General features: G+C 38.2%; 2 protein-coding genes across 12 annotated transcripts; one reads left to right on the plus strand and one right to left on the minus strand.

The window, feature by feature from the left end:
* Nucleotides 1-830: 830 nt before the first annotated feature.
* Nucleotides 831-27,740, minus strand: NAA35 (N-alpha-acetyltransferase 35, NatC auxiliary subunit). Of its 2 annotated transcripts, none has more exons than XM_032095826.1 (23): nucleotides 27,655-27,740; nucleotides 26,037-26,180; nucleotides 23,187-23,220; nucleotides 21,762-21,876; nucleotides 20,583-20,657; nucleotides 19,282-19,449; nucleotides 18,356-18,422; nucleotides 17,608-17,651; nucleotides 16,979-17,029; nucleotides 16,159-16,242; nucleotides 15,232-15,346; nucleotides 14,573-14,751; nucleotides 13,417-13,476; nucleotides 12,173-12,279; nucleotides 11,878-11,944; nucleotides 10,609-10,707; nucleotides 9,161-9,339; nucleotides 7,421-7,557; nucleotides 6,386-6,453; nucleotides 6,004-6,144; nucleotides 4,257-4,379; nucleotides 3,072-3,152; nucleotides 831-2,575 (listed from the first exon to the last, which is right to left on the minus strand). In XM_032095826.1, exons 2-23 carry the CDS (start codon nucleotides 26,158-26,160, stop codon nucleotides 2,516-2,518), a joined length of 2,178 nt encoding a protein of 725 aa, XP_031951717.1. In that variant the 5' UTR covers nucleotides 26,161-26,180; nucleotides 27,655-27,740; the 3' UTR covers nucleotides 831-2,515. The 2 variants fall into 2 exon arrangements, with proteins under 2 accessions (XP_031951717.1, XP_031951716.1); XM_032095825.1 differs by lacking the exon at nucleotides 27,655-27,740 and adding an exon at nucleotides 27,460-27,606.
* An 8,644-nt stretch (nucleotides 27,741-36,384) lies between these two features.
* AGTPBP1 (ATP/GTP binding protein 1) lies at nucleotides 36,385-102,236 on the plus strand. 10 transcript variants are annotated; one of them, XM_032095816.1, is made up of 28 exons: nucleotides 36,405-36,477; nucleotides 37,532-37,649; nucleotides 45,501-45,632; nucleotides 46,663-46,733; nucleotides 53,897-54,027; nucleotides 54,551-54,618; nucleotides 54,895-54,958; nucleotides 55,334-55,480; nucleotides 55,741-55,872; nucleotides 57,724-57,817; nucleotides 59,452-59,489; nucleotides 61,269-61,477; nucleotides 61,878-62,055; nucleotides 63,519-63,616; nucleotides 64,592-64,708; nucleotides 65,295-66,004; nucleotides 69,457-69,540; nucleotides 69,787-69,873; nucleotides 69,961-70,109; nucleotides 71,513-71,600; nucleotides 72,314-72,458; nucleotides 75,174-75,327; nucleotides 76,045-76,225; nucleotides 77,607-77,736; nucleotides 78,100-78,231; nucleotides 79,850-80,026; nucleotides 85,318-85,478; nucleotides 98,726-102,236. In XM_032095816.1, exons 4-28 carry the CDS (start codon nucleotides 46,702-46,704, stop codon nucleotides 98,901-98,903), a joined length of 3,684 nt encoding a protein of 1,227 aa, XP_031951707.1. In that variant the 5' UTR covers nucleotides 36,405-36,477; nucleotides 37,532-37,649; nucleotides 45,501-45,632; nucleotides 46,663-46,701; the 3' UTR covers nucleotides 98,904-102,236. The 10 variants fall into 10 exon arrangements, 8 of the variants coding, with proteins under 8 accessions (XP_031951709.1, XP_031951707.1, XP_031951711.1 ...); XR_004237439.1 differs by lacking the exons at nucleotides 36,405-36,477; nucleotides 98,726-102,236 and adding exons at nucleotides 36,627-36,743; nucleotides 83,461-83,759; XR_004237440.1 differs by lacking the exons at nucleotides 36,405-36,477; nucleotides 98,726-102,236 and adding exons at nucleotides 36,628-36,743; nucleotides 83,618-83,759 and having other exon boundaries at nucleotides 85,318-85,405.
* The last annotated feature ends 23,496 nt before the right edge of the window (nucleotides 102,237-125,732 follow it).

The raw sequence follows: 125,732 nt of genomic DNA on the forward strand, positions 1-125,732 counted from the left end.
TCTGGGCTACTACAGCCAACAGAGCAGGGAAAAAAAAAATGCTTTTAAGCAGGAGAAGAGGAATGAGCATCTGTTCTGACAAGTATTGGGAAACTTGGGGTATTGGGATTTTTTTTTTTTTTTTCAAATAGTGGCATGTTTTAACATCAAAGCGTTTACCCAAAATTTAGGTAAAAATATTTACTCATCTTCTGAGCATTTTCCTAGGACTGAAACTGCAAACAATTATACAGCTGAGATGTAAGTTGATCAGGAATTTAATACTGATTGTTAAAAAGCATATATTCTAACAGTATAAAACAGACAGTGAAACACTATATTCAAGTTGATATAGCTTTACCAGTATCAAGTTAAAAATTCCAAAGAATCAAACACTTTAGGGTAAATAATATATTGACAGAGAATTATTTTAAAACTAATTGGTTTAGCTGTGCTTCTGTACATTTTTGGGCTTCTCCTAGCCAACTGGATGTTGTCCTCCATAAATATGACCACCTCTGTACAAAGCACACTTTTAAACCTCTGAGGGCAAAGGGTCTGAAAACCTGCATAATAGCAATGTTCAAAAGCATGAAGGACTACAGTTTTATTCACAATGACTTCAAGTGCTTCAATCTAACTCAGGTGGCAGATTTCTAGTAGGCAAGAGGCCTGTATCTCTACTGTATAGAATTTCAGAATTAAAGGACCTTTAGTGGAACAAGAGATTAATTTGGAACAGGGGTGTACATAGTGTCGTCTCTCACTAAAGTTTTTAGTTGTGTGAGGCATTACTACTTTGCTCTAATCATCTTGGTGTTATATTAGCACTTTGTTTTTTTGGTTTTTTGAAACTAAACCTAATCCATTTTAGGTAAGTATTTAAAAGTAATCTTCTCTAGTGTATTCACATTATTCTGTACAATTCATCCAGTTCTAATTTTAATGAAAAGGGGAAATAATATTATTGCTGTTTTCTTGGTTCCACAAATCACATATAATTTGCTTTCTCTTTTACTTGCTGCTTGCTTTGGAGAAATAACAAAGGCTGTCCTTGAACTATTGTCATGTAGTTCAAGATTTTTAAGAAGGGAAAGATTTTGTGACTATTTACAAGAAGCCAGATGAATTCTCTGTGCCATTTTACATCTATGTATTCCAGGCTTTTTATTCCTTTGGCAGCTATATGGAAGCACTCAAGTATATTAATCATGATGATAAGCAAACATGTAACGTGATATGCCGTCTCTTTAGCAGAGAAATTGGAAAAAACATATCTTCAGGACCATACTTCTGATTATTTCAGGAAGCTGCAAATTGCTGGAAGACAAGTGGGAGTTCCACTTCAGAGGTTACTCATTGTTTTCAAGCTCTAGCTTGGCAGTGCCTCTGCTCAGGGGATGAAGCTGAAGTGGTATTAATCCACAGTAAAATTAGGATTAACACCAAAGTGTCTTGTATGGTCAATATGGAGTTACAAGCTCATCCCTATGGAGGAAGTCATTGTACACAAGTGAAGAATTGTCCTGTCCAACAAAGGATTTGCACGTATGGACTAGGTATGACTTGGCCTTTAGTAGAGCCAGGTTTGCTTTTTGAACATTTTTTCATTTTGCAACCTTTTGCTACAACACATCTTACCTCTGTTGTTTCACATCTGAAAGCCTGGGAGGCAGAACTATTGCAGGAAGGCAAGGATAGGTTTGGGGCTTCTCCTGTTTTGGATATCTACCTGTCAATTACTACAGAACACAGGATCCAGCAGCCCCATTGCAGTCAAAAATGGAGAATAAAGATCATGCAAATCCCTTGTCTGCATGGGCAAATACCAGGATTGTAACAAAGTTGCAGAGTAGGTAAAATAGAGTCTTCAGTGTCTGGTGCTATTGCTAGTGACTACTGCAGTGATTGCTGAAAAGATTCTTGAGCACTTTGAGAACAAAAACAAAGGAACAAATTCCAACTAGGAATCACTCACTCAATAGCTAAATGACTAATTTTCATCTGCTCTTGATCTCTATAAAGATTGTTTTAGCTTGGAGGATATGAAAAAAGCCAACATTTCTCTACTTGCAAAGTGAGCAATTTGATACAATTAAGCAAAAATATGGAAACTCACAATCTCTCCATGTAACTTTGTTCAATGCAGAATTACAGTAGCTCAGCTGTGCACATGAGGCTCTACTGCATGATTTTTATTCAGTTCCTAACCCATGACTTTGTCAGAACACACTAATAAAAATTATTTATGATCAAAATCTGTAACAAAATCAACCAAGATACAACATTCTTTAATAATACAGTTGATTAAAATCAGCTTCACGCATAAAATCCATTAAATCTTTATACAAACCACTTTAAAACAGCAGTTGTCATTCAAATCACATAAAGGCAGCAGACTACAGATATTCCACATAACAGTACTTTTATCCTGGAGGTCCCTCGTAATCCAAGTGCAGCACTAGATATTCCCTCCTAGAGCTGGTATCTGCTACACAGATATTCTTCGGGTATCCTAAAAAAAAAATCTCGTCCTTCAAACAAGCTTCACAACTGGAAAGTATTTATGAGGAGAAAAGTCAAATTCTGGAGGAACCTATATAGAAAAGATTTAAAAGGTCAGAGAGCAGTACTACGGCATTTAATACCCATAATGAGAACAACATGCAGACAGAAAAAAAAAATTAAACAGATTGAAAAGAAATAGTCCTTGTGGCAGCCAGTACTCTCATGAGTTTGTTCACACAAGCTGCTGCTACACTTGCTTCAACAGTTCTCACTATTGAAGTGAGATTATTAGTCTGTGTTGTCCCCCATGTATTTCCCAATTTTTTTCTCAAAAGATTTATAGGTTAGAGTTTTCCATATTTAGATAACTACAACAAACTATTTCCAGGGGAAAAATAAATTTACTTTCCCTGTTCTTAAGAGTAACTACAGCTTGAATGTGCTCATTTGGCTCTTAAGAGATCTGTAGTGGCTTTACATAGAATTACAGGACCATTCAGGTTGGGAAATCTCCAGATCATTGAATACAACCTTAATGTATGTATTACTACATTTTACGTTCAATTGAGCTGGCATCTCCTTACCTTAGACTCTTTCTTGTGGCCTCCTGCCAGCAGCTTCATGACCACAATATTGGGTTTTGCAACTTTTAGAATTCGATTGACCTAAACACAAAAGGGCAAGAAGTCTTCAAGTCAAAGCATTTGACCTCAAAATGATTTCAATACTCTAATGTTGACATAGTATTAGCCATACAGCAGTTCTCTTACAGGATCAGTTTAACAGAGATCAGACAGTTTTGGATTTGCTTTAAGTACAACAGCTGGATTAATTAAATTTAATGAAGGATGCATTTATTTTAAGTAACTTTTTAAATTCAACAGACCACAGAAACCACAGGTTTAACAATTCTTGAACAAAACCATGGAAACAATGGCAAGTTCTGTGGCACTCCCACAGATAAAGGTATAGATAAGACTCTAGGCATCTAATCTTCAACATTGCAACACAGTGGTAAGGGGTACTCATATATGAACTGGTGGCTTTTTGCACGGAAGTGCTCTTGACGTGCTCAAAACTACCTCTGAACTATCTTGGTTATCCTCAAATTGATAGCTCATATATGAGTACCACCAGGATCCAGAGAAGAGAAAGTGAATCCTAAATTCTCAGGAGGACCTAATCCTGTAACTATTCTTAACCTGCTTAGATATGACAGAAAAAGCATCCTCCTTGGTCCAAAAGATAGTCACAGACACTTAAGGTTTAAACTATGAACAAAGACGGAAAAATCTCTACCCATGTTTACGGCTCAGTGCTGAGAAACTGCTGCAGGGAACAAGTACCAGACTCATTCCTCTTTTCATCCTAATAATATTCAAACCTATTTTTCCCACCTCTCAGGAGGCTACCTGAATTACTAGATTCCAAATAAGCGCAACAGGCACGTTATCACTGTCTGGTTAAAACTGCTGTGCTTTTAGAAATGGGCTAGAATCAAGAAGGAAATAAGCTGCTATCCAGCATCTTGGGTCCTCAGCAGCGAGAGGTTTTTTACCAGTGAGCACAACTTTATGTTAGCTGAGGTACTGAAACAGACTGCTGTGCAAGATTGCCACCACTCTCTGCCGTCTACTCCTTAATCAAAGAACTCAGCTTTGCTCAGCATTTTGATGTAAGTATATTTCGGATGTCAGGCAGATCCAGCTGAGACCAAACACTTATTCTGTTTCTAGCAAATACTCCTTTTCCTAGTACTTCAGTCTTACCTCATTGTCTGGATTTGGAATATTCTCAAGAATCATCTTAGCTTGCTGGTAGTGCTTGCTAGCTGCCATGTAGAGATCTGATGACTGAGGAGGTGGGCTATACTTATTTAAGTCAGACATTTCCTAGTGTGTTACAGAAATACATAAATACATATTAAAATATATAAAACTAAAAATTACCAGGAAATTGGTTTTTTATCACATTACTATATTCAAGGAAAGAGTTATGTCAACTAAATACTATTTTAAGAATCAAAACTGAAGTCAAAACACTTACTTAAAATGGCAAAACCCAAGCAGCAACACAGTGCTCAACTATTATAGTGCCACAAAACCTAATGAAATTGTCATAATCTTTATAAAACAGTCTCTCTCTTGAACAAATTGCCATTCATTTGCTTTAATAATGGCATGCAACAAGGTATGAAGTTATATGAAAAAAAAATAGGAGAAAAAAAAATATATTGTTTACTCAAAGTTACAGCAGGTCAGATGCTGAAACTGTACAAGATTTCATTTTATATAATTTTGATTCTTCCAACTTTTTTGTTTTTGATTAGGTATTAAAAAAGCCTTTAATGACAAAGAGGAAACCATGATAGTTTCATAATCTCCACTACAACAGTGCACATTAACATTAAACTGGGGAGAATGACTGGCATAGAACATAGCACTGCTTCAGTTCAGATTAATTCTGCAGTTAAGTAAAGACTAATAACCAGCTGGGTGAGCAGCAGGGTTCTGCAAACACCTAGCTGAATACCAGCCAACAAGGTGCTCTTACTACAGATCAGACAAGCCTCATATGGGAGTATCCAAGCCAGCATATCAAGGAAGGTTATCATCCTGTACTCAATATTTGTGTTGTATTATCTGAAATACTGCATCCAGGGCTGGATTCACTCAGTTCAAGAAAGATGGTGAGATGTGAAGATGGTTGGGTGCCTAGAGCATATAAGCCACAAGGACAGGTCAGTGGACCTGGACTTTTTCAGTTAGACAGGAAGGATGCTAATTGGTAATTTTAATAGCAGCCTACAACTAAAGACAGTTACAAAGCTGTCAGAAGATAAAGGCTCTTGTTAATAATGGCAAACAGTGTAACATGAGAGGCCACAGCTGTGTCTTAGTGATTCAGACTGGACATTAGGAAAAAAGTGCAGCCCTCAGTCAGTTACCCTGAGACTTAAAAGGACCAGAAAAAAGTAACTGGATCAGGTTTAACCAAAGAGGTTGGAAAATCTCCAATCTTGATTTTTTTTCAGACTTGGGTAGACCAAGACACAGCTAAATGTGATTTATAATGCTACTTGAAGAAGGAGACTGGACAAGACAAGCCTCCACTGGTCCCTTCAAAACACCACTCAAAATTAACTTTTTTATTTTCCCATTTGCTTGCTGCACTAATAAAAACATGCTGCTATAATTAACCACAACCTGTTAACAGAAGAAGTTAAAGAAGTCTGTTAATAGACTTCCAAGAGATTTTCATGCAAATCAACAGAAGCATCTTGAACTGCCACATCAGACCAATTTTTAAATATCTAAGCATCTAAGTTTATAAAAAATTTAGTGCAATATCTTCCTTGCACAAAACTAAAGCTAGAAGTCCTTGCCATTTTGACTTAGTTTCAAGATGCACTTTGAGACATTAAAGGCTCTTTTTACAATGACACTGATATCTAAAGCAGGTAAGTAAATGACTTCTATAAAAGCATGGGCAGCACCACGTTTGAATATTACTCACTTTAAATTGCAGGTAGTGCACTGGGGGTGGTGTTATAACACTGTTGAATGGAGCAAATCTGTGCTCATATCGAACTTGTTCACTATCCAGTTCAAACTTAGGTTTTCTTACTTTGCCATCCATGTCAAAGGCAATCATTGTCTAAAAGAAAAGGATAAATATAGGGAAAAGTATTAGTTTTATGTCATATTTTGCTGTAAGGAAGATCAAAATTATGATTTAGCTATAACTGGAAGGATAGAAAAACTGTAGAGAATTTACCATATAAAATTATAAACCTGAACTTGATTTCCAGCCCCGCTACAAAGAAAGAAGGCATGCAATGTATGCAGGATCCCCATTACAAAAAAAAATGGAAACACATAGAACACAAATGAGTTACCTTGTACATCCCAGCACACATATTTTGGTATGCTTGACTCATGGTGATCTCTCTGCTAAGAGGGCGAACTGCAAATTTTACATAAAAAGATATATTTTTAATTCAATGTAAGTACACGTATTAATTTCAGATCAAAAGAGCTCTTCCAAATTTCGAAAAAGTGCCGTAACTCTCAATTATATTTTAAAATAACTGAAGTATACAAAGCCTAGACATTCATTTCTGCTCACCTGGCTTCTGGTTACATAAAATACCTCAAGACACACTTACCAGTCACATGAACACCATAGTGCTCTCAATGGCATAAACTGGTCAGTGGCATTCCCATGACACTATAAAACACTGAACAGCCTGAAACTTATGTATGTACACAAGAGGCCTGTTTGCTTAGTTCAGGGATCTTTCCGACTTCTAGGGCTAAAATGTTAAAGCACTTTTTATCCTAATAATCCTGACAGCATTCTTGTAAGATTCCCTTTAGTTTCCAGTGTTTAATGCTAAACTGCCCAACACATGGCACCTTAAGTACATTAGTAATTTTCTGAACTTCTAGAGACAGGGGAGTTTAGTTGATATGATCCTGAGCTAGTCATATCCGATTGTTTGTTCCCCTTGTAAAGGTGGCGAGGAAAAGAAAGGGAAGCTCACCATGGTAAAATTAAGAAACATGCTTTAAGAACTTCTAAAGCCAAATAGAAATTACAGAAATATGCTGAAAGTCTGGTGTTTGAATTTAGTTACAGTCACTAAAAGCATAATTCTTCAGGAATTATAAACTCTGAGAAGGTCCAACATATAACACAACTGATGAAACTGGCAATATAAATGAGTTTGTGTTTTTCTGAAAGATCTATTTGCAAGTAACTAACTAACTAGGAAATTCTTAAAAAGTTTTACATTCAGCCTTCATAAACTTTAGGATATTTTTCCTACCCATATTGGTGTGGGCTCTGTAAATTTTGGATTTTAATTCTACATAGCTGCATGAAAGGGGGAAAAAAAGAAATCTTGAGTTAACACTCTACACCTAGGTACCTTTCTTCTTTTTCTTTGTTTTCTTACTACTACGGCCTTTCTGTTGTTCCTCCATTATCCTCTCCTCCGCCATTTGAGAGCTGTCGGCACGGCTCAGCGTTGACATCAGCCAGGCATAGAGGAACTCTGAGAGATACCTGCATGGAAGCAGTATGGAGCTGTTACGGGCGGCAGTGCACCATGGACTCGTGCTGCACGCATTCCCACCGACCACCAAGGCACTTACTCTAAGATGCAAAGGACGTGTCCTAGCAAAGGACAATGTTTATGGGCTGTGAAAACTCTTTGTTTTGCATGGCTGGAATCAACACATCAGTCTACGTTCTTGTTCTGGTTCAGATTCAACCACAAACAGCTCAAGGTATGCGAGTCTCTTACACATTTACTAAGTGAAATCTAAGCTTATTTCAAAACTTCTGTAAGATCAAATTTTTCTAGAACTCTTTCTTCCCCCAACAAATGAAATATTTTTTTTAAAGATACTATGTTAATACCTTTTCTACATTTGTACTTAATTATTCTGACAAACAAGATCACTACTTGCTTTTTCAAGCACTAAAAAGCTGTGAATTATTACATAAAGGGGTCAAGCCCACAGACACACAACATTCATGTGCAGTTCTTTCAGAGTTAAGAGACATCTTTAAGAGAAAGTGGAAGTGAGTCCAATAAATATCTTAATTGACTTCAAATCAAAAGGAATAGGGGGAAAAGAGAATAGAAAAAAAATTACAAATTTGAAGCACAATAAAAATGTAGTAATAGTTACTGAGATATTTGAGTTTCATTTGCACGTTACCTCTCAGAAATTGTTTCTCCTTTTTTTTGTTCATGTAAGTAAGAAAGCAGTTGACATGACAATTCCAACTAAGAGTGATTTTATTAAAATACTAGAGGGCAATATGGGCAGGTAAAAAAATACTCTCATACACAAGTTGGTATTACGTATTGAGGCACTACTTAAAGAATATTGCCACCTTCTGGTAACTTCTGGAATATTAATTTTCTCACTTAATATTTAATCCACTGTTGAAACAATATAAAAACACAATGAATTGCACTGAAGTTTGTGTCATTTGAACTGTTCTAATCTCTCAGTAAGAAGGCTTATGGCTTACGTAGGAATCTCTGGGTAGCTTTGCATTTTAAAAAAAAATTATCTTTTGGCGCAAGCCATTAACTATGAAAAATAATTAATGTGAACGGAAGTGGAAAAATAAAAGTATTCTGTCTCCATATAATGCAATCCTTTTCACTAAAGGCAGAAGATTTCTCTTCAAATATACTCCAAATAAGAAGTGAATTTTAGCTAGTCAACTTTCAGATTACAGTTACAACTTTGCAGAACTTTTCCAGAATACTAGAGATCAGTAAGACTATCAATCCTGATACTAGAGAGGCAGAAAAGAATAAAGGAAATTGCTTTTCTCCTGCTTGCTCTTGTCTACCAAAATCAGCACATTTTTCATTCACTGTCAATAGAAGACCCTGCGCCAAAAAGCTAAACAGAGTGTGTATTACTATTTCAGGAAAAAAAAGTACCCTATTTAGTAACTCTAGAATAGAGACCAACAGATTTTTTTTCCCCACTTGTAATATTATGAATAGGTAAACCAAACACAGTGTTGAGCAAGCTTGAGATCATAAAATCATATTTGAAGTCCCTCCTTCAAATATTTGTAATTATAGCTCTCTGGGAGCATCCCTCCTCGAAGAGCTGTCAATAAAGCGTCCTCTTACCAATAGATGTAGTAATATTCGTGCATACTGTAAAGTTCCAACTCAAAGCCACTGAGAAGATACTGTATCATAATACGAAGGTTATGATATAGGACCCAGGTGCCCAAGCAAGCCAAATGTTGCCTTTGTGGTTCCTGCTTCAGTAACATACTATGAAGCGCTGCATCTACTTTCTCTGCCTGTTGAAATAAAAACCAAAACTTTAAAATAACAGACAGAGGACGAAAAACATTTGATTGAAACAGCATCCCAAACCAGAAATAAAATCTTAACAAAATCTTAACAAATTGGGTCAGTAAATTCACGCTCCAGATTACAAGAGAAATAAGTCTAGAACTGTCAGAAAACTGGAAAGATAGTCACATATGTAAATTCTGCTGCACAGAACAAAAATATTCTATACAGTAATATAGCAAGAACATTAGATAGATAATATTTGTAATTTTAAAATATATTTGTATATAGATCATTAGCAGTCACATGAGCACAAACTCAGAACCCATTACACTCTGTTGTTCATTGCTCTATATTGGCAATAATTACTCTTTTTTTTTAAACCTAGCTGCATTGAAAAAATAAATTTATAAGCTTAACATGCAAGAAACACACTGTGTGTTCCACCAGAGTAACTAAAATATTGCTAAGACCGATTTTGTCTTCAGAAGCAAATTGTATGGAAGACAAAGTCTCTCACAGTTGGAATATCATCAGTAATCCTGAACAGAACAATCCATATAAAATGCTACAAAATGAAAAAAACCAGTGCCTCAGCTATAATACTGCAACAAACTCAATTCAAACCATTTTGAAAAAAGCTGGAGCACACAAAATCTCCCTCCAACTCCAAGTTCCTCCATTGTTTTCCTTGCAATGTACATCCTGGGAAATACTTTATTATTATATGGCTCTCGCTACTGAAGAAACGGATTTCCAGCAAGAAAAAATATGTTTTTTCTTCTCACCTCTCCCTCCCCATTCTTGAGAGATGTCCAAAATCAGTTGGAGCACATATTTTGAAGAGTTATTTTTTACTTTCTTTTTAATCATTGTAAAATTTTGCAGTTTACATCTTACGTAGGTTTAAGGCTAAATTTTCAAAGGTGTTTTGTAAGTGTGCCTTGTCTATCTCCCCCTGGTACATCTTGCAGACTGACAATTACAAGCAGGATGGAGACTAAAAGCTGTGCAGTTACCAGTAAATTACATCGCAACAGCTTTTCCTGAAGTCTACTTATTGGACAAAGCTAATCTTAAAAAATGTAGTATGTTTTTGTTCAACACATCTAACACAAAGGTTTTGGATGCATCATAACAATTTCTTGGGCTAAATTTTAGGAATCCTTGTCTTAAGGATTTTGCATCATTCATTTAGAATTTAGTACCATGCTTTACTTTGGCAGTAATATACCTGGAAAGAAACTTTGCTGGTGTGCTGCCTAGGACATTACCTCATCCTGTAGAGTGGCAAATTCCTCAAGAATGTGACCCAGTTTATCTCTCTGACGAGCTCTGTTGTGTCCATGGATTTGAATCAGACTACAGAATGGCTGAAAGAAGCAAAGTAATTTTAAATTATCAATGCAACTTTGAAACTGCAGGAGAAGCACTGCGATGTCTACTTAGGCACCTGGTTTATGTATCCATATTAGGAGGCAGGTTCCTTAAATCCCTTCAAAGTGCGAGTTAGCTTAAGTCGATGTGAGATTGAGTGAGCATCCTTTAGGAAGGTCACCAGAACAAAATGCTTGGGGCAAAAGTATTATTTCTTAAGGCTAAATCCAGGTGCCCAGGTGACTAAGGTGGCCAGTGGCATCCTGGTTTGTGTCAGATACACTGTGTCCAGCAGGACCAGGGCAGCAATTGTCCCTCTGTAATCAGCACTGGTGAGGCCTCACCTCAAATCTTGTGTTCATTTCTGGGCCTCTCATAACAAGACAGACATTGAGGGGCTGGACCGTGTCCAGAGTGGAGTGCGTTGTCCTGTGAGGAGCAGCTGAGGGAGCTGGGGTTGTTTAGCATGGGGAAGAGGAGGCTCAGGAGAGACCTTATCACTCTCTTCAACTGCCTGACGAGAGGGTGCAGCCAGGTGGGGGTCATCTGTTCTGTCAAGTGACAGGACAAGAGGCAATGGCCTCAAGTTGTGCCAGCGAAGGTTTAGGTTGAATATTAAGAAAAAATTCTTCACAAAGAAGTTTGTCAAGCACTGGAACCAGCTTCCCAGGAAAGTGGTTGAGTGACCATCTCTGGAAGTATTTAAAAGATGTGTAGTCACGGCACTTAGGGGCATGGTTTAGTGATGGACTTGGCAGTGCTGATTTGGACTCAATGAACTTAGAGGTCTTTTCCAACCTAAATAATTCTGTGATTTTCTTAAGATTTTCATTGCACCACATTCCACAACAGAATCTTTTAAAACAACTTTTAAAAAACTGAAACTGGACAGAATGAAGAAATAATTTTGGTTTTATTAGTGCTATGCATTTGTTTTGTGACATGTAGGTGCAGATTTCTTATAAAGTGAAATTTTAAATTAAAATCTGGAAGGAGGAAAAAACCAGCAATAATTACACTGGATTTTTAAAAATTAGTACCAATTTAAGATAGCCAACTTCTTCAATTTTGCCTTTTGCCTAAAATAACTGGTCTCATTTTCAAATGTATATAAATCTGCCAAGTGTTCATACACACAAACATGCTGTAATTGAATGAACACTTACCCGAACACAGTGTGTGACAAAGGAATCAATGTAGTCTTTTGCCTGGTGGTTATTATAAAGACAACACCTAAAAGGGAAATATCCATGTACATACGTATTTTTTATAAATGCCACCAGTCTATGTAGCACAGAATAAAAAAAAGAAACACAAGTGCAGCAACAGCAACTGACTCCTTCATATATAAGTACGAAGTATAAAATGTACATTTTTTGTACATTTGACATTGCTCTTGTAAGCAGGAATATTTCTCATCAGACATGTAAACACACGCAAATTAACTCAAGATCCACTTACTTTGGAGAAAGTACTGGAGGACTGACAAAAGACCTTAAGGCATCTTTTACCATGTCTTGCATGAGGTGAGTGCCGAACACCTTCTTGTTATCTACTAGGAAAGTTGTCTGAAAGTAAAGATGTGTTTTTAGAAACATGTCTTAAGTTAAAAGTAATGCTCTAGAATTACTAATAGAAAACTCTGGCAGTACCTACTATATGTAAGAAACTTGTAAGATTACTTTAAGAATTAAATGGTTCAACTAGGTCCAAGGTTAAAGAGTCAGAAATACTGCCAGGCTACTGCTGATGTTTTTCAGTCCCTATGGATTCTACTGCTTACATCAGTCATGTCTGATACTCATTTAACTTCCCTCCATGAGTGCTGTGTCCCTTTCTTACATGGTTCTTCAGCAATTAGAGAAAAAGCTCTGCTGTCAGGCAACCACAGGGATTACACAAACACATGTGTAGGCCAAAACACACAATGAAAACATTTTACTTGCCCATAGTTGTATTCCATTGGCTCTACACATGGTTTAATAGGGATCAAATGTAAAGAACTTCTGGCATCTAGGGGCATCCTATTATAATCAAAAACTCCTAGAAAGAATTATTTACTTAGAGTCAAGGTACGTATAATGCACTTTCAAGGTAAGAGAAGCAGTGAGAAAGAACAGCCTGTTCTGCACTAACCATCAGTTTTACTGCTGTAGCAATAGAAGCAGTCTATACATTAAATTCTGTCCAAACAAGGAGATGCATACAAACACCAGCTCAAAATGGCACAGCATGTGGAGAGCAGCAAAAAAATGTGTTTACAGGCACAGCTTTATGGCAGAGAAAAAAAAAATTAACACTTTCTGTTTTAATTAGCCTGTACTAAAATGATCAAAGCAACAGTATTTAAACATTATTTTAAAAATTAGATCAGAACATAAGCCTCCACATACAGAATCACAGAATGGTTTGTATTGGAACAGACTCAAAGATCACCTAGTTCCAATCCCCCTGCCATGGGCCCAGACACGTTCCTGGCCGTGAAGACTTGGTAGAGCATCCACAGCTTCTCTGCGCAACCTGTTCCAATGCCTCATCATCTTCACAGCAAAATATTTCTTCCATAATACTTAAATATCCACAGAAAGTTCTTTAACACTTAAATATTATTAAGTTCTATGCAAATTATTGAAATATTTAAAACAATAACAGAATTTCATAATGAATGCAGAAGTACTTTATTCATAGACATAATTAGGACTTGCCTGTAACAGGGATCTTGAAAGAACACATGGTGATTGCTCACTAAACTCACAGAAAAAATCCTAATGTGTATTTAGGAAAAGAAAAAAAAAAAGATGATTCAGGTTAATATGCCAATTTATATATATATGTAAATATACACCAAATCATTTTTACACACACTTGCATCTTCCCTGAACACTTATATACAACTGTGTAAATACAGCAGTATTTTGTTTAAAGGCATAGACAAACATAGCATGGCTTATACAACTTGTAAGAAAGTGACCACAAATAGTTTGAACAGAATGTATTATGAAGATTTTCTGCAATTACTTGGTACTTAACAAAAAGGTTTCTGAGTTTTCAAATGCAGCAACTAGAAAGATGATAGTACAGAAAAAAAATACTATGAGATTGTTAAGATCATGATGTAACTACACCAGGTATTGAACAAAACTGAGAATTGATTTAAAAAAATTGATTGAAACCCAGGTAAGGTTTAACTGGTACCAGACGCTTCATGCAGACGCTTCTTTATTAATTAACAGGAAATAGAAAGACAAGAGATTTGATGTAACTGTATCTCTTTTTATCAGTCAGTGAATGCATGGATACTAAAAAATATTTCAAGCATTTAAGTGTCTTCTAATAAATGTAGGCAGTAACTAAGATTAATATCAGTTATTCAGGAAAGAATATAAGCAGGTGCTTAACTTGATGCCCATTTAGGGAACTACATGTTTAAGCACATATTTAGTGCTCTCTTGTGTTATAGGCACATGTGCAGAATACTGCTTAATAAATTTGAAAAAAATCAGGCATATAGCAAAGAATTATGTTCTGTAGATGCAGCTCTTCAACCAAAGAAACTTGCTTGGCCTTTCCCAGTAAGATGTGTAATTATTTAACAAATTACGGGAAAAGTGGGAAGTTTGAGAGGAGGAAGGTCTTCGTCAAAAGAAGAAAAATATTAAGTATTAAGGAAGGATTAAGTATAAAGTATTAAGGAAGGATAGTAAACTTTGAAATTGTACATAACAGTGAGAAACACCAAATACATACGTAGTGCTCAGTTTTCTCACCAGTGAGCAAGAGCACGCATATATGGAATTATATTTTGCAAGTCGCATTTTCAGATCTTATTTTTGGCAATAAATAAGAAATATTCATGCTTACCAGTATACAGTGCAAATTAGTTAAGTTGACTACTTCACATACAGTTTTTATTCGGTCTATTAGTTTGGAAAAATAATTGACCATTTCTTCCCTTTTAATAATTTTTGCATATCGAGGGAAAGTTGGTGGCAGCAATCTCTGATTAACAAGTGGCTCAAACCCCATCATAATAGGATGATCTAAAGAAGGAGGAGGGGAGAGAGAGAGACAAACTGCATATAATCTGTGTTTTCAGACCCACTTCAAACTTTCAAGTATAGTACAAATTATTCAATTAGCCAAAAGGAATTCTTTAAGTGACAGTTAACTTCCTGACACTCCAACAACCCAACAACAGCAATGATTACTATTTAAAAAACACCGAGTCCTCAGCATCTCAGCATACACCTGTACAAACAGTGAAGTCCTGTTCCCTATTTTAAAGTGGCATCAATCAAAAGTTCACATTATTTCTGGCTTTGAAATGACAGTACTGCTTTCAGGAGAACCACCACTTGGTAAAATAAAATTAAACAATGCAAGTCTGTAATGGGTTGCATAATAAGTATTTTAGTTCAAAGTAAATAGTGATTTCAACTTTTTTTAAATACACAAAGGTATTTACATTTATGAAGAGAGCATATCCAGGAAAGGAAAAAATGGTGTAATTTGATACATACCTCCTTTAGTGGTATCATTCTGTGCCTGCATACCATGATGCAGTGAATTGTGTATGGCAGAAAGCAAGTCAGCTGCCTGAGTCATTAGTTTCTGAGCTTCTGCAACTGCACTTGTCTGAAAGGCAGGAAACAATTATTAACATTGTGAACCAATACATTTTGACTATCTAATTAATGCTAGTATAAAAAAAGTAAGGGCATTAAGATTCTGATGGTCTTACACAAGTTCTGAAAAAAACCCAAACAACCCAACATTTTTGTGCAGTAGTGTTCTTTGTATTTCATATACCTGTACATAAATTCAATATTGTGTATTTTGCTTTGTAAGACTTTACGATAATTACAACTGAAAGTCCTGCATACGCTATGTGAGAGTCTGCTCTGGGGGCATGTAGTTCTATCCCTTTGCCTTAAAACACGAAGTTCCTTCGCCTCTCAGCAATTGGGAAATCTTATATTCAAAAAACAGGCAAATTGTATGGAATGCTACTGAACTCCTCTTCTCAGACCAAAGATGTCTAGATACATATTCAGTATCACATGGAAGGAAAAGCTAACAGTTCTTTTGATATGGACTAAACACTGCCCAATGTCAGGTAACTCCACAGGAGGGGACGGGAACTCAAAACAAGAAGTTTTGCTCATGTGTGTGAGAAGAGTAATTAGAAAGCCATAAATATTTTTAAGTGTTTTGTAATGAATATTCTGTCTTTCTGCAAGGCCATGATAATGTCAGCCACTAGCCTTCCCTTTGTTTCCCACTTTGAATAAAAACTGAATATTTGCCACTGTAAGGCTTTATTCAGAGCTTTACCTCCACCCACATTCAAATCTCCTGAATCTACACAGTAATTGCCTGATCTTAAAGAACAAAAAAAGAGAACTTCACAGGATCCCAATGCAAACAGAAAGGCCAAATGAACGTACCTCTTTTTTTGTAAATGCTATTAGGACAGTTAGTAGGACGCGGGTAAACTTGACTCTGCTGAAGACAGCTAAACATTGTTGATGCTGTAATAAAATTATACTGATTACTAAGCAATAGGTCATAGAATATTCTGTGTTGGGAGGGACCCAGAAAGATCATCCAGCCAACTCCTGGCCCTGCACAGGACCACCCCAAGAGTCACACCACGTGCCTGAGTGTTGTCTAAATGCTTCCGGGACTGAGAGTTTTGGTGCTGTGACCACTTCCCTGGGGAGCCTGTTCCAGTGCCCAGCCACCCTCCTCGTGAAAACTCTTTTTCTAATATCCAACCTAAACCTCCCCTGACACAATTTCAGGCCATTCCCTTGGGTTCTGCCCCCAGAGACAAGATCAGCGTTTGCCCCTCCTCTTTGCCTCATGAGGAAGTAGTAGCTGCAATGAGGTCTGTCCTTAATCTCCTCATCTCCAGGCTGAACAGACCAAGTGACCTCAGCTGCTCCTTGTACAGCTTCTCCTCAAGGCCCTTCACCATCTTTATGGCCCTTCTTTGGACACTCTCTAATACCTTAATGTCTTTCTTTTATGGTGGTGTCCAGAACTCCCACAGGGCTGCTGCCCTCCCTGGACAAACTGCCTCCCCACACAAAGTGCCTCAGCATGCCCTGACTGGCATGTCCCGCTGTTTGCCAGCTCTTTCACCATGCTCCTGGGTGATCACACTCCCCGGCTGCTTTTTATATGCATGGGTGGGGTTATACCATATTTAAATCTCCCATTTACATTCTTGAAATCCAGGAAAAAAAACAAACAATTCATTACTTCAAGTTCAACTTCCGGATCTCTCTCTTCTCCTTGTCGACTTCGAGTGCTCTACAACGTAAAGAAATGTCAAATAATTTACTAAAAATTGCAAAGGGAAGCTACTGATAAAATCCCTTTACCTTCTCTAAAACATCCACCTGTTGAATAATCCCAAAAATCAGTTTTCAAATTCAAAATTTCTTAATATATAATCCAGGTACTTGAATGACTCTCCGATAGTAATGAGACATACCTCAGTAAATTCTGCAAGTAAGCAAGGACAGTGCATGACCATTTTACATTGTAAGCTGTGGTAAAGGAAAATTAAGTAACTTCTTTGACATTACATAGTATCTCTGCCTAAAACCTGAAAGTTAAATACATACTTTCTTGTGTCCCAGCCCAGTGTTACCTTCTACATTATGATTCCACCTACTACTAGTGAAGCAACTACTGAAGAGTATACAGAAGTCTGAAGCTTTCACCATCTTTAGCTAGAAGGCATGTTACACAAACCATTATGCCAGTTCTTCAAAAACCCCACCATAATGACACAAACCTCCATTCCTCATAATCCAACTCCTTTCCCCAAACCTATGTTAAGTACACCTGAAATATAATTGACAAGACAAACATGAAAACAATACCTTCACTCGTCTTTGCATGTCATCTTCGACATCTTTCAGCATACCTGGAAAAAATCACAGCACGATTAAAAGCTGAGAAGCATTCCTAGGCACACCTATACCACTCAGGGGAGAAGAAGTTTCGAGGGCAAAATCAAACTTAGAAGTGCTTTACGTATCCATTAGCCAAAGACTAGACAAAAAATATTCTTGTGAGGAATGGTGGGGATGTCTTGCAACAATCAAAAATCAGAATATAGACTAACTGATGCAAAGCTGAAGCGTTCACAAATTTTTCAAAAATAAATCAATGGAAAGCTCAAATACGTATAAAAAAATCATACATCGAAAAGATTAACTTACATGCTTATGAATGTACCTAATAACATATGTATTCATACCTGTAGAACTACTAGACTGCTTTTTTTTTCCTAAAGAACAACAAATTGTGAGACAAAAAAGCAGAACTCAAGCAATGCACTTTCCAGTGGTCTGTATCTATACCATGATGAGCTCATGCCTAGCCACTTTGTTGGCCCATCTAAAAGCACTTCCTCCGTTTCTCAGGCACTTAACAAGACAACTGAACCTTTTTTCCAAGGAAAACTAATTCGATCTCTCTTTTTACCAAGTCAGCAATTGCCACAAGACTAATAAAAAAACTTAACAGCAGAGACTCCTAGCAGTTCATCAGATGTGACTGAAAGTAATTACATGCTCAAAAGAGAAAGAGGTTGCTGGACAGTTACAAAGAAAGCACAAACTGTACCTGTAACTCTAAGATCTGTCACACTGTTGGCCATTTTAAATCCGTAAGTCATTGACTGAAAATCTTCCTAAAAAAAAAACATCAAGGAAGCAGTATGTAGTGAAATATAAAAAGCTGTAGTAAAAATTTTCAGATTGTGGTTTGAAGTTTTCTTTTTGGTTTGGGTTTTCTGGGAGCTGTTTTCTTAATAGCTTTTGGATCTTTTGCTGTTTTTTCTCTTTTGGGGGAGTGGTTGGGGGTATGCATGGGGTGTACTTTTGTTTCATTCCATCAAGAATAAAAGTCCAGATTTAATCTACACAACTGAATTACACTCAGAATGAATACACTGAATGATTTTCCTGGGCAAATCCAGCTTGAGGCAATTACCTTCTGCATAAATCCTTAATACCAATATGCCCTTCATATTTTCATCAAGTGACACCCTACCAAAATGTTACAAGAACTATAGCTGCAAAGCAGTATTTGATCCATTTTAGATATAGTCAGCAAGAGTGACTTGTCCAAGCTCAGAGGAAACAGATTGCTCTGAGCACAGGAAACAGGACTCTGATCCTGTTGCCAGATGGACATCTTAGACAAAAGACGATCATGACTATCTAACACAGAAAATAAAAAACTTAAACTGGAAGAAAACCACAAGTGAAATGGATTTCAAATGGTTAATCACAAGACTTGAGTTGCTTTTTGAGTAAAATATATGTGTGGCTCTAGTACTCGAGGAAAATATAGAAGGGAGAGCATGAAACACCGTCACTGGGGAAAACTGCATTTTAAAGGTATTGAGTCTAATACTTCTAGGATTATGAATTGCTATTCCTATGCTATCCTTGAATCAAACATGAACAAATGTCACTAATACATTGTTTTACTTGCATTATGGTATAATGTTGCATATTTGACCCCACGAGATGGGAAACACATACCTCCTCAAAAACAGCTGCTTTGTTAACCTTTTCTCTGGCAATATCACAGATTTTTAGGATTCCAAGAGCAAAAGCCTTCATAGCAGGATCTTCTATGAAGTCTGGATTATGAATATAAAGGCAAGTGAATACTGTCTGTGCCAAGGAATGTCCTTCTAACCATGTTATCTAGAGAAAAGGAAATCAAGTATTTTACTCATGACAGCCAAGTCCTCATTTTTATAGCTCCATTCTTCTTCCATTTTACTGTGCTTCAAAGGTTCACTAGGAAACTCCTTATCATGGCAACCTTCCATGTACCAAAAAAGGGCAAGTGAAGGTGTTTCAATCCTAGAATTCGGTGTTGGATAAACCTCTTCTATAAAGTTCAGGTCTAATCCCTGTGATTTAGACATGACATTATGTTAAGAGACCTTCACATTTACAAGCTTTCTCTGCATAAACAGTGAATGGGAAATGCAAATGACTATGAGACAAGTCACCAGTATTCTTCATGTTCTCTCTCTTTTACAACATAGAGTTTCTTGCCACAATCCCCTCTCCCTACCACTTCTGTGTTTCTTTAAGCTACAGGGAAAGATTCAGTAACTTAAATTTCTATCTTGAAATTGCATAAAATAAAGTAGAACCATCTTTTCAAATGGAGTCAGTATTTGGGGGCCAGGAGCAGAAAACAAGTGATGTTACACTGTATCAGATATACAATGATCTTCACATGTCTTTCTGACTAAACTGATTGGAAATGTTTTAAAAAATAATGTTATTGATGTAATTTTAAAGAGTAACTGAAAATAATTAGTATCATTTACTGAGGAAATTAAAGCATATACACAGAAAAAAATCTGCGATTAAGAAGTAACTGATATTTAACTTATTTTTCTAAATGAATTTATTTACTTTCTTCAAAATGCCTCTGTAAGCTCTGTCATTTCTGGCTGTAGAGAAAGGAGCAACAGAGTGCTACCAGTTACTGCACACTCAGCTTCCAACACAGTCAAACATCAATACACAGCAGGCAATCAGATAACCTACATTTATAAAACCAGAAACTATAAAACCTTTCTAAGGTTTAAGGTGCTACCAGCTATATTCCATATTTCTTATAGTAAAAAAATTAAATATCAAAATTAAGCCTTTCATAATAGACAATGTAAATAACTAAATGGAAATTAAAATATATGTATGTATTTTCTGCTTGGTGAATCTTTTTTTGAGTTCTGCTAATCCATTTTTTAAGATGGATTAAAGGAATACATTTTAAAAGCAAAACCATATAACCTAAAGAACAGACAAATGCTTACCAAACAACAGAAACACGTGTCCATTATTCCTACCAGCTCTGGTGAAGTGAGATCCTTTATTTTAATGGTGCCATCCTTAGAAAACAAACCAAAAAAACCCAATCAAAACCCTAAATACTATGGAAGCATACAGGCAAAATACAACTTATTTGTACCAAAGCCAAAAAGGAAAATAAAATTTGTTTAAGACTTCAGAGTAATTGTATACTACTAGCTTTGCTGATCAGCTTCATAACATGTCTTGAATTCTTAAAAACTTTGCCTTCCCATCAGTTGTACACTGACCAACAGAAAACTACCTAAAGAGAATGCTAAAGCAATAATTCTGATTTATTACTAACAAGAAAAGTTTAAAACCAGTTAACTGTCAACACTAAAATCAAAAAACAGTATAATCATACTAAAGAGATTGAACAAGGAATATGCAGGACCAATTCTTTGAAGACTGCTTTTTAAACTGGAAATACTTGTAGTGTTTTACTTAAAGGTAACCAAAAAGGCTGCAACTTTACTTTGATCATTTAGTTTGCCCAGTCTATGCAATCCTGCATACATTCCACGTGACTCAGCCAATATTTTAGGGAGTTCTCTAACTCCATTCAAAATGAAGTTCACCATAAAAAAAATACTTTTCCCTAAGTGCATTATTTTTTCCAAAATAACATAAAGACTTTCAACCTCTCTCCACCAATTTATCTTGATCATAAATCAAAAGTTAATCATTACAGTTAATGTTGGTAAATTATCTGGCTTCTGTTCAAAGTTAATGAACTCAAAGAATGATAGTGTTAATTTCCAGCTTTTTTAAGGAAGTTGGTTTCTATTCAGGTTAAATAGAAGCTAACCAATAGATCTTCATATAAAAGATGCATTTTAGGGAAGCACAGAGTGACTTGCAAAACTATTCTGGAAATACATTTACTTGAGGTATCAATACCCAATAATTTCACAGTACTTTTCACTGTAAAAGTTAGCATCATTGTGATAATGCAGGTAACCAAAAAAAGTAATCATCACAAGATATTTCTTACTTAATTATCCAAAAAAAAAAAAAAAGATAACATAAGTATCAAGTGAAGATTGAAAACATTAATTACGCTGAATTGTGCTTAACTGTAATTTGACAAAACTGCGTATTTCTACAGACAGTGTAGGCAAAACCAGGAAATTCACACGAACCTTAATAGCTTGCTCAAAGTTAAGAACCTTTCTGTTAACTTGATTTCCAATCATACCAGCATCCATCTTGGGATCCATCATTTCAATGGCAGACATGGCTTCAAAAAGACCAAAACTATGAACACACACACAAAAAAAAGGTGCTGAATGTAATTATTTTATACAAAATAGTCTTCAGGAACTAATGGAAAAGAACATAGGATGACAAACCAAGTACACCATATTCTGACAACAGACAATAAGGTATGTGAAAATTAGTACTGATATTCAGAGATCATAGCTTTCAGGAAGTTAAGGATCTCTCAACAAGTTCGTAGGAAAAGAGATGGCTAAAAGTAAAAGAAAATTATTAGCCTTTCTACAAGAGTGAAGAACACTCCTCAGTGACATATCCCACTACTATATCTTTGCACACTTGTTTCTATAAACTTCATAGCATCTTCTTAAACATCACATAAAATAATAAACTGATATTAATTGAACAAGCTGTTCTTTATTACAACATACCCAAAGAAACAAGTGAGATACATCCCCCAGACACTAATGATAATATACATGACACAGACTAATATATATTGAATATACCAGCTTTGTTTAAGATGGGCATGTTAAGAAGACTAATAACAAAAAAACCCTCAGGATGTGACAACATATCACTTGTAGTCAGGGCATAAAAGCTTGCAGAAGAGCCACACCAAAAGAAGACTTGCCTATATATGAAGAGATACAGTGCCTCACTTTATCACAACATTCATCAAAACTCCTGCAACAGTCTTTATAATACACAAAAGTTTATTGCATGTGGCACATTCAGATTCTGAAAAGTGTATTTGCTTTGAATGCACTTATGTATAGAACTACATCTGAAAATGTGCTTTGATTCTGCTAAGTAGCTAGCTGGTGACATCCTTGCACACACTTTTAAGCGGGTTTTCATTTAATAGCATGCTTTACCGCATGCTTTTCTTTGATACACATTTCCAATCCGCAGAGTTCTCACTTTCTGCTTTAGCATGTTATTTAAGTTACATTATTATTAAGTTACATTACGTTACATATGGATTGTTTATCAAAAACTCGATAGTGACATTAGAGTCAACCAAGTTTAAAGTCTTTCTGGCCTTTTTTCATAAAAGCACGTCCCATAAAATAGTTCAGTAACATAATCACTACAGGTCATAAAATGTGCTATAAACTTCTGAAGTACAATTTCAATCACATTAAAAAATGCAATGTTATACTTACACTTTCAGATATGTTCAGCATTCATACAGGTGCAGCATATACATACTGCTGAGAATGTATGATATTCTATATACTTAAAATACTTTATTTAAAGTCTAAAAAAGCTTAGTTATTAGGTAACATTAACATGTTTGCAATAATCCTATCTAAAAGCCAGAACCATCCTACGTGCATACTTACAGCTTGTCATGAAGCAGTTCTCCTAACTTCAGTTCTACAAAGGAACAGGACAGAACAAACAATTACAATCATCCTACTAGCACAACTTCTCCAGGGTAGTCTTGTCACTCACCAAACTGTTTTATGCTAAGAGAGAACAAGGTGCGGAAAGCAGATCAGACATTTCTACTTGCATTGGGTTTGCATGGCCTGGTTTTGGTAGCTTGGTGGGGGGGTGGTACAGGGGTGAGAAGCTGCCAGAAGCTTCTTCCATGTCCAGCAGAGCCAATCCCTGGTGGCTTCAAAGATGGACGTGCCACTGGGCCAATTATAAATGGTCATAATACCTCTGTGATAACAGATTTAAGAAGAAAGAAAAACAAAAAGTTGTGCAGTTTTAACTGCAGATGGAGAAGAGCCTAGTGAGAACATGGGAGAAGAAGAGCCCTGCAGACATCAAGGTCAGTGCAGAAGGAGGGGGAGGAGGTGCTTCTGGTGCCAGAGCTGAGATTCCCCTGCAGCCCATGGTGCAGCCCATGGTAAGGCAGCTGTGCCCCTGCAGCCTTGGAACCCCTGTCCTGTGGAGGTCCATGGGGATGCAGAGATCCACCCACAACCCACGGAGGAGACCCACACTGGAGCAGGTGGATGCCTGAGGAAGGGTTGTGAACCTAAATGAGACCTGTGGAGAGAGGGGCCCTGCTCCCAAGCTGGAGCAGCCTGTCTATGAAGGACTGCACCCTGTGGAAGAGTGACCCACGCTGCAGCAGTTTTGGGAGGACTGCTGTCCGTGGGATGGACTCACACTGCAGCAGGTCACAGAGAGCTGTTGCTTGTGAGATGGACTCACACTGGAGAAGTTCATGGAAACTGTCTCCTGTGGGAGGGACCCCATGGTGCAGCAGGGGAAGAACTCCTCTCCCTGAGCAGTGGGAGAAGCCTCAGGTGCTGAACTGACCATAACCCCCATTCGCTGTCTCCCTGTGCCGCTGGGGTAGGAGGTAGAACTGGGAAGGAGGGAGGCAGGGGGGAAGGTGTTGTTAGGGCTTGTTTTACTTCTCATTATCCTGCTCTGATTTTGTCAGTAATAAATTCACTTCGTATCTCTAAGTTGAGCCTGTTTTGCCCATGACAGTATTTGGTGAGTGATCTCTCCCAGTCCTTATCTCAACCCTTGAAGCTTCATTAAATTTTCTCTCCTCTTTCCAGCTGCAGAGGTGGGGGAGTGAGCAGCTTTGGTGGGTGCCTGGCATCTGGCCCAGGGCAACCCATGACACTACTCCACCTTCGTTTGCTTTTACTTACAAAGCACTTTTCGAGACTGAAGGACTAAAAAAAACCCAGTGGTTCACAATGTGCCCTCATCCCTCTGTTATTCTAGTAGTTAAAGAAGTTTTAGAAATACTAAGCATATAGTGCACTCACAGCCTAAGAAACCTGATATCCTGGGCTGCATCCAAAGCAGTGTGGCCAGCAGGGAGAGGGAGGGGATTCTGCCCCTCTGCTGTGCTCTGGTGAGACCCCACCTGGAACACTGCATCCAGCTCTGGGGTCCTCAGCACTGAACTACATAGACCTGTTGGAGTGAGTTCAGATGAGGGTTACAAAAATGAATGGAAGGCTAGAGAACCTTTCCTATGAAGACAGACTGAAAGAGTTGGGGCTGTTCAGCCTGGAGAAGAAAAGGGTCCTTGGAGACCATCTAGCATCCTTCCAGTTCATAAAGGAAGGCTAGGAAAGAGCTGGAGAGGGACTTTTTACAAGGCCATGCACTGACAGGACAAGGGGAAATGCTGTTAAACTAAAAGAGAGATTTAGATTAGATATTGGGAAGAAATTCTTTACTGTGAGGGTGGTGAGTCACTGGAACAGATTGCCCAGAGAAGTTGTGAATGCCCCATCCCTGGCACTGTTCAAGGCCAGGCTACATGGGGCTTTAACAACATCGTCTGGTGAAAGGTGTCCCTATCCATAGCAGGGGAGTTGGAATGAGATTGTCTTTAAGGTCCCTTCCAACCCAAATGATTCTGTGATGATTATTCTGTGAAACAGCACCATCTAAATAGCCTGGAACACAGCTGCTTCCTCTGCTTCTTTATTCAGGTGTCTTAGTCTTTTCCAGGGAAGACTACTGAAAGGCTTGCTTTTCCTCATTACTTTTAAAGGAGTCTTTAGATATATTTGATGGGTACACAGATATAAGTAATATTGAGAAATTATAATTTATAAGCAATATAGAGTAATATAGAGAAATAATATACAGAAACTGTGCTTATCATTATGTAACATCCTGTGTGGTAAGATGCAGTTTTTATGTTTTTATTTTTCCCTAATGTCATCATAAAATCAGTTGAAAAAACTGTAAACTAGAGGTAGCATCTAATAGTAATAAAGGCAGTGTTTAAATGGAAGCAACTGCTTCCCCATTACTGAGACACATTACACCATTTCAGAAACTCATACTTGTTTCAAAGATGAAAAATGATGCACTGATGAATTAAAAGAATTATTGGGCCCTAGAGATCCAAAAATATACAAGAAATAAACAGAATGTTGACTCTGCATGCCTGAATGACATTTCCACTTGGCAGAAGAGACAGGAAGAAATTTTTGCAAAGGAAAAAAAGCAGGTATGAATATGTGTAAGATGAAAAAACTTTAATTAAAAAGGTATTTATGTAATCTGGAAGAGGAAGAAAAGTGAGGTGGCTCATGATAATTCCAACCTCACAGCTGGGACACGGAATCAATGTAGCTCATTCATCTGAAGCTTGAACCTGGGTCAAATTATTGCTCAGAAGAACTCAAAGAACTATGCTTAGGCCTCCAAAGGATTCCGAGTTTTCTCCAAATGAAAGGACTACAACTCACCTCTACAAGCTTCTTCAAAATCCCGGGTTATGTCTATCCAGCTGGTATTACTCTTTTCCATCTTGTCAGGCATACCAAGTTCCCATCCTGAATCATCATCTTCTACTGTAGCTTTCATAACCATGCTGCTACACCTTTAAATTCCTGTCAGAGACACCATGTATTTGCACAAATTAGAGAAAGTGCTTCATGGGAATATTTTTTTTTTTCTTTTCAAGAATCAGGTGAGAAAGGGAAATGAACTAGCATTTTATTTACACATCTACTGTTACACAGGTCAAACAGTAAAACCCCTATTAATAAAAACTCTTTAAGAAAAAGGTTTTCTTATTCATCATTTCTTTACAAGTAGCTTGTAGGCTGTGAAACCTCAAAAACTAAGGACACCAAAACATCAGCTGTACAGAGCCATACTAAAGTGCCTACTGTCAAATTAGAAATAAAATCGGAAGCATAGCAACAGATGCAGACATCACAATTTCTTTCTTGTTCTTTTATACTATTACAGTACACGTCCTCCTACTGCTCTGCAACAGGAATTAAAGAGGGTACTGTAAAACTGAAAAAAAAAAAGCTTATTTCCTACGATTTCTTTAGCAGAAAGCAGTATCATGATTGTGGCATTGAAGTTAAGCAAGTTCAGACTGGAATATAAGTTTTTAACTCCACCGACCAGTTACTTCGAACTGGTTTTGTGCTTTCGCAACCTCCCGACACGCGGGCAGCCCTAAGGACTTCCACGCTTTCCCGGTCAGCCTGCCTGTGAGATACCAGCAATGCTGAACTCCCCTCATGCTGGGGGAGTTCTCGCAAGAGACAGCTGCGACCTCGGCAAGCTCCGAGCAGCTTAATCACCGCCACCACGGAAGCTTCAAACAAAGGCCCCAGTAGCAGAAGACCTCCCGGGCATCGGGAATTAACAAAAACAAAGAGGAGGATCAAAAGGCTTTTGAACAGCAGCTCGGGGGTCCCCTCGTCCCAGCCAGGCTCACTCCCCGTAGGGAGCGTCAGGGTGTCAACAGTTCTCAAACGACTGCAGGGACTGCCAGGCTCAGCGGGCTGGGATGAGGAAATACGTGGGAAATCAATTAGAATAAATTAAATTCCCCCTTGCATTTCGGGACGTTCAGGCCTCTCGGGCTCCCCTCTTCCCACAGGTCACCCCAACTCCGGCGGTGCCAGAGCCGCGGCCGCCGCGCAGCTCAGCGGGCCCCGCGCAGTCCCCGGGGGCACCGGGCACCGCCGCCTGCCCGCACGGCTCCTCCGCCCCGCCGCAGGGGAGGGGCCAGCGCGCCGCCCGCCCCGCTGCGGGGCAGCGGTACCGCCGCTGCCGGCTCTCCCTTCCTCCGTCCGTCCGTCCGTCCCTCGGTGCCCCTGCGGGCTCTGCCTACGCTCCTCGCCCCGCACCCTCCCCGGGCCTCACCCGCTACGTCCCACGCCGCCGCCGCCCGCCGCTCCAGGCTGGGCCGCTGCCGCACACGCGCAGACCCGTTGCCGCCGCCGCTGCCGCCGCCGCCACCAGCCCGCGGTCCCGGCCTGAGCGCCCCGGCGCAGCCGCACACAGGAAACTCCGCCGCCCCACCCCGTCCACAGCCGCCCCTGCGCGGCCGCCGCTTACCGTGAGCGGCGAGGCGGGGCGAGAGCAGCCGGGGCGGCAGCGCTCGGCACCCGCTGCGCCCGCGAGGAACGCGGGGGCGGGGCGGGGCTACGGCGGCTCCGCCCAGCGCGGTGCCGGCTCGGGCGCCACGAGGGCTCCGTGCGTGGGCGGTGGCAGGGCAGCGGTGGGGGCAGGACTGGGAACGGGCTCGGGGACAATGCGGGAGCCGCGGACGGCCGAGCGCTGCCGCACAGCGAGAACGGAGTCTGTCTCCAGGTCTGTTGCGAACGCTGTATAAATATCTAAAAGGCGTGTGTGAAGAGGAAGGAGCCAGGCTCTTCGCAGTGGTGCCGAGCAATAGGACAAAAGGCAATGGGCAGAAACTGATGCACAGGAAGTTCCACCTGAACACGAGGAAGAAGTTCTTCACTGTGCAGGTGACTGAGTGCTGGAACAGGTTGCCCAGAGAGGTTGTGGAGTCTCCCTCACGGGAGATACTCAAGAACCGTCTGAACACAAGCCCGTGCCACATGCTCTTGCATGATTCTGCTTGAGCAGAGAGGTTGGACCAAATGACTTCGTGTCTTGCATCCTGACCCATTCTGTGGCTCTCTGAAGCGCTGCCAGCGGGGGCCCGGCGCGGCCCCTGTGGTCGCAGCCCAGCCCGGGGCGCGGTGCAGGTGCGGCGCTGGCGCCGTGGGCTGAGCAGGCGTCGAGGAGCAGCTACGCGGGTATCGCTCCCGCACTTTGCTGAACTGAAAGCAGACTCGAAGCAGGTTTTTTTTTTTTTTCCCTCTGTCAGACGTTTCCTCCCCTTCCTTTTGCACTCCGTTTTAATGAACGTCATGTGCTAGAGGTTACGTAACTCTGCGTTCTGTGCAGGGTCTACGGAGATGTGCTGATTATCTATCTCTGTTGAGGGGGAAGCCAAGTGACGTGAGATGATGTCTTAGGGAACTACGGTTTTAAAGTACACACTGAATGTTTGCAGTTTCAGGTCAAGATCACCAATGTAAAAGACAGTGGCTAATGTGCTTTACTGACCTGGTAGAGGCTATCTTAAGTAGATTTTGTCTCCGAGGTTTTGGGAAACAAGTTAGAGACTAAAATAAAAGCACTAACTTTATCCATCATCCTTTCTATTTAACATACTCCAAGTACAGAGCATTTGTGCTTGGTGGAAAGTAAGAGGAGAAATTTCAGTGAGAGCTCCTGTTAACCAATGACAGCAACCTACTTTATCTGAAAGAGTAAGTTATCTTTAGTTCAATGGCTGTTGAAATGTCTGGTGGCTCACAGCTGCACTGTACTTATACACAATTCCAGGGGTGATATACAACAATATAACAGGCATCTTGTAATGATCCCAATGTCACGGTAGAAAGATCATTATTGTTGAACCTGATGGTTGTTAAAACATCAGTATGTGAAACCTAGCTGTCTTTAGTACAGAAGACAGTAATAGCTTGACCAGCTCTCTCTTCTGTAGAAATACAGTTGTTTTTCAGGTGAATTCTATTTTTAGTGTCAGGAGAGAAGGGCTGTAGTCCATATAATAATCATTTCACTATGAAATTATTTTTTAAAAAACACTATATTTAACAAAAATTACTTTCTGAGAAGGTTTGAAGTTTGTCACAGAGTATTCCATTAGCAAATACCTGTTTGTGGTTCTGTGCAGACTTTATGGTTGCCATTATAAGCTGACTTTTGTGAAGTAGTCATGGCAGTGGATTCATCCTAAATAAATGTAAGCAATTATCACTTCCCTTAACAAAAAATACCAAGCATCAAAAATGAACAGTAGGTTGATTATGTGTGTGTGAAATGACCATAGCAGTTAAAAAAGTGAAAACATGTTCACTGCAGTAACCTCTAAGGTGAAATGCTTTGCTTTGAGAACATCAAAGCACTTCAACCTGAAATGATACAATGAAGTGCATTGACAGAATGCTGTGGAGGACTGATCTAACTTCTGGTACATGTGATATGCACATGGGAAAATCCAGACAAATAAAATCACTTTTTATTTAGTTTTAGATTATACACACAATTTTTTTTTGTGGGAATAGTTTACAAAAATCACTAGTATTTAAAATGCCTTGGAGTTTATTACAAAAGTATCCCTTGTTTCCTTAGTCTAGTACACCACAAAGTAGTTCTCAATGTCAAGCAAAACAGAAGAAGGAGGCCACCTTCAGATAATACTTGCTGGTTATGTCCAATGCATGTTTTGTGCTTCCATCTTGGTGAAGTGGGAGTAGATCAAGAATTATGAGGAACTTGCTTCAGTATTAATTACGGAGTGCCTTTGTTCATGTAATAAAGGTAGAACATGTCATCATACTTGACTTAAATAGGCTGCTTTGTTTAAAAAAAACTTCAGCTAACCCTGTACCAGTTTAGGGTGTAGTCATTTGACTTGCCTGCTATTTTTGTCTTTCCAAAAAGATGTTACATTAATTTTGAAAGTACCGATGTATTTTGTATGAGTTTGTAATACAGGGTGTCTATTTTTACCCTGCAGAAACTCATACTAAAGCATTATGAATTTTTTAAGGATAGTTAAGAGGAGAAGTGAGCAAAGTTGTCCTCTGCTGTTTGGCTTTAAAAAAAAAAATCACATAAAAGAAATTTTGACTGGCATAAGCAAAAAAGGCATCTCTACTCTTTGAAGTACTGTGTGAGCAAAGGTCGATTAAGTCAAATGTAAAAGCGTGATTACCAATAAGTTCAGTTAATAATGTAGTCTAATGCTCTAGATAAGAGCATTATTAAAGCATGCTAAATAAAAACAGATTTAAGTTTTTTTGCATCCTGACAATGATTTATTTCTTTGCTCTAAAGAATTTGAAGTGTGTAGAATTACTTATTGACCTGGTTGTACAAAATTATAATTGTTTATCATTTTCTGAATAGCAGAGAATTGCCCTCTCCCTCAAAAAGTGTCCTAAGTCCGTTGTGGAAATGGTCATCTGCTGCAAGACATCTTCATAGCCTTGCCCCAAGAAGGAGGTATCTCATATTTGTTTCTGAAGATTATTCTTTACCTCTTGCCTTGCTTAAAGTACTGCTGATTTTTCAGGAACTTACCATTGCTTTGGATGTCCTTCTTAATGGAAGTAATTGGTGCAGGGAGGAAAGGGAAAGTGAGAGATCTCAAAGTACGCAAATACCTTCATAAATAGAAAAAAGGTGACCTTCAGGTAGGATGAAAATGATACACATAGATTTTTTTTTTTTTTACTCACTGTGAATATGAAGGTTCTTGTTAGACTGAAACAGATGAGATTCACTCTTGGTTTTAGTTGGGTCATGGAGGGGGGATTATGTTAATGTTCTGCATGTATAAATTAAATGTGATTGTCAGTAGGCATATGGAAAAAAGTGGCTGACTCGGTATGAACCTGTGAAACAGTGCATCACTTTAGAAACTTGTCCTCTTCCTGCTCTGAAAAACAGTGCCCACTCCTTCCCACCCACGGTCCCCAGAAATTAAGGTGAAAATATCCATCAAATCTATACATTCTGAATTCTGTGTAAAGGATATTGATGTGTTATTTCATTTGTAATATTACAAATTACAGCTAAAGTAGCTGAATGAAGCACAGATGTGAAATTGAACTGAAATGCTTTATTATGCACTGAAATACATGCATAACAGAGCACAAAAGATCATCTCAAAGGTGAAAAAGAAGAGATGCAACATTGGTGAAGTACCAAGTGTTCTAACTGATAAGATACATTAGAGGTAAAGAGTCAAAAACAAATTCTCCAGTGTGTATGTAGGCAAGCACTGGCTTCCAAATGAAGGAGTGATTGTTTTAAGAGTGATGGAGAGCTGTTAGCTGTGTTCATTATCTGGAACTGACTGGATCTGTTCAGTAATATGAGTATAGCAACAGGCAAGGCAGATTTAACTAGTAGAGGTTAAGTTTTAGTAGGAAACAATGATTATCTAGTAGATTATTACAGGGAACAGGATAGGATCTAGAAACACTTACGTGTTGCTAGCCACTAAATTATTTTGAAGAGCTTTTTCTTAGTCTCCTTGCTCTTATCATAGAACCAGAGAATTTTTAAGGTTGGAAAAGTCCTTCAAGTCCAGCTATGAACTTAGCACCATGACCATGTTCACCATTACACCATGTCCTCAAGTGCCATATCCATACATTTTTTGGAACACTTCCAGAGACGGTGACTCCACCACTTTCCTGGGCAGTCTGTTTAAATGCTTTACAATCCTTTCCTGCTCCCAGAGAGGATAACCATTATCTTTTAAAACTTTTTGTGATTATTTTAGCTGCATGGTCTGATCCTGGAAGTCATGCTGTACAGCTTACTTAGTAGTAAATACTTTTTTAGCAGCCTATAAAAATGCATTTGGGAGTGAGGAGCCTGTCTTTGTCTGAAAACCTGTATCTCTGCATAAATGTCGGTAATCTGTGACTCAATTAATTGCTTGTATTGCCTTATCAATAATACTAAATGAACACAATATGATTTATATAAACTTATAAGCTTCTTTTTTAGCTTACGACATCTCTGATGTCCTTGCCTTTCCACACAGTGTGTAGATTGGCATATATTTGTTACCTTCCCTAAGTGCATGGATTGTCCTGTTAAAAGGTATATTCCTAAGACTGACTTTCCTACAAATCATAAAATTATCAAAGTTGGAAAAGACCTGTAAGTCCAACCTTTGAATAAACACCACAATGTCAACTAATCCATAGCCCTAAGTTGCATGTCTAGTCGTTTACTGAACACTTCCTGGGATGGTGACTCCACTACCTCCCTGGTTAACCTGTTCCAATGCTTAACCACTCTTTCAGTGACAAAATTCTTTCTCATGTCCAACCTGAACCTGCTGTAGCACATCTTGAAGCTATGGCTTCTTCTCCGATTTGAAAGAGGCTGACCCTTGCCTGCTACACTCTCCTTTCACGTAGTTGTAAGAGAGTTAATACAGTCACTCCTGAACCTCCTTTCCTCCAGGCTAAGCACCCCCAGCTCCCTCAGCTGCTCCTTATAAGACTTGTGTTCCAGACCGTTCATCACCTCCATCGGTCTGCTCTGGACACACTCCACACTCCTCAATGTCCCAGGTTGGGATCTGCTGTTGACCCCCAGGCCTTTTTTGGCTGAGCAGCTTTCTAGTCTCTCTGCCCCAAGCCTGTAGCAGTGAATGGGGTTGTTGTGACCCAAGGGCAGGACTCAGCACCTCACCTTATTGAACCTCAATCCACTGGCCTCAGCCCATTGATCCGGCCTGTCCAGATCCCTCTGCAGAGCCTTCCTGTCCTCCATCAGATCAACTCTCCCACCTGACTTGGTGTTGTCTGCATATTGAGGGGTACTTGATCCCATCGTCCAAATAATTGATGAAGACAGTAAACAAGACAGGCCCCAGCAGTGAGCCCTGGAGAACTGCAGCTGTGACCGGCTGTCAGACGGATGTAGCTCCATTCACCAACACTCACAGCCCAGCCATCCATCCAGTTTTTAACCCAGCAAACTGTACCTGTCTGAGTCATGAGCAGCCAGTTTCTCCAGGAGGAAGCTGTGGGAGAGAGAGTATCAAAGGCTTTACTGAAGTCCAGGTAAACAACATCCACAGCCATTCTCTCACCTGCTAGGTGGGCCACTTGGTCAAACCTAGAGACTTAATTTTGGTGGAACCCATTCTGCTCCACTAGAGAGTATTACTGTTGCTGTGATTTTCAGAGATGCATGCCTGGCTCCCCATCAAGCTTTTACTTGATGGCTCTTTAATTTGCCATCACCTTATTTTCAAATTTATGATTTGCTCTGGTTAAATAAAATGTAAATTGTTTGGAATAGTTTCATATGCTTGTTAAAGATTTAACTTAAAGTGTTAAAAATTTTGTGAAGTCAAAAGAATAATGAATAATTATATTAACTCTTTATAAAAAATTCCATAGATAAACAATTCAATTCTGCAAACAGTATTGTGTTTGAAAACAAATAAAGCTAGAGCATATTCCTGCTGTCTCATATAAGTAAAATACATCTGAATTGGTGAGAATTGTTATGTAAATAAGAACAGCAATGTCTGCTACTCCATTTGTAGGCCAGAGTCAGGTTTTCTAAAGGTAAAGTTGTTCTCTGTAGAAATAAATCCTCAACTTGGAACCAGTTTACATCCCAAAAAAATAAAGAATCTAGGTTCAATCTTTCAGTGACCTTTAACTTCGCATAAACAAATGTTTAGCGAGTAAAAATCAGAGTTCTGCACAGAACAATCTTTTGGGTGAAATAATGAAGATGAATGCAGCCCCCATATCCAATTACGTTATGTATTTTTTGTTTATGTTAACACTGAAAAAAGTGAATGGATTTCAGTAACTGATACAAGTATTTTAATTAGGCCCATTACTAGAATTCATTTTTTCTTAAATGAAATCACACTTTTTGCCAGTCTTAAATTAATTGGAGCTACTGCTGGGTCCCCTTTCTTCAGTAGAGAATTCTTATATTTTTAACTGATTTATTTTTGTCATGTGCCAGGGCACATACAGAGCCGTTTTAAAACATTATTTTTATAACCTACTTGAGTAAACTGACTCTGACTTCAAAAAATGTGAGAGATTTTTATCTACACCCCCTTTATTTGTCCTTTACTTGCCAGAGCCTGCCTGATACTATTTTCGTCTTTGCCTGAGTCATACTTGAGTTTATTCCATGTCTTCTGCTTTGCTTTAGACAGAGCTATGCATTTTAAATAATTCCATTAATAGAATTCACAGACAACTTGTAGCTGTACTGAATTCTGTTTTAAGTATTGTCTTTATAATTCCCCAATGTGACCAGTGTTACGGAACAAGTGAAACTGTTCCTACCTATTTCCAGTGCACTGGTAAAGTTCTGCATTCTAATAACATGCTCTTCTCATTCATGCTAGATAACTGGAGAAACTTGTAAGAGAGGGCTGAATCTCCTTCGCAATACACGTCTGTTTTGTGATCATAGCCCATGCATGGGTTTACAGGTTCTAGGAAGCATAATTAATGTTGAATTATTTTCTGGAGAAAGACCATGTGAATCACTGAATAAATGGACATCTGACTATCCATTTTTGTTAACATGGTGGGATGAGGACTTAAGAAAAAGTATATAAGCAGTTATGCATAAATAGGAGGAAGGAGGACCAGCATCTCTCATCTATTAGTTCACTGCTCCTCACTTGCATGGTTTCTGCTGACTTGCCAGTAAAGCAGCTTTGTTCTCTGTCCATAAGGTATGGATGTGTATGCTCGCTGTGCAGATCATCTGTGTACCGCTGCAGGGATGATAAGCAGAACTTACCTTTCTAACACTGTAACCTGAGTTACTAACAAACAGTAACAGTAAACCATTCTTCAGGTGAATCAGCCCTACGGAAGCATTGCAAACTGTCACACCAAATGCACAGCTACCTCCTAGAAAGTAGAAAAGTCTTGGCTATCTTTGCTCTTGCCTTTGTGAGTATATTGAAGGATGTGTGTAGGACAGGAGCAAGTGCTGTAGCAAGGTATCTGTACTTTGAAAGGGAAGATGAATAAAAGTGTAGATTTAAAGGATCTGAAATCTGCTTTTTACTGAACAAGAATTAGAATGGGTAACTCCCTGGATACACAATGTTATTGGGAAATTAACTGCATATTTCTAGTAGGGATTGTGCATTTATTATTGGTGTATGTAGGATTTGACCTTTATTTGAGTTTGCTGGCCTTCACTAAAGGGCTGTTTTTCCCATGTAAGTTTTGTAAACTCAATATAAAGATTTGGCCACAGATTCTTAGCAGTTTCTTCATTTGAGGAATTTCATGAAAAAGGAAGTACTGTTCCTGGTTGTTCCGACTTAACAAATGTCAGAGAACGAGATTAAATTATCCACTCCTAGAAGTCATCAGCGATACTGATGCAATGTTCAAAACCAGGTGCTAGGCACATGGAGGTTAATTTGCCATAACATGTTTTGTGAAGTGTATGAGGTATTACTTTTCTTTTGCAAAGATTCTGAGGGGGCAGGGGGGGAGGAGGGGGTATACAAAGTCTTTAACTGATGAATCACTGTGAGTTTTCTTACCTGCTTCTGTGGTACCTCAGTGCCCTGGGCAGTAGGGTCCTTTGGGTTCAGGTACTTACCTGCCACAACAAACTGTGTGTGAAGGTTGGGCTGGGGGGAAGTGCCCCACGAAAGTATTGCAGAAACACAGACTCCCTCAGGTTGGAAGGGACCACAGCGGGTCATCTGGTCCAACCTTCCAGCTCAAGCAGCTCATCCCAGAGCACATGGCACAACACCGTGTCCAGACAGTTCCTGAGTATCTCCAGTGAGGGGGACTCCACAACCTCTCTGGGCGACCTGTGCTAGTGCTTGCTCACCCGCACGGTGAAGAAGTTCTTCCTCGTGTTCAGGTGGAACTTCCTGTGCATCAGTTTCTGCCCATTGCCTCTTGTCCTACTGCTTCCGAACCACCGCGAAAAGCCTGGCTACATCCTCTTGCTTCCACTCTCCCCTCCCCATTAGATACTTGCATATTTCACATAGGTGTGGACTGCTAAGGGGTGAGCGGCTGGCGCGGGGGGCGGCGGGCGCGGCCGGCCAGGGGATCCGCACGCCTCGTGCAGCTGCCGCTCCCCCGTGCGGTTCGCACCGCCGGACGGGCCGGGCACCGCGCTCCCCGCGGCGATGGCGGCGCTTGCGCGCGGGCGGGGCGCGGCGGGGCCGGTGACGCGCTGCGGTGCGGGCAGGTCCTGCCGCCGCCGCATGAGCACGGCGGGGGCGCAGCGCGGAGCCGCCGCCGTCGCCCGGCGCCCCCGCCTGAGGGCCGCGGGGTGAGTGCGGACTCCTCGCCTGCCACGAAGGCGAAGCCCCGCGGGCGGGCATCGCCTTGGGCAGCGCGGAGCGGGCCGCTGCGGGGGCAGGGCCGCGGCCGGGACTGGGGCGGGGCGGGGTTCCGCGGTGCCGGGCCCTTCGGGGCTGTGGGGCGTGTCGCTGCCGGGGACCGGTGGATGCGTGCGGGGCCGCTCGGACACGGCGGATCTCTGCGGGAGCCGCACCCTGCGCGCTCCCGCCCGCGGAGATGGTCGCAGGCCCTACGGTAGGAGTGGTGCCTGGTTTGCGGGCCCGGCCGCCATCGGGTCTGCCCGCGGCGCGGGGTGGAGCCGCCGGAGGCACGGAGCCCCGCGCCGGCCGTACGGAGCCCCGCGCCGGCCGCGGGCCGAGCTTATCCCTGCGCTCCGTGCGCGCTTCTCGCTCTGCTGCGCGGCCCTGCAGCGCCAAAGGCTGCGGGTGAGCCCTGGCCCTGCCGGCCCACCAGCGCTGCGGCTTTTTCCCCCCTGCCCCGATGGAGGGGTAACCTACCGTGGGCACTGGGTGGAAAATACGGCGGTTGGGATAACATTTGCCTCATGTGCCATGCGACTTGGCCTGCCCAACGTCTGTTTGACTTAACGCTCCGTGGGTAGGAGTTTGTTAACATTTGGGGTTTGGTTTTTATTTTTCTTTTTTTTCTTTTTTTTCTTTTTCTTTTTTTTTTTTTTTTCTTTTTCCTGCCTTCTCTTGCAGTAGTGGAAATCTAGCGCAGCAAGTCTTTCTTTGTAGGTATCGGTTCAAATGCTCGACAGAGGAGGTCTGAGAAATAGGTTTCACATCGGGGTGGGGTGGTGTTTTTCTTCAGTGTAAACTGTTTTCAGGCACCGAGCTTTGTGAGATGTTTAGAAATCCTCAGCTGGCCGAACTGTTGTGGATACTTAGAGCAGTAAGCTTTCTCTAGTATGTATAGGTAGGAAGTGAATTCCTTTGTACCTGTATAATGTAAAAAACACCATGAAACTTCCGTATAGCCTTGTGGTGTGAATGTTGATTTTTGTGTATTTGTTTTTCCAGCATTAGGAAATTAGCTCTGCAAAGAGCGTGTTCCCATGAATGACGTTCCTTTGAAGAAATACGTGTGTGCACTACCTCTATAGGTTATACTTCATGAAAAGGCTTCTCTCTTTTGCAGGTAGTTTTCAGTGTGTATTTTGTGTAACGCTGGGTGACTGGATGTTGCTCATGGGATAGCCCCACCTTTTGGTTAATCCTTCATTGATATCATACTTATGACCAAAGAGTTTTTCTGGAAATTATACCTCATGTTGTGCGTTGTGGGTGCAAGTCTGTGTTGAAATACCTTTTTATTTCTTGGGCTGGGCGATGACAAGATAGTCTCCTTTCCTGAGACTTTCCTATTTAATGTCAAGATAATTTTAACACATAATTTCTGATGTTTCAGTTTACTTCTGTGATTATTTTTTGTGCCAGTATAAATTAAGCAAAATACTTTTTTTTTTTAGTTTCATTAAAATAAAGATTCTGTCTTTTTTTTTTTTGAAAAAGAGTGGAAATTATGTCAAACCGAAGAGTAGTCTTGGTGTGTGATACATGTTTGTGTGAAGTGACACCTGATCTCAAGCTTAACTTTCAGTTCAGGTGTTGGAGGTGGCAGTGCTCATATTTTAGTTTTCATGTTCAAGTAGTTCACAGATTATTTTCCATATTGAAGCTTTTGAGCTTGAAAAATATTCAGTTGTCTTGACAGAAGATTTTTATTAATTGTCTTACTGCTGCTGGGAGGAACTTCGCTGAAATTAGGTGTGAGAAGTTACATGTAAAGAGAAAAAGGAGAAGGGCTCTCTGAAGTCCTTTTGACTTACGGAAGGAGTTTTCTATTTCACCTTGTGTTTAGGTTTTAGTTTAGGAAAGACATTCAGCTTGTCACTCAACAGCTTGTCAGCAGTGTGTCTCATGATTAGAAACTTCGCAGTCTTTAATATTCATGGTGATACTCTGCTAGACATAGTTGGGGATCACCTGTTTTTTGGCTCTCGATAGGTTATTTGAAACATGTCCTTGAATTCCATTATCTGTGAGCTGCTTGCTCTTAGGAGATTGCTCCTGTGATATGAATTGCTAATGTCCAAAAGCACAGAGTGCTAATCAAGTTGCACTGGCTCTGGAGTATAACTGCAGTAATTGAAGTGGTGAAACTCCTTAAACAACTTAGAGGAGAAGTCAGGTTTCTCGGAGTGAGTGTGAGAGTGCTGAACAAGGCAGCTGTTTGTGTGGATGCTTAGGGGAGATTTGTAGCAGCAGTGTATCTCTGGGTGTGTTTTCAGGCCCTGCCCACTATCCACAGCTTAACTGTCCAATATCCTGTGCTAAGCATCAAGAAGATTATGAACTATCCAGTGTGTGTCCTGGATACATGGATGATTCAGCATGGTTTTCATTTGGAATTGCAGTTAGCCGTAGAAAGACTGGAAGCAGGGGGGAGGAGGGAACACCCAAACATCCTTCCTTTCTTTTGCAACAGCTGCAGAGGCAACAGCCCTGAAAACGTCACCCTAAAACACTTAGTATATTATGAAGTACATAAGAGCTTCCTCTACATTCTTTATAAAACTTAAAATTTCTGAGAAGCAGGGTGTCCGAGGGTTTGCATACTGGAGGTAGGTAATACTGTTTCAATTGTTCCAAGTGTAATTCATAAACTAAATGGTAAAAATCAAAATTTTGAAAGTGAGAACAATTGCTGAGAGTATTATGGGTTGTTATGATTGTGTTTCTGCACACTAATGAGGTTGAAGGGTTTGGAGTATATTTGAGAGATAAATATGCAACATGGAGCCATGTTTTTGGTTTTCTTTTCTTTCTTTTCTCTTTTCTTTTCTTTTCTTTTCTTTTCTTTTCTTTTCTTTTCTTTTCTTTTCTTTTCTTTTCTTTTCTTTTCTTTTCTTTTCTTTTCTTTTCTTTTCTTTTCTTTTCTTTTCTTTTCTTTTCTTTTCTTTTCTTTTCTTTTCTTTTCTTTTCTTTTCTTTTCTTTTCTTTTCTTTTCTTTTCTTTTCTTTTCTTTTCTTTTCTTTTCTTTTCATCTGGATTACAACCAGGATTGAGGGTTTGCCTTAACTCAGTTAGTGAATTGGGAAGTTCAGGTCTTTGAGTTGATTTTTTACAGACTGACCTTAACCATGAAGACAGCGTAACCCAAAGCAGCAATCACTGGGTTAGGTGCTAGAAAGCACCTCTGACATTTACCACTGTATTAAGTTTTTCCAAGAGCTGGCAAAAGTTACTAGTTTTCCAGTTCTTGTTCAGTTCTTGGTAGGGAAATGCTTAGTTTCTGCTGTGGTAGTCCTTTTCGTTCTGGCTATTTTTATTGCTTCCTTCTCCCTCCCTGTGCCATTCACCTTACACCTGATGTAAGAGTTACGCCGGCCGGGCAAGAAGGAGCTGACTTTTGCAGTATTTCTGTCAGCTTAAATCACTTAAGCTTTGAAAGTGATACTATGTGACCCTGATGACAGCAAGTTTGTCATATCTTGAAGTAACCCTATGCTTGCAATGCCAGTAACTTTCTAGGAGCTTCTTTTCAGGCAAGAAATAAAATAGTGCTGTTTTGTTTTGCTCCTTTCCCTGGCAAATGCTTTTCTTGCTTGCTTGCTTAGCTTTTTTTTTTTTTTTGGCTACTTTGTTTTTACAGTCAAGTGGATTGCTGGTAATGGCTGCATGACATAGTTGACAACCTGCTGTAAAGGACTTCGGTGCTTCAGTCTTCTGTGAAGCTTTATATATGTCATTTTGAATGTCTGATTATATGCTGCGATTTATCTAGTCACGTCAAAAACTTGTCCCTTTGCTATAATGCAGCAGTGGGTAAGCTATCAGCTGACTTCTTTTGTTCCCTACTGTAAATATTTATAGCAAATGGCATGAGGGAAAGGCAGTAACTGATTTTCAGAAGTATTTTTTCTTTGACTAGTGAAGGTTGTTAGCCTTTTCATTTTGTTTTAGGTTTACAAATTAGACTGTCTTCCACCAAAAACTTCAGATAATTTTTTTCTGCATGAAGGAGTTGGATAGTCATTAGATAAGGGATTATTTTCTGCCATTTCCACATAAAATCTTAAAATTATATCTGGAAGAAAAGTATCTCTAGTTTTTCTACTATCTTGAACAAACCTTTTCTCATGGAATAAATACTTCTAAGGTAGTTTTAGGTATATTACAGTATTTTGATGGCACTAAAAGCTTTTTGTGCTGCTGCCTTTTAAGATCTTAGGAATAGATAACTGTTCTGTGTGCACTCAATGTCATTCCATCCTATTTTACAATTTAATTAAAAAACCAGCTGGTCCTGGTAATTGACTCTCTGGGCTATTGACTAGGACTTAAATTCGTATTAAACGTCTACAAAGTAAGATTCAGTATGGAGTGGAAAGTCTTTGTTTTTGTTTTCCAATGCTTGTAAAGGTTCAGGAACTGGGCTAGGAATAGTCAACTTCAGGAAACAAATTCTCACTACCACATTAGTTACAATTCTTTATGTATATGGTTTTGTTTACTGGATTGTGATTGGGTACAATGTAGTGTTTGCCAACTTGAAACTTAACTGTGAAGCTTGAAGGATTTCCCCAGATTTTTAGGATGGTTTATAGGTAACCAAAACTTTTATGGAGTGTTCTGTGGATCGAGCTTTCAGGATATAAAGCAGTTTGTACAGATAACTCTGACGTCTCTAAACAGCTTGTGAGATTTTTTTACCTAACATTAGGTCTCATGTTTTTATTAAGGAAATTGTTCACATGCAATAACGTTGCTAGTTTGTGTGGCTCTAAAACAGAACTTCATTCTTGAAAAAAAAACCAAAAAGCAACCCACAAGCAACCATTTTTTCAAAAAGATAGTTGTGCAAGTTGTGACTTGAGACACTGAACTGGAAAACTATATGTTAGGTATGAAAGAGTAAAGAATTAAATAGCCAGAGGAGCTACCTGTGGTATAATTGCTGAGACTTTTGCAAGTGGACAGTCCTCCTTATGGTGCAAGAGGATGAGATGGGGGAGATTGCACCACTGTATTAATAGCAGTGGCCTGTTCTTACTGCTGTCAAAGGGAGAGGATTCTGCTGTCCTGGTGAGTAATTCTTTTGTGTAGTGTTAAGTAACATACTGCTCATTTCTGTATGGTGTGTGCTATTTGTGTGGTTTTGCCGTATTTAGAATGCTGGTTATCACAGTGTTTACCTGCTTTCTAGAAGTTCTTTGGGTAGGTTGCTTTTGGTACAGAGACCATGACTCTTGCTGCCACATGTTGCTGGTTATCCTAAATTTTTGACACAGAGCTTATTCCTACAAGTGTAAATTCACTTAGGTAAATAGTCTGTTCTAGCAAACAATTTACTTCTATGTTTAAGAACATAAACCACAAGTGGTATGTTGGAATTAAGATTGCCTAGAGGACAAAGAATGAAGAAGTATTTTTATCTGGTTTTGTTTAAATGGACTTGCAAGCACTTTGAAAAAGAATATTTTGACCTATGAACAGCTTCTGAGGCTTTGGGATGTATGAAATGAGATACTATGAAAGGTGCATTTGTGTGTAATTTAATCTGCACCAAACTGGGGGAACTCACATGTGCTTCTGTGAGAGGTAAAAGTGCTTTTGGAAGCATACCCCAGAATGCAATCACCTTCAGGGTTTCAGTGTAGGTTTTTTTATGCCTAGCGTTTGTGACCTTTTTAATAATTACATGTTTTCTCAGTTCGTATCTATGGTTTCTCTATTTAATTTTTAGGTTTTTTGCGTTTCGACACTATTCTGTCACCTGGGATTTTGTATTCCTTTCCTTTTTTGCATACTAATTTGCCTTTTTTTTGGTACTGTACCATTTAACAAAGATTTAGCTCAGCTACTTGCTTGCACTCTCTGATAAATGAGTACACATCAAAATAATGACTTATTTGCTGCAGACTTGCTCATAGTTACTTTTTTTCACCTTTCAAATCAATAGCTCCATAATAATCAAAAGTGAAGTCCAAGCTTTGGCTTTAAAAATATTTTGGGATGCACTGAGCTTTGGATACAAAGCAAAACATGGAAATATATATATATAAAAATATGTATATGTATGTATAGATGAACAATCTTACAGGTTTTGCAGAGCTATTGTGGTCAATAAACATAAAAAACTTAAATTTTGATTTTTCTCTTGATAAGTATAGCTTGATATGTGGTTTTAGCAACTCATCTATTTATGAAAATAAGATACCATGTTTTAATAAATACTGAACAGACTCAAAAACATGCCATATAACAGCTTTTATTTTCCAGAAACTTATTTTCTTAAGGGATAAGAAAATAGAATATACTGCAAGTAGAACAGATGCAGTTGTATTGATAAACTTTGTATATCCACATGTGGTTTTGATTTTTCTGATTTCACTTGGAGAGAACTGTGTTTTTTGAAATGTAGTTGAAGTACTTTGCAGGAAAATCCTAGTATTAGTTCTGGAAAATTTCAGACATCTCTGGCTCTTCAAAGTAGTCTATTTTCTGGTTGTGGGTTTTGGTTTTTTTTGTTTTTTTTTTTTTGTTGTTGTTGTAGGGTTTTTGTGGTTTTTTTTATTATTTGTTTGGTTTTCTTGTGTGTGGTAGTTTGGTCTTGCTGGTTTTTTGGGGGTTGAGAGGTTTTTAAGTAAAGAAAATGCAAAGATACTTAAAATTTTCTTAAAATTACATTTATCCTTCCAAGGCAGCCATGTTTTGTGTTAAAGTATTTTGGTCAGTTGAACATGTGAATTCTGTTTATGTAAACTGAGAATGTCCTTCAGCTTCAGTAACAGAGAGATTATCCTTGTTTTCCGTAAGAGCAAGTTTTAATAGCAGGATTTTAGCATGAAAACTCTCCATGGTTTTGAGAGTTAAGCGTTTCTGCGAGTTTCAGTGAGGAAGAAAAAACTAACATGAAAGTAGAGGTGCTGTTGCTTAAAATACATTTTTGAGCCTCAGGTGTGACATTATTGTGTGTTTAAGTTATGAGAATTTCTTTCAAGTATGATGTTATCAAAATGACAACAGAAGTGCTCAGCACTAATGTGTTGTAATGGTGACTGTGCTTTTTCTTCCTAGTGTCTAGCCTAAGCCTTCCTCCTTTCAGTTTAAAGCAATTGTGTTGCTTCTTGTCCCATCACTACACGCCCTTGTGAAAAGTCCCTCTCCAGCCTTCTTGTAGGCCCTCTCTAGTGCTGGGAGGCTGCTCTAAGGTCTCCCCAGAGCCTTTTCTTCTCAGGGGTGAACAGTCCCAACTCTTTCAGCATTCCTCTGTATAGGAGAATTGTTCCATCACTCCAGTCATTTTTATTGCCCTATTCTGGACTCGCTTCAGCGAGTCCACATCCTTCTTACATTGGGACCCCAGAACTTGTGTCAGTAAAATCTCCTCTGAAGCCTGTTACAGTGTCTGACCAGAATTATTGCTGCCTTGCAGAGGCTGAGCATCTTGGTATTCTTTTACTATGTATATATATATAACTTAGTATTCAGGAGGATGGAGTTCATACAAGTCCTCTGTAGGCACTCCCAGCCATGCCTAATAGACTCATCTGAATAGGAGGTCTGAATGAAACAGCGTAAGTTCATTTCTTTAGCCATTGTTTTGAGCAAAAGAAAATTGCTTTGTGATGATCCTTGCCATTTTTTAGAGTAGTTTTGTGGTTAGAGTGTTTATCCAAGAACCAGGAGTTCCATGGATTCCATGTGATTCTTACATTTTGGCAAATGCCAAAATTTCATATGAAAGGGAAATACTGGAAGGGGTATCCTCTTCCCTTTGCACGAACTTTGTCAGTAAGTGTGAAATTTATATGGTACTGAAAAGCTGGATCCACAGAGAAGGTGGCTCAGTGGCTCAGTGACAAAGAATTCACCTAGGAGTGAGGTAAATGTGCTTTTCTGAAGAGAAAGGAAAATGTGAAAATTACATGTAACTTCATGCAGGCCATTTAATTTATTGTACTGTTGATAGCATTATGACAGCATTTATTACAGTGCAGCTTTCTGATCCTGTGAAGACTGCCTTTTTCCCCTGTTTAGATGGGAGGATGGATAACATTTCTCAGGCAAGGTGAAAAGGCAGAGGGAGATTGCAGAGAATCCAGCTTTTATTGACTTGGAGTTTTACTTAGTCAACACTTCTTGCTCTCCTCTGCTTCCCTCCAACTTGAGGTGCTTTCATTTAGTTGTTGTTGGTCCTTTACAAGCAGAACTTATGTTAATTTTAAGTCTGCTCTGCTACCACTGGAAGGCAAGTGGCATTGTTTAAAATGTGTGAATTCATTCACCTTTGCCTTTAGCTTTCTATCAAGTGTTTATTCTACTATTTTCTATATAATAATAATCTATATTATTATACTATTAAAAGTTTTAAATTATTTTGGAAGTTGTATTTTTGCATTGCCTACTAAAATGTTAAAGAGAATTTTTTTTTACTTTAGTATGCATAGATGTTCCACCACAGCCCTCTGGATAGGCGCTGTGTGCATTTCTCTTTTCCTTTTTTCCCTGCTTCTTCTCATTGGTTGTTGGTTTTATTGGGGGTTTTTTGGTTGTTTTTGGTGGGGGTTTTTTTTTCTTTTGTTCTTGTGCTTTTTCTTTTTTACTTGACTTTTCCTCTTGACCTGGAGCATCAGTGAGCACTTTAGTGCTTACTGAAATACTTTGTGGTGAATTTAGGCAAACAAAGACCTTGCAGTCTCAAGATGGTTCAGCTCAGTACCTGGCTCCACTTGTACAGCGGTTCAGTACACAATAATATGTAGACACTATTGGCACTGGCAGACTGTTCATCATCTGCGTGACAGCAGGTCATACTTTTGCTGCAAGCAAAACAGCACTTGGCTACTTGAATCCAAGGGTCTAATTTCCACCCAGTAAGACCTGCAACCTGGCTGGAATAATCCAGACTTTATAATTCATTAAATTGTCAGTAATGAGGTGAACACAGCTCTTCTCTTGTAACTATTTATTTTCTTTAAAGGATTTCCAGATTGTTTACACTTGAAGGGTACTTGGACAAACCTGGGACACCTGTTAACTTGAGTCAAGCTGGAATTCTTGTGAAAAGTTAAACAGTTTCTTCCTGGCTGCTGGGACAAGAGTCTGCTTTCAGGTAAATCTGGAAATAAGCTTGCTTCATACTTCATCTGCTTTAGGCTTTTAGCAGTTGTGGAGTTGAATTTACCAGTAATAAAAACCTGATTATTTTTACATGCTGAACAGTAAGGATTTTTGAGAGGTTTTACACATTTCTTTGGGAAGAAGGGGATGGCGATCAGCTGTGTGTGTGTAGTTGGCTGAATTTCTTGCCTGCATTTTGCAAGAGAAGAGGTGCTTTATCTTACTCATTCTCAGCACCAATATCTTTGAACATCCATTTTCCCCTTTTCTTTGTCTTCTACCTTTATACTAGCCATTGTGCTCTTGGAGGACAGGTTTTTTCACAGTGGGAGTATTTGTTTGTCATTCATAGTAGATCTCAGATGGAAGTACTGGTATTCAGTTAATGGTCCTGTAGACTGCAACCTTAATTGCTTGGAGGCACCATTTGAGGAAGCCGTGTGCCCTGAGGACACTATGTCCTTAAATGGATAGGAAAATTGAGTCCTTGGCACGATATAGTTTCTGTCCAAGGAATGTATTCAGGTCTTGCTTAAATAAGAACACCAAATACTCCATGTTTCTCGCTGTGCCTCTAGTCTTAGTTATTCTGTAGATACTTAAAATGGCAGTCAGAAATCAGTATGTTGTGGCATCTCACAGTATTGTCAAGTAGGTTTAAAAAGTGTATTTACTGGCTTCAGCAAAAGCTTTACTTGATATAATTCTGTCATTGACAGGAAAATAATGTCTAGTAAATGACTTACAGAAGTTTCTATTTTATTGTAATAGGACTTTCTGAACTTCGGTAGGCCTGAATTATAATGCAGAATCATACTCCATACTTAGAATGCAATAGTTTATTTTAAAAGCTGGATCAAATAGTATGAAGGGAGAAGAGCTTGTGACAGTGTGGAGAAATGCAATCAGTGTGAATTAACTTATTTAGCATTTTGAGTGCAGGGACATTCAGTATAGTGGCAGCCTTTAATCTTTAAAGAACAAAAGATGTTGATAATATGCAGTTGTTTAATATCTTACAGGTTATCAGAGATGGTGATTTGAAGAATCATATTTCCGATATGAACAAAGTAAAAACATCATCTGAAAAAAGGTAAATTTAAAACTGTAGTCACCTCTTAACATCAAGCTATTAGAGATTTGTGAAAAAACAGTCTTTCTCTTAGTAAGAAGATAAGTAAAATGGATCTGTAGTATGGATATGTAAGTTGATGTCCTGAAAAATCAATGGAGTCAGTACTGATCAGCACAAAGTAACTTCAAATTTAATAAATAACTTTTTAAATCTAAGTTTTTAGTTAGTGTTGGGCATGTTCATATATAAAGTACCTATTAAATTTAATTGAAAATTTAATTAATTTAATGATTTTATGCACATATTAGCAAACCACAAAATTATTTCTAATGAGGGAATTAAAGAAGCAATTTATAATACTGTGTAAGAAGCCATGAATTTGTCATAAGATGTGTGTCATTCTGCAACAATCCTCCAATCCAACACATAGCTAGGACAAACCAGAGTAGTATGCAGAAGATGTCAGGTTGAAAAGTTGTGTTTGTTATTTTCGTGTGAACTTGTTTCAGCAAGCATTTGAGAAATCTGTGAAATTATCTCTGGAAGGCCGTTAAGCATCAGGCAACTAATTAAAGGCTTGCAATCTTACTTTTTTCTTAAGGTAGCACAGATTAAACCAGCTTGTTAAATCAAACAATCTAATCAGACTTTAAAAAGTAAAGCAAAGTTGGCAGTTTTGGCTTCAGTCTTAGTTTTCTGAAGTACCAGTTATTTTCTATGTGAGCAGGTGAATTTTTGTGAAGAATTTGCTCTACTGTGAATTGTGTCTCTATCTTGGGATCTATTTAAAATGCAAATTTAAATTCTTATATGTGGAATCATCCTTACTTTTGCTGACTTTGGGTGGAACAACTGGGTATCAGACTGGTTGGTCCTGTTTTCGTGAGGGGTAGATAAAAAGAAATTGTAAAAGTCTCTTATGTTTTGTTCTTGTGGTAGATTAGTCCCTTAGGCATTATGATAAGCAAAGCAAGCTCTCTGTCAGCAATGAGTGTTCTTGAAAATACTACAAATTATAATGCATAAAATATGCTATCACAAAGAATATTAGATGTTTGCAGATTGGCTACTTAAGTGCCATTTATTCTTCTTTACTTATAGAGACAAAATGAAAGTTTCCATCCCTGCAATTCAAAACAGTTGTTCCCTAAGTCATGAATAAGTTATGGTGACTCTGTGTACAGAGACAGCTGTGAACTAATCAGAAGTATCAGCTCTCTAATGATTACTTGCTAACTGTGGAAGTGGTTGAGAAAAAAAAGGTAGTTTGAAATTATTTGCATTGGAATAAAATCAGAACAAGCTCATGAGAAGCCTGCCTGTTTTAAAATAGGGTTTAAAGGCTCACTGCACCGTGCCAAAATACAGATCTATTTACTGTGGGGGAAGAAGGAACTCCCTTATACATCAGTGTGCTGGCTGACTGCAAACAGCAGTTTCAGAGGAAGTAGGTACCATTGAGAAACTGATGACATCCTTCATTTGACTATTCTATTTTGTAAGGCTTCTTGCAAGGTGAATACCCAAAAACCATTCCAAGATAATTGAATTTTTATGAGCAGCCATGGCTTAAGAGTTTTCTTTCTCATTTTGAGTAGAGACATAGCAAGCTACGAAGATGTGTTTTAGCCTATGTGTAGTAAAAGTGGCATGTAGTGAGTAATGGAGGATTGTGCATCTTGCACTTCTTCATGATCAGAGTTTGAATGCTTAAATCTTTTGGGAGTGAAAGAAATGTCCATGTAGTGAGGAATATTTATTTGAAAAGATGTTTTCTTGTTGAGGAAGTTCTCTTCCAAATGTGAAGCCCTGAAGTCCTCTGTTCCTCGCTGTCTGGGGCATGCTTCCGTATTTATTATCTACTTGTAGCTTTCCTGACCAGAAAAGGAGGAAAGCCACAAAGCTCTCTGGTTAGTTGAGTCATGTTGTAAGTTTTGGCAACAGTTGAGATACGGACATGGGTGTTCAATGCTTCCTTTTTGCAAGCAAAGTGGTGATGTGGGGGGCATTTTGAACTGCAGCACTTGAATGTGGGATGAAGAGGGAGCTTCCTGCTTGTGGTGACATGAACTGTACTGGATCAAGTAAAGTAACCTTCACCTCAAGATGCTTAAAGAAAGTGTAAATCTATCGAGAATAATAATTATTGGTTATCTTTGGACAGAGTAGAGCACTGACTGGATACCAGATCAGTGATAGTTGATGACTGTCAGAAGGAAATGATGCGCAGTTTATTTCTGGATGTGCTCTCTCTGTTTCTGGTTACAGCTAATGGTGGGAAATATTCTGGTTTTTCACTAATGATCTATAAGAGAAGAAAGTTACTGTTAAAATTACAGACAATTTTAAGCTGGAAAGATCTTCAGAAGTACTGAAGGACCAAATTATTTCAAAATACTCTTGTGAAATGCAGAAAACGGTTAACAATATTTGAATATGTGCAAGATATTGTGCTTAGAGAGATACATCACTGGAATGGATAAGGGCCAGTTGTATTTGTAGCAAGAAGTGCCAGAAATGTCAAGATTAAGCTTCTGGATGAAAGCCTTTCAATTGAAGGGATACAAAGTGTTAGAATGAGATTGCCTTTGGTTATTGAATCATCTTTGAAGGTCATCAAGGACTGATTTGGCATATATGTGTCATGAGGAACAGCTCTGGTGTTTATCCAGATCTGAAGAGAATAGTTTTTATGCTGTTAGGAAGTTTCTCCTGGTGCTCTTTAGTCATGTTTTTTAGTAAGATAATAGAAACTCTATGTACCCCTCAGTTACAGAGTGCTCTTGTGAGAAGGCTATAGAATGGATGGGGTGAAAAATGTTACTCCTAGTAACAAGAAAATCTTGTGGGAAAAGTAGTCTCATACTCTCTGTTGCCCTCCAGCATCAGTGACAAGCTCAGGCACTCACTGCAGCTGGAGACCTGGACAGCTGCATGTCGGTGTGTGAGGTCAGTCTGAATCATCTCATTCCTTCTGACAATGGCTTTTGACTGAGTAGAAACCATAGTTAGCCCATAGTTCGATGGGTGATGACTCAAATTTATATTATATCCAGTCAGAATTCATGGGAGTGGCCTGCATTGCATTTGTACCAGTTTGACCCCAGGTTTCCCTTAGCAGAGTCTCAGATGTCTCATTCTCCAAACCGATTTATTCATGGTGCGGTAACACAGAAACAGCTTGAGCTGGTGTCTCTGAGGAGTGACCACCAGCAAAGGAACCCCTGGGCTTTTAAGCCTTCCCAGTCCAAGCATGGGAAAGTCTTAGCTGTTCCTCCTGACTCTTCAGCTCCTGCTGTGTCTCTGTGTCTGGTAACCATGAAAGTCTGGCCACAGTCTTCAGGGTATTCATTTGAGGTTCTGCAACATCAGCAGCTTGAGAGAAAACATGCCTCTGACAGAACAGAGTTAATTCTGTCTGTTTCTCGTTGTGGGATTTAAAATGCTGAATTCTGTGGTGCCGCTCTGTTTTGGAGAAATGTCTTCTAGATTTGGATGCTGAGTGGTTCATTGGTCAAAACATACATGTTTGCATTACAAATACGGGAGAGTCTCATTACAGCTTGGGCTTGCATTTTGTTCTGAGGTCAAATGGGTGGTCACAGCAGTATTACTGACGCTGCTCCTTTATGTCTGGCTGGCTGCCGTAATTCCTGTCCTATGGTCTTTTTGCTGTACGGTGCAGGCATTGAAAACTGTCAAAAAGTTCTATAACCACTATGTATATTAGTGTAGAATATTGGTAAATAAGACTATAATTCTTGTTTTAAGAGGAAAGCTCAGCCATAACTTAAGAGGAAATCAAGACTTTAGTTTGTATTTCAGCATTGGCTGGTGTTAATTTTCAAGGATGCTTTATTATGTATGCTGAAGACATGAAGTATAGTTAGCTGTATTTATGTTGGAAGACTTTATACAAGATGAATATCTTTCTAAAGATATCTTTGCTGTAATAAGCACTTATTGCTGTTGATAGAAGTTCTCTGCCCAAGAGGAGATTATAACAATAAATCTTAGAACTTAAGTTGTTACACCACCCAGTACTGAGAATGACTTACCCTACCTAAACCTTTTCAAGCTTTTATTAACTATGGAGAAATTATGTTAGGTGCCAGTTTCTTGTACATGGTAAATTGCTTCCATGTGTCAGTGTTTCTTGAATTTTCCAGGGTGCAGCCATCAAAAATCAGGTTTGCTCTGACATTTTAATGCCTATAAATGAGTTTTATCTTTGCAAAAACTTTTTTAAAAAAACTTGTCGTTATTATTCCTGAGCATCAACTTTGCTTTTTTGAGTTGTTTTCAGCTTTCAAACTACATTAATTTCATTGTGAGACCAATGATATACCACAGTGGAAGTGATATGCACACACACAAGTTGAAGCAGCAGTTCTGTTACACATTGGCTTATATGTGGGTTGGCTGGACTCTTACTTGTTTTGGTTGTGGAACTGGTGAAGATATAATCCTATATAAATTGGTCAATTTGTGTATTGGATCAACATAGCTCATGGATTTCATTACAATCTTGGGTTAATTTTGGATCATTTAAAGTTCAGTGGATAAACAGAGAAGGAGAAATAAGCAAAACAAAGCTTATGCAAATAATAATGGGATCATACTATTCCACCTGGTGTTGGATGATGAGAAAGGATTGGAGTGATTATGCTTTACTTACGCAAGGAAATTAATGTTTCATCACCCAAGACAAATTTAATTTAGATTAAAAAAAGTACTTTGAGATCAAAGTCTAGCAAATAGCTGAGAAGGTGATATGCTTACTTCACTATATAAAATGACTTATAGTTAAGAGCTATAATTAATATAGCCATTTCTTATTCCTGTTGGTATCAGCTTGTAAGTATCAGCTGTAATCTGAAATTGATTTTTGGCTCTGCTTCTCATTTAGATGTCAGTGTGGAAAAGTGAGAGTGATGGAAGCAGCTTCTTGTGCAGCTCTTACATCCGTTTGCTTTCTTGGCAGTATAACTTTTGCCCTCAGCTACCTTTTTCCCTTGATTTTAACGTATTAGCCGAGTTAGCTGTAAATGTGAAACCTTTACGCATAAGTAAGATATAAATCAAGGGGTAATAATTTCTTATTGTTATAAACAAAACTGACTATATTTATAAAACTAGTGTTGTAGACTTTAGTTTTATTATAGATAGAGCAATGTGTGTGTAAAATGAATTATTGGTGATTATTGTAGGACTCTAATGTTAGGAATGAAAACCCAAGGTAGTTAATTCACAGACGTCACAATTTCTTGTAGCTAATTGCATGACTACAATTAAGATGTTTTAATTGTAAAAAAAAATTTAAACATCTGTTTAAAAATTACTGTCATGTGGGAATGTGAATCTCAAAACTATTCTGAATAATTGTTATGATCTAAAGTAGAGAACAAATAAAACAGTTTCTAGGCTGACTCTGTTTAGAATACTATAAATACTTAGAGCAATTCTTTCTTTGTAATCTACCTCTCTATATGTATGCCTGGATTGAAGTGGCGTCTTACACTAAAACACATTTTCAAGGCTATTTTTTGTTGGCAGGTATACTGGGTTTGCTTGCTGGTTTTGGTAGCAGGGGTGTGGCTGCAGGGGTGGTTTCTGTGAGAAGCTACTGGAAGCTTCCTCTGTGTCCAGCAGATCCAATCCCTGGTGGCTCCAAAGACAGACATGCTGCTGTCCAAGTTGGGGCCAATTAGAAATGGTGGTTACACCCCTGTGATAATACATTGAAGAAAGAAAAAAAAGTTGTGGCACAGTTTTAACTGAGGCCAGAGAAGAGTGGAGTGAGAACATGGGAGTGGAACAACTCTGCAGACACCAGGGTCAGTGGAGAGGGAGGAGGAAGACATCCTCCAGGTGCCAGAGCTTAGATTCCCCTGCAGCCCATGGTGCAGCCCATGGTGAGGCAGCTGTGCCCCTGCAGCCCATGGGGATCCACAGGGATGCACAGACCTACCCACCTACCAGAGCCAGTGAATGCCTAGAGGAGCCTGTGACTCCATGGAAGACCTGTGGAGAGAGGGGCCCTGCTCCCAAGCTGGAGCAGCCTGTCTATGAAGGACTGCACCCTGTGGAAGAGTGACCCACACTGCAGCAGTTTTGGGAGGACTGCTGTCCGTGGGATGGACTCACACTGCAGCAGGTCACAGAGAGCTGTTGCTTGTGAGATGGACTCACACTGGAGAAGTTCATGGAAACTGTCTCCTGTGGGAGGGACCCCATGGTGCAGCAGGGGAAGAACTCCTCTCCCTGAGCAGTGGGAGAAGCCTCAGGTGCTGAACTGACCATAACCCCCATTCGCTGTCTCCCTGTGCCGCTGGGGTAGGAGGTAGAACTGGGAAGGAGGGAGGCAGGGGGGAAGGTGTTGTTAGGGCTTGTTTTACTTCTCATTATCCTGCTCTGATTTTGTCAGTAATAAATTCACTTCGTATCTCTAAGTTGAGCCTGTTTTTCCCATGACAGTATTTGGTGAGTGATCTCTCCCAGTCCTTATCTCAACCCATGGACCTTTTGTTAAAATTTCTTTCCTCTTTACAGCTGTGGAGGGGAGTGAGTAAGTTGCTTTGGTGGGTGTGTGACCTGTGGCCAGCATCAACCCATGATAACAGGCCAAAAGACCCTTGTATTCAAAATTAATCCAAACTTGGATGGTAACTTTAGAAACCTTCCTAAGTTTTTTTTCTTCAAAATGGTGTTCTTTTTCTTCAGCTGGTATGTGCTAGTTTGCTCACATCACGAATGACTTTATTTTCTTCCTTTTCTGAAATGCCATCCTGTGAGATCAGCAGTCTTTTGGACTGTTGGTAGCCAGTTCTTCCTTGAATGGCAGGTTCGACAGGATATCCTGTCACTTAACATAAGTTATTAAATATAAGTTATTGTAGATGACATAGATGAGCAGCATTCGTACCTATAGCTGCATTTTACTTGCTGCAACTGATTCCCTGTTCACAGTTGCTCTTGGAGATGCTGTTACATACAATTAGTTTGTTGCAGTGCAGGCTTTGCAAAATCTGTAAATTTGCCAGAATTGAGAATTAAGACTGTTTTCCAATACAGATAAAATATGAAGTGCATTAGCCACACCCATTCCTCTAGCATCAAGTTTGTGTTGTTAGGACTTTTTTTCCTCTGATTTAGATGGAAAAATTATATCTTTCTTGTAGTGTTTCTGCCAGTTCTCGGACTGTATTCCTGCTGTCACAGCTGGAGAAGATCAATTTGGACTCTGTATTAGGAGCATCAGACAGTGCCAGATATGTTACCTCAAAGATCCTTCATCTGGTTCAGAGTCAAGGTAATTATCTAAGCTTTGTGGTTTTAGTAGTTTCCGTTTTGACCCTTCCTTCCTGTATCTCCCTTGCTGGACTTCAGTTTTTGCTTAGTGAACTTGGTTATCCATCTGTTTTTGTCACTGATTGTTAGAAGCATTTGTTTAAGACTATGTTTAATGGATCTAGTATAGCATTGGTAGTGCTGAGTCCATTTTGTATTGTTAAATAGCTGTAACGTAAGTAATAATTCACTTTGTACGTATATGTGTCTGTGTGTATATATATATGAAAAGTAGAAATATCTAGAAGGGAGCTTTCTTACTGGTGTTTTTCTTTACAGTTTTTTTTCCTAGGCCATCACAAGATTGTTGAACAATTGAAAACAAAAATTAGTTTTAAAATTGCTTGAGTCTTTACTTAGTTTTATATACATATATGCAGTTTTTAATAGCTTTTATTATTTGCAGTGTAGATTCTCTTGTCAATTTGTAGATGATAACGTGTTTTTTTTCCGCAAGCCAGTATTGGTCTTTTTCTCATTGACAGAAAAAACCAGGAAGGAGATGACTTCTAAGGGCTCCACTGGAATAGAAGTTATCCTGTCAACCCTAGAGGTAAAATCTTTTTGTTTTTGTAGTTATGGGTTAATAGCAGTTTTGCATTTTGACATTATGAAATGTATATATTTATTAGTATATTTGTGTTATGAAATATGTTGTTATCCTATGGAGCCTTCAAAACTTGTGTTGGTCTGTAATGAATAGATTTAAGTAACCTACTTGTGAATTTTTCTCCCTTATATTTATATTTAGATATCCTCCTAGCTTTAAGTATCTAAACCATTGTATTAAATTGCTATATTAAGCACAGATCTCTCTTTTTTATTGCAGAATACAAGAGATCATCAAACTATTGTAAATATATTGAATATTCTCATTGAGGTAGTCTCAGTTGGTAAGTTTTTATTAAGGAGTGATATATGATTGTATTGATGCATACTTTTTCAGATTTTTTTTTTTGTTTTGGCTAGTTACTTTTTATTGTTGTTGGGTTTTTTGTAAATTATCATTATTTTGGCTTTTGTTTGTTGTTGTTTGCTGAAGCATATTTATATGCAGAATTAAAAGAATCTAAAGACTGAAGTTACCTTTCTAATAATCCTACACAATAATCTGTGTTGCTATAAGTCTAAGTCCAGCATGTCCTTGCATAGTGCAGTCACATATAAAGAAAATATTGCTGTTCTGAAGACTAACTTCATGATAACCTTATCTTAGATATTTAGTTGTTCTTTGGCTTTAGACATGTCAGTTCAATTTTAATTTCTAGGTGGTGGTCGGAGAGCAAGTGTCATAGTCACCAAAGGAGGGACACAGATCTTGTTACAGCTGCTTTTGACTGCTAGCAAAGACTCTCCACCAAATGAGGAACTAATGGTGCTTCTTCACACTCTTCTTGCAAAAATTGGTCCAAAAGGTGATATTATGGCTTAAGAATTACAGTTTTATAGGTGAAACTTAATAAAAAAAAAATTTCTGTTATTGTGTAAGCATCAACATACTCAGAATTGGTAGAGCAGAGGAAAAAGGAGGAGTAAATTAGGGGGGAGGAAAGAATGGTGAAAAGTAGATTAGCAGAGTTGACATTAGTAGAAGGAATTCAGTCATTTAACTTCTATTTTTTTAGTAGTAATTTTCAAAATTAGTGTGATTGGTCTTGTATTTCTTTGATGTCAGACAAGAAGATTGGCATGAAAGCAAGAATAAATGGTGCCCTAAACATATCACTGAATTTAGTGAAGCAGAATTTGCATAACCTCAGGCTAGTATTGCCATGTCTTCAAGTATTAAGAGTTTATTCAACCAACTGTAAGTATTGCAGAAAATTATTTTCTTTCCTATGTGAATAAAGCTTTTTATCTAGATGAGGTTAAATACCAACTCTGAGTGCTTGTTTAATGTTAGTTATTTAAACTACTTTTTTTCTGAGAATTTTCTTTTTATATACTCAAAATGCTTAATTCTATAAAAATATTTTTTTTAACCAGTGCTATTGGATGTGTGGAATTTCGAGCCATCTCATTTGCATAAATGCTGTTGTTTAAAGCTCTGAACCAGAAATGGTAACATTTTTCTTGCAGAAGCAAGAGTTAGAGTTAAATAATTGTTCTCTTTATTATTCATTCTCATGTTTTTTGTTTCTGGTATTTTAGTTATTTCTTTATTACCAGTTTAAAACTTGGTTCACACAGAAAATATTTTAATTTAACCTAATTACTTGTTAATTTAACCTTTTCCTTACTCCTTTTGCTCAAGAGCTCCACTCTCCACTCTTGGGCTAATATTCTTCCACAAGAGCCTAGTTGTTTGGGCTGGCAGTAGGAAGTTAATGAAAATAGTGTGGTTCTTACTGTATCTCTACTGTCAGTTAGATGCTCTTAATTTTTTTCATTTGAGCTCGAAATGGTTGTTATATCCTCTTATTTAAGTGCAAGAAGTTGAAAATGTGGCCATGTTCCCCCCAGAGAATTGAATTGGTGATCTGTAAGATTATGTTTTCAGGTCATTCACATGAGCAGCTATAATTCACAAAGCCCTAATACTTTCAAAATGTGGAAGCTTTATTTCTGTTGAGCTGTCTGATAATGAGGTAAAATTCTTCTAAGCTGAAAAGTTTAATACAGATAGTTACATTAGTTGCATGGCTTATCTGAAAACTTCCTTGATCCTGAAAATGGGACTGAGTCTCTAATTCTTAGACTTCTTCTTAGATCAATTCTATTTTTCTGTATTCCTCACTCCTTATAAATAGAAAAATTAGTAGTTCATAATATTCTGATGAGTAGTACTTCTTAAAGTTGGTTTTCAGTTATTATTAGAGTAAGTCCTAACTTTACTTAGATTCTGGTATGATGTTGCTGCTAATGATGATGAAATTGCCACTTGGGTTCATGTACTAAATTCTGCACTAATAACAGTATTTATTATATTGAAGTAAATTCTTAGCTGCTCTCTTCCTACTTTGTTAGGAGTACATATTGCTAAACTCAGTCAGGAATGGAATTTCTGTGCCTGTTTTAGCAGTTTGTATTTTCAGTTGCCTGTTGGACTTCAAACATATACTTCAAGTTCATATTTCTCTAACATAGGTCTTAGCATAATCTCTTTTCATTTGCTCCCTTTCAAATAGATTTTTTTTATAATTTTTTTTCCCAAGAGCATATATTCGTAACATGTTGCTCAGGAAAGCTATACCAATTCGAATTTTTGAATTTTATAGCAGACTCTTGGATTTCAAGTCCTGTTGAATATACCTGCTTGTCCAAATACTGAAGGATAGTAGCAAGTCACAGAACCTATTTTAGAATTTTAGAAAACCTGCTGTTCCAATAAAGTGTGAATTTCTATAAAGAAAATTCTTTTTGTTTTGTATCTTAGTAACAAAGAAAGCAGAAGCCCGCATTGGAAGCAGTACATGATTTTATTTGTAAAGTAATAATTAAGTTTTGTTCTTTTCCAAGTTTTATCAGGATTGGATTGTCATGCTAATTACGTGCAGAGCAGTGTCTGCTTGTCACTGTATGTCATAAAGGACAAAATTGTCTATAATTTTTTGTACTTCAGAATTAACTTGTGTGAATTTTAGTTTTGAGTATATTGACTTTTTTCTTTTGCATTTCTTACTACATTATCTTCAAATGGATTGCTTTTAACTTCCAGCTGTAAATGCAGTATCTCTGGGAAAGAATGGAGTAGTAGAACTGCTGTTTAAGATCATTGGCCCTTTTAGTAAAAAGAACACTAGCCTTATGAAGTAAGTAAGGTTTCTTTAGTATACTATATGGTAAAACCTTGTACATTTTTTCAATACTTACTTGTAAATGAAAAATAATACTGGAGAAATCAAATGCAATTAATATTTGAAGGTTAAAGTGAAGGGAAATGGGAAGGAGTACCACAAATATGACAGATTTTAATTTCCCCCAGTAGAGTAACACAAAATACTTGAATGTCTAGTTGCAGTACTGGTAAAATAATATACATTATTTTTTGCCTCTAATATTCCTGCATGGAAGCTGTACAGCGGTTAACTCCAAATCATAACAAACAGATCAAGACAATCCCATCATTTTTCAGTTTGTTTCTACAGCACCAGCCTGACAGAGTTCACGAGCATTTGGACACTGCCCTCAGGCACGTGGTGTGACTCTTGGGGATGGTGCTGTGCAGGGACAGGGATTGGACCCGATGATCCTTGTGTGTTCCTTCCAATTCAGCATATTCTGTGATCTGCTTTGTGCTTTTAGCGTGTCACTGTCTGTTTTATTTGGTAATAGAATTTTCTTTTTGTTTTTCTGCAAAGTAAATAGACAACCAGAGCAAGATCATAAAACATAGAATAGGAAGCCCCATCAGTATCTCTCTAGTGGGCTATTGTGTTGAAAAAATTAAAATTCACTGTGTAGCTGAAAGTGATGACTTTAGAGTCTCACTCTGGTGGTGGTAGATTTTGGGTTTTTTTGTTTGGTTGTCTTTTTTTGATTAGGGTTGGGTTTTTGGGGTGAATTTATAGTAAAAAAAATAGCTAAGTGGATGTAACTGAAGATAATCCTTTCCTTATATACTTTACCTTTTTGAAGTACATACCTGCGGAAAACTAGTTTTTTCATCTGGTTAGTGAAGTAATAATCTCATATTGTGCATATTCTAACTTAGTTACGAAAGAAATAGTTTGGTATTTGTGAAAGAAAATCTGGTATTTGTGGTCACAGGAGTAGTGTTCCAAAAACATGTCCTGCTCCTTTAAGGCCCAGCTAAAATTCCACATATGAATGTACTATTCTATGATGTGACTAATCATGATATCCTTGTTTATGGTCTAAGATCAGGTGCATCAAGTCCATCTTCACAAAGTGGGGAAAAAAAAGTATGTATGTTTGTAGTTGCACAGTTGAATTGAGAGAAAATCTTTGGGTACAGGAAAAATGCTCGCTGTCTTGTGTTGTAGTACAGATTGATGGGTATTGCTTCTCAGTATATTAATATACTGCTGGTATTGACCTACAGTTTTCTAAAATAATATCCTTTACTTTGTGGAAGTACTTGTTCTGCTGATAACGAAGACATTAATTTCAGAATATCACAACCAGTGAGTGTTGGTCATAAACATACGTTATCAGAGTATTTTTGCAAAAGCTGGAAGTTTGTATAGCCATTGCACTGATAGTTTTAAGTTTTGTCATCAGACTTCAGATATAACAGAGATATATACAGTCTTCTAGTAAAGTAAAATATACAAGTGAAGTCTGTGCTACAGTGCATCCAGGAAAACATGAGGCTAGACTCTTTGTAAGTCTGTTAGCAGTAAATATTTTGTATAGTTTTACAGTGTTGTAGATTAAGCTTGCTGGTTGGTTGCTGTTTTGACTTTTCTTGTTATGTTGACAGGGTTGCTTTAGACACACTTGCTGCCTTGCTAAAATCAAGTAAGTGTTTGACTACAAGAAACTGTCTACTTGAGCTATATATGGGGGTGTGTGTATATATCGACAGAGTAAAACTAAACATTAAGTTGGTGGCCAAAACAAAAATAAGGCTAGGAAACCGAGAAATAAGTTTCATCTGGAAAGGCTGCACTGCTTCTGCAGAACAGATCTGGATCCAAGGTGGAGAAATACATTTTTACATTCACCCACCTCAGCCCTTCAGTAATGGATGTCTATAGCTTAACTCCTGTGCCTCTTTTTCACACATATATCTGAAAATATCTGTTGGATTGCTAGGGAGAATACAGGTATTCTTCAGTACCTTCCTGAGTAATTAGGGCTTGGGTCCTGGCAACAAGTCTGTCAGTGATGCTCATGAAGTGGAATTAAAAACCAGTGGTGTGTTTCCAGACATCAACTGTCTCAGCCAGCAAGAATTGATCCTCACAAATGTCATCTTTTCAGATTTTGAACCAGCATTGTAACTAGCAAGGAATTAACTAATTTTCTCCAAATACTTGTATTAAAGTGACAGCATTCCTAGTAGTTTTAGTGGCGTTGGATAAGAATTGTGGTATGACTGTGGATACAAATATGTGGCTAGCAAGAATTTCTCTTGCTTCTTTCCACTCCCATGAGATACTTTTCTCTCTCACGGAAGATATTAGCAGAGTTCTATAAGCTATGAACACCTGTGACCTTGCAAAGCCTTGTTTATGGTACAGTAGAAAAATACTTTGACAACGGATGTTTTAGGATTTTAGCCAACCACCCCAAGGGGTGGCTGATCCTTTGACCAATTAGACTATGCAGGAAAAAGTCTATAAAAGAGTTGTAAAGTAATTAAATAAATGAATCTTGCTGCACAATTCCTGCCTGCTGGATCTCTCTTCTCCTCCATACCACTGCGGGATACCACGACAGTGTGACTAGTTTTGCAGAAAACCATTTCACACAAATGGTGGGAAATTTCTGTACTGACTGTCACAGGGTGCTGAGTTTATTCATGTTTATTCAGTGTGATACCTTGGTCTTACAGGTTTGTGTATTTACGAATTTTGCAGTTTCTCCTTGGGAAGTTTAGGGAAAGAAATATTTCCAGATAGTTGTCAGTATTCTCTTCTGTAAACTGGAAGTTAAACTTTAATACTGGGGAGGAAAACGAAATGTTTAAAAGGTGTGTCTTTAGAACAGGAGGTCTTGTGCATTTATTTAGGGAGGTCTTCTCCTTAGTGGTTTTGACTTGTAACTTCATACACTTAAATAAGTAAATATTTTCATAATGACATTAATCTGTTATATATTCCAGTTGTCATACTGATTACCCAGTATTTGGGGTAGAAGTATTTTCAGCTTATGAAATTTGAGTGATAGATGTAAAACTGTATGGATTGCAAGTGAAAAGAAGTTTGTTTCAAATCTTGTATCTACACAGTGTGTGCGAATAGTGATAGAAATGCTTTGTAGAAACACTTTTGTTTTTTAATTTACTGGATGACAGCATCTTACAATTTACTTTTAAGTGTAATGCATGCTGTTCTTCTAGTAGACCACGAAAATTACATGAAATGTTCTACGAATGAAATTTAGACTACTGGTCTCAGTTATCCAGTCATTTCTGTTCAGGCTGACGTAAAACTCTGCTAAAATACTACTCGAACTGAAACAATTCAGTTACTTGGATAAAAAGAATAATTTAAACATTGAAAGTATTATTTGAAAGTAATATTGTAAGTCACTGGGCAATTTTAATTTTCTTTCCTAACTTTTTTTGCAAAGAAACAAATGCCAGGAGAGCAGTAGACAGAGGATATGTGCAAGTGCTTTTAACGATTTATGTTGATTGGCACGGTCATGATAGTCGACACAGATACATGCTGATACGTAAAGGAGTGTTACAGTGCATTAAAAGTATTACAAACATCAAACTGGGAAGAAAAGCGTTTATTGATGCCAGTGGGATGAAAATTCTTTACAACACTTCACAGGTAAGTTTATCCTGGTTGGTTTTTTTATGTTGTTGTTTTTGCCTCTTTGGCTATGACCTCAAGTTTGTCATATTTATTTTATGAGATTCATGGTCATTCCTTATTATAGAGCAAGGATTATATTCTGTACCAGACTGAAACAATGAAATAGTACAGAACTAAATTTGTATTTGCTGTTAATTTGCTGTATCTATCTCTGGGAGGGCCAGGTGAACTTAGTTTTAAAAAAGAGGGGGTGAAAATGCCATTTCATTTTGAAGTTTGGATTTTTAAAAAAGGTGAATTTGTGTTGGTAGAAGTTTTACTGTCCTTCAAAGAAGACACGAACCAAATGTTTTGTAAATAAATGTAGTTCGACTTTTAGTTTGAGAAATACTTTTCTTTATTTTCCTGTTAACAGGAGTGCCTTGCAGTAAGAACTCTTGATCCTCTTGTCAATACATCCAGCCTAATAATGAGAAAATGTTTTCCCAAAAATCGTCTTCCTTTACCAACTATTAAAAGTGCTTTCCATTTCCAACTCCCAGTTATTCCTGCCAGTGGTCCTGTGGCTCAGCTGTACAATTTGCCTCCTGATGGTACAGTGATTTTTTAGTACTTTGAGTGTGTCTAATGTTGCTTTATGGAAGGTGGAATCAGTTGCACTTATTTGTGTTCTCTGCTAAAAGGACTCTTCTCACCTAGCAAATGGTCTGTGACTGTTGGTGTGGAGCACCAATTTCTAATGTTAAGTTTAAAGTGATAGAAATTTTGTCCAGACATATGTGGTTATAAAATAAAAAAGAAAATGAGGACTAAAAGGTGATGTTCACCAAACTCTGAAGTCTAAAGCATAGGCTGTATACAAAATTAAGTAGTCTCTCCTTTCAGCTCATGTAGCATATACATTCTCCTATGTGAAATATGCTGTAGTGTACATCCTGTTTTACAGGAGCATGTATTCCTTTCTTTCTTTCTGTTGCTCTGATAAGTCAGGATGTGGTGAATTTAGATTAGTGTGTGCCATTTGAAGCACCGGCTTTTTTATATTATTGTGCTTATTCCTTCAGTTGCATGATGAGAAAGTAGAGCTGCTTTCTTGGACTGTTGCAGTCTCCTAGGAAACACTGTACTGCAAAGCATTTATATGGTTCTTTGTAGGAAATCAATTCATCCCATTGTGAACACCTTTCATTATTTTCAGATAATTAAAACATATTCAGATATGGTGAAACAGATTCAGACCTGGCAAGCAACTAATGAAGTTGCTGTCAGAAAGTTACTCTAAAATGAGGAGGCAAAGTCAGCTTGTCTTTTATTCACAATATCTCCTGAAACAAAATGTTATCATAGTCTGAGAGAAGTAAGATATCCTACTGGGGTTCATGTGGGTCAGACTCCAGGAGTTAAAAATTTTTTTATGTTTTGTCTTCACAGTAGAAAATAGATTTAGAAGTGTGTTTCAAAATCCACAGAAATTAAGTCTCTGCTTAATACAGTAGATGGTACCCTATAATACCTGTTTAGAAACTTCCTAGTTTGCTGAACTAATGATATTAGTTCAATAATAATGTTTTAATTCAAAATTCAAAAAATAGTTATTAATTCACTAAAATAATGGTTTTCTGGTAGACTTCTTATCTGTTATAAAAAGAAGTGAAAAATCTAAGGAAATAGGATACATAGGATACAGGATAAAGTTCTGTATTAAAAGATGTAGAATGTGGGGGGGTGGGTAGAGGTCTGGGTTTATTAAAAGTATAATCTTGTATAGTCAGTATTTTAAAAGCAGTACATGTAGTCATTCTGAGTATACAAGAAAATCAGCATAATTTATAGGCCTCTGAGTGAGCCTTTTAGTGACAATCAGCAAATTTCCTACATGGAAAACACTATGAGAAAACTTAACAAAACCCCCAGCACTAGTTTACTAGTTGGTTTTCACATTTTTTTCAAGGGGTAAGCAAAAAAGAAAATAAACTCAGAATGAAGAAAATCTTCTTCGAGCATGTATAATTGGATTAAGTGTATAATCTGCTTACCAAACTTTTTTGTATTGTAGTGGATGATGTAGTAGATGAAAGTGATGATAACGATGATGCTGAAACTGAGTCAGAAATTGAAACTGAAAATGATGATGACAAGGACCAACATTTTAAGGTTGGTAGAGACAAAATTAATTGAATCATGTAAATAAATGCATTTTAAGTGTTAAAAGCAGTTCAAGGAGGTTTTCAGGGCAATTTCTAAAATAGAAAAAGCTTCTGAAACATAAAGAAGGTGGGTACTGCTTGAAAATATGAACTGTTCTTGTTCATATTGCTTCAGGATTTTTAGCAAAATCTGTTTGCTTCACACTTGATGTATCTGGAGTGCAGGGCAACAGAACTGCAGACTCCTTTAGCAGTGTTCTGTTCCCACTTGCATTTCTCTCAGCCTGCTTTTCTTACATCAACTGGTCCATATGTAGGAGCTGCTGTAACTTTTTCCAGCATTCTGGACTGGGATTGACTAGATCAGTGTTTCAGCAAGGTAACTTGAAGTTCAGCCAACTGTAGAGGTAGACACCATACCTCTCACTGTTGTACCACTTTGGGAAGGTATTCTCCTGTTTGCCATCTGCCTGCTGAGACATGGATGGATATTTGGTCACAACTGCCTTATTCTGTATTTTTATGTTACATGTATTTAGGAGTTAATTGATTGTCTGTCCATGAACTGGAAAAAGATACTTTATTCAAGGGTCTTGTGAGCCCTGATGGAGGGATTATCTTCCATAGAAGCAGTATTGCATTGTCACTGCAGTCAGATGAGATCTCTACATTCCAGGTTCCAGTAGTGGGAATATACACAGATTTCATGTAAAGTCTGATGTCAGTGTATAATAAGTTTGGATGAAAGCAAGAAAATGGAGATGTTTGTAATATTTCTGTTGAAATGGCAGCTTAGGCATACTAATAATACTCAGCAGTTTAAATGTTCATAGTGAAAGCTGCAGTTCAGCTAATTTTAAAATAGGGGTGTTTATCTTTCAAAGCATGCCTGTGTCCAGAAAAAAGGTTAATGTTTCAGATTAATGTTGTAGAAGTTCATTAATTTTGGATACAAGATTAATTTGTTCTGGTGATCTTTCAGAATGATGATATTGAGACTGATATTAATAAACTGAAACCTAGACAGGAATTGGGAAGATCCATAGAAGAACTGAAAATGTATGAGCAATTTTTCCCAGAACTTTCAGAAAACTTTCAGGTAAAGTCTACAATTCCCAGAACATTTCTGGTTGTGTCAGGTGGACTCTGGAATATACTGTGGTGTTCTTTTTTGGGTGGATTGTTCCTCAAGCCAAGAAACATGGGTCTGCCGTTCTGGACCTACATATGGGAGGTTATTCAGCTAGGTGTTAACGATTGCTTCAGTCTAACTGAGAAGGGGGTGCTGTGGGCACATGTAAAGGAAAACTTTGTTTCTGGTGTCTGATTATTGCACACAGCAGAAAGTAAAATAGTCAAGAAAGACATGAGATTTCTGAGAGGACTTCATTGTATTAGGCATCTACTTACGTGCTGCGCACCTGCTTAATATAGGTAGTTAAAATATCTGGGCAACTGCATTGACTTTATACTTTGTTGTTAATGAACTGCTTGTTTATTGCTTTTAGGCCTTCTTGTAAAAGATGAAACTTCATTGCTCTGATGGTTTATAGCATAGCTGTCACCTTTTCAATTACATTTGAAACAAGGAAAGAGAAATGTTTCTAATGTACATGAGACTTGGGAACTGTTTACCTTTTTTATTACTAATTTTTAAAATTATTTTTTTACCTTTGTTTTTTAAGGAATGGGACTTAGTTTCGAAGGAACCAAAGCCTTTTGTACCTGATGCGAATTTGAGTGGACCTATTGTTGTTCCTACAGCCAGTGAGGAGCACTCTGCTGAAGCAAACCCGGCAACAAATGGAGTTGCTTCGAAGGAGAGCAATCCTTTATTGACAGAGGAATACAATAGAAGGCCAGTGTTTCTGGAACTACCAAAGAAAGATACCACAAAAGATAGTAGTTTACATCAGCAAAATGATCAAAGAAACGTGCTTCCATCATGCCAGTGTCTAAGCCAAGAAATTGTGAAAGGCTTGGACAGAATCAGTCTCCAGAACAGTGCAAAAAATGACCAGTATTATGATGCAGGGTGTGTAGTAAAGAAGGAAAGCAAAGCTAGCCTTACCACACTTGCTTGTAGTAAAGCCTCTGAGCATGTTTCACCCTGTGGAGGTAGCCTCTTTGAAGGATCATCTGTCCAGCTGGGAAAACTCTGCTGCACTGGAGTGGATTCAGAGGAGGAGGATTCCAGATCTAGTTCATCAGGGGAACATGTCATGCTTGAAGTTTCTGATGTATCACCAGTTCATGACTGTGATCTTTATATTGAAATGGTGAAGAGCACAAAGTCTATTCCAGAATATTCAGAAGTGGCTTATCCAGATTATTTTGGCCATATTCCACCCCCATTTAAGGAACCTATTCTGGAAAGGCCATATGGGGTGCAGAGGTGAGTCACCATACTCCTTTTTTGGTTGTTTTTATTCCTTTGAGAAACAGTGTTTAGGATGAGATTAACCTGATGATCTCCAGAGGTCCCATCCAACCCTAACTATTCTGTGATTCTGTGGTTCAGAAGCTATGTTACAATGCCTGCTTTGTCATCTAAAACTGTTTCCAATGAAAAGCAGTTTGAAGATGGGTGAGTAGGCATTGATCAGGGCAGAGCCATAACAGCACAATCTGATTCTGTAATTGCTAATTCTGGAATTCAGTTTCTAAATATGAAATTCAATTTATGTGATCCTTTTCTGCCTTCCCACCATTTCCCATGTAAATTTTGTAGTTTGCAAAATTAACAAACCATCCTACAAAACCCCACCACCAAACAAAACAAAAAAATCCACACCTGAATGCTAAGACCTGAAAGGAGCAAAGATAGGACAGTTAATAATTCAGCGATTCTTCAGTTCTTTTCCCTGTTGTACTAAAAAAATCTATCTTTCAGGGAAACATAGTGGAAAAAGTTAAAAAATTAATGCGCTAAAGTGTTTGGCTTTAGTGTTCACATTATAAGAGAATTTAGAGGTAACAAATGCAGACGATGCAGTTTGTGTTGGGTCCTGCAGGATGACATACAACAAACACACATCAGCACACCCTTTTATTTCTTTGAGAGATACTGGAAGATGGTGAAGAGTGATGAGATTCTTAAGAATAATTTGCAGAAGTGGTATGAAGAACTGGCTCATATACATAGTAAGTTACTGTAGAGACATGTGAGTACAGTAGGAGAACATGTAATAGTAGCTATGAGACCTCGCCACTTGCCTCATTCTGAGATTGAATGCCTTCACCTTTCTACTTGTAACTGTAACCAACTTAATGAGTTTCTTCATATTTATATTTAGATATTAAAATGATTAAGAGATTAAGTGGATTAAATGTCCTTAGGCAGCTGACTTTAAATCCTTTCACACAAGTCGTGAAAAAGTGATCTTTGTAGTGAAATGACAAGTGCTGAAACACTAATGACATCATGAATATATTATTCAGTTTCGAAGGAGGAGAATCTTCCCTAGCAGGTTATTTATTAGATAGATTCAGCTGATTTAGAAGGGAGGTAGTCTTGAGCTGGGAATCACCTAAGAACTGTATTCTAAGAAAATCTTGCAAATACTTTTGTATTTTTCTGTTGTAATTAATAATTCTGAATTTTCCTGAATAAAACTGAGTGAAGTCAGATACAATTTGTCATTCCAGTGCTCCTTGTTAGATATAAATGACTGGAAAAATAAACTTCCTGTGATTATACATGATTTATAGACCATGAAGATCATTTTAGGGTATATTTTAACTTTAAAATGCTTTATTTTTATTGTATTTTTTATGTTGCAAGTAACTTTTTGAAGTCTTGTGTGAACAAGAATGAAATACCAGATAATATTGCTAAACTTGAATCAAAAGTCCTGCATCACATTTTTAAGATGTACACTGTTATAAAGAATTCAGTTTTCTACAAATGTCTCAGTTTTGTTACTGCAACATGACAAACTTCTGAGAAAGGAACTTATTAAAAAATGGCTTAATCTTTTTACAGTTTCATCGTTTATAGGAGAGTGTAAAAATTAATTTGGTAGGGGACATGGAAAAGCTTTAAACCCTTTTGCAAAGCTGTGTCCAAAGTCTTTTGATATTCAGTGTGATTTACGTTCTCTGTAATGTAAGCACTTAGTTACTGCTCATTGGGTAAGTCTTATTTAGAAAACAAATGGTTGCTTTAACCCATCCATGTAATTTGATAAAATACTGTGTCGGATCTAAGGTGTGATTTAGTGGATTTTCTTCTTACTTTTATTAGAACAATGTGGGGTTTGGTTTTTTTTTTAGTCTTGCAATGTGCCAGGAGATGCAATTTTTTTGAAATTATGCTTTGGAGTGCTTTTTCTTTCTCTTTTAAGTTTAGTAGCATGTAATTATCACTGAATGTCTCACCAATTTATTATTATTTGGATAAATGAAATTGATAATAGCTGAAGTGTTTTAAACTACTCTATCTTTTTAGGAAGAAAATATGATATAGTAAAATACCGTATAAATTTGGGCTTAAATACTACTTTCATCTATTCCTTAAAAATTTAGTTGGGTTGGTATTTTTTTCTGTACACTTTAGTATTTTTTAATCGTCAGGATCCACAAAGAAGTAACCTCTAAGCACAGGGCTCACATCAACAGTGTTGGTTCTAGATTTTTTTTTCCCTTCAATTTTCTTGAAATATCTTATCTTTATTTTTTGGAATGTGAAAATGTCTGCTACTACTTTTCCATCTCATGAGCATCTTGAATAGTATTTCTTCTTTGCTTTCATCTACACTGGTTATTGTAATGGTATTTAAATGCCATTATTATTTATAAAATACTTATGGATTTTTATTGATGGATTTTGTCTTGGCAAAACTCCTATGATAATAGGAAGTATTAATGGCTTTTTAGAGCTGAGAGATGCTAGGATCTAATGAGTTCTCTAAGATCAAGTGTAAGATCAAAAATCTGTAATCCTGTCCTGAGCTGAACCTATTAACATGGATTGTGGTGAGTCAGCCTTGTCACAATATTGTCAGTACATTGGACTTGTGATTTCTTTTCTTTTTCAGTTAATTTCAATTTAATAAGAGGTGCTAGAGTTATGCACTTACGTTCTCTTTCTCATTTGTTAACAGTATTTATTTTGGTTGTATTGAGAATTTCCAACCTGAATGTACTTTAGCATTCTGTTTCTGTATTCTTCGTTGTTAATCTGCCTCCTTTTCTTCTTACTGCAGGTGCTGTGCAAGCTTTTCCACACAGCTCTGCCACTATATTTCATTCTTGAACTGCAACACATTCTTACTTTTCTAAGCCAGGACCTAGATACTGCCACTTGTGCAATGGTTTTATGATCTGGATAAGCATACCCCTGACATTTGGCTGACATCACCAAGTTCTTTCTTATTTGTTACGTAGTCAGTAAATGAACCTAGGTCTCCAGAGGTGAAAAGCTAGTTCACTAACACTCACTGTACGTTAATTTTGGTTATGGTAGGATTCATATAGGTTACTAATGTTATCAAGTGTTGTCCTGGATTAAAGCATTAACATAAGTAATGTTTGAGTAATTTCTGCTTCTATTATAAAGTATGAAATGGCACTTTTTTCCTTAAGGTAAAACCCAGTGAATTGTGTGCATGAAAACTCAATTCCCTCACATATAAATATTGGATTCAGTCACTTGTGAATGCAGGTGTTTAAACTTAAGTACACCTTGACTTTGCACACATAAGTGAGGGTGAAGCTGCAGTCTCTCTGAACTGTCCCACTGTCTTCATGTCAACTTTTAGTTTTCTTGTATGTGGGAATTCCGCTTTTGTGATGTGAAACAGTAAGTGATAATTTAAATGAGAACTCTGCTTTTTTTTTTTTTAGAACAAAAATATGTCAAGATATTGAAAGGCTGATTTATCAAAATGACATTATAGATAGAGTTGTGTATGACCTCGATAATTTGAGGTAAGTTTTTACCTTTCTGTAAACAGTATTCAACGAACACTCTAAACCAGTTCTACTTGCTCTGTGATTTATAATGTTTACAACAGAATTCATCGGAAGTTTCATCTGACATAACAGTGTTTCTGCTATCCAGGTTGTATTTAGAGGAAGGATTGAAATAGTTTCTGAATTGCCAAGTGAGGACTAAAAGCTATTTGGTTTAGCTAAGTTTGTTTTATTCATTTTGGTGCCTTTTTCTCCTCATAGTTGTTCAGTACCAGAGGAGGCAGATGTTTTGAAGTTTAATTCCAAATTTGAGTCTGGAAACCTGCGCAAAGTTATTCAGATCAGAAAGTAAGATATTTCAACTCTTCTTTTCACAGTTTAGGCCTTTTATTTCTGCTTCTTAAAATTACTGATTTTTTTTTTTTTAATTTTCAGAAATGAGTATGATCTGATTCTGAACTCAGATATAAATAGCAATCATTATCATCAGTGGTTTTACTTTGAAGTCAGTGGAATGAAAACTGGCATTGGTTACCGGTTTAACATCATCAACTGTGAAAAGTCAAACAGTCAGTTCAACTATGGTAAGATACGTTTCCCATACTTTGAGAAGAAATATGTAAACAATACCTGTACTAGACAACTGTATACTGTACTAATCCTCCACAGGATTAGAAGTATTCTTGTTGTCAGTTTAAATTCTTTATTTTAATAGAACTGCTGGAAAATGTTTTGATAGCTCTAGTTAAAAAGAAGAAATGCATCTTAAGCCAAGGTTTTGTTGTAAGTGAGGCCAAAACGGAAGAAATTTACTGGTTACTGCAACTAAAATCGTCTTAGGACCATTGGGCAGGAGAGGACAATCAAAGCCTGTTGATTCACACAGATCAAAAATAATGATGGTTGTCATCATTAATCCATTTCTGCATGGGGGTAAATGTGAAAGTAAGTGGAGACATTCCAAAAAAGTTTTGTCTTATTGATGGCAGGGAAAAATAAGTGTAAAATGCTGGGGTTCATAAGTGACCATTGCTGTCTCTAGTAAGTAGCGTTTGCAGTGTGTGCCTCATTTGAAGGTTTACAAAGGGCTTACTGAAATTACCTTTCTTCTGCTTGTCTGGGAGTGTGTATGTAGTGTGTGTCATTAAGCTTAAAACCATTCATTTTTTTCTTGATGTATATTCTGACATTTGTCCTTTAAGAAGGAAGAAATTTCTTCTCCCGCCCCCAGCTTCAAACTCTTGTTTGAAGTAATTTTGTAGTGTTATGTTCTCCTTTGTCATAAACTTTCATCCACATTGATAAAGTCGCAGAATACCAGGTAGTTTGACCAGTAATAAGATGCTTTCAACTTACTTATTAATCTTCATCAGTCAGCCTAGATTTTTTTCATGTTGTGCATACTTACTTGATAGTTTCTTTTGATTTTTTTAGTACAATGACTGAATCAGTCAGTGTGGTTGGCTAATTATCTAAAGAGTAAATGATAATTAGTGTATTATTTTCTCCTCTAACTTCATATTAAGTGTTCAGCTTAAGTATACTATAAAAAAAATACTTTAAAGAGTTACTTTTAAAAAAAATTGTCCTGAAACATCAGTTATTTTTTGGTTATTTACATGAATGGATGATAGTATCAATTTTCTGTATTCTCTTTGAAGCATTTTTGTAGTGTGAGTTGGATGGAGTGGAACTGAGGACTGCTTGTAGTTTCATGCAAACCTCAGCTTTCATTTAAACATTTCGTTTTGGTCTTCCATAGGTCTTGCTGTTCTCTTTAGTTGTTATTTTCTGAAAATCAGCAGTCTTTTGTCGCCTGGTTTAAAGATTGCACAGTGCAATATCCAGACATTCATGAAAATATGATAGTGAGTAAATAAATAGAGATAATTTGTAGACTTGTATGTAAGTCTTGGTATGGTCCATTACTGCTAATATCTTTCTGTTTAATGTTAGGCATTAAAGTGAGATGCATTTCTTCTTTCAGGTATGCAGCCCCTCATGTATTCTGTTCAAGAAGCACTAAATTCTCGACCATGCTGGACTCGTGTTGGGACAGATATTTGTTACTACAAGTAAGTACACAAACCAAACATACAGCAAATCTTACACTGAAGGTTAACATGAGGTACAATTTTTGAGGAGAAGTACGTTTTTTCTGCATTTGATAATTCTTTGTTCTGTTGTGAAGAGGGTTTTCTTTCTGAGTTACTATGGAGAGTAATATATGTGATAGAAATATACAGGGTCTCATTTTGGAAGCACACTACTAATATTTAAGCTGTTCATATTTTATACTTTTCTTAGAAATTGCACACTGTGTCTGGAAAGCTTTTAAGGGAATGTATATATGCATACTTACTTGAAATCTTATTAGTGACTTCCAGTAATACTGACCTCATGGTCCCTGTGGTAAGCCTTCTGTAATCTGTGGTGGAATTATTGTAGGGGAGTTCTAAAACACAGGATGAGATGGTACAGCATATCAATATGTAATCCTTCTTGGTTGATAGCTGTTTGGTTACTTTCTTTTGTTTGTTTTTGTTTGTTTTATTTGGTTGATTGTTTTTGTTTGCTCACGTTTTATCAATGTGAATGAATGTGTGTATCGCTGCTGTAATAAAGTGTCTTTAAAGCTGGTGGGAACCTGTATTTAACCTGTATGTACATAGAAAAGAAATACAGTCACTAAAAATCCTTCTGACACTTAAAATGTGTGTTCAGAAATAAGTAGTAGTATGAAAAAAAAATACTCTAATGTGTATATTACCTGCATTTTTTGATTTAGGAATCACTTTTCAAGAAGTTCAATTGCTGCTGGAGGCCAGAAAGGAAAATCCTATTACACGATTACATTCACAGTGACTTTCCAACATAAAGATGATGTGTGCTACTTTGCTTACCATTATCCATATACATACTCAACTTTAAAGGTGAGAAGCTTATGATGTGTTACATAAATGAATATTTATAGTATTAGTATGCTATATAACATTCATGAGTGAATTAATTTTGTTTCTTTTTATGAAGTTCCAAATGCTCCTTACAAGGGCGAATTTTCATAATACTGGTGTTTAGATTGACAAAGTGTGTAGGTTATTCTAAAGAACGGTCACAGGAAAAATAAAATTGATGCTTGCAGGCTAAATGGGTTTTCTGGGAATCATAAAGATGATTATATGACTGGAGCATCTCTCTTACGAGGAAAGGCCTTGAGAAGAGATGACTGAGAGGGGACCTCATCAGTGTCTGGAAGTATCTGAAGCGGGGGTGTCAAGAGGAAGGAGCCAGGCTCTGCTCAGAGGTGCTGAGCAATAGGACAAGAGGCAATGGGCAGAAACTGATGCACAGGAAGTTCCACTTGAGTATGAGGAGGAACTTCTTCACTGTGCAGGTGACCAAGTCCTGGAACAGATTGCACGGAGAGGTTGGGGAATCTCCATCTCTGGGGAATTCAAGCATTGTCTGGACACAGTGCTGTACAATGTGCTATTAGATGGCCTTGCTTGGAACAGGGAAGTTGGACCAGATGGCCTGCTCTTGTCCCTTCCAACCTTATGCTTTCTGTGATTCTGTGATAATTGACTAGAAACAGTGCTGGTTTGATAGAATGTTTGTGTTTGACTTAAATGACTTGTATCCTGCTGTTCTACATATATACTTTTTGATAACTAAAACTGCAGTAATTAAGATAATTAGAGATCTTTTTAGGTTAATGAATTGTCTAAATAAGTCTTCTGAAGCTTTTAATACTAAGCAAAACTCATTTGGCTAGAATGTCTCTTGTTTGCCTCTGTCACAGCAATGATAGCGAAGTAGGGGATTCAGTGGCCAGTGTATAGCAGCTTTAAATGCAGCTTTTCACTAAACCATACCAACTTTTGAAAGAACTACCTGTTTTAAACAACTGCTGCTTCCAGCAGCTCCTGGTCCTGGCGGTTCTTCCTGCCCAGCTGCTGGTGGCCAGCCAAGGGACCTGGGGGTCTCTGTCCCAGGCTGATGGACATGGCTGCTGCTTTCCTGTTTACTTCTATGTTCACTAGCAAGTCTGAATATGTATCCCAGAGAGAGAAGGAGACTTATGCACGCACACTTGTGCACACCCACTTCCCCCCAGGCATGGCTGGCTACATGGACTGGCACAGACAAGTGTGTACATGAGTGTGTAACACTACCATGACTTGATTAACAGTTACAGACACCCCATCCTCCTCTGCAGTTGGTATGCACTGCTTATCACTAGTAAAAGTACAAGCCCACCCACTCTCTAGAATCACAAGCACCTTTGTGGACCACTGGCATGGCCCATCCATGCCATAGCCCTGCTTTGATCCCAGTCTCTCTGACCTGCTGAGCAGGCCTCCAGTTTGCAGTCTAGTCCAGCCTGATACTCACTAGCAAACAGATGTGTGCACTTGCGCACTCATCTCACAGGCACTCTGCACTTGTGGCTCTGCCCAGATGCCAGCATGGACTCTCTGCCTGCTTGATACCCCTCCCTTCACCCAGGGCCCATACTCTCTGGGTAGTCCACCTTGAAGTTTACCAGCAAATGTCATGTGTGCCCCCACATGGACCAGCTGTGGGGAAGATGTGTATGCTTGGCCCCCATCCCTAGCAGCTGTTACCAGGCCCATGGTCTTGTAACTCATGCTCCTGCTTCAGGTGTTGTTACTGAGAAACTCAGTCCTTATTGTCCCACCAGCTGTGTTTTGTGGGACACACTGTCCTTGGCTCAATGGTTGAACACCAACATCTTTACCCACTGCAGTAGCTGGCAGCGAGCCATCCCCTTGCTTCCTTTGCTCACACCACTGACTGGAGGGTGCCAAGACTGCCTACAGCTCCAGCTGCTGGAGTCTGATTTGATTCCAACAGTATCTAGGACTTGGGACCCATAGTCTATGCTACCCACAGAGATGCTCCCAAGAGGTTGGATTCTCCAATTGCTGAGGCTGAGACCCTTGTGTATTGCAGCTGTTGACCACAAATCCACTTTCACCTGTCCGTTTAGTTGCATTTGTCACGCAGCGCTTGAATGCACAGGATAGAGAGTAAGGCTGCACAGAGAGAAGGCTAAGGGTGTACTGTAGGGATCAGGTGCTTGAGTTTTGTATGGTACCACACCCCCTGCTTGAATATCCTGAATTATCAGGTTCCTTGTTTCTTCTTTATCAGGTGACTCTCTCCCAATCTTTGTCTAGATTCTTAATGGCCTGTTCAGTGAGAGACTGGTGGCTTTGGTCTTTGCTATTGTTTCTGTTACATCTCAGCTCTCTGTTCCTGTGTATTGAGTCTTCCTTCACTTACGACTACTTTTTACAGTGAAAAAGTCCCTGATCAGGTAATCTTAATGAAGCAAAGGTTCTTACCTTCCATATACCCTTATAGTACCATCTGTGTACAATAGCTTACCCTCTTTTGCTTCATCTTTCTCAAAGCAGTTGGAAGACCAGACTCTACAAAGAGAAGTATTCAATCAGTCAGAGATGGTAGAAAAGGGTATTTTACGGTCAAAATTATGCTGGAAACTTGAACATTGTTTAGAACAGCTAAAAGAAAGATCTGTTGAATAGTATATTTGAAATATGCTCTCATATGTGACTGCAAAGGATTTGAAGTATTTTTTTATTGTTTTTGGGATGAAGATGCATCTTCGGAAGCTGGAAGCTATGCACAACTCTCAACAGATATATTTTCGACAAGACGTTCTCTGCGAGACCCTGGCTGGCAACAGCTGTCCTTTAGTCACTATTACAGCCATGCCAGAATCCAATTACTATGAACATATCTGTCAGTTCAGTAAGTAAACTCTTCTTTGTCATCAGCTGAAAAGAACGTAAAACTAGGTATTTGTAGAAAAAATTTAGTCTTAACCACTATGCATTGTAAAAATAAGGTTAATGAATTTCGTGAAACTAAGAGGCATTAATATTCAGGATTTGCTTTGTATTTAATAATACTTATTTGTGGCAGTCAAACAAAGATATAAATATCTTGATATAGAAGAGTATATATTCATGTATTCTAAATTTTTGTTGCTAGGTTTGTACATTACATTTTGCAGACAACTCTTCTTGGAAAAGAATACGGACAAATAACTTATTTCTTGAAATGCTGAGGTTATTTGCTTGTCAAAAAAATCTTTCATAAAGCTAATATCTGAGCTACTGTGATTCAAAGTGAGCTTTTGTTGTTTCCCGATTTGTTTGTCCACCTCAGTATTTTTCTCGACTGTTGGGAAAAAAGTCATGAAAGTCACATCATAACTGCCAGCTCAAACTAATTGTGTAATTGTCTGATTGATTTAAAGCTCCTTTGTGATAGTTCTGTAATTAGCAGTCCTTTTAAAAATATTGTGGCAAGCTCTATCAATAATACCCATACTCAGTAATACTCAACTCACAAATGTTTTTTGTCTTGTCATAAATGCAGCGGGCTATTGGCTCTTTTCCCAATTAACAAACTGTTTACTTAGCTTAATTCATGTTTTGCAATTTCTATGCATGTTTCTTTTAGGGAATCGTCCTTATATTTTCCTGTCTGCTCGTGTACATCCTGGAGAGACTAATGCAAGCTGGGTTATGAAGGGAACACTGGAATACCTTATGAGCAATAATCCAAATGCACAATATTTACGGGAATCTTATATTTTCAAAATTATTCCCATGCTCAATCCAGATGGTGTCATCAATGGAAAGTAAGCATATATTTACTCACAAATATTTAACCTGTGCTCTAACTCTTTGCATCAATATTTAAAAATTAATAATCTAAACTAGTCCTGGAAAGATACAAACGCAATACTTAATATGATAAAAACCAACAAACACTTGCAATATTGATAGGATTTTGGCTTCTTAAAAGGCAGTTACATTGTTACACAAATTTCAGTTTTACAAAAATATTTTCAGTTGTTCATGGATAATAATAATTTCAGCGTGATTTTAACATGACATTTTAATTGTATCTCTGTCTTGGATTTGTGTAAGAGTGTTCTATGAGACCACACCTGCATTTAGGAAAAGCTAAACAAGTTCATGGTCCACATGAAAAAAAAAAGTGCCTTGTATTTGAGAAAGCTTTTTACATAATTTTTTTAAAAGGTGGGAAGTTAATAGGTGTGCAAGAGAAAGGGTAAGAGAGTATCCTGGTTTGATTAAATTTATCAATAGTAGTTATTTCAATTGCTACACTTTTCTTAATTGATTTAAGGAATATTTTAGAAAGTTTTGAAACTGCTGTGAGTAAACATTCAGCAGTCTACATTTACTTGCTTGCAGGGAATTCATATGAAATAGAAATTTTGCTGTGGTGAATCTACAGTTTCTATTCATCTTTTATAGGTAGTATTTTAAAAGGTTTTGTGAACAAAATAATAAAAATAAAACAGCTACAGATTTCAGTAGAGCCTTGTCTTTATATATGTAAAAGCATATGTATACTGGAACACCCATAATTAAATAATTCAGCATACAGGGACAACTAAGAAAGCTGTCCCAGCAGACACAGTCTAAAGGCAAATATATTGAAGATGACTACATGATCATGAAATCCTACAAGTTTAAAAGTTCTTGCTGATAGTTGACTGAATACAGAGATGATCCTTTTGTTTGCTGGGTTTTTTGTTTGGTTTTCTTTTTCGTTCTTGTTTTTCTCACAGCTCCTTCTCTCCTAACAACTTCACATTTCAAGTATTATATTTCTAGTTTACATTAGTCTTTAAATTACAGAAGTCAAGACACTGAAACTGTAAAGATACCATATATTTGAAATTACTGATTTTGAACTAGCATTTGAATAGAATTGCAAGCCTTGAGTTTCAACAGCAAATAAACAATATTACAGTTGACTTCATATGAGAGGCTACTTCTAATTTATTTTTAGATTTTCTATATCATAGCTTAAAATGCCCCAAGCATTTCTATTATTTGGCATGTTAGAGAATTGAAGTTTGTTTCTTGCCAGACTCCTTCCAAAGAAGCACTGGTGATGAGGAAAACTTGAGGTGGGGGGGAGGCTTATTTAAAAGTATGATAATACAGACTACATCATGCGTTTTTCCACCCCCCCCACAATAGCCACCGTTGCTCTTTAAGTGGAGAAGATTTAAACAGACAGTGGCAAAATCCAAATCCAGATCTGCATCCCACTATTTACCATGCTAAAGGGTTACTGCAATATCTGGCCGCTATAAAACGTTTGCCTTTGGTAAGTATGTGTGTGTAAGCAATTCTGAATATTTTTAACTTTGTCTGTGTAGCTAGTCTATAAATTAAACATTTTAATATGGTCTTGTAAACCATGTCACACTTAAATTTGACTTGAAGAACCGGTCGTCTGCAAACCTGTAGATGTAAATCTGTTACATTGGCTAGGCTAGAAGGTTAAACCTTCCTTAGATGAATCACACACTTTTTGTCTTAAGGCAGGAGTTAATTGTATAAGGAACTGTGCTGCCTAATTCTTTCGAACTTTCAACAGTACAAATAAAAAAAAATTGTCTTTCTATTACTTTCATAAAATGTTAATTCCATATACCTTGGGTTTATTTTGCCAAATGATTTATTGTAGGTCTACTGTGATTATCATGGTCATTCTCGTAAAAAGAATGTATTTATGTATGGCTGCAGCATCAAAGAGACAATGTGGCATACAGGTGTTAATGCTGCCTCTTGTGACATGATGGAAGACCCTGGTTACAGGGTAAGTTTGACATTTGTATCTCTTTTATTTGGCATGGATTTGGAACACTTTTCAAATAGTATCCTAATCCCACCCTATGCAAATAATGACTCTACAGCATAAGCAGACTTATTTAAAATCATCTCTTTTTAGTTTGTAAGTGTACTTCAAAGTACACTTCATGAAGTGTACTTTGAGCTTTAAACATTATCCATAGAATGCTTTTTTTTTGTTTGTTTCTTTGCACCAATATGTACTTTTTTGTATTTAATACTACTTTTTTAAAGAATAGATGGAAAATATGCTTCTGTGCATTTATAATTACCAGATGAAAAAACAGGTCATTGAAGCATGGCAAACAATATTCTAGCAACAAGGAAAAAAAGAAACTTAATTCTTTTGAGAAATACTTACTTTTGTATATGGAAATATGTAAGATTCCTTTTTATTTATTCCCTTATATAATGATGTGTAGTTAAGACATGTGCCCCTAATTAGGTATATGTAATCAACTTTCACAAACACATCCTCTGCATTGTATAAGCTTCAAAATTGTCAAAAATTTAGAGAATTACTTGTTTCTTAGTGTTACTTGTTTCTTCTGTGTGTCTCCCTCCACTGCTGCCTCATGGGAACTGCAAACCTGTGTGACCTAAAGGTGTCCAGGCCCCAGGTTTCTTTTAAAAAATTCAAGAGTTAAGCTTCAAAAACATGTGAATGTGTGTGTGTTAAAACACTTGTTACGCATCCTTGAGTGTAATTGAGTACAGATGCTCTCTGATTTTTTTTCTTTAAGTCTCCTTCACAAAAAAAAATTGATCGCTTCTTGATTTTCTTGTGTAATTTCCTGGATGCTGAGCTGGATGCCAGTCATGTTTGCTGCTGTAACACATTATATGGGGTTTTGTCAGTTCGTCCTGCACTACTATAGTGCACAAAAGACAGTAGTCAATAAGGGCTGTTGGAAAAAGCGTTTTGGTTTCAAAAAGGTGGAATGAACTGTTAGGGCAATCTTACACTAATGGGTTAAGTACTACTGAAATAATGAATTTGAGGTGGTCATGTTTGGTCTTAACTGACACAAATAAACACTGGAAAGAACAGTCGTTTAGCATTATTCAGTGACCTTTTCACTGAAGCTGTCATGTAAACAGTTATACTGGACTTCGATTCACATTCTTGAAGTGAAATACACACCTAGTGCTTTGCTGAATACAAATGAAAACTGCTTTTGTTAGGTCTGTAAATGGGATTTCTGAAACAGTTTGCAATTGAATTAAGTACTTACATGGAGTATGGTACATTTAATTTGAGCAAACTTAGCTTGATGAGTTAGGAGGGATGGTGGTCAGCTGAAGAATTCTCTTGTATTCTGATTTTTACTCACATGACTAACAACTTCAGTGACTGGACCTGATAAAAAGGATTTTAATAAGTAGGAAAAGGCAAACCTGGAGACACTGTCACTTGAACACAGAGTTTTGAAAACTCAACATGGAGAACTGTTTCTTTCTTGTTTTTTTTTAATTCAAACTGCAGCAAAATTTTCCAGTAAGTTTGTGATTACATGATCCTTTTTCACTTCCTTCCATATTGGAAGTAAAAGAATCACTGTATTTTTCAAATTGCTGTCCTGCAGGCACTCCCTAAGATCCTGAGTCAGACTGCCCCTGCATTCTGCATGGGCAGCTGCAGCTTTGTAGTGGAAAAGTCCAAGGAATCTACAGCACGAGTTGTTGTCTGGAGAGAGATAGGAGTACAAAGGAGCTACACAATGGAAAGCACGTTATGTGGATGTGACCAGGGCAAATATAAAGTAAGAAGATATATCAGTTCGATATTTCTTACTTTTAAATTTCTTCCCTTTGCATTGTTATCTTACTCTGTAACCCCGCTTGCTCAATTCTTGCTTGCTTGAAGCTTCTGAAACCTTTTAAGGTCTGGGTACACTAATGTTAGAATGATAATTTTCAACTTTATAGGTTGCATAGCAGTTATGCTTATGGGCTGTTTTAACAAGATTAATATCAATCATTGCTTGTAACACATGTGTATGGATGTAGTTAAAAAAACCCAGAACTGTTCTGTCCAACAGATTATTAGAATTGGGTAGTAGTGTAAATGCCAATACTATTAAAAAAATTTCCTTTACACATGGCAGTTTCAGACTTCAGCATGGCAGATCGTGGTTCTTCAACATATATTTAGCAGTGTCCCTTACAGAATTTTCCCATATAGCTGAGGAAACAGGCTTACAAATAAAAACACTTTCCTGTCAGGTTACCAACACTACAAATTACGCATCATCTCTGAACTCACATAGTTGTGTGGCTTCTTGACTTAAAATTTGTTTTCATTTTCTCTCCTTGAAAAGCGTTACAGGCTGGATATCTGAACACAAAAGGTGACCCTATTGGTAGTGTCTCACTACTAGAGAGCATTCATGGAAGAAGTGGGTTTCCTCTGCTTGAAAGTTGAGTTTAGGAATGCTAATGAAGAAAATGATCACAAGCCTCAGATAAGGTGCTTGACAGAAGGAGGATCAGAAGGCTGAGTGGGACAGAAACAACAAAAAAAAAGAGACAAGATATATTAGTATATTAATGTGTACTGCAACATCTGTGCTTATACCCCTAGACAGTAGGAAGACAGATTTTGTCCAGAATTTCAGTAGGCCTGTAAGTAACATTTTGTCAATTAACAACAGAAGCATTCCTGCTGTTGTCAGAATATTCCCCAGATGACATTAATTGTGGAGCTTTAAAAAAAAATAACCAATTTGCTTATTTTGAAATTTCCAAAATACTCTTAAACATGAACCCTCATGGCTTTAGAAGTGTTGCTACAGGAAGTACTTAAGAAAAGTGAATTGAAGATGCTTTGTGGACAAACTTTCAAGATGCTTAAACCTCCAAAGCTCTTCTTCAGTAATGAAAGAAAAAAAATGGCTGAATTTTGTGGAAGACTGATTTACTCAAAAGGGAAGAGCATTCTTCTATGTAATATAAACTTAACTGATGAGATTAAATTGCTGTTCTGCCATTCGTTTTACGGAGTAAAGCAATTTGTGAGGTCTTCGTCATCCTCTGAACTTACAGGAAGGGCCTTAATTTTTTCTTCACTATGATAATGCTCAGACTTACTAAGAAAATGTATCTAAAAAGCCAAGGTGACTGGTCTTAAGCAAAGACCAGCATTTCTCCAGTGAGAAGATGAAAGAGATGAAAAGGCTTAAGCTCAGTGTTTTTTGGGGGGCTTTTGTTGTGTTGTTTGGTTTATTTTTGGGATTTATTTTGTGGAAGGAGTAGGGCCAGTAACTCTATCAATAAACTTGTGGTATAAATTAGATGACATATGTCATTATATGTTATTTCAAAACAGAAAGAAGTTGAACTATAGAAAGTCTCTTTTCTGCTACTTCCCATCCCAAAGGACGTGAGAGTTCAGATCTGAGGGATGGAACCATAAAGGTCTGAAACACTTCACTACTCTTATTCTGGTTTGGCATCCTTGCTGAATTTTGCTCAAAGAATGAAGAGGATTACTTAACAATTTGGTTCCTTGTGGAAGGCATATTGAGTCTTTGCCAAAGCTGAACATCAGTTTTTATTCTCATTCATTTTACTTGGGCAATGATGGTGCTAGACTATTTCCAGTCAGGAAGCTGTTGAGCTGAAGTTAGCAATTCTTACCAGAATTTAGGATCTCTTGTGACAGAGTTATCTCTGGAAGCAATTATTTTGTAACTGGTCACATGGAGTCTTTGTAGTGTGTTGAGAATAAGTGCTGCAAATACTGCTTGGTCATCTGGGATTCAAGATATGGAAAAACAAACTTTGCGGTGAATGGATTCTCTAGGATCTACTATGGGGCATAATTAAGACACCAGATAGAAGAACAATGTCTTCAATAATTCAAGCCATCTGAAAATGGAAATGAATCCCTTTCCTGATTGGAGATGAATAAATTTGGAAGTGTCGCTTGACTTTTAAGTTAATTGAAAAAATTTTGTTATCAGGCAATCTTACAATGCACATAAAGAGAAGACTTCAGGAAATAAAGACTCAGTCAACAAATTTCTCAGTAACCATGGTTCTTCAGTCTCTAGAATTTGAGTTCTCAAAAATTATTATGTCTTTGTAACCTCTGCTGAATAAGAAAACAGAAGATCTGCATGATATTTTACTGTTCAGCTGACTTCTCCAAATCGTTATATGCTGTTTTTCTTTTATTGAGTATATATTATAGGAATATTCTTCTCACTTGAGGTCACAGTCTGCTATGCCTTTGTTTTGTATCTTCGCTTTCAAGTAGCAAGTTTAATCACTTAGGAAGGTACCTTCATAACATGCTTAGTAAGGAAGGTACCTTCATGACATGCTTAGTAAGGAAGACTTCAACCCTCCCTCTAAAATTTTACTGACAGTTGTATAAGATGTAGGGAAAAAGAAATTAAATTTAGTTTTAAAAGAAAAGAAGCTATTTTGTGATGGCTTGAGCTTAAAAGCAATGCCTGTAGCATTTAAGGAACTGTAATAGGCCTCAGTTAAAGGTACTAGAACAACAGTGGAAGATCATTAGAAGATAAAGAAAAGGAGTGTAATCAAGGTATCACTGAAAATGAACTTCACCTTAGGTCCCTTAGTAAGGTCAGCTGATGATTTCCTGAACCAGAGTCTGGATCTTGTTTCATGGAAATGAAGAGGTTTGGCTGATGGAAAAATCAGTTAAGGAATTTGGTGTTTGGCATTTATGTGATACTACATTCTCCCTTATGATTTAAAGAAATGGAAGAAGCAAATCAAGATTTGGTATGAGGCTCTTACCACAATTGTGTAGACCCCTTCAGTATAGTAGGTTCAAAATTTACCCTTCGGATGTTTCCCAGTTGTCCACTTCCAATCCAGTCCATTTAGGTTTCTCTTTAGTTACATCCTCTTTCTGCTGTGCTAAAAATAGCAGCCAGGGAACATGCGCATGCTTTATAACAATTGTCTTTGCACTTTTCCTTCATGCTATGCTCTTGTCCTTTTTCAACTTAGAGACACATATCCTATCTATAAGGAACCTGCCAACTAACGATAAATTCTTCAGCAACAAATGTAGATGATAACTGGAAAAGTTTCTGAACCATCAAGTTGTGCACATTAGTAATCTGTGTAACAGTGAGATTACTGTTACCTTTCTCCTTCCTCTTCTATATACTTGTTGCCTCTTGTCCTTAATGTTATTTTAATCTCTTTGGGGCAGGGACTGTATCTTCCTGTGATTAGCGTAGCGGAGCCCCAGCTATGATTGGGGTCTTCGAAAGTTAATGATGTGCAAACAAATACAAAACAAAGCCAAAAAGTTGGCCTCTGTGGATAAGGTACTACACTGAGTGAGGAGAACTGATTTCTGTTCCCAGCGGGGTCAGTGACATGCTGTGAGACACTGTGCAAATCGCTTCAACCCTCTCTGCCTCCATTTCTCCATCAGTACAGTGAGGATAATTCTTCCTTTATTAATAAGTGCTTTGAAACCTACAGCACAAAAGCATTATAAAAGAGGTAAGTAGTATTCCTATTAAGAATAATACTCAAATATTCAACTCTTGTTCACTGCTAACAGGTTTCAGTACCATTTGGCTGGAGGATGGCACTGTTCAGAATTGTGGATATAGCTTTATCTTTCTTGTCACTAAAAAGCACCTTGTTTATGAGTACTACCAAGGCAAAAAAAGAACTCAGAAGAAAATCAAACTTCTCCTCTATTAAGTATGTTCAAAACAGCACATGGAGAATGTGTGGGCTGTACCATTTCTGGAGCAACATACTTTCTTTTAAACCTTGAATTTTAAAATGTAGTGTCAATGTGGCAACACATACAAAGCTTGTGTGGGTTTTTTCTAGCTTTTGGTAAAAAAATTCCTGCTTCATTCTTTTTTGCTTCATATATTTTTTTGTACTTGATGACTTAACTTACCACCAATTCCTGGCTCTTCTGCTTCCCTGTTTGTTTTGTCAAAGCTTCTTTTTAGCTAATCTGTGCATTAAGAGGTTTCGAACATCCAAGATAAAATCCTTTTAAATTCTTCAGAGATACAGAAATTGCAAAGGGGGAAATTGAGTTCTGCCACTGAATTTGCTAGTGTATATACAATTAGTACTAGCCAATTACATAACTGTTGAGGCTCAGTCTGGATTACTCTCTTTTCATAAAATAGTTGAGGTCAGAGGTTATATCCCTATATACTGCACTTCTGGCTAAATTTAAAGTGTGGAATTACCTGATGGGAGAGTTTTATCAGATAGGTAAACTTGGAGAGCATTACGTAAGTGTTGTGGTGCTTTCCAGTTTTCCTCAGCAATCTTTATTTCCCCTCATGAAAATAACAGATTTTGTGGGGCTTGGTGCCTAGCCAGCTAAAACCATGACAGTAAGTTCTACCTTTTAAATAGTCTTTGCAGAGGAAAGTGCCTGGCTATGTAATTCAAGTTAGAAAAGAGCTCTGGCTTTTGAGAATTCATTTGTTGGTTTTAATTACTAAATGTCTGAATAAATGCTTTCAGAATTAACACACGTAGCCTCTAACTTATAGGTGGGGAAGAGACATCTGTCTCATGGAGTAACTGCTGCCTTAGATAGTCTTACCTATATGTCAGAATATAGCAATGAACTTCATCACAGCTATGATATGAATGCTCTCCTTTCTTTTCATTCTGATTGATGGAACTTATGTTGAGGAATCTTGTATTTGAAATGAATTTTTATAAATTTTTCTGAAGTTGTAAAAAATAATTTATACTTATGAATCTAGACATGATCTCTGTCTCTCTTCCTATGCCACTGGGAAAAGATCTGGTAATATTGGGGTGCTAGAAGTGTAGACTAGGAAGCTCCAAAAAATACGGATGTGTCTGCTCAGCCTTGGAGAAATCATGTAGGTATTTCTGAGTCTTCTCTGATACTCTTGCTAAGTGTTTATTCTACAGTTATTTGTTCTGTAAAGCAAGAGAAGGTATTAAGTAAAGTAAGAAAATGTTAACCTAAAGAGTTATTCTGCAGTATGTGTGGGTCCACCTGCATGTGCCTATTTTATATTTTTAAATCTTATTTTCAAATTAGGGATTACAGATAGGTACAAGAGAACTGGAGGAGATGGGAGCGAAGTTCTGTGTTGGCTTGCTGCGTTTAAAAAGAATGTCCTCACCTTTGGAATACAGTCTGCCTTCTAGTCTGTTGGATATTGAAAATGAGCTGATTGAGTCAAGCTGTAAAGTGACAAGGTAGTACACTTCTATAATACCTACTTTCTCTTTTGGGGAAAAAATTGCAGTTTCTCAAGTGGTATAAAGATGTTCAAAAATATTCTTCCACTCATCAAAAATAATGCTGATGTATTGTGACCTGTTACTTTAACAATAATCTGAATATGTTGGAGACCTACTGTGTTAATTCAGTTGTTTCAAACTTTGAAGGAAAACAATACAGACAGAGTTAGACTATATGTCACATTTGTTGCTAGGATAAACCCTAGCAATTTTAATGTCATTGGGGAGTTATTACAGGCCATAAAATTCAGTAGTAGGTCTTAGATCTCAATTGTCTCTTTCAAGGTGGTTTTTTTCCCTTTTTTTTTTCTTGCTGTGGTATTAAAAATACATTTAAACAGACTTAAAGTATGTGAGTTAAAGCAACTAAAAACTGTAAGTATTTCTTCCAGACTCTTTTTTTTTATTTCTCTTGTGGTGGAGGTATATAACAACACTTGAAGAATTTGAAACGTGAAATAGTTTGGGTCACAGAAGAAATTCATTTGCTCAGTAGCTAAGTTACTAAGTTGCCTGTTCTTAAAGGTGTAGATAGGCTTGCAAATGTATGCATACAGTGCATCTTTCCATTCATGTAATTCATCACCCAAGTATCCACATGTGCATGGTAACTAAAGATGGATTCCATGTGATTCCAAATGTACAAGCATATTTTTCTGAAAATGTGGTTGACAGACTAATAAAGCTGAGTTCCAGACCTGAAAAAGGCATTATATTGGAAAGGCATAAGGTTTACATGCTACAATATTTCTACTAATGTTGGCTGTAGCTCCAATTTAGCTAAAACAATAGAGTGGAAATTTGGGAAAAAAATGGAATTTGTTACTGCTTTTGGGCAGCTGAAATAAGGATGTACTTGATGCTAAGACTTTTGTTAGATGTAAGATCAACGAGCAATTTGTCTGTAGACCACAAAAACCTAGCAGAGCTATGGGGGGGCATCTGTGACACCGTATGACATGGAAATGATGTTTTTTTCCTGCATTCAGACCCATCAGTGTTACCAGAATGTTGAGTATTGAGAGAAACTGGAGCTTGTTCATGCTTACCACTTACAGATAATAATGAAAAGTGAAGCATAAGCTAAAAGGTGGTAAGAACAATAGGAGTAACGACAGGAGGGTGTCTTAGGGAAGTGGTTAAAAGTGTGTGACTAGTAGCTGTGATGTGCTAGTATCTCTTGGCTCCAGTGATGATTGGATCCCCCCCAGTATCATTTGCTCTCTAGTAGAACGTCAGGATGTTTGTAATGACTGATTTTTTACTGTCAGAACAAGTTTCATGCTTGGTTAAAGGTGAATTAGGGATTCCTGGAAAAGATAGTGTCAGAAAGTGGGTTTGGAGTAACCAAAGAAGAGCTTCCTAAGTGTGTAAGTATTGTAAAAGAAAGATTAGGGAAAATATGGCCCCACAGGTGAATGAGGCAGGAACCCTTGTGACACAGGACATGTAAAAGGCTGAGGTAGTGAGTGCCTTCTTCGTCTTAGTGTTTATTAGAAAGAACGGCTTTCAGGATGCTAAGGACCCACACTGGGGAAGGACTGGAGCAAGGTGGTTGTTAGCAATTAATCCATGAGGGTGGCATTGAAAAACGGCCCCAGATTTCCATGTAACTTTCTATTACTGTCCGCCTCAGGCGTGGGAATCTCAGTCTTATATTGTCTCTTGGGAGATAATTACCATCCTAGTTCACGGGTAGTTACTGGCTATGCTTTGGAAAAAAGTCATGTGCTGGATTTCTGTTGTTAATGTTATTTATGATGGATTTTCCTTACAAGAGCCCCTATTGAACTGAGGAATGTCATGTCATATACACAAGTCACTCCCCTTAGTATCTGCTAGAAAGCTAAAGACACATCAAAAACACTTCAGTATCAGAATGGGATAAAAAAGGGGGAGACGTCATGTTTGCTTTCTGTTTGATAGCAAACTTGAGTAATGCTAGATGAGAAAAGGAACAAATGGGAACACATAGCTTGTTTTAATATTATGAAATAAACCAAATCCTGGTGTATGAATAGACACACATAGTTTGGGCTTCCTTTACCAGCTAAAATACTTCATTAATAATTAGAAATTACTAATTTCTAGCTATCTCTAGAAAATTATTATGTATGAAAATTAATTGCATGTGAAGTTCAACCATGCTAGGGGCAGGGGGAAGCTGTCTCTGACTTGATTTATATTTAATTGCTGGGAGTGAAGGGCACAGGGACTGTTTTAGCCTGGATTTTCAGAAAGCACTGGTAAAAGACTTAATCCTACATAAACATAGTGTTGTTGGCTACATATGAGCACAGGTGAAATATAACATTAGGCTCATAATAAGCTTACTATTATTGAGACTCTATGTGGAAACACCTATAATCCTGTTGAGTGAAAAAGGTAACTAGTACTCTGCTTCGTCAAAAAAAACCCAGCAGGTTCAGTTCCATCCCAAAAGACTAGGTCATGAAAATCACAAAAATAATTGTACTGCAAGTTAATATTTTAAACTGGAGAGAGGTGATTAAATAACTTCATTCAGTGTATTAAAATTAATTTATATCTAGAAAAAAATTTTACAAAATGGTTTCCCTTAACATGACCTTTGGGTGTTGCACAGCTACAGATGGTGAAAGGTGATAACCAAGTGCTTCTGCACTAAAGAAATTAGAAGAGTGGGGAAAAAAATCAGATTCTGTGCATGTCAGAGTTCGTATTTTTAATCAATATGGAACATTGACATAAGTAATATTGAAATTTATTGGATGAATCTGTTAACATCTGTTTCGGTTTTTCTAAGTCCTGATGGCTTTATTTCTTAAAGTCATTGAATGTAAATCCAAGAACACTACAACAGAAAAATATGTAGCATGAAGTGAGAAAATAGGTTTCAGTATTCACCTAGCAAATACTTTCACTGTATAACTGTGTGAGAATCCGTGATGGAAAAACTAAACATGTAAATTCCAACAACTTAGTTTAAAATAGGGCATTAAGACTGAAACGTGTTGTGTATTTGCTCCTGGGTTTCTGAGCAATCTGGTGTCACTGCCCACAGCAGGGAGGTTGGAACTAGATGATTATTAAGGTCCCTTCCAACCCAAGCCATTCTAGAAACTATAATTTTGTTCACAGAACCTCCAGCGTTAGCAATAAAAGTGCCATATAATATTTAAGTTTGCGCATTATCTTCTTTTATTCTTTGCCAAAGGGATCAATTCTGCCATATGTGGATTTAAGAGGTGGTCCCATTCTTTTGTTGCCAGAAGCTCAGAAGCAGAGTTCTGCTGTATGCCTTAGGCCATCAGACTTTTTGCCTCAATGACTTGGAAGAATTTGTCTAGAGCAGAGCAATTTTATTCTGCTCCCTAGCAAATATGCCCATGTGACAGTTGGTCCAGATATCCTCGGAGTCCAAATTTCCTGTCTGTGGTAGCAGTCATTGCATGTCACAGCAGAAAGTTCAAAAACCTATACTGTTTATTGATGATGATGCTCAGGGAGGAAGTCTCATGTTACTTGTTTTTAGGGTCTGGCTTCTATTCAGAACTTAGACACATACTGTAAAACAGGTGTTAGTTAAAGGTCAGCTTTTTTACTGGATAATGGAGGTACCATATTCCTCTATACTGGATATTATTAAAAATAAATTTTAACAACAGTCTGTTTAAATAAACGTAGTGAAAATCCACTTTGTACTGTCTCAGGAAGTAATGGGCAAGACCATAGTGGACGTTACTTGGCGAGATCATTCCTCCTCCAAAAAGAAAAACCCAACAAAAAACCCCAAACCAACAAAAGCATAGGATGAGGAATATTCAGTTTTTAACAACTGGAGAAAAGCATAGTTCAGCATGGACTTTCTACTGTCTTTCTTAGTTTGTGGGGATTTTTTGGGTTGGGTTGAGTTTGGGAAGGGAGGGGGTTTGGTTTGTGGGTTTTGTTGGGGGTTTTTTTTGGTGAGGGAGTGAAGTCAGATTCTATTTAAGTACTATTTTTATTAAATCACTGAATGAGTTTTCAAGGCTATTTTCCTTGTACAGTAAAAAAAAAAAGGCTGGATACTGCCCCAAAATGTTGCAGTTCATTCAGATTCCATAATCATTATTTTGCTTATATTCTTGGGAGATGGCTTGGGAGAGCACTCTAGAACATTTTGCTAGAAGGCTATAACTAATTTATGTAGATATGATGAGTATCAGTTCCTAGTGACACTTCTAGTAAGACTCAGCAAACTCTTTTCACACTTGCCAGTTTTATGGTAATTAGATTTGGAGAAACATGTAGCTGGAATTTCCGGATACCGTTACAACTGAAGTACACAGGAGTTGGGCTGCGTTGCTGTGTGAAGTGAGACTTCACTGCTGTTTGAAGGAAAAAGTCTCTTGGTAGGATTTGGTTTCTTTCTTGTCCTCCCTGCCCCCCTCCTCCTTACCCCTTGTAAGGATCTGGCTAGTTTTCTGTGCAGCAGAAGTACCTCTCTATTTCTAGGTGCTATGAAAAACAGATATTCATTTACACCTCTTGAAACTTATATGTCAAATTGGTGAAAGATATTGTTCATTTGTCATTTTATTAAATCCTTGTATCCAAAATGCAGACGTTTTAGTGTTTCTATATGGTTCTAGACAAGATACTAAAAAAATCTTGTCAACCAAGGTATCAATTTATTATTCACTTGAGTGGTGGAAATATACAGAGAGCCTCTGTCAAGTTTATAAAGCTGATTTCTGTTCCTCTTCAGAGACAGTCATGGGTCAGAATATAGTCACAGTGTCTTGTTTTATAGGCCCAAACTTCAATTGTCACTGTTCTATTACAGTGAAAGAACTGCTTACACTTTCTTTATACTCACATGCTTTGCTGCCTTTTACTTGCCATTTAGAGACAAATGAGAACTACCTGCAGGTAAAGCAGATAAAAAGTTCATCAATAGGAAGTATAAAACAGAATAGTTTTTACACAGCTGTAGCATTCCTGTAGGGTTAGAGTAGAGCAATTACTACAATTGTGGTAATTTCCTTGATTTTTGGATGTTACTGGTATTGCTTTTTACCAATGCACAGTTTTAATGCTTTAGAGACTAAGCAGTCAAGTTTAAACACAGAAACACTGATTTTGTTTTTTGCAAATGATTTTGAGGGTTTCTCACATTCTTTTTTGTTTTCCAGGTTGTAATGAAAATGACCAAGTACATGTTAATATTTTAGTATTTCATTACACATAGGCTTAAATTTCCATGAGTTCATTTTGAACCATGTCTGAAACAAGAAAAATAAAGCAATAAGTAGATTTATTTCCCTCTGGCAGTGCACTCTAACATTATGTGATGAATTAAGCACTTAATTTTTCCTTAATTATTTCCAACCCATTTGACAGTGTTTTCACCCCAGTTCCAAATGGAAAAGATTAGACTAAATGTAATACTGATCTTGTATTGAGAATTATAGTTGTTGTGCTGACAGGTCTGATAAGGGTCTATATGCAATGAAACAAAAACATATGACCGCAGTCATAACTGTTATGACTTACTAGACTTAACCTTTGCTCAAAAACTTGACCACTTTTTAGAAATTCTAGTTCACTTCAGTGATTCTTTTGAGGCTCACTGGTGTGTTCTAGAACATGGTGTGGCTGTGTTTGTTAATTTGATTTAATTATAGCAGAGAAGCAGACTGAGCTTCGGGATCCAGCATGTCTAGAAAATGGTAGAAAAAATAGACAGCCAAAAGGGGCTGGGCTGTGGGAAGGGGAAAACTTGATGAAAATCTATTTCTCGCACTTAATTTTACACTTGAGAAAAAATATCAGACTGGTGAGGCAAGGAGTGAGGGATACATGCAGTGGGAGTGTGTACAAAGTCTTGCAAGGGATTTCTGTCTAGGCTGTCTGATGGAAACTGGGTTTGTCCTATTTTATTTTCCTCCCTCTTAATAACTCTTTAAACTTTGCCCAGACATTTGTATACTCCTAATCTTCTTCACCTGGGAATAAAGGTTTTTTCCTTCTTTCTCTCCTTCAGGGTTGGAGCTTTTCTTGGCCTTTCTTCCAGTATTTTACAGCTTTGTTAAAAGGAAGGCATCTTATACTGCAGCTGTTGTCCAGTCTGTCATGGTCTGAATGTTGGAAGAAAAAGCTACTGAAAAATCAGATTCAGAATTCCACTGGTGGGCCTGGTAGCAGCACCCATGCACCAGGCCCCTCCTCTGGCCTAAGTGAAAGTGATTGCTTTTAATTCTGTGTAGACTGTAGCATCAGAGTACTGTTTTTCTTCTCTAGGGCAAAATAAGGAAACTAGTAATCAAGGAAAAAACCCTGAACAAACTGAAAAAGTAAGCATGATGAACAGCTTATATATTCTTCATACCATTCTTTAAGTTTTCTTCTACTCCCGGTGATATGATCCAGATACTACCACAGGCTACAGTTAATGATTGACAAATCCCAACTGATTGGATTCAGTTTTGAATTTCATAAAAGGTATTTCAGGGTGAGAACACATAGAAAAGTGTTGATGTTACTTGTGATTAAGCTGTGGAGTAAAGTTTTGTAGCCCTAAAAGTGCAGATTTTTGAAAATAATAATTAAAGGGGATTTGGATGTTCAGCTTCTTATGGCTTAGGAAAGAGTTGGATACTTTCTCCCCTTTAACCTTGGAAATTCCCTTGAGAAAATATCCTCATTACTTAAAAAAAATCACATGGGTTAAGAGCAGCTGAACCAGACAGCACATGTAGTTGCACGTGTGATGTTGCCTCCTGCAGCAGGATTGCTAATCCCTAGAACAGAATATAGACACTAAAGAGAAATTAGAAGGGAAACTATGGAGAAACAATTCCTTTATGATACTTCTAACTCTCTCATTTAAGACTTTTCTTCCTCCCATAACAATGCAGTTTTAAAAGAAATCATTCTTCAGAATGATTCTTCATAATTCTCTCTCCTTCCTTTCCCAACTCCCCAGGTAGCTGCAACCCTCCATACTTTGACAGGGAGTATTTCTTAATTTTTTGTTCCAAAGTTTTAAAATTTATACACATCCCTTGTAGTCTCAAGAAACTGCTGATCTCCATGGGGTTGAAATTGGTAATGGTTACGTCTGCCTGGTGGATTAATTTTTCTGTAATTGAGTCTTGTGAATAATGAAAACTCCAAGTATGTCTTTTATGGGATGATTAAAATACTACTTTGAAAAAAATATACCATGTTAGTGAAAAGGTTTATTAAATTCTAATATGTTTGGAGCATTAATGGAAATGCAAGTAAGGTATAGTAAGGTATTATTGTTCTAAAAAATAGTAAGTGTCATAGCATGGCTTGGATGGGAAGGGACATTAAAGATCATCTAATTCCAACCCCCCCTGGCATGGACAGGGATGCAACCCACTAGATGAGGTCGCTCAGAGCTCCATCCAGCCTGGCCTTGAACACTTCCAGGGATGGGGCATCCACAAGTTCTTTGGTCAGTCTGATCCAGTGCCTCACCACCCTCACAGAAAAGAATTTCTTCCTAATTGCTAATCTAAATCTCTTCTCTTTAAGTTTAATAACATTTCTTCTTGTTATATCCCTTTCTGACTCCGTAAGAAGTCATCCTTCCTCTCTCTTGTAAGTCCTGTTTAGGTACTGGAAAACCATAATGAGGTCTCTCTGGCTTTCATTCTTCAGGCTGAAGAACTCTAGCTCTCTCAGCCTGTCTTTGTAGGAGAGATGCTCCAGCCCCCTGATCTCAGTGGCTTTGGCCCATGTCCTTCCTGTGCTGGGGACTGCAGATGCGGTCTCTCCAGAGCAGAGCAGAGGCGCAGAATCCCCTCCCTCACCCTGCTGCCCACACTGCTTTGGATGCAGCTCAGGACATGGTTGGCTTTCTGGGGTGCAAGCTCACACTATTGACTCATGTCCAGCTTTTCATCAGCAGGGCTGCTCAGTGACTTCTTCTCCCAGTCTATGCTTACGTCTGAGATTGCCCTGATCCAGTTAGAGAACCTTGCCCTTGAACTTGTTGGACTTCATGAGGTTCTCTTGGGCCCAGTTCTTAAGCTTGTCCCTTTGGATGGCATCCCATCCTTCTGTTGTGTCAGTTGCACTGCTCAGATTTGTGTCATCTGCAGACTTGCTGAAGGAGCACTTGACCTCACTGTCTGTGTCATTGAGGAAGGTCTTAAAGGGCACTGGTCCCAAGACAGAGTCCTGAGAGACCCCACTTGTCACCAAGCTCCATGTGGACATAGAGCCTTTGACCAAAAGTCTCTGGCTGCATCCATCCAAGCAATTCCTTGTCCATCGAACAGTCCACTCATGAAATCCCCATCTTTCCAATTTGGAGGTAAGCATGTCCTGTGGGACCATGTTGAAGACCTTACAGAAGACTAGGCTGATGACGTAGGTTGATCTTCCCATGTTCACTGTTGTAGTTACTGCATCATAAAAGGCCATCAGATGGGTAAGGCATGATTTGCTCTTAGTCTGCAGCTGTGGAGAGGAGAACACTGTCTGTGCTCCTGATCCCTTTAACATCTTTCCGAGGGACATGAAATCCATTTTGATATTTCACAGTCTCATTGTTGCAGCCTCGTTCAACATGAAAGTGTAGGAGTGGTTGATAGTCCTCTTGTTTTACCAGTTTCAGTAGGCTCTTTGTAACATGATGAATGTGGCCCTGATAGGCAGCAAATCTTGCTAGAGAGGTTGGATGGTAAAAGGCTGCTTCCATGTGTCTCAGTGAGGATTCTCCAATAATTACCATGCTTCATGCACTTTTGGTGGCACTCATTCTCCTATGAATGGCTGATTGTACCAGTTTTGTAGCATTGTCCTTTTCTTGTTCTTGGCTACTTATTGTGGAGATTTTCCAGCCTCATAGTGTCATATTTGTTATGTAGGGGCACATTGGTAGCAAGGGGAAAACCTCTTCCTTTTGCTCCAAGCAGAGATGAGATTCCAGTCTCCCTTGCCTTGCAAATCATCCAAGCCTGTCTCAGGGTTGGATGCTAACTTCCCTTCTGCTTCCAAGGTCTTAAAGCAGCACTGTCTCCCTGCCTGTGTCAGTGCATAATACCACACATCAGTCTCCTGCTTGGATTCCCAGATAGTATTCTGCCTGATGAACTCCTCACACAACATGGCAGCCTGCACAAAAGGCAGGTTATCTAGCTGGGCACACTTACACTCATGACACCTCTGACTTCAGGGCCCAGGGGGCCTTTCAGGTTCTGGAGTTTCCTGCAGCTGAGGGCCCAGGTAGTTCTTCTAGTCTTCAGCAAGTCTGTTTGGGTCTAGGCGTATAACTGAGGTGGCTGTGGTCTCTCTTGGTTTTAGCCTGGCAGCTGCGATGTGTAACTGCCGTTTTTATTATAGAAGAAGACTGCTTCCTCTTCCTCCCCAGGTAGAATTAGTGGCCTCTTCTACATGCCCTTCCTGGGGAACTGCTCACCATGTCCTGACCGGGGCACCACATCCCAGTCATTTGCACTCTGTGGGGCCATTTAAATCTGCTGGCAACACTCACACCATGTCAGACTCACTCATGAGAGCTGGTGGTTCCTGGCTGGCCTCTAAGTTCTTACTCATGTTTCCCCTGACTGGAGGCCCTGCCTAGCTTGGTCTAGTGCTCAGCCCCCAGAACTTACTGTGGCTGCTGCTGCTGTTGCCGCTATCACCACTACGTGTGCCTGGCTGACCTTAATAATTAAAGTATGTTTTAGTTAATAATTAAAATCCATTGTACAAAACAGTTATATTAATTCTAAATTCAGTTTATTCAATGGCAGGTGATGGAGAAAATACTCTTTTAAATGAAAGAGATATTCTTAAAGTTATTCATAAATTTGAGGACCATAGTATTATATCAGGTTTATTAATCAAGCATTTAGGAATTCATCTTTTTACCCATAAAATGTTGTTTAGGTAGGATATACAGAACTTCAGAATTTCATATAGTATTCTCTTTTAACAGCCATGACTTCAAAGAAAATAAACAGATTGTGGCATCCCTTACATTACAATACTGTAGGTGTGGGATAAACAAGCTCTGCTAATCTGAGAAAAATAATAGTTTCCTTTTGAAAGGAAAAGCAGGAGGTGTAGAAGTAGAGGAAGAGGGATTATTGAACTAGCTAATTAGAAAGAGCCCAAGGGAAAAGTTAGGAAATTAAAACCCATAGAATCAGCATGATGGCAGCTAAAAATATATCATCACAAGATACGCTGAGGGTGGGGAGCAGCAGGGAGGCAAATAAAGAATTTGATTAAACAGTAAGACATTTTTTCAGGTATTTGATTTCTATATTTCTTGTGATCCAGCCTCAGTAAAACAGTGGAGTAATAATTACACTTTGCAGATTCATGCTAACCTTTAGAATGGAGATTGCTGAAAAATTAAATATTCAATGCTAACATTCGCTACATCAAAAGACAACATGTCATGGGAAAGCAAATATATGAGTGGTATGTGACACAGGTAGGATACAATGTTGTGAAGAATGAAAAGAAAGGAAAAGTGGAAAAAATAACCTTAATAAATATTACAGTAATGTTTATTTTGAGTAATAAACAACTGAGAAGTTATGGTGCGTTGCTCTGGATGGTAGTAGAAAGCTACGACTATTATGAAGCAGATTTCAGAGCAAGTTTTTATTTTAAAGGTTTATGTAGCTTTCTAAGTAAGATCTGTTTTAATCTTTGATCTATTCTAATGGTACTTCTCTTGAATAGAGAAAATAACATAATGTTGATTTTTGTTTTATTAAATGTGAAAAGCATCCCTCAGTTCTGGATGTATATGTGCCAGAGTAAAGGTCTAAAATGTGTTAGAGATTGACTTCTTATGACTGTTCATAGTGCCTGAATTTCTAGAAATTAGCGGCATGCCTATGTATTTGCACATACATGAGTAGGTAGAGCAAATGTATACAAGTATAAAAAAAAGTATATTGAATAAATATACTTGAGTGTTTTTCAAGACAATATAACATAGGATATATTCTATGAAGTGACAAGACACTTCAAAGAGGTGAACTGTGTGGTTTCCTTGTGTGTCCAGTTCTGTGGTTTTTTTCCGTAAGGTAGGCTTTGTTGGTTGCTTTCTCTTAACAGGATCAACTATATCAGTTTAAAATCCAAATAATGACATTTACTAAACAAAGTGGATAGAATTTTTTGAGAGCTTTACTATTCTATATTATACTTCACTAAGATGAATTTTTGTAAGTGATTACTGTAATGCATTAAACATTCCCTTGTCATTGGTTGAATAGTTCTCCTTGACATAGCTCATTGTAGTTTTATGTTTCAGTGTTCAGAATTATTACTTAATATTGGGTCAACATTCAGATTTAATGGCTCCATTGCCTGTGAATTATATAGTCTATTCTCCAACTGAAGTGTGGATTCCCTGCATACGAAAACTAATGAATCAGTACCTGTGTTAAGTGATTAGAAGCACAAATTGAAAAAATCTGTGGACTTGTCAGAATGTGATACATCTGGTGAAGTCCCTTTCATTTGTTTCTTTAAATAAATGAAACATTTAAACTTTTTATTTCCCCAACTTCTTTTTTCCTTAGAGGAAGTGTTGGTAGGTGGCGACTTCCTAGGGCAGAAAGCATCACAGGATGAAAGCACAAAAAATTTGTATTCCTTTGGTGGTTCCCCCACAGATGCTTCATGCAAAGCATGTATCCTTATCATATGTTGGGTTCCCCATATGTGAAATGAAAGAGACTTCTTAGCAAAGGTCCTGGTTATTTTCTTCACTCTTTGTCTCTCCTAAATTGAAACAATTGCATTTTAAATACCCAGTTCATTAACCAACAGTGGGTTATTGCCCTAGTTACAGCTTAAATAACCTGTGAAGTATTTTGTTTTGTGGATCTTTCTGCTTTGCATAGCTAATTGAGTACAGGCTTGTTTAGTGAACCATGATATAGATTGTTTTGAATGTAAATATTTTTTTCCTCCTAAGCTAGGGAATAGTTTTTCTCCCCAGTATTTGAATTAACTGTCAACAGTACAAAATGTTACAGTGTGGAATGTCATTGATGCTACAGGTAGAGGAAGAATACTGTGAAATTTTTTTATATTGAGTGGAGATTGCATTTCAGATTTCAAGTGGTGCAGCTGAGCTCCTAAAGGGTCTTTAGAAAGAAGCAGTGATTAGTCCTTTTAATTACAAAGCCATAGCCAAGCTAAGTTTTTGTATACCTTAAGAGAAAATTCATTAAAATTAGTATGCAAATATTTCTACGTGTTCTGTATGATGTTTCTCAATAAGAACATTCTCACTGTTTTGTATGAGTTCTGTACTATTTGATTATTGGGTAAAATGCATTACAAAACCTTCTTAGGACTTAATATGAATGTAAAAATACTTTTGAATTATTTAGGAGTACTTGGTGCTTTTAAGCAGATAGCTTTTTATGTCCCAAGTGAGTAAAACTGGGTCTAGAAAACACTTTTCTGCCTCCCTCCTCACTCCTTCCCCTGTCCTAGGGAGGTGAGAGGATCAGAAAGTTGTATTTTAACCGTTTTCCAGTTAACACTAAAGGTGTTAATCCTCCTATTCTGGGGGGCCATTAGTTAAGGACATAGACTGTTCTGTGGGCAGAGCATCAGTTCCCTAAATTCATTGCCTCAGACTTGCAATGCTTGACAAATTTTAAGTTTTACCTGCATACGAATGTGTGAGAATCTGATAGGAGTTAAGTGATTCGTGTGAGAACTTAATTGTAGGTGTAACCATGACTCCCTTGTTCTGTCATCTCTGATATGTATCAAGTAATTGCTTTCAGTGCTTTTCAGTAAAGCATGTGTTTCAGTAAAACACAGAGGTCTGTTTATACCCTACAGCAATGGCTGTGTCCTCTTGTAGTTGGGTTCTTCTTCAGCATCTTCTGATACTGCTGTATTTGCATGAAGTTCTTACAGGCCTTTAGTGTAGTGGATTGGTCGTGGCACATTTGGATAATGAGTTGTGTATGACTGACTGATTAGTTCAAGGCATTACAAGCTCGGGTTTGTCTCTCAGTTGTTTTACACGCAGCTAAAAAGCCAGTCCCATTTCAGGTAATCTGCCCTTTATCTGAGGTAATTTTTGGATAACTGTGTGTCAGGAGAGGGACAGGGCACATGGTCTGAACGTGTTACTTTTCTGAAATATTACCAAAATATTACCAAGTAGTACTTTTAACATGATTCATGGAAATTCTTGTTTGTTATAGCCCCACTACATATGTTTTGGATGAAGATGAGCCTCGCTTCCTTGAAGAAGTTGATTACAGCGCAGAGAGTAATGATGATCAAGACGTTGAATTAGCTGATAATGCGGGTGATTATGAGGCAACTAATCAAGATGATGGACTTTCAGACTCAGATTCAACTAGGTTACTTCTTTCTTGAACCAGCTTTGCCGCCAGTAATAGAAAATAAAGTATCCTGGATTTCCAGTCATATACTTCCTTGATGTTTTCTTAAAAGGGGATAAGCTCCAGTTAACACAAATAACTGGGGCCTGCATAGCTCAAGGATAGTAAATTTTTCTGATAAACTTGCATTTGTTTTATTTAAGGAGTTCTGTGTATTCTTTAAGCCCTAAATAGATGAATTTATTTACCAGTTCATTTTCTACTAAGTAGTACTGCATGGCATTTTGTGTCCTTAAACCCTATCTTCAGAAAAATGGATTATAATTTGTAGTGTGTCAGACAGTACACAAACTAATTACAGTACAGAAACTAATGTTTTGTGGTACAGTTCTTTGAGTTGCTTCCTGAAAAATACATATGTACAGGTTTTCTAAATTAATTTGTGTATGTCTGTGTATATGCGCGTGTGTATACTGAGGTGAAGGTTATTTTTCGACATTATTTCAAAGATACTTGATTGTGTTTGAAGCAATGTAGTGCCTGGTCTGAAACCATTCAATAATTACTAAATTAAAAATGAGAACATGATGTGTGAATTTTTGCAGTTGTTTCTTGCTTCTGATGATTTTGTGGTTTTGCCACAGTATTAAGCGAAAATTCTTACTAATGTCTATTCAGAGTTCAGGAATTTTGCACAGTGACCAATGCAGCCTGTGCTTAGAAGAACTAGACTCTTGTACAAAACTCACCCATAAAATAGGCATGATTTAATTTGAAGAAGTTTTCTTGTTAAGTGTACATGTCTACAAGAAGAGGTCAGGTATGTACACTCTGTATATTCAGCTACACAGATGCTCCATTTTTCTTCTTGAATATGCACGTAAGTTTAAAAATGTGCACTTTACCGGAGGCACAGTAACTATTTACCCAGTTCAACTGCTTTAAGGGGGATGGTGCATTTCGATTTAAACCTTTTTTGTCTGATTGCAACCTAGTGCTAACTCTGCTCTGATGAGGAGATTGGACTGTAACTTCCTGAGGTCTCTTCCAGGCTGAATAATTATTCTTTGGTTCTGTATTCTTCATGTTTAAAGTCAAGCTGTCAGATATGGGCTTTACATTTCTTCATCTTCTCCTATCATCTTCTAGTTCTTATTGCCTCTTGCCTCTGCTTAAACTAAGATCTAATAGAGAAATGAAGATAGTTGTAGTCAGTGGTTTACAGAATTGACATGTTTTGCAATGAAAAATACTTTTCAAAAATTATTTTTACTTGATGTGACCCAGTTGTGGCATTCATTTTCTTCTGTATGTGCAAGGGCTTTAAGAGCATGAAGAATAACATTTCTAAGTTATAGCAGGCTTTTAACTGATAAGGATTTTGTATATGTTTGTTGTTCCAAGTAAAACTGTATTTTGGAGGGGAGGGGTGCCTTCAGTAGAGGGATTAAAAAATAATGAAATTTATGAGAATTAACTGTATCAGTGATTTTCAGCCAGGAGATGGATTTGCACCAGGATCTGTTCTTTCAAATTCAGCATTGTTTGGTAATGCCTGTCACTACCATCCTGATTCTGAAATTGAGGAAGGGGTTTTGATCCCTTGTTATATGCTGCTGTATTTTTGTTTAAAGGCTTAAATTTATATTAATAAAAATGCAGAGAGATGTAAGGATGGAAAACATGGAAGAGCTGGAAGCATTTAGTCTTGTCCCTTTATAAGTTTTTCTCTGTTGTGAAAATTATCTTTCCTTGTGTTCTGTGAACTTCTGTAAATAAGAAAATTTATTTATTACCCTATTGAAGAAGAGCCCTCTGCATTGAAAGTAGAGGAATTTGTTAATCTGTCAAATGGAAGAATTAACCTTACCACAGAATTTGAAGTATCTGTCAGTCCAATGACAGCACTTCAGAATGCTCATATTGCCCTGTCAGTCTTATACTACTTATCTGCATAAATAGATTTTCATCCTTAAGGACTCCTACTTCAGGTGGAATAGTATTCATAAATAAAATTATTCATAAACAATTTCACTTAAGTTTCAGAGAATTCAGGATGCCACATGTCTGTTAACTCCATTGTGCATGTCTTCTTGGGTTTCATTTGAATTTGTATTAATCTTGGAACACTATTTTTGTACTACTGGCAAGACTAGAAATATACTTCATCCATTTAGAAAGAATTGTGGCTTAGTAGCACAAAATTGTCTTTTCCTCCTGAGTACATATGCATATTTGTTCTTCTCATGCCTCCTACAGCTTTTAATCTGTGCAAAGAAAGAGTTATCAGTTACATAATGTCTCAGGATAACGTGTTTATTCATTAGATTCTAAAGCAGTTATGCATTGGATGTCACTTACATGTTAGATGTCACTGGCAGCTGTTGTTCTGAACTTCTACCAGTGCAATTCTAATGCAAGAGATGAAACTGTCGCTATCTTACACATTGTTGAAAATTCAAAGGTTGTTACTTCTTAAACATTTTCCAGTACTTGCCTGTCGAAAGGTAAAGTCCCCATTCGTGCTCACAGGGATGCCAGTTCTTGGGAAGAACTGCTGCAGTGATACCTGCTCCATAGTTGTCCTTTCTCTGATACCTGTTGCCATTGTTGCAGTGGTGTTGACAGACACATGCTGGTGCCCCCATTTATATGTTCTGGTGGCAATCTGGTGTTTAGCTGAAAATGGAACAGCTAACACTTTAGCACGCATTCCGTTCTGTTTCTGTGGCATTCACCCTGAATAAATGGGCAGAATGATAACAAAGAATGGCAGCATCTTGGACTGTCACATGTCAGTCATCGAGCATGGTCTGTCCCAGACTGTCTTTATTCTATGCATTGTCATTTCAGTGTGGCTTTGGTTTAAAATGATGCTGTTTGCTGTAAGCATGACTGGTTCTGTATAGGCAAAGAACATATCCCTAGATCTTCCTCCGGTAATAGCAACAAAGAAGACTATCAATACTAATTACATCTGTGTTATTTACTGTCTTGCTTCTACCTAATTGCTGGATGATGAATCACTCTATTCCTGTTCTTGAAATAATTCAAGTTGCATCACAAATTTTGATACTGTGTCTTCACTGGTGACATCCCCTTATAAGTTACAGCAGTTTGTGCCAAAATCTTGCCTGGTCATTTTTCAAGGTGGATTGCTTTATCAGCCTGACTTATCAGGGAGTTTGGTTTGAATCTCAAATAAGACTGCAGAAGCAGTAAACGCTGTTCACAAAATGCAAAAATACAAGGTTTCAGATAATATCTGTTGTAATGCTGTGATAGATATAATTGTTGCAGTGTTATTATGCATGCCCCAAGTACCAATACTTACTAATAAAAATGCATAATAAAGAATTAATTGCAATCTTTTGCTTCCCTGTTACTGGTTAGTGATGATTAAGGATTTCTCATCCAAGCGTTTGTAGCCATGTTCTACCTGTAAGGATAGCAGTGTGCTTAGCATTTTAAAAAGGAGAATATTTTGTTCTCTGTGAAATTAAAGTCAGTGTGCTACAGGCTTAGAGTAGCATTTGCATATTAATTGACTGAATTATAACTATCTAAAATTTTTTGAGATTCAGCAGCGTTTGTAAAACTTAGGATGACACTGGGTGAACCACAATGAAGGTGAAGGCGGAGCACACAGAAGAGCCTTCTGATGAGAGTCTTTCCTTCCCACACAGTTAAGTCTGATCTAGGAAAGGCACAAGTTTATTTGTCAATAAGTCATACCTTTACAATTCAACTCAGACTACAGTTGAGTTATGTTTATTATATATGTTTTTGTAGTGGCAATTTTAAGATCTCAGCAATTTTTTGAGGGAAAGCTCAGGCTAAAGTGAGATCTAGTTTTATGCAGCTGTCTGAAAAGAGCAAGTGATTACTAGGAATCACTAATATAACTTTTGCAAATACATTTGCAGGTTGTTTAACTACACCTGTCATACTACTTTAAGTTGAACAGCTTCACAAACTTTGTTGTCTAAACAGTTTTAAGGATCTACAGTAGTCACGGTGACAAATTAGGGTGTCTTTCTTTGATCTCAGTGTTTCTAAGGTCATCAGGATAAGTCATTTGAGATGTGAGCTCACATCTTGTTTGCTTATGTAAACTAAATCTAGGTTGCTTTGAAAGATGGGCTTATAAATGCCAAACAACTGTGACACCTAGTAAAGAATACATTGTCCTGGCTACTTTTAACAGTATCACGTAAACAATTCATCTAGTTCCTATACAGTACTTCATAGCTATGAAAGACACCACCGTATTTCTTTTTGTTAGAAAAAGTTAGGTGCTGTATTTTTTTGCCTTTTTTAAAACTAAAAAACCCCAAACAGAACAAAAAAAAATCCCACCAAAAATTTAGTTAGTACACTCAGTACAGCTCTTACTAGAGCTCTTACACAGCTTTTGAAGCAGTTCAGAAAGAATTTGGTGCAAAATAGGGGTTATCATCAAAGGAAATGGCACACCTAGGATTTATTGATCCAAGTTATGTGGTTATGAAATACCAACCAGGTGCTGCCTCTTGCTGCCCCTGCAGCATTCTTACCACAAGATGTTTGTGCTTAGTGTGTGCCCTTCTTTCCGGCATGGGGTTATTTCTCATGCAGCTTTTTTCATGGCAGATTGGAAGAATATATACTAGCGGCACCTCATTACTACATAACTACTGTAAATTTTCACTGGGCTGAATGCTAACTAATAAAAGAATCTGACTAATAAAATTCCACAATAGTACTTCCATACATTAAATGCTGCTCTTAACATGGAGAGGGGAGATTGACTTTAAATGACCTGAAACAGGACTTCTCTTTGCACTGTCCCTCCAGACTTACAAAGTTAAGATAATGAATTAGTAAGGTAGCATAAAATGCTCTCAGATGATAGCATTGCATTCATGCTCGTTTTGTTCTCAAAAGAAAGTGGGCATAAGATTTCAGTACAACCAAGACTTGAAGCACAGTGTAAGGAAGACAAATGATCTTTAATACTTTGTCTAGTAGTTGCTTAATAGTACCATATTTACATAAATCTTAGTGATAGTCCAGTTGACCCCTCGGATTAAAATGGTTCAGTTGTACATTTTATGAAGACAAACAGAAATTAGATGTCCTGCACAAACCTTCAGCCAACGGTCTGCCTTAATACTTGGCTTTGATCATCATCCCACACAATTTAGTACCTTACACTGCCAAGTGAAGAGTCCCAAACTGGGTCAGACAGTATTCCAAAAAAATAAATGCTCTGGGTTTTTGTCCTTTGAAGTTGGTCGCAGAAATTTCCGATTCTCTGCAACAATCATACGCCTGTTCTGGCTTTTGCGTAATCACAAAAGACAAGTTCAATTTAAAAGGACTTTGTGCTTGTGTATACACTTTTACACCTGTTCAGTTTAATCCATGTCTGCTCTAGGTTACTTTGCTCTTCTAAAGCATCCAGTCTAGTCAAGTCAGTCCTTTAGCTTAAGTGATGAGCCAGTGACATTTTCCTCTTCTTTTGGGTCTAACCTCACTGTTGACAAAACCTTTCTGTTACTAATCCCATCAGTCAGTATTGCTTGAAAATGCTGCTGTTATCAAATGTACACTTGATTGTGTTCCAGAATGAGAGTCCCCAAATCATTTCTTTAAGTACAGTAGCTCATTTGTCATTATGTCAGGTACTTGTTCCTTTTGTCCAAAGACTAAATGTGTAGAACATAAGTAGATGATATTTTAAAAGAATAATTTTTCAGATCTGTGAGTGAATTCAGAGACATATTAACTCTGAAAATCCCTTTATGCTAAATACTTGGACCTAAAACCTAATAGGGAAATAGATAAAATCTGATGTACTCATGCAGGGGGCCTCCTGGTCAGCTAATTCTATAAGCAAGCCAAGCCACTTGGCATTCCTTCTCACACAGCTTCCTGTGTTGAGAAGAAAATGCTGTCCGTCACAGCAGAGGAAGAGGTCTTCATCTTGACATCGTCTACCTTGCTGCATTTGCCTCACAAACTCTAGAGACTGGTGGGCACATTTTCCTCTGCCTCTCAGCTGTGCTCTATGGTACAGTGAGAGGGACAGAAAGATAAATTACAGCTAGTCAGTATTAAGGGTCACACAGACTAGTGCTTAAGAAGATCCACGCTCCCGCATGACTTGTCCACCAGGGCAAGGCGGCAATGGGCAAAGTGCCCACAGGCAATGAAGGAAAATGTAATAAGAAGAACACAGTACCATTTGGTTTGTAGTCTGTGAACAGTAGAGGCAAATGGGTCCTGAGTAATGACTTGGCCACCTGTGAAATCCCTTTCCACAATTCTTGTGTGAGCTTCCTGCAGCATCCGTAGCTGGGGGCCCTGATGGGGCACTGGTGCCTGAGCTGGGGCCAGGCTACTGGCACAGATGTGAGAACATCCCCACAGTGGTATGAAAGGTAATGCTGGAGGTGTGAGCAGGGTTGTCGAGATGAGGTCATTGACCAATCAAGGATTCAAGAAAGAGAACACCAGCATAGAAATGTTAGGGGAAAGCCGGGCAACAGGTAGGTAGGAGTCACTGGCTGAGCCATTGGTGCCAATGGGTGCCAGTGGGTGGCAGGTGTCTCTCTGTGGGTCTGAGCATTGCATGGAAGCCCACCTTGCACATAGGACCAATGCCTGCCTGGACTCCAGAGCATTCTTGAAGTGATCAGCAGACTTGGACTTAGAATAGCAGATCACTAAATCCCAGCTGCATTTTGTCCATGATAGGCAGTGAGTAAAAACACAGAATCGTAGAATTGTTTCAGTGGTAAAAGACAGCTAAGATCTTTGAGTCCAACCATTAACCTGACAGTGCCAAGTCCACCACTAAACCACGTCCCTAAGCACCACATCTGAGCACCTTTTAAATAGCTCCAAGAATAGTGACTCAAGCACCTTCCTGGGCAGACCATTCCAATATTTAATGATCCTCCCTAGTATCCAATAAAAAACCTTCCCTGATGCAACTTGAGGTAATTTCCTCTTGACCTGTCACTTGTTACTTGGGAAAAGAGACTGATCCCCACCAGGGTACAACCTCCTTTCAGGTATTTGAAACCAGGATCAAACTACAAAGTCATTCCTGTTAAATTTAGTGATTTACATCACAAGGATTTATGTTCACACTTAGCAGGTGCTCATACAAATGGAATAATACAATTGGAGTCCAACAACAAAACTTCAGAAGCATTTTCAAATTTGAAGGTAGAAAGAATGTGTCTGAGATCCCAACTTTGTGTGGGAAGCCTTATGTGTTGATTGAGCTCTGGGGTTTGCAGGAAGAAACATTTATGCCAAGTGTATCTGCTGGAGACTGATTAACTCTCAGGAAATTTGAAAAGACATTTTCTCATTCCCAGCTGAAAGATTTGATATCTCTCTAAGTGTTAAGGATTTAAATTGTTCCAAAAGAGGAAGAGAAGAGGTTATGATATGGCAAAGTAAGGATATGGCAAAGGGATTTAAAAAGCTTAAATGTACTTATTTTTAATGGATAAAAACAAGAGAGAGAGGGGGACATGACACAGTTTAGGTAAAACAAATTCTGTATAATTTCTGTGATCACTAAAATTCTGAGTTTCTAAAATTTAGTTCCTCAATGAATTTTTAAGCTAATAAAATTTTGGTGTTGTCTTGATTGGAAAAAAATATTCCTGGTATGCAGGGAGAAGAAGCAGTACAGTACTGTTTCCTGCAAAAGACCACTTAACCACGTTAAGGCTACAGCCATGTACAGCATGAACTCTAGCCTGTTTTCTTTTTTTTAGTGACATCCTTGAAAACTTCTTTTGTAATGTAGGTCAGTGCATCTTCCAGCCCAGAGTTGGTAAGATGGGAAGGGAATTTATATTACGTCATGTAAGGAGAAAAAATTTTGATTGCTATAATAAGAGCTGTGATTACTGGTAGTACACTTAGAATGCATTGCCTGATAGTATTACATATGTAAAAGGTTCACATGCCCACATGATGCCAGTTGTTATAATAATCCTCTGAGAAAGGGGAATTATAAAACCATGTGTAGCGGGTTCAGTTCGTAAACCGGGCAGAAACACCATTTAGAGTGTAGTGGTTTTGGTCCAAAATACTCATTACTTACTTATTTACCTTCTGTGAGATAAGAATTAGGAGAAAGCAAAGCAGGCAAAAAATTAAAAGAATATAAAGAAATTTATTAACAGATCTAAAAGAAGGAAAAAAATCAGACCATACCTTCAGAACTCTTCTCCTCCCCTCACCTTTCTCCCTTCTCCCGCTGACAACGCAAAAAGACAACCCTTGAGATTTTCAGTCTGTTTACCACTTCTATGATAACCTTGTTTAGTTCACTTAGGGAGAGGAGTCTCTCTTGCTCATGCTGTGGAGACATCTCCACAAGAAAGAGTTCTCTCATGGCTCAGTATCACAATGAGATAGCCGCCCGTGTTCGTTCTCTGCTCGCATGTGAGAGTTCCTTCCCCCAACTTGCAGATTTTCCCACAACTGCTTTTGAGGGTCCGATCTTGAGCTACTGGGGTACCATTTTAAGGTTGAGCTGTTCAGAAACAAAGGTTCTCTTCACCCATCTCTGGGAGCATTTTTATCTCTGGAAATAGAGGCCCTCCCCCTTCCCTGGGAGAAAAAGGGTCCTCATCATCTGCATCTCTAGGACTATCTCTGGGAGTGTCTCTAGGAACAGAGGTCTTCTCCTTCCGATTGGAGCAAGAGTCCTCATCACTTCCATCTCTCCCTGTTCAGACTTCTCATCAAATTACAGCTGCTTCAGCATTTGCTTATTCCAGCACAGGTGCTTTTGCTCACAGTTGCAGTTTGAACGCTCCACCCCCCATGCTTTCATGAAATTACAACGGGTTCTCTTGATATATCACAGTCCATCACCACCATAGCTTTACAACAGAATTTCAGCTTTAAGTATCTCCTCTTTGTCCTCCCTCAGGGTTTCAGCTCTTCCTTCTTTACTTAATGTCTGCAGGCTTCATCTATTCTGGATGAAACTTACAGCACTAAAAAAGGGTTAATCTCACCCAGGCCTTGCAGCCGGAATTCACTTATCACTGTTGGTCACATCATCTTTGCCGGGCAGCGGGGCAGCTTCAGCTGAATCTTCAGCCACACTGGAGAGGGGGGCGGGGTGTAGAGCCGGGCCGCGCCGTCCGCACGTAGCAGGGCTGTGGGGGGCCGCGGATGGAGCAGGGCCGCACGGCTCCAGGATGGCTGTGTCCTGGCCCGGCCCAGGCCGAGCAGGGCCCAACCCGGCCCCGCTGGGCCACATGGGCCCCCCCCAGTTACCTGTCCCAAGGCCAGAAGCAAGAGAGAGCTTTCCCGGGGTTTGTTCATTCTTAAATGTGGACCACAGAGGTGTGTCAAGCTTTTTTAAGTGGCTTAAAAAATTGTCAATATTCAAACTGGCCAGTTGATAGGTTCTGTTAGGTCATAGAGGAAGCTGTAAGCACCTCTTTGCAAGAGAATCGCTTCCGTAGCTATGCTAACCCATGAGGCTATGAAAAAGCAGCCCACATGACATTCTGCAGAGTGTAGTGTGTTTCAAAGCTGCAAGACTGTTCTGAGGAGAATCTGTGTCTTATTTTTATACATAGTTCCTGTTTCTGCATCTGAAATGTCATTATTTTCACCATATACCTGTCTGCCAGTAAATATGTTTTTACAAAATAAACAGCAGAAGGTTGCACACCAGCACTGTGCAAGTGTTGCAGGAGAAAGCCATGTTTGTGGACAGGAGGCTTTCCCAGCAGCAATGAGTGGCAAGTAAAGGTCATATTTATATTATGTTTCCCTGGATACTCTCTTTTTGAATGGGTGTCTTTAGTGATGAGGCAAGCCTTGGCCTAATGGAGTGGTGAAGGAGGTGTCTTTCAACAGGTATTGACCGTGAAAGAAGGTTAATATTTAACCTTCTTTCTCTGGTTTGTTTTCATTTACTCTGTTGTATTGAATAGTCAGCAATTAACCCATCAATAAGGTGGTACCAGAGGTATCTGTGTGGTAGAAAAAATATCCAGTGTGTTTCTTTAGACTGACACAATTTCCATGTTAATATCTTTCTTTTCTCACAGCCTGGAAAAGATGTAGGATCTGCACTACAGAACCAGGGAAAGGGTTTGTAACCTTGCCTATGCCATTAGCAAGTGTTGACAGCTCTAGGAGAGATATGAGGAGCTATTTAGCCTACCCACAACATAATTGCCCCTAGTAGAAAGAGATTTTTTAAAACCATGCAGCAAAAGAACCTTGATTTGTTTCCCTTCGTTAATTGACCATATTTAGTCAGTGTATGCAGATGTTGCTGTTTTCAATATTTAATATCTTCACTTAAATGAAGTGCTGTGGCGGTTGTATCCCTGTAAGTCCGGTGCTACAGTTTTTCTATCCTATTAAATATTCTGTGTTTGCTGTGTCTGAGCTTCTAAGTGGCCACGATCCTCTTGTATTTCTAGGTGGAAATGGTTACAGAGACAAGCCAGTGAAAACCCACGATGCCTGTTAAGACTTAATCGGTATGCTAATGATGTGTTAAGCTGTTAGTGTGAGTTCAACATTAACAGGTAGGAATCTAAACAATGGAAGGGCAGGACAGAAGCCCTCTATTACTTAGACTTTGTTAAATAAAAATACAGTGGTGAATATCACTGTATTTAAAAAAAAAAAGTCTAAGAGTTCTGCAAGGAACTTGAGGATTTTGGTTTCAGAACACCTTGAGTAGTGTGAATTTAATGAGGCAGGAGATCCTGCACTGAACAGCAGGTACAAAATAACATACTGAATACACTCATTAAGTGTACAGAGTCTCTTTCATGCAGTGAACAAGGCACAGATGTAAGGGGAAAAAAGTTTATACCTAAAGATTGCATCATATTTATGAGCATATAGGGCCTGAAGAAAGTCTGTACAGGCAACTTTCAAGTTGTTGAATGCAGCTTTATTACTACACTAATGCAATTTTTTATGGAGCACACGGTTAGGTCTTTCACTGCATTTCAGGAACCAGTAAATGCTGTTTCAGTCTTACTGTCTTCAAATGATTTCATCAAGTTATATATGTTGAAAAAAGAAGAAAAAACCTGACAAGAGCTTTTTCATTTCTGTACTAACATATGAAGAGCACACAGACATTTTGACAGGGTAACTGTAAAATACTATTAATTTATTTACATAATAAAAAAGCTCAACATTCCCTAAAATATTCCCATGCAGGAATTCAAACTCCTTTTTTAATCTCATGCTTATTTTGAAAGGAAAGAATGCAAAATAATTATGTTTAAAGCAGTATGAGAAATAGTAACTTGCAAAAAACAAGCTTATCTCCAGTGTTAGATCCCCCACTTCTTTGAAATATAAATTGCTTTTATTTTAAAATTTTTAAAAGAGCTGTTATTCATGCTTTTGTTTGCTCTTTATGTCAAGGCAAAATGGGATAATTGCTTTATTCAACAGACCTTGGGAAATACAAAGTTCCAAAAAGCAGAAGGAGGATTGCAAACTTGAAGTTTGTGTTCGATGTTTGGAATCGTAATTGAAATTATGAAAGTAACTCTCTTTTATGTCACAAACAGATTTTAAAAAATATCATTCATGTCCTCTTGAGCCTAGAAATGGACCACAGAGAGAATTAATTTTGGCATGTTTGTAATGTAAACATGCAAAAGAAAATTCTTGTCTGCCATTTATTTTTTTCCCTACAGCAATTGCTAAAAATACCAGAGAAATACAGAAAATATACAGATATGGAAACACAGCTTTTTTGTGATTCAGCATGGCTAAAAACACAGACTGGGATCATAAGTAGCTTTATAACAAAAAGCCACAATAATTGCTGCCTTCAACTTTTCTCAGTTTTGCAGGGGGTACAACATCATGTTAAATGTATTCTGAGTGGAAACAGAATAAACTGTTTGCCCTGAGTTTAGGTCCTAGCCAGAACATTGAAAATTCCATTTTAAAAAATAGCTCTTGCTTTACCTATGCTGTCTTCTGAGAGCTAATGGTTATTAATATGGGGAAGGGTTTTAAACTAAAAGAGAGGAAGATTTAGAATAGCTATTAGGAGAAAATTCTTTACTGTGAGGGTGGTGAGGCACTGGAACAGGATGCCAAGAGAGTTTGTGGACTTGTTTGAGGCCAGGCTGGATGGGGCTCTGAGCAGCCTGATCTAGTGGCAGGTGAACCAGCCCATGGCAGGGGGGTTGGAGCTAAATGATCTTTAAGGTCTTTTCCGACCTGAACCATGCAATGACAATACCAACAACCTAGTATAGGAGGTAAGAATCGAAATAATGGAATTTGTGAAATTATCAACCTGTTTTTCAGAGGGTTTGCTTGACCAAGTTCCTTCCTTTAAGATACTTTAGTTCTCCTTTTATATATATAAAAAAAAAAGATGAGAGAGAGAAAGAAGGAGATTCCCTTGGTTGAAAGATGGCAGTCACGCTATGAGCTTGTTTTCATAGCCTTGCTCCCCTCTGAGGACCTTGAAGACATGCTCAGTACCATGCTGTCCCTCCCGGGAGAGGACACAGAAGCCGTGGGGCTGTGATGTGCAGGGCACAGCACAGCAGGCAAATGCTGTCTGCCCATAGTCAGGTCCCATGCACTGCAAACTGGATGTGTGGAGAGAGAGAAGTCTTGGGAAAACATATCCTGGGGGTTGGGACAGGATAGGAACTTTGGAGATGCCAAGGTCCCTACACCAAGGCCAGAGATGGTCCCAGATGGCCCCAGGCATGCATCTGGAATGGGTGAGGGAGCAGAATGGGTGAGATTCTGTGGGCAGGTAGAAAGCAGTGAGGGCAGGCCAGGCACCACCACTCTGCGACTGCACAGAGGAACTGGAGGAGAGCCCGCAAGGCATGGGATCTTTCCGGAGACCCCACGATGCATTAGAACCTCACTCAGGGGGTCTCATGAGTTCATACCACACTCCTCAGGTTCAGGAGAATTCAAGTTCACAGTCATGCAATCTGCTTCAGCATTCTGACACGAAAAGTACCTATCTGGGGGGAATAGATATATCTTCTCTTTCCTTAATGCTTGTGTAATAAGAGAAGACAATGTTCCATGACACATGCACACCCTTCCAAAAGTACTGAGATCTTGAGAGCTTATTGTAGAGGAGTATGAGGAGAAGAGAGAAGCAGATTGAGGCATATTCTAGGCCTGGAACAACTATTTTAAAATTTGTTCTCTCTCTGCTCTGTTCTCATTTGGCTTACAACCATGAGGGAAGAGGGTAAGATTTAAAGTCCACATGATGTTTAGCTCTATGGGTTTTTTTTTTTCATTTCCTCTAGATTGGAGGATTCTCATTAAACAAATTAACTAATTTTCATCTGAGAGAAGTCAAGAATGATGCTGTGGTTTGGGGATCATAACCCCATTGATGATTCTGATTCGCCACAAGAAACTTCCCCTAGAAGAGGCAAGGTCTGAACTTTTAAATTTGTTTCTGTAGTAGTGTAGCAGACATTGCTGTTCTCAAAACCAAACAAACTACTATTTCAGTTTTGTGTTTATGTTTCAAAACCATGAGCTGAACTAAGAGATTGCATGACTGCTTGCTTCAAGGTCTGTTGTGCTTAGCTCTTGGCGCTAAGGAGCTGGCAGGAAAATAGATACAATTTCAAACTCTTTGATAAGACCCTGAATTTTAATCTACCAGGGATAATGTAGTTTACAGAGGGAGCAGTTTTCTCTTGGAAGGAGATTAAGCATATGAAAAATATTTCCTCTTTGCTTTGAACTGTTCTTACAAATTATTTCTGTTATAACAACTTTGTAAGAAACAGTATCAGTATGTGATTGCATGTTGTGCCAGTTAACAATTCAGCCTAGACTTTGCTAAAAAATAGGCTGTATAATCCATTCTGTCCTGTTAGATGAGATACATTTCTTTCTTTGAAATTTATAAGTTATGGCATAAACACTTAAAGAAGCAATTGTTATTAATTATTGTTTCTATTTTTTATCATTGCTGCAGTCTTTAATTTTGAAATCTTGTAATCTGAGTTTATACTATCTCTTCTGATTTTTTAAGTGCAGGTGTTATTACAACTGCAGAAGAAGAGAAGCAGTGATAAATTCTGTCATACTACGTTACAGACAAAATACAAGGAAATGTAACAGCTAAATGCTTGTGCGTTAAATATTACTTAAGCTTTTTTTTCAAATACACAGGTTCCTTTAGTACTAGATTCAGGACAACAGTGCCCAGCACCTGCTGGACTTAGCATTGTAATGGGGAGAAAAGCACAGTGAAACTTGTGCATAGCTAATGCCTGAACAATACCATGACCAGCAACAAAGGCAGCTGATAAAAATTTCAGCATCTCTAATTGACCAGAAAGGACACTGCTGTAAGAGTTTCATTAATACAGTGAGCTCTCAGATCTACTAATTGAGAAATAAACCCTATTTCAAATGCTTGATAATAAAGCATATGAAGAAAATTCAGAGGTTTGAAGATGATTATATTGCATGGAGGAAGATGTCCTGGGCCTGAGCAATATCCTGTAACTCTACCTTGTTACATTAAGCTTTCTCATGGGAGCAAAACTTATTTTAATATGAATTAACAGGCATTGTACGATCTCAGTCACAATTTATGAAACAACTTCATACAGCAAGGAAAACAGCATCAGTTATTTGCAACGTACTGCAAATAGAGAATTGCTTCATTTTGCTCCAGAGTCACTAAGAAAATATTTTTTTCAGGACTTGCTGAAAGTATTTTTATTTTGAAAAGGATTGTCAAGGTTCCCACAGCTTTTGTAGGTCTAAGGAATCTTATTTTCCCTACTTCACACAGTTTTGTAAGCAGTACATATATAGTTTGAAACATTGAGGACATGTATCTTTTCATTAACTTCTCTGTCTTCGCTTTCTTATAATTCTGCCTGCATGTGTTTAATATTCTCTTTAATAATGTTTCTTCTCCTGACTGACTGGTGCCTAAATATAGGAAAGTCACAGATGCAGGCTGAGACGTTGCAGCTGTAAGCATTTGGAGGAACAAGGAAAAAGAGAAAAACCTTATTTATTTACAGACAACATTGTAATTGTCTGTGGTGGATAATGTGAGTGGATGAAAAGGCTCTGTCCCTCATTTAGCAACTACTTGAACACGGCCTTGGGACAGGGGATTCCAGAACAAACGACATCTGATGCCAGGAAGGAGAGTCTCATAAAGTAGTTTTGAAGCAGAGACTGCCTTTTGCACCCAACCACTTGCAGGGTATCAGTGTACAGGTGCAGTACATATCAATAAAGTGATTCATTCTGTCTAAAACTGACTGTGCACTTACAGCATTGATTGCCATCTGACATTTAGGTAAATCACTATCCCTTTTTGATGTTTCCCTGTCAGCTCATTAACTGAACCCAATGATTCACTCTTCTTAGCTATGTAAATCCAATTGAAAAAACTGCAAGACTGACGGGCGGATTAAAATCTGTGTGACGATAACTATAGCCTGTGGGTCAAAATTTATCCCTTGAACTATTTTGCTTATTTTAAGGCAAATGAAAGCCAAACATTCTCCCAAATACTTGGGAAAAAATTGCCTATGGCTTGCATATGTGCGATGATAAACTACCTCTTCAGAGACCAACAGGAGCTGTTCCCTCTCCCTATGTTCACACAGGCAAGTCAAGAGTCTGTAGCCTTTAAATTCTCCTAAAAGCAGTGCCTTGATCTGTCTACAGCATATGCTTGTCCACACGAGGCCAGACTATGTCTGTTATGAGTTACTTTCTGTGGGATTTTTATGCAAACCACAGAATGAACAGCAGTAGCCAAATGCTCATTGATCTTTTGCTGTGGTTATGATTCTGACACTGTTCCCCAAACCAAAGAATCATTAGTGTTGGTTATTGTTGGGTTCAAATGCCAGTATTTACCTTGCACTGTCTCAGGACTGTCGATCTTGGCAACCAAGAAAACTTGAAAAAGGTCTGCAGCCTCTTTCTTTGTGTGAATGAGTTTGGACATGCACAGGTGTGAGGAGAGACAATGAAAAGAGCGTCTGGCCAATAAAACAAATTTGGAGGTTTGAGATCCCAGGTGCAGCTGGCTATCAATCTACCTGACACTTTCATGAGCACAAAACCACTAGCACTTGTCATATAACCTTCTTTTCAGTCAGATGTCCCTCTATTTTTTTCTCTTTTTAGTTAATATAATGCATTCATCACTGCCCATTTTAAATAAATAGGAGGAAGTAGTGGAGCATGTATTTACTTAGGAAAGCAAATAAGTCTAGTTTTAAGGCTTACAAGTGTATATACAAGAGAAAGTAGAAAGAAAATGAAGTCATAACTGCAAAGAGAAGGTGGCACCCCTTAAACTGCAGCTGTGTGACTTTCTTCACCATGTTCTTCAGAGATTATTTAGTCTGTTTTACCGAATCAGTGAATAAAAAATGTCCTTCTGTGCAAGTACTGCGTTTTAAAATGTTGCTGAGAAGTATCTTAAGATATGCCTAGCAGTACATTTCTTTGACTTCACAATTTTTATGGACATCAAGTTTCTCTGCTGGCTCCTATTACTCTGTTCTTCAAGAACATTCACAGAAGCAGCATTTTAATTCACTGGGATGGCTTGCAGGCACAGACTTACATACTAATTTGGTTCTATGAGATACGGCCACGAATTACATCCTTGCAGAATTTTATAAATAAAGCAGAAAAAACTAAAATCTCAGGTCTTTGCATCTAACATAAAAGCAATCATGTTATCACATTAACACTGTTTGTAGAATATTTATGTTACTTTATCTATGTGTTTCCAGCCATGGATTGAAATCCAGTTCACTCCTTCATGGGACATACATCTCAAACAGCAGAAAATGGACTTGGTGACAGTGTACAGGAACCAGACTTTCTATATGCATGCAAATTTTACAAGATTAACAGCAAATGTTGAAAATAACTCTCATGAAAAAAATTTTGTGGTAATCAAAATGAGATGTCAACAATCTGGAAACAAATTTTTAAAATGAGGTTAAAAATGAATGACTCAGTTCTTGACTTGTTCAACAGAAAGTTAATGGAAATTCTTTCGCTTTCTTTTCTTTATGAAAACTGATGTCAGTACTAAATATTTCTGTAAAATGTTGTTGTTCTAACAATTGATAACTTCTGTGTGGGAAAACACAGTAAATTTCTGATCATCTCTGAACAGCTGGATCTGCACATGAGAAGCAGCAGCTTTTGGGATGCTACATAAGTATGTATCAGCTAAAAGAGGAATTTGGATTCAGGTGTGGTTTGAAAAGAAGACTTGGCCCAGCTTTTATTTTCTAATTATTTTACTTAATTGCTAGTTAATTCATGTTAATTTTCTACTCAGTCTTCTCCAATGTAATACTGAGTAGATTTTTAAGCCAAGGAAACTTTTGTTTGCCAATGCCGTAAAACAGCTACTGTTTTTCCTATGCAAGTGAGCTGTATCTATGCAGGGAAGCATTATAACATCCTTCATTGCAAACCAACAATGTCACAGTCTTGTGTGAGCTGTGTCACCTTCCCACAAGCTGCAGCACACCAAAAGAAGTTGTCTGGGTAGTTCAAGTATTTGTTAATGGACTAAACCCCTTTTTATATAGTTTATTGGTTTGGACAGCTGGTCCTTTTCAGGAATTATACATAGTAAGTTGATATGACACATTGGCTTGTTTGTAAACCCTTTCTGGGAAGCAAATTGGTGGTCTCAAGTCAAAGGCCAGTTTGAAGGGCTGCAGTAACAAAATCCACCAGACAAACAGCAGCACCGTGGCACCTGCAGCTGGCGGAGTTGCAAGCAGGCCAGAGGACACACTTCTTGAATGAGGGGGCCCCGCTTCCCTGGTGAGCTGCTGCCAATGAGGCTGTCCTGGGAGCTGCACTTGCTGCATGGCAGCACTGCCATACAGGGCTGGCTGTAGGAAAGGAAAGCTGGCACTTTACCGTGCCATAAATCTAGTCTCTCCTGATGGGAGAGAATTTGCTGAAAGTCCTTGCAAGGAGTTTAAAAGATAAAGCGAGACGTCTTCTGTAGTTTCAATGTTTCCAGATAGTTGTTTATTAAGTCTTATCAGAGGAACTGAGCCACTAGCGTGACCCAGGTACAGCATAGAAGGAGGAAAAGTAGGAGTGAGAGCGAGAGAGAGAGCAATTATCAAGATTTACACAGCCTTTTAAAGACATTTTAACCAATAGTTACTAAAAACGTACATTATTTTCACTTTCTTACCAATTATTCAGTAACACAACTAGGAGCTGCGGAATTTTCTATCCAATCAATCCAAACTGCTTTTACTGCAAAATATGGCGTAGTAGAAGAAGAAGGAGAAGAAGGTCTAGAGAACAACAACAATCCTCCATTTTGATATTTTTTATTCTTTACTATAAAGAGAAGCCTAAAACCTCTAAATTTTTCACCCTGTGACAATCTTACATAGTAGTCTCTAACCTAATTCACACCACTGTATTTTCTAGTTGTTGTCTGACTGTTGGTAATTTTTTCCAAGGTTTAAAGCTATACCAGTGTTGTCCAGGGGGGTAAGAACCCTTAAAAACAGGCAGAGAAATATTCTCGGCACTCTGGGTTCCTACAGAAAGCAAAGTCCAAGAGTCCTCCAGGAAGGTGCTATGGCAGCTGTCCCCTGAGAGATTCAGGGAGAGCCAGGTGAAGTAGCCCTGGGGTCAGCTTGGATGGTGTGAGCAGCTGAAAGGGTTGGGAGATGCTCTGCCTTGCTCTCACAAAAATTGATAGGAGAACCAGAGAAATATCTCATGCCTGAAATATAGTGCTCCAGGAGAAGTTTGAGTGTTTGTTTTTTCCATAAAACTGAACTAATGTTCACCCAGGCATGGCACCATTTATTTAACTTCCTCCCTGCTAAATGTTGACTTTTGTCCTTTTAAATTATTTTGGTTATCTTTCTCTTTTTTTTTAACCTTTTCAGTCAGAAGTTGTGCAACATGAATCTATGACTGTTGGATGGCACTGAGGCAAATACATAGTTTTCTAGTTCCCGTTTGTTCTAAAGCATGTGGGAGGATTTTTTGGTATTCATGTCCTCTAACAAGCTTTCTGTGTAGTACTAATCCAAAAGGCTAGCTTGGCAAATTTCTGATGAAAGGTAAAAAATGTAGAATGCTCTGTATAGCTGAAAGCTATATTAAAAGCTATATTAAAAGCTTAATTCTCTTTGTTGTGGCCATTGGAGGTTCAGCAGTAAAGCAGTCCTCATATAGTACTCTGTTACCAGTAAGTAAAGCTTTGTAAAGGGAAGGCTTTGTAAAATCATGGCTCAGGCCTGTTACTTCGGCTAAGTAGAAAACGGCTGTGAGAAAGAGACACAGCTGAATTAAGGGTAGAAAAACATGCTGCATGACCATCGCGTGCTCACACTGTGGTATATGGTGGTTGGTTGAATTATGTTTGTTATGCCTTAAAACTATGTAAACAGATAACCAGCTAACGGTTTTTGCAATATAGGGCTCTTCTTTGCACCTGCCTGGGGACTCTGCATTATCTCAACAGTACTCCATCCATTCCTGGGCAACTTGGAGAAGAAATCATAGATATAAGGTTACAGTTGTCTGCACATCTCACTTAAAACAACCACAACTGAATCCCTTGGAATATGACTGGGAATTAAACAAGTTAATTAGTTCTCATCTCCATCTCTGCTGGAAGTTGCATGTTCTTAAGCACTTAGTTTATCCTCCTGTTTATCCTCCACTGCATTCTGAGTGCTGTGTGGATGTTATCTTCACAGATAGGTGAAGAAGGTGAACCGGGTCCTTGTGTCTGCCACAGAAACCTGTGCATGATCCCTCTTGTTTATGGGCTAGGTGTATGGGAGAGAAGTTGCAGCCTGGTTTCAGATGCCTTAAGGGAAAAACCTGGGATTTGAACCTAAAGCAGACATTCAGGAAAAAAATGCATTTTAAGGATTTTGTTGCCAGGCAAAATTATTTGATTTAGAAATTGGAGCTTTAATGAGGTTTGCAGCAGGATACTCAATGAACTAGCCTTCATGAAACAGGCAATAAACTTCTTGGACTGCTTAACTGTAATGTATCTCTTGTGAACTTATGGCTGCAACACTTACTCTACCCTTTATTAACATGGAGGTGAGTGAGGAGTTTTTAGTGGGTTCTGTGGTTGCTTTTTCCCAGATTGTAGAATAAAACTACTTTTGTTTCCCAAATGTTTGATTCTTTTGTTCTGTCAAAGAACCATCATTTATGTTGTTCCAGCCATGAATGGAAATGTTGGCAATAGTACAGTTTTCACTGAAAACTGTGCCTTAAAGTGAATCCTACATCCTTATCCATTTATGCTGTAGTTTTTATTGACTAATGGGGGCTTAACTGAACCCAAATTCCCTAATGCAACCCATATATATCTAGGCTTTTTGAAAAAGTTGTTATTTGCAAACTAATACTTCAAGCTGTATTTCTATAGTGCTACGCATATGAGAACTTTCTATTTAATTTTCTATGTTAATTGTGTGGCTGATTTTCTAGAGAAATATGACAGTAACTGTTGTACATGTTTGATTTTGTTTTCCTGCTAGTGGTACTGGAGTAAAAATCCCTGCATACATGTTGGAAGAAGGAATGCAAGGAAGCTGTGCTTGCTTTTTAATCTGTTGATTTGTCATCACTTGATGTTTCTAGAAGGCCAGATGAACAAGATGGACCTCCTTTAGGAGACAAATATTTTTAAATTGACATTCCTTTGTTTTCTTGCACCCCAAAGTCAAAAAGATGGTTTCCAAATTAGTACATGGAAAGAGTATACTTACAGGTTTCTTGTCTAAATGATTTATTGAAGAAAGGGTTTTTTAGGCCATTGTAATCTCGACACCACCCACAGAGAGAAGTAAAACCTTTGTGAAAGAAAGCAGCTCATCAGTGCTGACTGAAAGGGAAAGGTCCTAAAAAGCAAAGGTAAAAACTTACTGTAAAATGCCACTAGCTCATTTGCCTTCAAATGAAAATATCTTGCAAAATCAAGATATTTTCCTTGCTTTATGCTTTTTCAAATTACTTAAAAGGCAGAGAAAAACAAAATAAGCTAAATTAGCAAATCACACAAAAGTTAATACAAGACACGAAGAACAAAGTTTCATCCCTTTTTTGTAGGCTGATTGATTTAGCTTCTCATGATTTGTATGAAATACAATTAGAAACATGACTTTCATTACTGCATTGTGCCTTTGATTTCTCTTCTCAGCTGTTGCTTGTTTATTTGTTCAAGCTATCATGACTCTGAGTCACCTGTGATGTGTGGTGCAACACAGCTGAGCTGACTGGAAATAGTTCCTAAGAGGTTCCCTCTAGACAAAATCAGAATACGTCTCTCCTGACCACAGTGTCCTTTGTGTGGGATCAGCAGAAAACCTGCATTTAAGGGGACAAGTTTTTTGTACTGCGTTGATTCCCACAGCGAGCCAGCTGAACAGACAGATCAGATTACTCCTGGGGAAATATTAGTTTCTAGTGGTTTGGCCCTGTGGGGTTTTCTGCTTAGCAAGGATCGTGATTTTCCTCCTTCCCTCCTTCCTCTGTATCATCATCCATCTTTCACTTCTTGCTCCTTTTCCCACTACAGCTTCTCCCAGTACAGTACTTGGCCTTTCTCTGCAAGTAGGATACTTGTCCTCTGCATGCTTCACTTTGAAAATTGTACCATGGCAAGCTGAGTGTCTTTGTCCTAATTTCTTTGATACTGGATAAGGGGTGTCTATCACTGAACTTGTTAATAACTAGTTAATAAAACAACTGATTATGCATGCTTAATATAGAAAGGACACCAAATATTATAATACCAGGCAACTTTTCTGTTGAAAAAAAATTTTAGAGCTGGCAACACTCAGATTATTTCTTCCAGCAGGTAGGAGGATGATGGCTCATGTAGGAGCAGGTCTGGTTTTTTCCCTCTGACTGCGGAGAACTGAAGTAATCCTTCCTACCTGTTGTTTATTGATCCTTCCAAAGGCTGGCTGCTGGCAGTCAAGTTGTGGTTGTTACTGCCAGCAATCCTGCCCTTGGACATGGTAACAGCAATCACAGAATGAGAAGATAAGGCAATTTCAGATTCTAAACTCATAAATCAGCAAAATATTTAAAATTATGGTGGTAGTTAAAAACTAAGGGGAGTGAGGCAAACTGGGAACTACTGGAAAAGGAAAGTAGGTTTCTAACTGCAGCATGTGTAGGGTGTGAGAAATTTCCTTCACTGCTCCTTCCTTCTTTTGGAGGTGATTTCTGCCATAAAGATGTAGATACCTAGATTGGAAAGATTGGAGATGAGGGATAAAAGGTGCTCCTCTGGGTGCTCTGGAAATAGCAGAGGTCTGACATCTGCTGGTAAGAGAGAGTTCTGTATAAACTTCTGGCTTTCTGATCTGAACTTTCGCTATTTTAAAGAAGCTTTTGACCCTTTTGGTTGTTTAAACTCCGAATTTCATTTTGGTTTTGAAAATCCCATAGAGTAAGTGGGGGGAGGTTTCTCGCTTAGTAAAAGCTGTGAATGCCTGCTAGCCAAAGAAGTGGCATTCTCAGATGGGAGACCGTTCCCATGTAGAAAATACAGCAGATTTTTCCACCTAGAGCTGCCATCTTTCTGACTGAGAAGCAGCTGGAGGTATCCTTCCTGACATCCTCTCTGCCATGTTCTTTGGGAGAAAGAGATGGTGAATCTCCTTGATAACTGCTTCATGAGAGCTACACTGAAGGGGGAATCTGCTTGGCTCCATGTGGCTCGACTGTAGTGGAGGAAACTTCTGTCTCCCTCCTGTCTTCCACTTAAAGTTTGAGGGACAGTCATGCTCCAGGAAAACGAGAATCATGTCCTTATGGAGATAGCCAAGCCCACGCTTTTCACTGGGTAAGTGTTCCTCGCAATGACCTCTTAAAACAGATGTGACCATTTAATAGCAAGGATTGGTGATGCATACTTTGCTCATGTAAGTGTTGCTATTAGAGATGGTCTAAAAGATTTCATCATATTTATTGGTGCCACTATATGCAAAGGAATAGAAAACATCTGCTCCAAATAAGAAAATCTGGATACTGTGTTTGCTATGGCATTCCTTAGCACCAACGAGGTCTAAATTCTGGAGCCAGACCCCTTCGTAATTTAACTTAAATTGCTATCCCTTTGAATGATGACAGATATAAGTTTATTCTGTAGTCTTTTTATGACAGTATTGTTAGTGGCAAGTTCAGAGACTAATCATTTTCCCAAATATTTTTAACAATTTCCTGGTTTTTGGGACAAGTGCCTTATTACAGCATACATTAAAACATCAGAGAGCCTAGCATCTGAGAACAGATGTTTAATAGAAACAAAGCCAACACTGTGATCATCTCTTCTTTTCACTCTCTAAAAATTGGTGGCAGACAAATAGAGATAAAAAATTTAAATTATGAGGTATGTTTTTCTGCATTTGGAAATATGGACTTCAACACATTACTGGATGTGTGAGTAATGACATAAAGTGGAATACAACCTGCCTGCCTAAAAGGAAAAGTTGACAATAAAAAAAAGGGTAAAAAATAAGTCAGATTATTCTCTTTTCAAAATTGCGTTACCAATAAGATTATGTTTTCGTAATAAATGCATGATCATTCACTCCTTTGCTTAAGAAAATAAAACTGGTTCTGAAACGTTTAACTGTGATTTTATCTTTTGGCTTGTAGAGCAAAACAATTCTCTTAAAATTATTAAACTTAAAATGTCATGAGCTGAATATATTGAAATCAGTGGGAAGCTTTCTGGATTTTAGTTGTGTACCAATTTCTTTAATTTGACCCTTTTTTTTTTGTTCCTTTTCCTTCATTCTACTTTCAATATACATGTAGAAATAGAAGGAGAAATAGGAGGAAGTCTTAGGAGGTACAGTATGGCTACCACATGTTTTCACATGCTCTACCTTCCTTCTGAAATATGTATTTCTGTTCAGATGCCTCATACAAAAAATAACATTGGGTTATGATACTTCTGACTTTGCATCTGAACAATCATGTAGAGACATTTATGTCTTTCAGATAATAATGTATTGTCTCTAATAACAGAGAGGGATGGATGACTGCATTTCAAAACCCAGTATTTGTGGTTTTGCACACAAAAAAGTACATCTTCGCACAGCAATTTAAAAATAGCTGATTGTCTGTATACAGACAGGGAAACAGAAACACAGGAGGACTGAAGGATTTGTCAGAGGGATTTCTATCCACAGCAGGTCTGGAAACAAAAAACTTCCTGACTGAGAACTCTGTTATAATCAAAATGTATAACTTCTCTCGCTTTTGAATGCTGATGTTTCTGAACTGACATGCCAAAATCATTGTCAGAGAACACTGCAATACATAGTTCAGGGTTGGTGGTGAAGGCCATGCCCTTTCAAAAAAAGATTCACCAAATTAGAGTAATTTGAATGGATTTTGACTTCTAATGCAGTATTTGAGAGTGCATCTGGGCAGTTCTTTTTTATGTATATCTCACAAATTAAAATAATTTCTCCTCTGTCTCCCCCACCCCCAAACAATAACTTCGCAGACCAATGGGAGCAGTATACCACTTTTAAGTATATGCATATCAAATTTAGCTATTCATTAGTAAAGTAAATGCAGGGACTATGTCTCTTGGTAGGATGTGCTGTCTGCTTAGTGTTTTTTCTGATGGCCGGGCTTTTTCTTATATTGTTTCTGTTTCCTCAACTTTTATTTTTCATAATCACAAGAATAGCTGTTCTGTTTTCTCAGCTGAGAGGCAGACTTGCTTGTCTCAGCTGCAAAACAGCAAACTGGGGGTAGGATGTTTCTTGCAAACTTAACATGGTCACTGCATTGAATGTGATTTCCTGTTGGCTGATCTCCTCCCCAGGCATGGGAATCTCTCTGGGTTGACTGCAAAGACAGAATGCTGATGAGTGGCAGGGGTCTGACTGCTGGGTCAGTGGTGGGGAAAAACAGCCCTTCACAACTAGCCCCGTAGCACCAGCAGTCACAAATAGGAAGGGGCCCGTTTTGGGAAGACACCTGCAGTAGCAGGAAGACCATCTCTTTGGAAAACCTTTTTACAGAAGGTTTTTCACAAAAGGCAGAAGAGACAAAGAGAATTGCTGATCCTTTCCTAGATACTAACTGGCAAGACACGAAATGCGTCCCAGCGTTCTTTATCCCCCTTCCCACATCCTTGACTCCAGGTATGCCTGTGCCTCTGGAATGAGATGAGGCACCAAGGCACCTGCACCTGCCTCCTGTGCATGCAGCCAGTGCAACATGAGCGGGTGGAAATCCAGAGTTGCTTGTACCATGGCAAGAGCAAAACAAAAAAATAAGATGTAAGGCAGAAGTGGCAGGCCATTGGAAGACAAGAAAATCACCCCTTGGGACCTGGTTTTGCAAATGGACTGTGAGATGCCCAAAAACGGATGGGCTGTCTGTCTGGGTGCCTAGTTTTTGTGCTTTTCATCCACCTAGTAGTGCTTATAAAGAGCATGTAAAATAAGCCTTACTTTTTACTAACTTTTTAAACTTAGAATATTGGAGTTTTTATCATTAGTATTCTTCTCTAAGTAATCCAAAGAAATTAGTTAAATATTAGACTGAAACATGTTTATTTTCCCTTTTGTCAGTACACATGCATCCCTGCTCTCTTGTGCTCTCTCTTACTCTCTCTCTTATGTGTTCACATCCTCCCAGACCGTTCTTGTGCTCACAGCTTTCTTTAACAGGACTATTTTATTCTTTATAAAATCGAGACTTATAAAAGAAATAAATCTTGCTATTGTTCTCTTGGGGTGCAGCTGTGCTAAACTGTAATCATGGGAGTTGAAACAGGTTTCCTCTCACAATAACACTTATATTCGTTTCCTGACACTCTTTCTTAATAACATGAGTGTCTTCAGCTGACCAAGGGGAACAAGAGCCCTCTGCTCAGCACTTCTGAAGCTAAAATAACAGTTGTGCAGCACAGAACAGTTACTCTTACATTACAGTATTTGAAATTTTTTTTTTGCATCGGATAAAGATCCACTAGGTCTCTAATTTCTGAATTAATACTTCCATTTCTCCCTGTTCCTTCTCTGTTTGAAGTTTCTCCTAACACTGAGACATATTTTTGCATGGAGTACTAATTAATCCAGGCCTTACCACTTACCTTACTTGCTTCTCTTTGTCTTTTCCCTCAAGGATGAACACAAAAAACTAGATTAAAACATCTGAGAAAGATGCAAAATAGAGCTTGTCAAGTCTCATGAGGATGGAAAAACATGAGACTTCCAGTATATTGAGGCACTTCCTCTGACTTCTGCAAGTAAGAGTGAAATGGGTATCTTTCTATTTCAGATTTTCCACTTGTAAAAGTTGCTGGAGTAGTAGAATGGTGTTAACTGTATCTCCTCTCAATGTCCAGACCTTTAGGTAAAATATTTGGCTAGATAATAGTCTGATTTTTGTCAGTGGTATATACACAAACGAGATACTCTGACTTTGGAGGACAGATCCTAGAGATTGACACCTTAGTGGCTGACAAAAAGATGTCTTTTCTTCTTTTTCTTTTCCTGACATGAATAAATTATGTTTACAGAGCAGCCAAGATATTACAAATGTTGAAAACAGGAAGGAGCGAGTTCTTCTCACTTTTATTTCAGAAGATGTTGCTATGGAAAGCAATATCTGCTTTAGATAAGTGTGAGAACCTGTACAGGAAACTAATCTTTTTTTATGTTAATATTTTTAACCAATAAATCGTCTTTCTTTGTATATGAGAAGGACTTCCAAGCCCTTCAGGAAAACCTGCTTAAGTATATATAAACACAAAACTCCCTCA

The sequence above is a fragment of the Corvus moneduloides genome, chromosome Z (genome assembly GCF_009650955.1).
Source record: "Corvus moneduloides isolate bCorMon1 chromosome Z, bCorMon1.pri, whole genome shotgun sequence".
Lineage (NCBI taxonomy): Eukaryota > Metazoa > Chordata > Aves > Passeriformes > Corvidae > Corvus > Corvus moneduloides.

What these genes read in the sequence shown, in the direction of transcription:
- AGTPBP1 (XM_032095818.1), top strand. Translation starts at nt 46,702, where the DNA reads ATGAACAAAGTAAAAACATCATCTGAAAAAAG. An exon ending in TTATCCTGTCAACCCTAGAG is followed by an intron (nt 54,619 to 54,894) that starts GTAAAATCTTTT and finishes TTTTTATTGCAG; the next exon opens with AATACAAGAGATCATCAAAC. An exon ending in ACAGATATTTGTTACTACAA is followed by an intron (nt 71,601 to 72,313) that starts GTAAGTACACAA and finishes TTTTTGATTTAG; the next exon opens with GAATCACTTTTCAAGAAGTT.
- NAA35 (XM_032095826.1), bottom strand. Translation starts at nt 26,160, where the DNA reads ATGGTTATGAAAGCTACAGTAGAAGATGATGATTCAGGATGGGAACTT. An exon ending in GAACTGCTTCATGACAAGCT is followed by an intron (nt 21,877 to 23,186) that starts GTAAGTATGCAC and finishes GTGTGTTCATAG; the next exon opens with TTTTGGTCTTTTTGAAGCCA. An exon ending in TAGCATTTACAAAAAAAGAG is followed by an intron (nt 15,347 to 16,158) that starts GTACGTTCATTT and finishes CCTGCCTTTCAG; the next exon opens with ACAAGTGCAGTTGCAGAAGC.